Source organism: Sycon ciliatum, chromosome 5 (genome assembly GCF_964019385.1).
Source record: "Sycon ciliatum chromosome 5, ocSycCili1.1, whole genome shotgun sequence".
NCBI classification, from domain to species: domain Eukaryota; kingdom Metazoa; phylum Porifera; class Calcarea; order Leucosolenida; family Sycettidae; genus Sycon; species Sycon ciliatum.
The window spans coordinates 2,999,570-3,139,778 of NC_088647.1; the positions used below are offsets into that span (position 1 = coordinate 2,999,570).

At 48.4% G+C, this 140,209-nt stretch overlaps 8 protein-coding genes and 1 long non-coding RNA gene across 10 annotated transcripts in view; 6 read left to right on the forward strand and 3 right to left on the reverse strand.

Moving 5' to 3' along the window:
• Nucleotides 1–1,100, reverse strand: part of LOC135816574 (uncharacterized) — a 1,297-nt gene extending 197 nt beyond the window's left edge. Inside the window, exons 1-3 of the long non-coding RNA XR_010553386.1 lie at nt 771–1,100; nt 405–682; nt 1–209 (exon numbers count right to left, since the gene is read on the reverse strand). The exon at nt 1–209 is cut by the window's left edge and continues 197 nt beyond it. This is a non-coding gene — a long non-coding RNA (uncharacterized LOC135816574). The remainder of the gene's footprint in view (nt 210–404; nt 683–770) is intronic.
• An 18,261-nt stretch (nt 1,101–19,361) lies between these two features.
• Nucleotides 19,362–37,745, forward strand: LOC135817185 (alpha-actinin-4-like). 2 transcript variants are annotated; one of them, XM_065330314.1, is made up of 10 exons: nt 19,362–19,730; nt 19,882–19,955; nt 22,595–22,672; nt 23,338–23,423; nt 23,943–24,017; nt 24,635–24,734; nt 25,472–25,550; nt 32,755–32,952; nt 33,520–33,870; nt 36,037–37,745. In XM_065330314.1, exons 1-10 carry the CDS (start codon nt 19,662–19,664, stop codon nt 36,568–36,570), a joined length of 1,644 nt encoding a protein of 547 aa, XP_065186386.1. In that variant the 5' UTR covers nt 19,362–19,661; the 3' UTR covers nt 36,571–37,745. The 2 variants fall into 2 exon arrangements, with proteins under 2 accessions (XP_065186386.1, XP_065186385.1); XM_065330313.1 differs by lacking the exon at nt 19,362–19,730 and having other exon boundaries at nt 19,751–19,955.
• Nucleotides 37,746–46,963: 9,218 nt separating this feature from the next.
• On the forward strand, nt 46,964–54,928 carry LOC135817186 (uncharacterized). Its single transcript, XM_065330315.1, has 4 exons — nt 46,964–47,614; nt 48,807–49,187; nt 51,731–52,534; nt 54,194–54,928. The coding sequence occupies exons 1-4, from the start codon at nt 47,419–47,421 to the stop codon at nt 54,490–54,492; spliced, it is 1,680 nt and encodes a 559-aa protein (XP_065186387.1). The 5' UTR covers nt 46,964–47,418; the 3' UTR covers nt 54,493–54,928.
• Nucleotides 54,929–55,651: 723 nt separating this feature from the next.
• On the reverse strand, nt 55,652–65,301 carry LOC135817187 (alanine aminotransferase 2-like). The gene is made up of 13 exons (XM_065330317.1): nt 64,883–65,301; nt 63,890–63,982; nt 63,293–63,398; nt 62,765–62,895; nt 62,253–62,372; nt 61,143–61,272; nt 60,403–60,482; nt 59,801–59,934; nt 59,173–59,281; nt 58,844–58,909; nt 58,008–58,163; nt 57,098–57,210; nt 55,652–56,755 (listed from the first exon to the last, which is right to left on the reverse strand). The coding sequence occupies exons 1-13, from the start codon at nt 65,054–65,056 to the stop codon at nt 56,665–56,667; spliced, it is 1,503 nt and encodes a 500-aa protein (XP_065186389.1). The 5' UTR covers nt 65,057–65,301; the 3' UTR covers nt 55,652–56,664.
• A 301-nt stretch (nt 65,302–65,602) lies between these two features.
• Nucleotides 65,603–76,834, forward strand: LOC135817188 (probable ubiquitin-conjugating enzyme E2 C). The gene is made up of 7 exons (XM_065330318.1): nt 65,603–66,006; nt 66,091–66,118; nt 69,776–69,862; nt 70,931–71,071; nt 72,788–72,851; nt 74,450–74,509; nt 75,871–76,834. Exons 1-7 carry the CDS (start codon nt 65,912–65,914, stop codon nt 75,918–75,920), a joined length of 525 nt encoding a protein of 174 aa, XP_065186390.1. The 5' UTR covers nt 65,603–65,911; the 3' UTR covers nt 75,921–76,834.
• Nucleotides 76,835–78,132: 1,298 nt separating this feature from the next.
• On the forward strand, nt 78,133–81,706 carry LOC135817189 (uncharacterized). The gene is made up of 2 exons (XM_065330319.1): nt 78,133–79,405; nt 80,704–81,706. Exons 1-2 carry the CDS (start codon nt 78,403–78,405, stop codon nt 81,015–81,017), a joined length of 1,317 nt encoding a protein of 438 aa, XP_065186391.1. The 5' UTR covers nt 78,133–78,402; the 3' UTR covers nt 81,018–81,706.
• A 10,689-nt stretch (nt 81,707–92,395) lies between these two features.
• On the forward strand, nt 92,396–96,066 carry LOC135817190 (heat shock cognate 71 kDa protein-like). Its single transcript, XM_065330320.1, has 5 exons — nt 92,396–92,698; nt 92,897–93,045; nt 93,547–93,899; nt 94,387–94,591; nt 94,749–96,066. Exons 1-5 carry the CDS (start codon nt 92,503–92,505, stop codon nt 95,778–95,780), a joined length of 1,935 nt encoding a protein of 644 aa, XP_065186392.1. The 5' UTR covers nt 92,396–92,502; the 3' UTR covers nt 95,781–96,066.
• A 7,402-nt stretch (nt 96,067–103,468) lies between these two features.
• LOC135817191 (heat shock cognate 71 kDa protein-like) lies at nt 103,469–133,480 on the forward strand. The gene is made up of 5 exons (XM_065330321.1): nt 103,469–103,866; nt 119,280–119,428; nt 121,302–121,654; nt 131,777–131,981; nt 132,146–133,480. The coding sequence occupies exons 1-5, from the start codon at nt 103,671–103,673 to the stop codon at nt 133,172–133,174; spliced, it is 1,932 nt and encodes a 643-aa protein (XP_065186393.1). The 5' UTR covers nt 103,469–103,670; the 3' UTR covers nt 133,175–133,480.
• Nucleotides 133,481–134,540: 1,060 nt separating this feature from the next.
• Nucleotides 134,541–135,626, reverse strand: LOC135816530 (uncharacterized). The gene has a single exon (XM_065329726.1). It carries the CDS (start codon nt 135,624–135,626, stop codon nt 134,541–134,543), a length of 1,086 nt encoding a protein of 361 aa, XP_065185798.1.
• Nucleotides 135,627–140,209: the final 4,583 nt, after the last annotated feature.

Consider the following 140,209-nt stretch of genomic DNA (forward strand, 5'->3'; position numbering starts at 1 on the left):
TCTGCTAGCTTCCAGTTCTCTTCTCACCGCAACAACACACCAACCACCATGGTATCTTTTTGGTGTCTCTGCAGTGCAGTTGACTATGGTGGTGGGCTGGGGTGCTGCTGCTGTTGCTGCTGCGGATGATGCTGGCATGATGGACGGCTTTCTTGCCACTACTGTACCGCAAATTACGCTTGAAAACACAGCTGATGTAGTCTCCAGGTCTGGACAAAACGCACACGGAAAACAGCGCAGTATTTCTATATTAAAATTGTCACAAGTATTCATCCAGGTAGATAATGCCATGTGTATCCTGATTCCTGACCATCACATACTAGTAGTTTCCTACCATTGCATTTCTTTTTACGAGTTTCACATTTATGCACGATCATTAGGCAAGTAAAAGAGATGATACTCACCCAGGACATCCATTTTCTCATGACTTGGCAACTTGGACAGTGTCTCGAGGAGAGACGTCCAGGCCAGATTAATAGTGTCAACCTTACTCCTCTTCACCATCTTCAACAGGTCAGTTCGGCGATGACGATCAGCATGTGCAACATCACGATAACATATGTCAATCTTAGATAAAAGGTTACAACTTCGGGGCTGTTCAACTTCACGGCGTAGTGGATGGCCCTTGCAACAGAAGTTTCCCTGGGTCTGTACTTGACTGGAGGTTGATAAATCGAATGCTCTGTACATGCAGCATGCGTGTGTAACAAACCAAAACAAAGCTATTCAGTGATAGAAGTATTCACTCGATAAAGCTTGGTTTTACTCACCTCTCGCCAAAGTTCCAAACATCACTCGTAAAATGGCTACCGATATCTCCCTGTCCAGCATGACCATGCACTGCCGACGAATCCACGACGAAGAGTGATAATACTACAAAAGGGAAGCGGAAATCTGACGAGAAGGTTTATGTATGGAGACGTCAAAACTGCTCCGCTTGCAGGAAGAACCAAAATAGATTTTGACATTTTGAAAATCCCGCGGAATTGGTGAATGTGGCACAAAAAAGATTATTTGGAAAAAATCGGCGTGCTCCAGCGCGAGGCGAGCATGGATCACGCTCGCGCATCTCGTTTCCACTCCCGGTATTTGACGACTCCCTGATAAACACCGATGTCGTAGTGTTTATGGGAATATAAAATACTGCTATAAAAACCGAGGCGTAGCCGAGGTTTTTATAGACAGTGTTTATATTCCCATAAACACAAGACAGAGGTGTTTATTCTATTTATACCTAGCTTCGGTTTTGGCCTGAAATACTGGTCCGAAATAGCTATTTTAGTATCCCAGTATACAATAGTATACTATTATGTGTAGGTAGTATTGCGTGTTCCAGACCTAAGACCTTTCTTTCAACCAACATCTGCATTAACACCCTGGTGGCTGGGTGGTCAAGATAGGTGGTCACGGAATGGGTGAAGGAACTGCAAGTCCTCACCAGGTACGCCCAATCGCAACCACAAGCAGCGTACACGGCGTTCACGCAAGGGCTGAAGGGCAAGTGGACATTCCTCGCTCGCACCATGCCAGAAGCGACGGAGAATTTCCAGCCACTGGAGGAGATTATCCACGGCGAGTTTATCCCGGCGCTCACAGGACACCCCGCTCCTGATCAGACCACCCGCACTCTCCTCGCTCTGCCTTGTCGCCTAGGGGGCATGGGTCTAATCAACCCGTGCGATCTCGCCAGCCAGTTGGATGACTCCAGGACCATCACGCAGCCATTGGTGGAGCGGATCATCGTGCAAAACACGGACCTAGGTGATGTTCACCACACCATGAAGGCAGAGAAGGCGAAGGTGCGCAGGATCCACTCCGTAAGGGAGAAGGAGACCCTAGTCGCTGTGGAAGAGAGCATCGCTTCGGACTTAAAGCGGTCCAGGGAGCTGGCGGCGGAGAAGGGTGCCTCGTCGTGGCTGACATGCAAACCACTGAAGATGTTTGGCTTCACGCTATCGAAGGGCGCATTTCACGATGCGGTTTCATTGCGATATGGCTGGCCTCTGAAGCGTTTGCCCTCTGCTTGCAGCTGTGGTAAATCATTCACCGTGGCCCATGCTCTCTCCTGCTCAACCGGCGGCTACCCTAGCCTCCGCCACAACGAGGTACGCGACCTCACAGCATCCATCATGAAGGAAGTTGCGCACCAAGTTGTGGTGGAACCGCTGCTAGAGCCGCTGACAGGTGAGAGGATGACGCTACGGTCAGCTTCAACTGAAGACAACGCCCGCCTAGACATCGGTGCCAGTGGAGTCTGGGGAGGTCGGTACGAGCGTTCGTACTTTGATGTCCGGGTTTTCAACCCCCACGCCCCCACCAACGCCAAGTTTGCCTTGCCCGCTGTGTACAAGCGACATGAGCAGGAGAAGCGTCGCCGCTACGAAGAACGGATCACCAACGTCGAGCACGCCTCCTTCTCACCAGTTGCCTTGTCCTGCACTGGAGGGTATGGCAAAGCTGCGACAGCACTCTATGCTCGGCTGGCATCGATGCTCGCCGACAAGAAGCAGGAGCCGTACGCTGCCACAATCTCCTACATCCGATGTAAGCTCAGCTTTGCCCTCATCCGTGCGGCTGTTGCCAGTCTGCGAGGCCATCGGCACCGCGTGCCCTCAGATGCAAATGACTCGGCCCGATTTGCGGTTGCCATGAGCAGCATCGGTTAAAGCTCCCTCCCGAGGCTCCGTACTAGACTGTTTTCACAGCCATTTTTGCTCTCAGCCTTTTTTTGCTCTCTCGACTGTTTTCACAGCCATTAATTTTTTGCTCTCTCGACTGTCTTCACAGCCATTTTTTGCTCGTTTTTCTTCCGGTGCTGTTGAGGTTGCACTCGTAATTGTGTTTATTTTGCCCGTATAAGAGGCTTGGCAGTTGTAAAAAAAAAAAAAAGAAAAAAAAAGAAAAAAAAGATAGGTGCTTGGGAATCTTATGGTTGCAGGTTCGATTCCTGCTGACACTTCTTTCTTCTCTTCAATTTTTTTCTTTTTCAATTGGAGAGAAAATTTCTAAGTCCCTTGAAAGTTGAAAAGTTACAACCTCTAAGTGGGTAATATAGCAAAGTATACATGTATACCCCAAGTTAAAGTGGTGAATATGGAGATATATTCACCAGTTATAGATCACAGGAATTAGTGGGGGTTAATATGAGCTGGGTATAATTTTTAATATACGAAAGTCCACTATATTCCCGAATATGTGCGAGAAGTGGTACATGGTGGCGGGGCCAGGCCAGGCTGCTCTGCCGACCTCAAAGGTCTCGGCCGCGGTCCAGCTACGTAGACAAAGCGCGCCACAATGCAGTAAAACCATGAGGAGGCCCGGGCCGGCGGGAGGAAGAGGGAAAATGAATAAGGCCAAAACAAATAATGACCTTGTTGGCCGACCGGGCCACTTTTTCCCAAAGTCTGAAACTTTTTTTGGTCACAAATGTATGCAAAAGGTGGCAATGCCATGTGTGCAAGTGCACTCAACGAGTCATAACTCAGTCAAATCTCAACCGAATTCCATAATCGAAACACCTACAAGATAGCAGAGATTCTCAGCTGTCGGCTCGAAAACCTCCGGGGTCGATACGAGCTAGAATAACGGAGCTGGAAGGACTCGAACTGTTTGCTTGATTTCTCAGGATGTACGAAAACAGGAATACACCACATGCTGTACAAGAACAGTGAGTCAGTCAACTTTGACATTGATCCTTGCCATGATATATGTACAATGTACATGTGTAGGTGCTCTTGTCCATCAATGCCACAATGATTGAGGAACCAAAAAAAGTATCCAAAAAAATTGTCATTCCGGCCGACCGAGTCTCCTTTTTGAGGGGTTGCCGACCGGAAACAAGCCTATTTTTTGTTTTGGCCTAATAATAATTAATAGTGAGAAACGAGGACAATGGGTAGATGGTCGTGAGAGATTAGAAGCAGAGTGAAAGATAACGTCACATTGTGGTAAGGGGGGGGGGAGGATGCTAGTGAGGCACTGGTCTAAACCGTTTCATAGGGCGTCGGTGGCTGCTTGCCAGTTCAGGTGCAGCAGATACTTGTTGCATTTTTCCTTGAAGGATTGTTGTGTAATATGCGCATAATGCCTTCTCTGAGAAAACAAGAAAAATTCGGGCTCTGGCTGATGATTGCGAGTGTAACAGTATAGACTTGATTGATTGGAGAATTCCTCGAATGATGTTCAAACCAGAGGTTATAAAGCAAAAGAAAGGTGAGAACCGCAGGAGTGAGAATAGTAGGAACACAAGGTGTTACCATAAGACAAGCAAGAAGTGTCAAGGTAAAACTATTACACTCTCCCGGCCCCATAGGAAGCCCAAGGTTCTATTAGATAACACAATCCAGTTAGGAGATGCAATTGTGGAAAGGGGAATATTAAATAATCACTCATGCACATGCATAACCACATTGAAGTGTAATCCAACTCAACTTCATCACTCTCACAAGGAGATGACGCAAAACTATATCAGTCTACAGTCCATTCATAAAAAGATGGGCTCTGGCTCTGGCGAGCTCCCGTATTTGGCGGTTTTTCGTGATTTCATCGTACACAGTGCAGTGCTGCGAACTTTGAAATTTGAAAAAGGGTCCAAAAAGGGTGCCTGAACTGGGGTTCGAACCGCAGAATGCACTGTTGCCAGGCGGGGTCAAACGGCCTGGATTTTGATGGTTTTCCCAATTCTGTGCTTTTGGGGCAAAACCTGGCCGAAATCCTATTCTTGCTATGGCTTGCTTTTTGGACAAAAAAACTTCAGAAACATAATTGGAAGAGGATTCCATAGGGGATTGCCAAAAAAATTCTAAAAAAACTCAAAGTTTGACCCATTTATGGCCAAAAGCTAGAAGTTCATTTTTTTCTGAATGGACTGTATAACATAATTATTAACTATCTCAGTAAGAGATGCATATGGCTCAGCCCAGTTAGATCAAGGTTGCTGTCGTTGTGAGGCTAGATAGTTCTGCAGCGGTTTAATATTCCGACCAGACTCATCACATAGGTTGCCAGCGGGCTCCCACGTAGCTTCGCTGCTGGGGTAACCCTTCCAATGCACCAGGAAGTGTTGCTCACCACTGCGGTGTCGGTGATTCAAAACGGCTTCGACAACATAGCGTGTGTGTCCATCTAGATCTGTGAAGGGCGGAGGCGTGGTGTCTTCCAGGAATCGTGTTCTCTTCGTAGCGTTTAAGAGCAGTGACATTAAACACGGGATGGCAGCGAAGTTCACGGGGTAGTTCCACGAGAGGGCTGGCCACGAGCTTCCGGGGTCAGTAGAAAGTCTCTGTAGACAAGAACGCTATCACCAACCTTCAAATCACTGTGCGTTCTCGTCTGGTCTGCGTATAGAGCTTGCCTTGGCTGGGCGTCGAGCATAGCATCTCGAGCTATCCTTAGTGCGGCTTCCTGCTCATGAAGCCAATCGACCGAATCACTCCTTTCCCCTCCCGTAAGAATGAATTCGGGCGGGGACTTAGGGTCAAACCCATAGTTCAGATAGAACGGTGTATTAGCTACAGATGACTGTTGTGAACTATTTATTGCAAACTCGCAGAGTGGTAGAAGCGAATCCCAATTGTCCTGTCTCAAGTTCACAAATGCTCTTAGAACATCTCCCACTTGCCGGTTAACTCTCTCTGTCAAACCATCCGTTTGAGGGTGGTTAGCAGTGCTGAATGCCAATTTAGTTCCTAGCTGAGAGAATACTTCTTTGAAAAAAGCTGCAGTGAATCGTGGATCGCGATCGGAAACAATGGTTGAGCTCAGCCCGTGCAGACGAAACACGTTTTGAATGTACAGTTGAGGGCTGCCCTTAGCATCAATCTTCGAGTTTGTTGGAACAAGATGTACGCATTTCGTAAGTCGGTCCACAAAGGTGTAAATTGCGTCGAAGCCACGAGAAGTAAGGGGCAATCCAACAATAAAATCCATTGAGATATCCTGCCAAGGACTATTAGGTATTGGAAGTGACTGGAGAAGCCCTGTTCGTGGCTGACCTCCCTTCGTTCGCTGGCAGAGATCACAGGTTTTGACAAATCTCTTGATATCGAGACCCATTCGGGGCCAGTAGAAAAAACGTGCTAGGCGGAAGTACGTTCGATCACGACCCGGGTGGCCAGCCGTTGCACACTCATGATGTTCTTGAATGAGCTTTAACCGGACACCGCACTGTGGTATGCACAACCGGTTATTGGGTGATGCCTTGAGGTACAAGCGATCAGTGGATTCGTCCCAATAATAGCGATCATGCAAATTATCTCGGAGAGAATGCTTCAATCTTTCTATGATGGGAGTTAGCTCTTTGTCTCTCTGGTAGGCATCTGATATTGTATTGGACACGTCATCATTCATTGCTAAAGCATACTCAATAGCATTAAAACGTGGTACTGCATTCTCCACGAGGTTACTCTCATGGAGATCTGGGCGACGCGAAAGGGGATCTGCAGGGTTCTCTCTGCCGGGTCTGTGACGGACTGTGTAGTTATAGTCAGCTAGGAATTCAACCCATCGCGCCTCTCTCTTTGTAATGCTTGGTTTTGTTTTCAGATAAACTACCGCCATGTTGTCTGTAATGACCTCAAAGTGTTGAAAGAGGTAGATGCGCCAGGTCTTTAGCGCAAACACTACGGCCAATGTTTCTCTTTCTGTAGCTGTATAATTCTGTTCCGCAGCAGACAATTTTCGGCTAGCATAAGCCACTGGATGCCAGGCATCTTCCTCTAGTTCTTGGAGAAGAACACATCCCAAGGCGAAATCGCTTGCATCTGTTACCACTCTGAATGGTCGGTTCACATCAGCCAGCCGCAATAGGGGCGCATTCAACAAGGCATGCTTTAGCGATTCAAAGGCATGTTGCCGAGAGCTGTTTCACTCGAATCGTGCATGTTTTCCCGTTATCTCCTCTAAGTTCTTAGAGAGCGATGAGTATTGATCTATGAATCGCCTAAAATAATTCGTAAATCCAAGAAATTGCCTCACCTCTGTGACGGAAGTCGGAGCGGGCCAGACCTTTACTGCGGCAATCTTGTCTGGGTCAGGGGCGATGTGCAGTCCATCGATGCAATGTCCCAGGAACCGCACACTCTCCACGCCAAATTCACATTTTGACCGTTTGCAAAATAACTGGTTGTCCCGGAGCACGCTCAATACCGACCGGACATGCTGCATATGCTCCGACCACGTTTTGCTGAAGATGAGTATGTCATCTAGGAACACGACTACGAACTCCCTCAGATATGGTTGAAGAATCGTATTCATCATGGATTGAAATGGTGCCGGTACATTGGTGAGACCAAATCCCATGACCCTAAATTGGTAATGCCCAAAGGGAGTGTTAATCGCGGTTTTGGGCACGTCCTCAGCTTGAATGCGAATCTGATTATACCCTGATCGGAGGTCTAGTTTCGTGAAGTACCTAGCGCCCTGTACGGTATCGAATAAATCATCCACATTGGGCAAGCACGCCTTGTTCTTAACAGTTATCTTGTTTAGCTCCCTCCAATCGCAGACCATGCGTAACGAACCATCAGCTTTCTTGACAAAAAACACCGGTGCACCAAAGGGGGACTTACTTGGTTCTACGAAACCCTTTTTCAAGAGTTCTGTGAGCTGTTTCTTCAATTCCTCCATTTCTGGCCTGGGCAGGCGATAGGCAGGTCGCGATGGGGGTGATGAGCCTTCCTCCAGGCGGATTTCGTGGTCTACAGACCTCTCTGGTGAGAGTCTAGCTGGCAGATCATCCGGGAAAAGATCGTCATAGTCACGGAACATGGCCTTGAGATCTGGGTGCTCGTTCTGAGTGGATTTGTCGGGAGGTTCCTTGCCAATGCCGTCTTCTACGCTGACCCACGCCAGAACACCTTCGTCTCCACTCCTAAGGGCATGCCTAGCCTGACGACCAGATATGAACATCGCCTCCACAGGAGCGGTCGGTTCGCTTTGACTGGGCGACGCACAAGGCAAACCATTCGAGTTCAACCTGACTTCATTCGTCCGGAAGTTTATGTCTGGATTGTTACGCGTTAACCAAGGTTTCCCCAATATAGCGTCATAGCGATGAAGGGGGAACACCGTGAAGGTTTGGTTATCGCTGAAGTCGCCTACGATAACCTTCAATTCATGGGTCGTCTCCATGGGAAACGAGCTTGATGCTCCATCAGCCAGCGTGACATTCAGGTTTTCCGAGCCAATTTCGGTTGACAGGTTAACTCTCCTGGCAAACTGTTCGGCAATGAAATCATGGGTCGAGCCCGAATCTATTAACATAAGCGCGCGACGACCGTTGATTTTGCCTTCTACACGCAGGAGCTCATGTTCCGTTTCCACATTGACGCTGGTAACCTGGGCCTCAATAGTTGGTGTAACATCTCGCTTGAAATTGGCTTCGGAGCATTCAGCATCATCGTCAACATCCTCCACAGCGAGGCTACTGAATCGGTTACGGGTAGAGACGGAGCACACACTACACGCAGGTGATGCCTTTTCTTGCTGCGTCAGTAATCGCATCGGCCTTACTGACGTCCACCGTTTGGGTGATCTCGATGCTGCGGGCAATTCTGGGCCATATGGCCTGGTCGACGACATGCGAAGCAGCCCCCCTGGGCTCGTAATGTCTCACGTTCCTCGGGGCTTAGTTTTGTTAGCTTTTTGCTACCTGATGGTGGTGCGAATCCCGGCGCGGTCGCCAGTGGTGGTCTGCGCTGAAATCGGCTGTCTGAGGCGACTGCTAGCGCTGACTGAACGGCGGCTGACAGTGTAGTGGGGTGTTCCTTCACTACCAAGGTCCGCATGTTACCGTGCAGGCCGTTGACAAATAGCAAGGCTCTGGAGAGTTCGTCAAGTTCCGGCACCTGTAAACTTAGCCGAGAAAACTCCGTTACGTACGATTCAATTGACCCACGCTGTTGGATAGAGAACATATCCAACCGCACTCTTTCCCCATCATAGTGCGGGCCATACACTCGCGCTAGGGCGCTTTTCAAAGAATGCCAATCCGAAAATTGCTCACCTGCTTCCAGGGAAGAAATTAGCCAAAGACGCGCATTCCCAGCGAGGTAGCTAGCCGCAAAGTTAACTTGGCTCTCCGGGTCACCTTGAGGTGAGCACTTCAAGGCTAACTCGACCATAAATACCCATTCTTTGAACTCGGAAGGGTTGCCATGGAAAACATTCGGTTCTCTGGTAACGCGTTTGACGCTCGGGCTTGTCTGGGAGAGAGAACGCGATCGACACGGGGCTAGATCCGGAGGACTTGAGCTTGATGTAGCAGGTAATTGATGTCGTCCAACTGTAGCAGCCACGTTGTCCCGAGCGCGGCGGATCTCACGGAAAGCGGCGTATAGCAGAGCAGTAGCGGCCAGGAGCACAAGGCACGTCAAGGGGCAAACGATGATCTCAACCATCCTCAAGCTACCAGTGTAACAGTATAGACTTGATTGATTGGAGAATTCCTCGAATGATGTTCAAACCAGAGGTTATAAAGCAAAAGAAAGGTGAGAACCGCAGGAGTGAGAATAGTAGGAACACAAGGTGTTACCATAAGACAAGCAAGAAGTGTCAAGGTAAAACTATTACAGCGAGAGCATGAAACTTACTTCAAGTCGCGGCAAACAAGCCTTGATTGTCCTTGTTGTTCTGCTCTGTATTACCGCGGCTCTGCCTCCGCAGTGTTGAGCACTGTCAGCACACTGGGTACACCCTCCGGTAACAAAATGGATACTTGTACATATGTAAACCAACAACAGTTAGCGAATGGCAGCATCACCATGCATGATTACAGTATACTGACTGCCAGGAGCACAGACGAATCCACACTACAAGTACAAGTACAAGTAACGACGTTACGTTGTACAGTTGACAAGGTAGGCTGCGGCTGGCACATACAGCCGGGGACCCTGAACAGGCTGAAGGCAGGCGACGCTAGCGCGAAGCAGACCGAAGCTCAGCCGACACGCTGCCTTGCCTGCTTTGCCCGTGGCGGAGAAGACCAAGGCAAGGGAACAAAGCTGCCGTGCTCGATCTCCTTCACCCTCTGCTCGTAGCTTCTTCACTTTTCCCGTCCGTGACGTTGGTAGCAAGAGGCGAGAGAGGAGGAACGATTTGAGGGATCGAAAGGGTTGAAGACCCGGACATCAAAAAGGCCCGCTCAAATCGACCTCCCCAAACACCACTCCAGCAATGTCGAGCCTGGCATGGTCTTCTGTCGAGGAAGTCCTGTTAGTGTAGCGAAGTTGCTCGCCCGACGACGTCTGCAGATGGGGCTCGATAGCTACGTTGTTGGCCACCCGTTTCAGCAGAGATACTGCGATGTCCCGCACTTCATTGTGGCGAAGTGACGGGAAACCACCCGTACTGCAGATGAGGGCATGGGTTACGTTGAAGCTCTCTCTCTTTCTCTATCTTTTTCTATCTATCTATCTTCCTCTGTGTGTGCGTGTGTGTATATGTGTGTGTGTGTGTGTGTGCGTGTGTGTGTGTGTGTGTGTGTGTGTGTGTGTGTTTCTTGCTTAGACTTCTGCCGCGCCTTTGTTCTCGTACTCCCCTCTGTGTACTAGTGTTGTGCAAACCCTCCTTCTCAGTAGTCTGTCTCATTTTGCCCCGAGGTGTTTTGATGCACAGGATTATTAGTAATTTATTACGCTCATCATTCGCTCCCTTTTCACTGGACAGTTCTGTCCGCTTGGTTTTAGCGAATTCAAAATAATAAAGAAAACAAGAAAGAAAACACCGAGCTGTCTTCACGCACACAGTACAGGTTGATGGTAACCGTGCAGGTTGCCCGGCGTACCGCAAGGCCAACCCATCCCGGAATTCGCCCCTGGAGAGGGAAAACCGTGATGGACAAGGGGGGCGACAGGTCAGCCAACTGGAGGCACCATGTTCACTGGCTACTACAGCTGGATGATGTGCTGCAGTGTGGGGTGTGCCTCTGTGGTGAACTGATGGATGTCCGCATTGGCCTGTCGTCGCCGATCAGCATGACTGTAAAGCAAGCAGCCTTCGCCTCAGAAAGTGCAGTGAACGCATCGGAGATCTGGCTGTCTTGCTGGTCTTGGCAACTAGTTGGGGTACCAGTGGCAGACCCAGGTAACAGCTACCTGATGACTTGACCTGAATTCCGGTGTCCGCAAACTGTTGGACAGCATCGTCATAAGCCTCTGGTTTCACAACCAGAACAGACTTAGAAGCATGAAGATGGTAGCCAAATGACGCTCCCTTGAACTGCAGCTTGTTCCACCAAGACCTTCCTTAGCGCAACCAGTCGACCCCCAGCCGAAGAGTCGTCTGCATAGCAGAGCTGACTTGCGCCAGGGGTAGTGACTGATTTCACAAAACAGCAAGACTCCGAGGGCATAAAGATTAAAGTGTCATGGCTAGCGGATCTCCTTGGGTGGCTCCTTCGTTTAGCAAAATGCATCCCCCTGCGACGTACAAGCCACGCAACCTCGAATTCGCGATGCTGGACGGAAACCACACCGTCCACATACATACTTGCATTTACTTCTGTGACTATTTTGGCCCCTATTTTCCTATCTTAGGTAGGTAGGTAGGTAGGTAGGTTTTATTGTTTCCATTTGTTGTTGTTGTTGTTGTTGTTGTTGTTGTTGTTGTTGTTGTTGTTGTTGTTGTTGTTGTTGTTGTTGTTGTTGTTGTTGTTGTTGTTGTTGTTGTTGTTGTTGTTGTTGTTGTTGTTGTTGTTGTTGTTGTTGTTGTTGTTGTTGTTGTTGTTGTTGTTGTTGTATACTTTATTTATAGAGGAAATCAAAACAGGCAAAATGCCTAATAACATTGGACCCACTGTGAATAACATGAGGATATTGTGGAAAAGTAGATACAAGAGAAAAAGAGAAAGGAAAGAAAAAAACATTCCATTCGCTTCCATGTAATTGGGCGACACCGCCCGTTTGGTTATGCGAATTCAAATAAAAACGTACCTACATGTACACGTACCTACCTTTTGGACCCAAACCAAGAGCATTTTAGTCGTTGCTGGAGCATTTTAAGGGGGGACGGGAGGTTCGCTGGCCATATTGCAGTGCCCGTTATAAATTCGCTTGAATCTCAGCACTCAAACATCAGAATTCCTTCAAATTTTCAGTATATGTTCCTTGACATCCACTGACGACATTGCAACCAAGAACTGTGGAAAGTATACTGGTATCATGGAGAAATGCAGGAAAGCAATTTTGGAAAAAATGCGATAGCCGGGCATGATTTCTGCGCAGTTTTTCTCAAACACGGTCACTTGAAGATAAACACATAACACTGCAAAATGATCAGGTACCAAGGGGCTAGGGCTGTTGCCTAAGCACAATGCGATTACAGTTCCCATGGTGTGCCACTGCAGCCTTGAAATAACAATGCACGTGCGCAAGATAACTTGACTGAAGTTCAAGGTCCATTATTTTGTTTCTAACAGAAGATCTTGTGTCCTAAGAAGGCAACGGATGTAGAATGGACCGTACAGAACCAGAAAATATATACTTTTACATACAAGATATGTACAGCATTTCTAAAAAACTGCGCGGAGTGCCCATAATACCCCTAAAATCAGTGAAAAATGCACCTAAAAATTACATAAAAAGGACTGATAGTGGAGTGCTACTGAAATATTTTCACATATCTGACCTGAAGTTGCCATTCAGAAACCACCTTTGTCATATGTAGTGCCCTCTTTCTCAATAGTGGTCTCCTCCCAGCCTTTCCTCTGCCTCCTTCTCCTTTTCCTGCTCTCCTTTTCCAGTGCTGATGACTTGCGGAGGGACTTCTTCACACGCCATTGGTCTTCTAGCTCAAGCGCTGCCTTCGTGTGATTGCCATCAATGCATCCACACTCTTTCAGCACACTGAGCAAGGTGATAGCGCCGTTGTTGAAGTTGAGCACTGCCAAACTACTTGCCAGCTGAACGGTGTCGACGGAGCAGAAGCCTTCCTTCGGACGCATTCTCCAAATGACGTTGTTGAACGACTCGTTCGCATTCTGCGTTGCACCCATCTGGCAGCGCTCCAGCAGACTTCGTTCGGACAGCTGCATGTAGATGGGCTTCACGACTTCGAACACAGCCTTTGGGAGAGGGTTCTTATGAGGCCTCCGCGTGTGCCCACAGACCGCTGCCAAATATCGCACGCAGCTTCACTCTCCATACCGGGTGCAGATGCCGCTGTGTTTATGCTGCACTTGTGATTATCCAGCCAGGTTGAAAAGGCTTCCTCCGTGATTGCACCACTTCGCTTCTTCTCAGTCCAGATCTTACATTCGTGACAGTATCGACCCTTCACTGTGATGTCCAGTACACGGCCGCTCTGGAAGGAGATGCACGCGAACACACCATACAGCGACGAATATCCCCTGCGCATCCAAGTGCCGTCGAACGTCACTGCGACGTGGGTGGAATCTGTCATGGCACGCAACTCAGCTGCGGATTGAACCATGTCAGTTTCAGCTAGCTTTACGGCTGCAGCAAGGACAACTTCCTGGTGGCTGCGGTACGCTTTCTCCGTTACAGGAGCAGGAAAATTCATTACGCCGCAAAACTTTCGGAGTCCACCATGGCCACGTCCAATGCATCGCATCGCCAGTACAGATCGTCAATTCAGATCATAGCTCCTGCAAATTTTCTTGCTCAGAGACGTACTTCCACTGTGTCCACACAAAGCGCATTGAAGTCGCAGGGTCGATCCAAGTCCAGTGTCATGACAGTTACTGACGATCATGTCTCCCTTCGTGCACTTCCTACAGACAGTAAATTGATCCATCAGTTCCTGGAGACACTGTAAATCCACGATCTTGTAGCCAGAGACAGACTCCTCAACATCAGGATAGAATGCATCATCATCATACTCCTGGCAGCTATCACTGGACGACTCGTCTGAATCACTGTCACTCGAGCACACAAGCTCAGATTCAAATTCCATGACCATAATTATCACTAAGCCATTTTGGCCTCGACGAAATCTTCCGAGAGGAAGCGCTCTGCGCCGCTTCAACGGTGCCTTCTTCCACAACTGGTACAGAGCTTGACTGCTTTGGGGCGTAGTATCTCCCTTTCTTCCTCCTATGGCCACTTCCAGAGCTGCTGGTGCTTCTCTTTCGGTTCCCCATGTAAAATAATTTAATTGTTCACTTTCACGATCACAAACAAAAAAACAAAGATTTTTTCCTTCGCGTGGGCGTCGTGGCGCTGCAGAACGTCATACGCGATCAAGGAAGCACGTGGCAGCTCTCCATGACTACAAAAACAGAAGCCAGGGTCGCTTACCTGGCGAAGTTGAATCAAAAACGCTTGATTTTGGACTAAACCAAAGTCACAAAATTAGGCAATTGTAAACATTTGAGTATGTACATTTGAAATTTATCTCGACATACTTTAGCTCATAACTCCACTTCTACTAAACCGATTACGCTCAAATTTGAAATTCTGGCGCTTCAAATATCCTAAGACAAGATTCCATAGCAAAAAGTTCAAAACTCAGAAATTCATTTTTTGACCCTCTGAACCTCCCGTCCCCCCTTAATGCCCCAGCAACGACTAAAATCAGCATTATGACCAGGGAGTCGTATAGACCCGGGAGGCGACACGAGGCCTTCCGGGCCGACTATGATTGACTCGCGGCACTTTCTCCCACTTTTCCCTCAGATATCCCCGGTGCGTGCCCTGAGTTATAAACCAACTACTCCGCGTACTTATGCCATGGGAGTTTGGGAGTGCACTCCTTGGGGAACGGACTCGTGCAGGATCGATAGGATCGTGGGAAATCGTAGCTCGAAAAGAAGAAGAAGAATGAACTACTTTTCCAAGTAATTAGTTGCATTTGATGATCGTGATGGAGGCAGGGAGTGCTGCTGATCGTGATCCAGATCCGGGTCAAGAATCACCTCCTGATCCTAAGGAAACCTCAGCTGACGTGGATCTACGTTCTCTTCGCGTGAACGCTCAGTCTGTGTTGGCTTGGGCCACAGGTATGGTTTGAATTCTACAAGTAATTTTCTATGTTATTATATTTTTCAATTTGTCTTGAAACTTTCAACCTTGCTACTTAGCGGCTTCTGATCTGGTGCGCGTACTGCATAAAAAGTTGCGAATAATCATGAATTGGAAGAAATACTTGTGGGTTGATAGAGTGCAGTACTTTTTCAATGGTTTCTACAGCCTCGGAGCGTTCCGAATCCCAGGCGCTAAAGACCCACAGAAGGCAAGAAGCTTGCGTTGCAAAGCTGCTGTCCCGCCTGACTGCGGAGAAAGAAGACTCGTTTATGGTTGTTCTACAGCCGCTGCTGACGTCCATCACTGGCATCAGCTCTGTCCTGCTCCCAGCAGCAGATAGGCCTGGATTTCAATGAGTCGTGTCCCAATTCCGGTGTGAACGATTTCCCGACGTCAAGACGAAGTGGGGTCAAGTCATGGGTGTTGCAAGGAAGCTGTCACAAGATGATCCGGTATTGAACGGTAGGTTTTGTAAAGCTGCTCTAACATTTGGATACTATAAATTATAACATTAAATTATTATTTGTATTCACGAAGCCATGCCCAAGACGTGCGACATAGCGTGCGTTCGTGTGTATGTGTGTGCGTGCGTGTGTATATTGTGTGCGTGTGTGCGCGCTTGTGTATGTCGTAAAATCCCGCCAGAGCACCCCTACCTCCGCAACCATTCGAGTAGATCCATTTGGGGAGGGGCGGATGGGCGAGTCCTGCTTGCCGCATTCAGTACTACATGAAAAAGTACTCGCCCTACGGAAACTGTGCATGTGTCTCGTACACCCAACAAAAGTCAAGAGCTGGGAGTCGTACAAACCCATCAAAACCCTAGGGTGTGTGCGATCTCTGGTCAAGAGGGTGGGAACTGTTGCGTACATTTCCAACCAGGTCGTAGCCGCGTCTGCAGTACAGTACGCCCTCACACTTCACATAGTCATACGAGGATACAACTCTATTGATAGATAAGATAACGTGCTTGTAGATCTCTGCCATGCCAAAGTTGCATTCAGTAGAGGTAGTAGTCTCTGTCAAACGTGTTTGCCGTTGGCTCACGGCACTTGTAGCAGCTGATCAGACGATGCAAATGGACTCCCAGTCCTCATTAGCTGGTTCTTGAGATGCCTTCGAAAATATGCCATGGCACGCACTTTCCACTGTTGTTACATAGGGCCGGACGTGTGTTGTCCTGAGCTTGCCACGATGCTTTCCGATCTGTCCATCTCCTCTCTTTGTTAAGTTGGAATTATTTGAAGAGCTGATGGCTGGTAACTTGCTGGTCAGCTGGTAGGAATATGTTTGCAAGTGTTGCTGCTGATTTGTACATTGAATTGCTGGAGTGACGTGGCCTTGAGTAGTCTTCCCCAGCAATGAACTGTAGAGTAGCATGCGTATTGAATTCTCTTGTTGCCGGTTCATCGGTCCCTCTCCATGACACCGGACTAGACTGAACTACTGGCGTCCCTTCATCGGCCTGCTTTTCGCCTCGAACTTCACGAGTCTTGAAATCTGGACCCAACATAATAAAAGTGGGACTCAATTGCGCAGTTCAGATGATAAATTGATGCAATAAGGGGTCATCGCAAAAGTGATTAGTCATCCCTGAAAAAAACATCATTCATTTTGTACTCGGACCCCCTCTCCACCCTCCGAAATGAATGGACGACGAAAATCGCATGCATGTACATGTGTATGCATAGCGTCAGTCGACTGAGATTTTAGCTCCCCCCCCCCCCCCCCCCCCTGGAACGATCTTCGTTTCAGGGACGACCAAAAACTTGTGTGACCACGGACTTTCTTTCTCTGTTATCAAGCAGTATGCATTATTTGTAACAGTAATTACTTGTCTGTGTCATGTGGATGCATTGACTTATTTCCTTTTTCAGGCTACAGCACAACCGAGAGAACGAAATGTACGTCGCAATCAAGCTATGTCGTTGCCATCTTCTATGTGCCAGCCTGCTATGTCGGATACCGCTAGCCATGCATCGACTAGGCGCCAGGCGCGAACTGATGGTGGTGGTGGTGGTGGTGAGAAGGAGAGCTCTGTGCCAGAATAACTTTGGAGTTTGGAGAGCGTGTCTGGGCAGGCGTGTATTTACCCCCATATTGCCAGGTGTTTATTTACCACCATATGAACCAACCATAAGTGCAGTTGCAGTGGAGTCTTCAACTTCATTCTCCCGAGTCAAGCTCCTTGTGAAGGCATCTAAGAAGAAGATTGCCTGATGAGTCCAGCCGGGACGAAAGGTACGTCGCAATCAAGCTATGTTGTTGCTGTGTCATCTTCTATGCGCCATACGCTACCTGATGTACCAGCCTGCTATGTCGGACACCACTCACCCTGCATCGACTAGGCGCCAGGCGCGAACTGATGATGGTGGTGGTGGCAGGAAGGAGAGCTCTGTGCCAGAATAACTTTTCAGTTTAGAGAGCGTGTGTGGGCAGGTGTGTATTTACCGCCGTATGAATCAACCACAGTACGATCAGCTGACGTTATAACTTATAAGGATGATCTTGTGCAGCGATATTAATGTTATTTTTTCAGTCTTTTCTAAGGACTCTCCACTGCAGCGTTTTCTTTCCACTCGGTTCTCTTCTTTTCATCGCTCAGCTTGCACTTGCAATGCTTATACATACTGATCAATCCCGTTCAATTTTCCGTACATTTTTCTCAAAATTCATAGCGCGGACGAAGTAGTGATTTTCCGTACAAATAAATACGGAAGGTTGATAGCACTGTGTTGAGGCAGCTATTGTTGACTTTATTTGGAATTAATTCTGTTGTATTTGCACACATTCCTGAGTGCATTGTATTACTACTAGCATCCAATGTGTGCTATCTGTGCGAGCTTCTAACCTTGTGAACATTCACCGAAGGTTCGGTTGGTGGCGCACAAGATCTTCCGGGATGGCTCTTGCGGGCTCTCAGTCCTGCGTTCACTGCATAAAACTTGGCAGAACAGTTCAAGTTTCAATTTAGGCCATTTCCTCACTCTGTGACTCCCAATATTTCACATGTGCAATGATTATAAGTATTGTAGATCACTGGGACAGCGCCACTTTGTTAGCCGATGTTAGTCCTGAAGAAAATTGACTTCATTGCCCTAAAGGTGAGAACAAATATGGACTATTTGTGAAGGAAAACTTTGGAAAATGTAATTTCGAATAAAAGTCATTTCGTTTATCTGGATAGGTCCAATATTTCACAAACGTGCAATATAAGTATTGTAGATCACTGGGACAGGGCAACTTGGTCTGTCGAAGTTAGTCACAAGGAAAAAACTTACTTCATTGCCCTAAAGGTGAGAACAAATTGGGACTATTTGTGAAGGAAAACTTCGGAAAATGTAATTTCGAATATAAGTCATTTCGTTTATCTGGATAGGTCCAATATTTCACAAATGTGCAATATAAGTATTGTAGATCACTGGGACAGGGCAACTTGGTCTGTCGAAGTTAGTCACAAGGAAAAAAATTACTTCATTGCCCTAAAGGTGAGAAAATATTGAGGCAATTTGTAAAGAAAGGATTACCTCATCTTAGGTGGTCAAAGTGCCTCAGAGTTCGAGTGGCAGTGCAAAGCCAGTGAACAAGACCCTTTATTAGTGAACTCCTCAGCGATGGCCACAGATGGCTGTATTTCGGCAATGGAGATCGAAAGTCTGACCACACTATGATTGTTCGGCGAAAGGACGAAGACGACGATTTCTCGCTATGTACGGATTTCCCGCGCGCTCTGACCTATGTACGGACTTGTCCCACACCGAGCAGGTCGTAATATTTTGAATCGTTGAGTCAATCATGGTTGTGCACAAGTGATGCGCGTGTCGCCTCCCGGGTCTATACGACTCCCTGATTATGACGGTAGTTTCGGAGCATTGTGGTTAGCATTTATAAATGATTATACGAACATTTTCGGAGCATTATCCGCTGGACCCTACTACTACTAGGTCATTATAAAACCTCTGAAAACAGTGAAAAGACCTCTCGGCTTCACCTCAAGCTCAGTCTTTCACTCTGCTTTTATTTACTGTTGGCCTCGTAGTCTACTCAGTCAGTCATTTAGTAGATACATTGAGGGATGACGACTAGTTCAGTGACTACAACTAAGTACAAGTACACTGAGTAAGTTACATTGTACCGGTAGTTAGTTTATTGAGTACATAACAGTGCTGTCCGAAATCTAGCTATGAAAGTATGATCACTCAATATCGTCGCACGGACAGTCGCGGACACTTCGAAACAGTCGAATGACGAAAAAACGAAGCGCCGATCGGTCCGAAGGAGCTGCAAACGTGTACATAGTAGATCTTCAGACTACGTGACTAAAACCATCCGCTATAAAAAGGCTGCATACCATGATGACTAGTAAAAAGTACAAGTACAACAGTGAGACGTTCTTGTCATTTTCAAGATTCGCGACAGCTTGTTCGTCCCGTGATTGAAATCATTCTCATTCTTTTCCACATGTGAGTAGTAGTAGACGTGCTAACTCAGTTTTGTAGTTCTGTCAACTCCACATGTGTGTTACGTCTTGGGCGCTGTCAGGGGATGTGTTGAGGTCGAGTGAGAAAATCGAACGACGTTGCTAGCTAGCTACGCCGTCAGTTCATTTGTCTGACTTGAGCGGGAGCGAGGCGACCGAACCGTGGTAGCGTGCGAGCGCGAGTAAGCGCACCTGTCCTGATGGAAGAAAGAGGAAGCAGCGCGCTGCCGAGCAGCTGGTTCACATACCCCGACACCGTGCAATGCAAGGTTAGCGCAGCTACCGAACCAGCTTATGAAGATTTCCGCTAGCTGGAAAATTTCTTGCTGTCCGGGAATGTACTTCATCAGTTCATGCACTTCAGTTTCACTGAAATTTGTCTTTATCATGTGTGACTGCGGCAATGGTTGCGTGTCGCAGACATTCCTGCGCTGGGTGAACTACAAGCTCAAGCAGTGTAGCAAGCACGTCTCGTCGCTGCAGGAGGATTTTCGGTGAGTCGAGCCTTGAGAATCCACAATGACGATGTTGCCGTGCTGCAGCCAGTGCACTCTGCAGTGTGTGTAATGATCATGATGGTAGGACGGGATTCACGTGTACTTGTTCCGAGGCGTTTGCCTGATTTGGTTGCTTGCAAGCCTTGCGACACGACACAAACTAAAATTACTTACTTGCTGTTGAGCAACAATTATTATTATGTGTGTGTGTGGTGATAAAATAAACAGGCATGTGAGTGAGTGATGCACGGCGTCACCGTGCACATGGTACAGACTCAGTAGTACCTTGGGCTAAGTACCACGCACACACGTAACAATCATGTTGCGTAGGCACTAGTACTTGTAAGTTGTAGTGCAGTGGAGGTGAAAAATTCAAAGCGACTACACTATTACAATCGAAAGAAGTACAATGACTGTATAGAAGTAGATTCGGAAATGGTGATTTCCCAGTAGTACATGACTGACTGTGCACTGTATGATTGTCGTAATCTTCTTCCTATTCTCTGTGGCGCTTTGTACGAGTCGATAAAGTCATGGTGTTTTGGATATTACTGATGATAGTGCATTGACAGCAGTCAATACAAAAGAGAGCATACAGTATAATGATACACTGTGATACAGGCTAGGCAAGGTGACACTGACACCTCTCACTACCATGATTATGTAGACTGGTATCCGAATCAGGCAAGCACAGAGGTGCTATTCATGACTACAATGCAGTGTTGCCCGCAAGCCGTCTCCAGACATGCATGCATGGCAGGTCAGTCATCTGTGTGGCATTCTTGCCAGCCATGTGCCACTACTTGAGAACTCTGGAAGTGAAAAGCTCTCTTAATCGCTCCCATGACATGTTACATTATAGTTGAGACCTCACTGGTTCCGTCAGTAATAGCTTATCTACACTACAACACCATGCCATGACGTGGGTCATGGCATTATCTCTACAACACAAGCGGCAGCCAGGGATAACGCAAGCAAACAATTGATGTTTCTGCCCAGTGCATTAGTTTTCCTGCTACCTCCCCCCCCCCCCCTCCCCACACACACACGACACTGTGTGAGATCTGATGAGTGATGCCACGTTGCCAAGGCTACCATCACTTCCCGTTGCTTTATGAACGGCTGGTGTTCCTATACCTGACTGCTGACTGAAAAGCTACTGCACAGCAGTTTTGTGTACCGTATTTCCCCGATTGCTGTAAAAAAAAGTAATTTTAGGTGCATTAAAACAAGTGTTGGTGCCAGAGACGTGCCAGGTTTCCGGTGTAATGTAGAATTAGGTGACCAGCGTTCCCTTCACATACAGTGCATACTCTAGTGCCTTTTAGGTGTAATTTAAATTTAGGTGCCTGGTTTCTCTACCGAAATCACCGAAATAAAAGTTACACCGAAAGTTACATGTTTTACAGTATATGTCGCACTCGATTATAAGTCGCACGACAGCCGCCGTTTGAGCCGAATTGCTTCAATAGAATCACGTAGGTAGGATGTCACACTCGATTTTAAGTCTTTTGCCTTTTATCTACCTCCACTGAGGAGCTCTTAATGAGCGAAAGAACCAACTTCCTCGCCATGGAGTGTTGTTGTGAATGCGGGCCAAGAGCGCAGTGTGGAGAGGTGGACGGTTCAGATTATTTGGCGTTTAAGTTAAGCCCGGCGATAAAAAGGTGTGTGACTTAGATTCGGCGAAATGACTGTACTGCTGATCGGCTGGGACCTACTCACCTGACCCCCCAGCTAATTCACCTGACTAGATACAGGGTAATCACTTGCACTTAAGCCATGACAGGGACATCACCAAGCCGCTGCCGAGATCACGGGCGTGCATACTGGACAGATGCTAATAAACTGTCCAAGGGAGTCCAGCTGACGTTCACACTTCGTGTGAAGTTCTTCATTAAAGTGGAGATCATGGCATGGCACTTGTACGTCTCTAATCACATGTCTGCACTGTAAACGAGCCACGTATTGGCTATTTCAAGGTCTTTGGCCATCCCCCCAGCTGTCAATTGGAATACAATAAACTCTTTGGGCACGGGGGAGGTCTTCACTCTGGTTTGTGATCACCTGGAGTATTGTGCACTACTGTCTGCCCGCCATACTCAGGCAAGATGACGGTGCAGTTGCACTCACTTCGCGTGCACCAGTGTGCTTGTAATACCACAGCCAATCAACTCCATCTCAAATTTGATCAAGTCCTTTTCACTCACAAGATACAAATTGTATAGCCAGTTGTAGCAGAGACGTGCACATTTTACTTGATAAATGCAGCAACGCCTCATGGCAGAGGACTATCCAAGGAGCTGCATGGCGGCACGTCATGCCAATAATGTGTGTATGCTTATCCAAATGTGTGTGTATGTGTGTATATGTGTCTGTGCATGCTGGACATGTGTGTGTGTGTGTGTGTGTTTGTTTGTGTGCGTGTGTGTGCATGTGCATGTGCATGTGTGTCTGTGTGTGTGTGTGTGTGTGTGTGTGTGTGTGTGTGTGTGTGTGTGTGTGTGTGTGTGTGTGTGTCTGTGCATGCTGGACATGTGTGTGTGTGTGTGTGTGTGTGTGTGTGTGTGTCTGTATGTGTGTGATTGCGTATGTACGTGCACATCCATGCCGATATGCCTGCATCACCGTTGCAGAGATGGAGTCAACCTCTGCGCTCTGCTGGAAGTCCTGTCCGGGGTGGCATTGGAGTACAAGGAGACCTGCCAGTTGCGGTATGTTTCCTATGCTGTCTAATGGAGTTGGTGCCGCTGTGGTAGCTGCCAGTCAGTGATCTGACACTCCTCTTGGGGGGGGGGGGGGGGGTAATGATGGAATGGTCTTCGTCGGTCCTGGTTGCACATGGTACTACCGTAGAACCTGTGCTTGCCAGACCAAGTACCAAGCGGAATCCTGTATTTGACCAGACAAATTTTCCTGGCCCAAAGTGCTGGGTGGATGGAACGTGCATCCCTGGATCAAGCGGAATCCTGTCCGGGGCAGTTTCCGCTGCACCAAGTGCATTCAGTTAAAGTTGGTTTTGCTGCATCTTCTTGTCAGCCATATCATTTAAGCGGCATCTGCTCCTGTTATGCAGGTGTGTGTGTGTGTGTGTGTGTGTGTGTGTGTGTGTGTGTGTGTGTGTGTGTGTGTGTGTTAGCGCTCAAAGCATGGAATTGTGCGTCTCCATTCTCGCAGTTAGTCTCTGTATAATAGAATAGTTCTATTCCGAAGTTCTAGCCACTCAGCGTTCGTACAATCGTTTGTGTGTATGTATGTATGTGTGTGTGTGTGTGTGTGTGTGTGTGTGTGTGTGTGTGTGTGTGTGTGCACGCACGCATGCATGCGTACACGTACTCTTGCATGCTTGTGTGTACATGTATGCGCTTTTCGACTGCAGTGGTGAGCGTATGAACAACATTCTAACGGCACTGTCGTTCATGAGCGAGCGGGCTGGTATCAACACACTAGGCTGGGATGGAGATGGTAAGCTGCTGCTTGGGTGCGGCACGTTTGCTATGGGATAGAGGTAGGGAACGGGGAGGGGGAGAGGTGTGAGGGAGGAAAGGGGGGTAGGAAAGTGCAGGAGCGGTGATGGATTTAGGTCCAAGGGGTACTGCAGTATTCACCATGCTCTACACGTGCCGCTTAATTCTTGTCCTTAGCCCCTGTACTCTGCACCACCGCTGCCATCCTCAGCCCGCTGTGTTATTGACTTGTTGTGCCCTACAAGCAGTCCTAGTATTTACCATGCCACACTCATTCTTACCCTTGTCTCCTGTAGCTTGCCTGCACTCCTGCCATTATGTCTGTATTGGCGTGTTTCCCTTCCAACCGTGAGGTTGTGGGCTCGACGCTAACTGTTTACTTGCCCTTGTTCAAACGTGCCGGACATAGGATCTCGGTGAAGATAGTGACTAGCGGGATATCAAACACGAACACTGTTTGAAATATCACTGTTTTCAGTGCATGATATCTGTGTGCTTGTACTGTGTGATTGTGCAGAGGTGGAGCGTGGCTATTTGCCAACAATACAGGCGATCATCTATGCACTCATCACTCGCTTTGAGCTTTGTATTGGTAAGTGTGCATGTACAGTCGGTCTAGTGCTGCCAGGATCAGGTGACCCACGTTTGCAGGACAGGTGGTCGCCTTGACAGGTCTTGCTGTGCTGTGGTCGGTATTGTGGACGTTTTACTGCTGTGGCCGGGTATTGAGTACGCTCTACTGCTGTAGTCGGTATTGCATACGTTCTACTGCTATGGCCGTTGGTTGTGTAGGTCCTGTACCTGACCGTAGAGAGTGTAGTCAGACCAGATTAAAAGTGACCAGGTCGGTAAAAGACCATCAAATCCGAAATGCTTTCCCAGCTGCGCAGACTTCGTAGCCTGGCAATGGGGATGCTTTTGTGTCCTCCAATCACACAACAAGTACATACTGTTGCCCGGCTGTCCGCAGGGGTTCAATGCATGCGTGGACGAGCATTTTGCTGAGCGGGCGACTTGAAGTGGCACTCCCCATATTGCTCAGCTCGCACGCTATCATCGCACTAGCAATGGCCGTCCAGGATCCAAGATGTGTGTGTGTGTGTGTGTGTGCGTGTGTGTGTGTGTGTGTGTGTGTGTGTGTGTGTGTGTGTGTGTGGCACGCATCTGTGTGTGTATACGGGTGTGTATATGCGTGTGTGTGTTTCACAGGCGGCAGTTCCCCAGTGCACGCCAAGCAGTTCCTGCTGGAGTGGGTCAAGTCCTCCGTAGCACAGCACACATTTGTCAAAGTCACCAACATCAAGAACAGGTAAGTGCCACCGCCATTGCTGCTGCTGCGGCTGCTGTATGACGTGACACAGTGACACTACATGTACTAGACAGTTTGGTGTGCACTCCATGATCAAACCACAGGCCGGTTTCTGCAAGATCCGTGGTACCATGGTGGTGAACGAGCCGATCCGCGCATGGACTCTTAAGTAAAATATATTCTTTGAAGTAAGTATAGCGTGTGTTGACGAATACGCTATGGGTGCGAAGTATAGCGTTAGTCTGCAGATTCGCTTGTGGGTGCTAGATATACAGTGTGTGTAGATACACAGTGTGTGTAGATATACAGTGTGTGTAGATATACAGTGTGTGTAGATATACAGTGTGTGTAGATATACAGTGTGGCTTGGCTTGAGCTAACGCATGTCTGCGCCGCTGCTTTGCCAGCGCATCTCAACTAAAGGTTTCGTGCTGTGCCGTACGCAATGCAGGCCGCTGTTCGTGTTGTCGCTCCGCGGTGCATCACCTGTTAACGTGGCCAGCAGCTTAATTGTGTCAGGATGTGCGAGTGTTGTACTGTCATCCACAGTCCTGCTCACACGAAATCCAGTCACGGCACTCAAGTTTGCGCCTTGCTCCTTTTTTCAGACCAGTGTTCGCAGGTCTGGGGCCGCGCAACGCCCGGCGCGTACTTGAGGGACGCGGCTGGATTTCATTGAGCAGCTCTGTACCTTTTCTTCTGGTGTGCGTTTTGTTCGGATGATTCATTCTTTTCAGCTTCCAGGATGGCATGACGCTTTGTGCACTGGTTGCCCGCTATCTACCCGGGAAGCTAAACTTGGATTTACTGGATCGGGTATGTGCATGTTTCTACAGCCCATTACAGAGTGGTGATATTTGTCTAAGTGATCGGCGAGGAAACAACAATAACATGGCTGTTGTGTTCACTACTAACACCTCAAAAGTTTCAGGATCGCACAGACGCCACAAGACAAAAGGTCACGTAATTCTTTACGGACTATAATGAATGAACAGTAGAATACATTGAGAAGAAGAGACTGGAAAAATACGAACTACATCGGAAAGAGAACTCTAGAACACTAAAGAAAAACAAACCACAGCATCAAGGAAAAGAACAACGCATGAGGGGTAAAGCGCTGACCAGCCACAACGTGCGTCCAACTTTGGCATGAGCGTACAGAAGAGCGTACAGCGCTCGGAAAGCGGAAGCTAAATTTGGCGGCAAAGCGACAGCAATAGTACGGCGCGAGGCACATGAGCAGTACGAGGCGCGGCACCTATACGCGTGTACGTGTGCGGCAAACATTACACACCATGTACCATATATGCATGAACAGCGCGGGGCGCATACTAACTCATTCAACATCAGTGCGCGGCGCAGGCATCTAGCTAGCTGGCGCAAGCATGATCATAATTGCATGCCATCACGCAATCAGCGCACATAAATCGCGCATCAAATAAATAAGTAATCAAACACAAATCAACACATCAACTAAATAAATCAACGAGCTAGCAAGAACACAATTCAAAAATGCAACGAAGAAATAATTACTATTCTAGTCGGTTATTCGCATGGGACCAAGCGCAATGTCCAAGCTGATGAACTGTGATTGCACAAGGTAAGCCCAAGCTCCTGAGCTAACCGTTCTGGTGAGCAGTCTTCTTCGTGCTGCAAACACACACTACACAATGTGTCGTATCTCGTAACAAGTACTGTACCAAATCACAACGAACACTAACAATACGCAATAGTAAACAATAATCAAAAACACTACGCAAAAAGCAAAGCAAGCAGCACCTAGCCAGGGAGACAAGCAGGAGTCACGGTCGCAATGAGATCTCGACGACACCCCAGAAGACCTTTCTCCGACACGATACACAACATTCTCCCCACCAAAGGGCTTCAACCACACTGATCACAAATCAAGACGAGGTGGTGGTCGAACGGTACGACGAGATCGACGCGTAACTTGCGGTTCAACGGTCGTCGAAGGTATTTCAACATCATCGACGACGTTGACTGGATCAGCGCTCGCGGGTGTCTGCGGCTGCGGCTCAGCGTCCACAGCAGGCGGCTCAACATGCTCCTTCGCTACTTCCAACGGAACCAAGCGTTGAATGGGCCGTAGCATGGACGATTGGCCAACTTGGACTTTGGCCACCCTGCACTTGCCATCTCTTCCAGGATACAGCTCTGCGACCCTACCCAAGCGCCATGATTGCCGCTTCCGGTTGTCGTCGGCAATAAACACAGCGTCGTTCACGACAATCGGAGTTGACTTCGACCGATGATACTCACTGAGACGAATGAGATACTCAGACGACCAACGCTGGTTGAGGTGCTCGTAGACGGTGTGGACATACTTGACTCGAGCGGACAACTGCCGTGGATCGAGTGGTCTGTCAGACGAGGCAATACCGGTTGCAAAGATGTCTCCCAACATCATGGCTGGAGTCAGCGGCGACTCGTCAGCTACATCCGTAGAAACCGGAGTGAGGGGTCGAGAGTTGACGACTCTCTCGATCTCCGTCAAGACAGTGAACAGCTCGTCTCGACTCAATGACGCTCGACCGAGAACCTTCTTCAAGGGAGCTTTCACACATGCCACCAGACGCTCATAGAACCCTCCATGCCACGGGGCAGATGGCGGATTGAAGAACCACGGGATTGCCACCTTTCCTGCTGCGGACTTGAACGTCGTAGCATTATCTGAACGTATACGCAGCGGCTTCCCACGACGGGCGATGAAACGACGCAATGCTAGCAGGAACACCTCTGTCGACAGGCTATCCACGAGCTCTAGGTGCACTGCGCGAGTAGTACCGCACACGAAGAGTGCGACCCACACTTTCTGAACATTTGATGAACTGCGCACGTACAACGGACCTGCATAATCAATACCTGTGAGACCGAATGGCTGGTGGTGCTTCACCCTGTCTGAGGGCAACGGCGGCATCTCCTCAGCAGCAGTCTGTGCGCGAAATCTGCGGCAAACAATGCACTTCTCCGACACGCTACGAAGAAACCGACGAGCTCCGAGAATCCAGAACTGCTGTTGTAGAAACGCAAGCACGCTCTCTACACCCTGGTGCATTCGCTGAAGGTGAGCATCACGCAGAAACAACTCACTTAGATGACATCTGCCCAGGATGATCGGATGCTGAACCTCGTAGGACAGATCGCTCTCCTGCAGACGACCACGAACTCTGAGCAAACCAGCTTCATCCAGAAACGGAGACAACTTAAACAGCTTCGAACCCTTCTTCAGTGGCTCCTTGCTCCGCAACTGGGACAACTCCTTGGGGAAGCATTGCTCTTGGATGGCGCGAAACATCACAGACTCAGCAGATGGAATCAATTCTGCACGCGAAACACCCTTGTGTCGCCATGACAGCATACTTGCGACCAAACCGCGAGCTCGTTGCCACTTGGAGAACTTCTCCCACGGCCAAACAACTGGAGTGTCAACCTCCACAGCCGACACGCGTGCTTCGGTGACGGACTCATTGGTGCTCTGAAACGAGATGACTGGTGGCCACTGAGACTCATCGCTCAACCATGACGGACCATGCAGCCACATCTCCTTCTGCAAGTCACACACTGGGACACCACGTGAGACAAGATCTGCAGGGTTGCTAACTCCTGGACAGTGACGCCATTCTACTTGCAGCTTCTGCGAAACTTCTTGCACTGCAGCAACTCGATTAGCAACATACGTCTTCCAGTGATACGACGGCTTTGAGATCCAGTGCCATGTGGTTAGGCTGTCTGTCCACCCCACAATCCTTTCAATTGGCACTCTCAATTCATTGACGACAAAGGACAACATCTTCACGCCAAGACACACAGCCGACAATTCCAGACGCGCAAGAGTGGGACGTACAACAGGTGCAACCTTCGCCTTCGCACACAACAAAGAAGACGTCAAACCGGACACAACATAGAAACAACAGCCATAGCCCTTCTCGGATGCATCGGAGAATACATGCAAAGTGACTGGAGCATCTGGAGTACACCCGATCCATCTGGGGATTTTAACGGAAGAAAGCGCTGCGAGCTCTCCCCACCATGAAGCACATCGGACAGCCAAATCAATAGGGAATGGGTCATCCCAACCACCGCCGAGCTTCCAACTCTCTTGCAACATCATCTTGCCTGGCACAACTGCGGGTGACGCCCAACCTAGCGGATCGAACACAGCGGCAACACAACGCAACAACGCACGACGAGACCAACCAGACACTTCCTTGGGACACTCAACATCACCGAGCGCAGCCACCGAAATACAATCTGACTCGGTGTTCCACACAATACCCAGTGCCTTGGAACCAGCCTCGGGGTCTGAGGTCATCGTGTTCCCTCGCCACTTCCGCAACTCCATGCCTGCTCCCTGCAAAACATTAACGCTATACTCCTGCAGCTTTTCAGCATCCGCACAGCATGGCAAGCTAGAAACGCAATCATCAACATAAAAACTACGCAGCAGCAGCTCTATGATATCACGCTCAGCAGCAGAAGCAGACTCGAAGGCACTATCGAAATGAAAGCGCAGCACAGCACTAAGTATGAAAGGAGAACAATTCACTCCAAAAGGCAGCTTCTTTAAACGCCAGATACACATTTCTTCGCTACCTATCTCAGGCCAAACAAAACGCAGATATGGCCTATCTTCTTCACGCATTCCGATCATAAAAAAAGCCTTGCGAATATCGGCTTGTACAGCACATTCATACTCACGGAACCTGAGGAGGATACCAGTGAGATCCGGTAGGAGTGATGGCCCGGGATCGACCATGTCGTTTAGGGATGGTGCTCCGGTGCAGGCGGCGGATGCATTGAAGACGACCCGTGTCTTTGTCGTTGAGGCGTCGCTACGGAATACGGCATGATGCGGCATGTAGTAGCCGGCTTCCTCCGGATGCGGTTCCTTTTCAATGGCATCCAGCTTCAAGTACTCAGTGATGAGGACGTCATCATACGCTGGACGTTGACCTCGTCTCTGTAGCTGCTTCAGCAGTGATTGTGCCGCTGCCATCGCTTGGTTTAGGTTGGCTGGCGGACGCTTCTCAGATCGCCATAGCAATCCCACTTGGTAATGAGGGCCTTGCCGCTCTATCGGGAAGTCCGGTAACGTATCAGCTATTTCCGGCACCTCTTCCATCTTCCACAGTCGGTCAAGTTCAATACAACTCACACTGACGGTCGCTGACTTGGTTTCACTATTAGCCGGTCCTGACAGCACCCAGCCTATTTCAGTGTGCCAGGCCGTCTCTCCATTGATTTGCTCCTTGCGGAGAAGGAACTCATTGCAGTAGTCAGCTCCAATCAGCATGTGCACTTCGCTTGATCCGGCCTTTGTCGAGTCATCAGACAGCTGCAATCCCTGTGACTGCCAACGTGCAATTGTGCTGTCTGCTAGCGGATCGAATCGGAGACCTAGCGACTTCTTTTGCCAGGCATTGACGGAAATGGACTTCGTTGCACCCTTGATGGTGACACGGTACCTGTCCATCTTTTCAAACTTCGGCTCCACGTCAAACGCCTTCAGCCTGACAGTTTGCGATCCAAGGTGTGCCGGTTGCAGCGAGTTCACCAGTGGCGCGGTGATGAACGATGCCTGCGCACCTGGGTCGATGAATATGCGTACACTGGCCTTTCGGCTAGGTCCTTGTACCTCAGCCACGCCGGTCATCAAGTGCACGCTGTTTGCACTACATTCATACGTACCGACTTTCGATTCGGCTATCGGTTCGGATGTTACCTGTTTGTCCTCTCTGTGCAGTAGACTGTGGTGTCGCTTGTTGCAGTGCTTGCAACGACCCTTGTTCTTACAATTCATCACTCGATGTCCTGGTCTCAGGCAGTTGAAACACAGTCCCTCTGCCTTGACGTACGCGTTTCGGTGCTCAGACGCCATAGCTGACAATTTCTTGTTAGCCTCATCAACGCTGACCGTCAAACACTCTGCCGACGCAAACGGTATACGTTTGTCGCTGGTGCTAGACTTGGCAGGCTTCAGCTTGCTACGTCCGTGGGCTGTTTGGTAAGCCATACCATCCTCCGCAAACGCCTTCAAGTCCTTCGTGTAACATCTCTTCTCGATCAAGAAGGCCTTAGTTTCTGCCGACACAGCTTCTAGCAGGACTTGACGTACGACACATCCGAACAATTCAGTGTCGTCCAGCTCACCGATTTGTCCGCGGCTAGAGGTACGGCTAGGCCTGGCGAGTTTTGCCCACTTCTCCGTCTCGCGCGTCACTCGTACCACAAATTGGTAGAAACTCTCATCACTTTTCTGCTGTATGGCCATCAGGGCTTGCCACGCTTTGTCGGCGGTCTTCCCATGCGCCATCAGCAGCTCGCGCTTCGCTTCGGCAAAGGTGTTGCAGCCATAGCATGCACCTTCCAACTTGCTGCCAGCAACAGCCACGCGCAAGCGGATCAGGTACTCGTCGTCGCTGAACTCATTTTGCTTTGCCACATCCTCGAACAGTTCGAGATAGGTCTCAACAGTCTGCTTACCGTCGAACTTCGGCATCTTGATGGCAGCCCTCTTGCTCGCTAAACTGCCATTCGTCGTATTCAACAAAGTGCTCTCATCACTCTGAGTCTCTCGTGCGTGCTGGACTTGCAGCTCCAAATCTGCAATCCTCGCAAGCAGCTGCTCGTCATCTTTCCTTTCCAATCTACTTCCTGCTCGTTCTTCGCGCTCTCTGTCTGCACGCACTTTCTCCTCGTGCTTCTCGATACGCTCCTCTACGTAAGTACGCAATGCCTCTCCAGTGTAGCCATAAGCTTGACCATTTGCGATCAGCTTCGCTTCTACCTCATCCATGTTCACGCGTCTCGATCCTGGCGTGGTCGCCAAAATGTTGTGTTCACTACTAACACCTCAAAAGTTTCAGGATCGCACAGACGCCACAAGACAAAAGGTCACGTAATTCTTTACGGACTATAATGAATGAACAGTAGAATACATTGAGAAGAAGAGACTGGAAAAATACGAACTACATCGGAAAGAGAACTCTAGAACACTAAAGAAAAACAAACCACAGCATCAAGGAAAAGAACAACGCATGAGGGGTAAAGCGCTGACCAGCCACAACGTGCGTCCAACTTTGGCATGAGCGTACAGAAGAGCGTACAGCGCTCGGAAAGCGGAAGCTAAATTTGGCGGCAAAGCGACAGCAATAGTACGGCGCGAGGCACATGAGCAGTACGAGGCGCGGCACCTATACGCGTGTACGTGTGCGGCAAACATTACACACCATGTACCATATATGCATGAACAGCGCGGGGCGCATACTAACTCATTCAACATCAGTGCGCGGCGCAGGCATCTAGCTAGCTGGCGCAAGCATGATCATAATTGCATGCCATCACGCAATCAGCGCACATAAATCGCGCATCAAATAAATAAGTAATCAAACACAAATCAACACATCAACTAAATAAATCAACGAGCTAGCAAGAACACAATTCAAAAATGCAACGAAGAAATAATTACTATTCTAGTCGGTTATTCGCATGGGACCAAGCGCAATGTCCAAGCTGATGAACTGTGATTGCACAAGGTAAGCCCAAGCTCCTGAGCTAACCGTTCTGGTGAGCAGTCTTCTTCGTGCTGCAAACACACACTACACAATGTGTCGTATCTCGTAACAAGTACTGTACCAAATCACAACGAACACTAACAATACGCAATAGTAAACAATAATCAAAAACACTACGCAAAAAGCAAAGCAAGCAGCACCTAGCCAGGGAGACAAGCAGGAGTCACGGTCGCAATGAGATCTCGACGACACCCCAGAAGACCTTTCTCCGACACGATACACAACAATGGCAACAAGGAGGACTAGCTGAAGTCACAGGAAATTCTTTCTTCTTACATGTTTTTCTCTTTCCTTCTTTCTAGTTATATTGTTTTTGCATCGTTTCCATCACTTGACCTTGTTTTTAATAATGTCACTTCAGCTTCTAGTCCTCCTAGTCCTCCTTGTTACATACCTGTGTGTTGGTGTTTGTTGTGGTGCTGCAGAGGGACACGCTAACAAACACGCAGCTGGCTATCCACCTAGCCGAGGAGAACAGCGTGCCGGCACTCCTGGACGCCATGGATCTTGTCGCAACCAGTCAGAAGAAGTTTGACGAGGGCACACAGTCGGCTGTCTATGAGGTCAAGGCGCCGTCTGTCGACGAGTTTTCGCTGGTCGTGTACTTATCCATGCTATATCAGGCAAGTGCTTCTGCCTTTCTGCCTCTGGTACATGTACCGCAGTGTCTTGTAACTGTGATTACCGCCTATCTCATATAGAAGCCTGTTTTGATTACAAGCCTGATTTTCAAGATACATTGTCGGCACATAAGCTTGGTTTTAGTGTTGACACGCATAGAAACACCTGGTTTCAATAGAAGCCTGATGTGAATAGAAGCCTGAGCCCTGATGTCGGCTTCTACAGGAATAAGCCCGGCTTTGTAGCATGACATCATCTTTCAGGCACTTTTTTGCGGTGGAACAGACTCTGTATTGCATGTGTGTATGTATGTGTGTGTCTGCCCAAGTATTGTTACATATATATAGTACTGTCAGTCGCCGAAGAACTGGGGGTTCAGCCACCTAGCCTAGACCGTTCTTATTCTCATGTATTACATGTAGTCTATGCACAGTTGAGTCACTGTGTATACATTGTTGGTATGCAGTGCTTGGTGAACATCTAGCCTGGTCATTCTTCGGCGCTCCGTTCTTCGGCGCCCGACAGTATTGTAATGTGTAATGTGTGCATGACATGTCACTTGTGTTCAGGTGTTCACCGGCCAGACAAGTGCATCACTACTGGACGGCAAGCGGCGACGCAAGTCATCCTCCTCCTCCAGCCGACAGCAGTCGGCTGTGGACCGTGAGATCGTGGAGCTGCGCGTAGCGGTCGAGAAGATGTCACGACAGGTCAAGTCATTGGAAGCTGATAGAGACAAGGCGCTGTTCGTGGCCAAGGAGTTGAGGAAATTCATCGAGGAGCTGAAGCAGAAGGGCGATATTCCTTCGGCAAGGCACTCTACCTGGACCGAAACATCATCGTCCAAGTTGGAGTTGCAGGTCATGCGCCAGGAGAAGCTACTGGTCGCCTCCAATTCGGCGGTACTGCGTGGATTGCAGGTATGAACAGCAAACACAACTGTAATTTACAGTACGGTCTGGTGTGCGGAAGAACATTGTTCAGAGTTGTAGCCTAGGCCGTTCTTATTGTTCTAGAAATATCTATAGTCGAGCCGCCACCATGTACTTAGTACATACTGTAAGTCTGTAAGTCAACAAAATATTCGGCGCATATTTATTTTCAGCTATTTTCGGCCTGGTCATGTTTGGCCGAAAATTTGTTGCGGCCGAGATTTTGTTTTGCAAGGTACAGGGTGACAGTGTATACAGACGGCAGCAGTACAGGCCGAAAATTTGATGCAGCCGAAATGGGTTTTAGCCCTGGGAGGCCGAAATTTGAATGGGTCGAAAATTTGCAGACTTACGGTAGGGGGCATGATGCACCTGGTAAAAATCTATTTTTGTTCTCACATCGTTGTTCTTGGGTGCCCGATAGTACTGTACATGGGTATTACTGTGCATTGCCCATGCTCTCTAACCTAAGGCGTCAGTGCAGTCGGGCCACTGGCATAGCTAACAGATCATGTTTGCTTCTCCTCAGTGAAGGCATCCTGTTAGAAGAGGGAAATGGTTTTAATCAACATTCAGCACCAGTGTACCCTTAGTTAGTGGTGCATGCTGCAAACTTGCTAGAGTTTGCTTTTCACTGAGCGGCGGTAGCTGGGAACTTGATAACAAGAGGCCATGCAGACTATATAACAGGGGCGTAGGAACAGGTCCGGCGGCCGCCAGACCAATATTCGCCAAAAAAAAAAAAGGAGCAGCAAGCTCGTTTTCAACCATGCGGAGGGTCAAGTCCTACTTATGCAGTACAACCCGCCAGGAATAGTCGTGGCCCAAATTTGCTCTGCCCACATCGATATTTTGCAGCACAATTTTGCCACAAAATCATATAATAATTATAGTGTTCGATATTCTGCTTGGCATTTCCTTTCTCCGTCGGTATTTTGCTTTGGTTCTGCTCGAGAAAAAATGAGTTTCAAGGAAAACTCAACGATAATTGTCGCTGATGACGAGGGAATTTTTGATTGAGCTCCTGCTGCTGCTCAACTTTCTACAAAAATGTGGCCATGAGTCTGTTTTGTCCAACTTTTGTGCTTGTTTTCAACCTTGGCGACTGATTGCGTTGAGAAAGTCCCTGAGAAGCCTTGGATTTTCTGAAAAGCCCAACAAAACTCGATATTTTGCTCAAAACTTGCCGGCAACTTGCGCATCCGATATTTTGCTCAAAGAATTGCTAGCAAATTTGGGCTATGACTAGCCAGGAAAGGCCCAATCACCTGATGTTCCTGAATGTCCACAAGAAACTGCTGGACGGCTAGTGCCTGAAGAGTACCGCACGGGAATTTGTACGTGCACTTCAGGAGAGTATACTAGTATAACATCAAGTCTTCCATGATACCACAACATTTGTCATGTCAATCCTTATACAAGTAAAATCGCCCTCTTCACTCAGTAGAGACAGAGTCGAGCGAGCTGTATTCCCGGTGCCGAAAGGCGGGCTCACCACCCCTGTGTATGGCAACTTCTCCATGTCTACCCCCCCCCCCCCCCCCCCCCAAGACAAAGTGAGTACTGTAGTACAGGAAAACCTGGTTTTAGCGACCACCTGTTCTTAACGACTGTTTTTCCATGCACCGACAGCTCTACACAGACACTGTGGGACCTGATTCTAAAGACCACCTGGCTTTAACGACCGCTTTTGCTTGCACCGTGAGGAGGTGGTCGCTTACACCAGGTCTTACTGTAGTCATACTATAATACTGGGCGGAGTAAAAATTTAAACAATCGCGACCTGCACGAGCTAAAAATCCGCCGGACCATAGGAAATCTGCTTCCTACGCCCCTGTATAACCAATGACTACAACGGATGCATGCACTGAGCACGCTCCTCACATGAATATGCATTCACGCTAGCACTAAGTTAGTCGTTGGTTCGTTGTCCCTGGCTGCTGGTCATCCCCACAGTATCTCTCTCTCTCTCTCTCTCTCTCTCTCTCTCTCTCTCTCTCTCTCTCTCTCCCTCTCTCTCTCTCTCTCTCTCTCTCTCTCTCTCTCTCTCTCTCTCTCTCTCTCTCTCTCTCTCTCTCGCTCTCTCTCTCTCTCTCTCTCTCTCTCTCTCTCTCTCTCTCTCTCTCTCTCTCTCTCTCTGTCCTCCGCTTGCAGATGCTGCGGAGAGAGGAGGGTGTACGCCAGACGAACACACAGCTCCTGCTTGACAACGTACGCAAGGACGCCGAGAAGAAGAACGACGAGACGCTGGCGGCGTGTCATGCACGATACGAGCAGCTGCTCATGGCGTCGCGGCAGGAATGCCAGCGCCTTCACGAGCTCAACGACCGCCTTCTGGAGCAGCTGGAGGAACGTGATAAGATGATTCGCAGCATGCAGAAAGAGATGTCAGTTCTGATTGGGGTGCATCGGCCAGGCCGCGGTGGTTCCGCCACGCCGACCAACGGCATCGAATCTCCAACACCCCCACCCGGAGCAGCATCGGGCAAGAAACCCAGAGAGTCCCCGGCGAATGGCAGAAGTAATGGCATGCGCACTGGTGCAGCTGCAACGGCGGCGGCGGCTGAAGCGCGGTCGGCCGAGGAGAAGGCGGCGTTGACGTCGACATACTCCACGCCGCGCTCGGTGATGGGCTCATGGCACCAAGGTGGTGGGCGGGGTAGCGGCAGTGCATCTTCAGATACTTGAGCAGTACGTACAGGTGCATACAGCGGGCAGTACATCTTCAGATACTTGAGCAGTGTGTGCACGTACATACAGGTGCATACAGCGGGCACAGCATCTTCAGATACTTGAGCAGTGTGTACATGTACATGTATAGTCATGTATGTACAGCAGGTATATACATGATGTAGTGAGGGCTATCAGCCATCCATAGCATACAGACACTGATCACAGTGCTGATAGCCAAGCCTGCAGATAGGGCTTACACATGGCCAGTACACCGTCCAGTGTCCAATGCCACTTTGGCCTTGAGTTTTAGTGTAAAAAGGTGCTATTCAGGTGAATGCTGTAATAATTACAACATTAATACATAGTGTCCAGGCAGGAGAAACATCGCGCTATGGTCAGCAGTCCTGCACACATGGTGCTACAACATAGCAATATAGTGTGAGCCAGTAGTACTTCTTATTTTGGTCCTATCTCCCATCACAGATTCAACAGGTTTATTCCACAGGTCCCGTATATGTATTGTACTATCAGACCGCCTCAGTGCATGGGTTGCTACACCCCATGTGGACCATCGGTCTGTATAGTATTGCACCCAACTTTCACGATGCTGTCAGTGCGCTTTTCTTGAGTTTCGACTTTGACTGCTTTAGAACCGGAATTGTGCTGCTAGCGTTTGAATCGGTACTGTTTTCTATGCTGCACGTTATTATTTCAGCCTCTCAGGCCGTGGCATGGAACACTTGATAGCCATACCACTGATCCCATACATTTACACGCTATCCATGATCTAACTATTCCCGTCATCCAATACCGACATACCGTAAAAGCCCGTGTATACGCCCACTCGAAATAACGCCCACCCTCCGTGTACACGCCCAGTCAGGGGAAGAAAGCACTTTTGTTTCAAAATAGCGCCCATGCCCATGTATACGCCCAGGTATGCCGGAAACACCAGTACACATGTACAGGTACTGATACCCAATACTTACTGCTATCCCTATTCCAAGTATACGCCCGGTAACGCCCGTGCCCTTGTATACGCCCAGGAAATCGAGGCTGCTATTATACGCCCGGGGGCCTGTACACGGGCTTTTACGGTATCGAGTTCTGGACTGAAGGCATGTATAATTGTATAATTGCATAATTACACTCACAGTCAGTATGTGTCAGTGTTCCTTTTCCAACCCCAGCATTGCCTAGTCTGCGTACTGAGGACTGCAACCCCAGCATTGGCTAGTCTGCATACTGAGGACTGCAACCCCAGCATTGGCTAGTCTGCATACTGAGGACTGCAACCCCAGCATTGGCTAGTCTGCATACTGAGGACAGTGACCACTGGTCACCGTGCTTGCAGGCTACAACAATTTACCGGTACTTTTACAGCGTTCGTGTCACTTGTCAGTGCTGTCACTCGAGTTGAACCTTTGAACCTTTGAGTTGAACCTTGGTGTAGCGATCGTAGATCTACTGGTTAGTACTAGTTTCTTTTCTGCGGCAGTGCCTGACGAGAAGGCGTTGAAAGTGCTTGTGGGATATATTTGGACTTGGAGATGGTGCTTGCCTGTTCTGTTCTTTAGACTTCAGTCTGTCTGATGCAGTGATATCATGATGGGCATTATCCTTAGTAGTCCATCGGCCAAGTCTCAAAATCGAAAGTGGTGATGCACTGAGCTTCCAACTAAACGCGACCATACCCAGCACGTAGAGAATATATCAGAGAACACTATTCCGTTTGTTGGACGTGCCGAATTCAGTCCAGGGCGTCGATACGAAGCGTTCTTCGTCGCCGAGTTTTTTACTGTGCGCTCCATTTGAGAGTGCGCAGAGTTCTGATCGAGAGTTTTTTGAGCAGATTTTCAAATTTTTGAGGCTGTCAGCTGACAGCTGTCAACCCTAAATGGCACTTAGTATGTGACAGGCAATAGGTTTTGGTGCCTCCGTATGGCTTCTAATAAGTTCTATCTTCCTTCGTTTCACTTCGCTGCTTCGCCCACCACCTCAGGAGATGACAGCGTACCTGCACTAGTCCGCTCTCGCTAACCCTGTCTCTCTTTCTCCGTCTTAGCGCTCGTCATTCGTGTCCTTCTGCTGGGGCGAGCTTGATACTGTTGTGTCGTAGTTTTTAGGCAATAGTGGCTGTTGTTCGCGTGACGATCAGGATTTATGGAGAAAGACGACGACTCGCCAAGTTCCCATGCAGCCACAGACGGCGTAGCAATTCTTACCGCCAACCCTTCGAGCAACGGAACCGGCCTGAGTTGGAAATCGTGTCTGTGTAATTGTGCCACGATACGGATGAAACACACAGGCTCACATGTGACGAGATGAAGATAATCTCAACAGGCTGACGGAAATCCAACAGGCTCACGGGAACGCTGCAGTTATGGTCGGAGACGCGGAGGTATTAAGTCACTGGTAAATGTTGCATCGAGTGCTGTGTGCTCTAACACAATTGTAAAAATCATGAAAAAGCGAAAATAATGCAATGGTGGGGCTGAGTGGTGTTCTGTGGAGGAGACGTCGCTGTCTGAGTATTCAACGCCGGACCCTGTATTTCAAGTCTGTGATCATGCTCGATCATAAATTCCTGTATGGCTCCAGTGCCTTCTCAGCATTGTTGGCGGGTAAGCACCTGGATCGTGTCCAAGTACTGCGGCTCTGGTGGCTTGAGGGATGTACGGGTGCTCGCCGTGCACCCCTGCCGGCAATCTGCTAGTGAAGCTTGGTACCTACTGTGTCCGGGAGATTTTCATCCAGAAGCTGATCTTCCTAGGCTGGAGCTGCTGCTACTCCTGTGCTAGCCCTCAACCACTGGTGCTCCTACTCGGCTCCAGTGTGGGCCATTAACCACCCTGCCCGATTTCGCACTGTTGCTATTCCACACCGTCAGCATTTAACTCTGAGGTCAGACCTTGATCCCTCGCACCATATGCTATCTGTCTGTCTGCCTCTCTCTCACACACAGATGTGCACGCATACACACAAACACGCATGCACACACACACGCATGCACACACAGTGACACAAACATACACATAGCCAACTTCTCTGTGTTTGGTGATCATCATCTGTTTTCTGATGTGCAAGCTCACCTCTGATGCCGATTACTTCCTTACTTAGACCCGGTCTGCTATTAGACCAGTCTGCTCTCCCTTCACTCGCTTGTAAATCCTACTTGGAGCAGTAAGGTTGTGTCACTGCTCCTACTGATGTCATTGTTGTGAAAGCAATATCATCGCCATTGGTGGTAATTTTCCACTGTGCATGAATCATTAACAATCATCATCTATGTGTCATGGCCTAACCATCCTCGTAACTCCCCTCATCGTGACTAGTGCTGTACCGTTGAAACCTACTTTGCTTCAGTGTATATTCGCTCCAAAGCTCTTGTTTTGTTGCATAGTGATCTGACGCAGTGTGCTATAGCCTATCGGGTAATATGGATAAGATTAGTACAGTCGGCATCGCCTATCGAGTGACCAGGTACATGTATAAGGATACTAGTACATGTATACCGGCTTAACGATATCGGAGCACAAATAGCACTGTGTGTGCAATATTCCTTTCTAAGCTCACGCTGTGCGGTGCAGATAGGTCATGTGTTGTTGCCAACTTGCCGCATGTGCATGTGCAGCAGGAAGGCACCACATGTCGACTACTACTTATACTGTACAGCATTGTGTGCTTACATGCATCTACGGCCTTGTGGATGCAATTGAGTCTCACATACATGTGCATGAAATATTGCGTGTAGTGCGGCATCAGTTAACATACAGTGGCTAAATATTTTTCTCGCAATAATGACCGTATTCACCACAAGTGTGTTTATGTCCAGAGCCAACTCAAGTCCTGTATTATTTATGACCATGACAACAAGACTTCCGGGCTGAAATTCCTCTATGACAGGCATGAACACTTGCCTTACAATTGTTCGTGATTGTACGAAGTACATATTCGCTGTTGCATCAATTTTGCACCATTTACACTGTAGTGCCACTAGTGGTATCACCTGCATGCGTATTGAGTCAAACAAGGTTACCTCTGTATAATTATGCTTATCGTGGCTATCAAGAGCTTCGATGCAATTCCCAGCTGACGAATGGTGTCCAGCTTGTGTTCAGCTCAGCTGGCACTCACAACTCATAATAATTGCGTTCTAGACGCCAGATGAGATGTTTTAGCTACAATGTAGACACAACGTCCGTGTTCAAGAAAGCCGTCACTTCATCTTCTGTCCATCCTCAATAGCACGCTCAAGCAAATACGTCTGAAACACAGTAGCGACAATCCGACAGCGGCGACACGCCGTCTTCTCCGAATGAGATTCTACCGTTCTAATTCAGATTCCCCAAAAATGTCGAAATAAATAATAGATTTCCACCAAGCTCGCTAGAATCTTGCGAGCCGTGAACATGCAGGCATTTCAAGTGTTCGAGCGTGCGTAGATTCTGCTCAGCGGCTCAAGAACATTCGCCAAGCGAAAAAAAGTCGATGAGAAAGACGTAATGGTGGACGAAATTACGAAAATCGGAAGAAGGTATTCGACCCAGTTCGACTATCCTGGACTGGATTGGCAACGTCCGGATTCGTATTCTATGGGGTCTCATGAGCTCGTGTGCCAAAGGGCGTTTAGTTGGAGCTTCAGTGCATCACCTTCGCCGAAAGAGGCCCTTTCTGAGATTTGGCCGATGGACTATAGGTAGACTACTTCGTCTCGATGCTCTGGAGCGATGCGAACTCGCGAAATAGCACTCAGGCCAGGCCTGCAGGGTAAAGATGGTGGTGATGCCGTGTTGTAGATCTACATGGTTGGTTGCCTTTGATGATCTCTGTCTCAAGGCGCAATGCGGTCATTTTGTTGAACCCTGCCAATTCAGACTCAGTTAGCCTGGTCTTCTTGCGCCTTGCATCATCCACTTAAGGTGGCTCCTACCCCTCGGGTCCAAATTTTTTTGTTTGAAACGTGGCTACAAACGATTGTACTTTGTTCCGTAGGATATCTAGTGTACGGAGACAAACTTTTATCAAGTTCTACCGGCCGGTTTCACTCGGGGGAGGGGCCAAACATAGCATACTCACAATTGCCAATTTTGGCCAAAAAACACCGGAAAACCACTTTTTGGGCCGTAGCACTCGTAGTTACCCCATTTTTCTTGATGTCCACCATCAGGACAGTAGTATACTTGCTAAATACCAGCATAAGCTTTAGAAGTGGGTAGAATTCTGCTGACGTTAGAAGGTGACCTTTTTCTCTTTTCGGAATCATCTCATTTCAGCGCACACGTACCACATATTAGCCCCGCCCACAAGTATTTGACACTGGACTTGCCCTGTATTCGATAGTTATGCTATCATAACCTAATAATGGTACTGTGTAGCAAGTTTGAGCAGGTTCTACCGAAGGTAACTCTTGAAATAAAACTTTGAAGTGTCAAGTGATGCCATATTTTCAAGAATCAGCACATTGCACTGGGATATTGTCCAACGCCTTAGAACCCCCGACTCCACCATATGACATATACGTATCTTGCAATAATTGATTGCAACATCTTCCGAACATAGTAGTAGAGCTTTGGATCAAGTTTTAGCAGCTTCCACCGAAGCTAACTACCAAAATAAAACTTTGAAGTCGCCCACATACTAAAATGCAATAGTTGAGCATGTGCATTGAGTGTATGGTCTAAAGGTTTTCACAACTGGCTCCAATGCGGCAGATACGTGTCTTACATTACTTGATTGCAACATCTTCAGAACATAGTAGTAGAGCTTTGGATCAAGTTTTAGCAGCTTCCACCGAAGCTAACTACCAAAATAAAACTTTGAAGTCGCCCACATACTAAAATGCAATAGTTGAGCATGTGCATTGAGTCGGTATGGTCTAAAGGTTTTCACAACTAGCTCCAATGCGGCAGATACGTGTCTTACATTACTTGATTGCAACATCTTCAGAACATAGTAGTAGAGCTTTGGATCAAGTTTAGACAGTTTCTACCGAAGCTAACTACCAAAATAGAACTTTGAAGTCGCCCACATACTAAATGCCATACATGTAGCTGAGCATGTGTATTGAGTGTACATGTATGCTCTAGTGTTTTTCACAACTTTCTCCAACATGAAGCCAATACTGATGTGGAATTTTTTGACTGCTTTGTCCAAAACACAGTGCTGAAGCAATGCACATTGAGCATTTACTACTGGTAATGCAATTATTATTATACAGTGTTTGCTGCCAACATAGCAAGCAATACTGCTATACTAAATGCGTATTCCATTGGGTACGGTCCAATTGCTTTTCACTTCGCATCTAGCCACTGTTCTTCGTGCATTACTTGAATGCTTAGTCTCCGTGGAAATGAAGCTAAGAGCCACACTGGAGAAGTTTCTACTGAAGCTAACAATCAAAAATATAAAATTTCCAAGATGCTGCTATTACATAAAGTAGCTGTGTGCAATGCCACTCTGTTGAACACAGTAAGCAAAATTGAGTCACTAAAACCCTATTTGCCAGATATAAGCTGTTGAGACTGATAGCAGCTGAGCTGTATGATCTGATATGGATGGCGGTTCCACACTGACCAGCACATGTACACGTGCACAGGCAGAAGAACATACAAGTAATACACCTAACGTTACTTCGAAGTCCATCATGTAAATACAAGCGTATATACAAGCATCACTCCTATTCTCCACAACCTGCAGTCCTGGGCCACTCCAGCTGGTCAGAGTGTAATAATTTCTGCAGCAGGCTTGACTTGGAAAGCTAATCACAACTGCCATGGCTGCAACATGAGTATTACCAGCGCTTTTACAGCGCTACTTGTATTATATTATTGTCAATCCATTGTGGTGCATGGCACTCGTTTTCAACAACCGAGTTTATGTCATTAGTTGCATATCCAACGCCAATAGAAAAAAGAAGGGGTGGGGCAAATTACCACGGTTCAACACTAGTCATATTGAACGGCGTTATGCCATGCCAGACGCGCACACAAAACGCCCGCGCGAGTGCGCATGCATGTACACACCCGGGTAACACACATTCGTGCGACTTTACATAGCCTGCACTGTCGTTCTATGTCATAGGAGTGAGTGCACACACATACGAGAGAGCTTGGAAGCTCAGGGCCCTACGCTATGCTTTGTTGCTGAGCTCATTGTGCATGTTGTGGGAACTGACTCTGCGCTGACTCTGCCGATCACGGGCGTTCTGGAGTCGACGGGATCTCTCTGCCGACGTTTCCTGTGACCGGCGCTGACTCGCCGGTTCACGCCTATTTTGGAGAGGACGGGATCTCTCTTCCAAAGTATGTTTTTGCTTACGCATCCTATCACCTATTCGGCAACGAACAACCATTCTAATTTCATTTCCTCCTCGTCTCCCTATTTATTTCCAGAAAGTCTCTCTATACATCAGGGAGTCGTACTGTATTGACAGCTACCCTAACGGGTCACGCCGCCCTCCACCCAAGCATGGGTATGATGAGGGACAGTGGCAACAGAAACAAAAAACAGCAAGCAGAGAGAGATAGCAAGAGAAAGACGGCGATAGTACTAGTAGTACATCTGGTGTGCGACGTATAGAAAAGAGAGATGACAAGAGATGCGCACAAAATAGGAAACAATAATTATTTTTGCAGTTCCGAAACAATCAACCAGGTGATGGAGTGTGGGCACCCGAAGTCCCACCTGGACTCCACTGGAAGAACATCCCACGCAGGGATATCAGCGATAGGCCAAGCGCTGAAAAACAGCCATGAGGACACATCGTCTAGAAGTCCAGCGCGCTCGAACTGAAATTGCAGGTTCAAACAATTTCCCACGCGGCGTCAGGCAGCGTAACTCTTCTCCCTGCATCACCATCCATCTCCAGCAACCGTCTCCACTCACAGCTCATGCCTCTGCCACCACTGTACTCCTCCCTAGTAGTACATCTGGTGTGCGACGTATAGAAAAGAGAGATGACAAGAGATGCGCACAAAATAGGAAACAATAATTATTTTTGCAGTTCCGAAACAATCAACCAGGTGATGGAGTGTGGGCACCCGAAGTCCCACCTGGACTCCACTGGAAGAACATCCCACGCAGGGATATCAGCGATAGGCCAAGCGCTGAAAAACAGCCATGAGGACACATCGTCTAGAAGTCCAGCGCGCTCGAACTGAAATTGCAGGTTCAAACAATTTCCCACGCGGCGTCAGGCAGCGTAACTCTTCTCCCTGCATCACCATCCATCTCCAGCAACCGTCTCCACTCACAGCTCATGCCTCTGCCACCACTGTACTCCTCCGAGCTTCGCAGTTTGAAACCATTCGGGGGTCAGCTACACCACCAAGAATGGAGAGACGAGGACGACAACGGTCGTGACTGAAAAGACACTGCCTTGGCGACCGCGTCGCGTAACCCTCGCCCCAGCAAATTCAGAAACACGCCAGGGGCGACTCTGGTGGACCCAGAGCCACCCCCTTGGCAAGACTAGTAAGAGGAACGACTGAAAACTCAGATAAAACGGAGCTACAAAAAGTGCAACCGTCCCCTTCAAGCACAGTTGCAACACACAGGGAGTCGTATACATGTACATGTACATAATACGACCAATATTGTTGCCAGCTGTTTGTAGCCAGCTGTGTTTGATGGTACGGTACGGTACGGGACAGATACGGGAGCCAGCAAATGGCCAGCTGTGCGATACGGTACGGGACAGATACGGGATAGCGCCAGGCGTGACACAAACAAACAAACACACAAACAAACAAACACCAAATTAAAGCTGTGTGGACCCTGGCTAGCGCCAGACGTTACTGAAGTAACGTCTTCTGCATAGCTACGGGAATAATTATATATATGTACATGTAGATTGCCTAATTTTGCATACGTAATAAAATTGTGTAAGTATACACACATGTGCGTGCACATATAGATAGACTCAGCGGCATACGCATGAGTGTGTGCCGATAGGGCCACATGCCAATTATCGGATTAGTCAGTGAAAGTTGCACGGCACGACAAACTTTCGGACAGTCTAAAGATATGACACAATGAATGTGGAATACCCACCAGTGTGTAAGACCATTTCATACCTATTTCGCAGCGTTTGTGATTTTCGGAGCGTCCCATTTTGATGTCCTGACTTGGTTGATGACACAGTCACAAATTATCAAATTCACCTCCAATGCCATCCAATCTGCATTCCGTGATACATGTACAGTGAACGGTGTTGAGGAAAGCCATGCAGCAATAACACAGTCGAGACTCCCAAGCAGAGGATACAATTCAACAGCGTATTGAAGTACGAATTGTTGTAAACAATTTTCAAGACACAATTACAAAATTTGAAGTGCGTCTTGAAACGTGTTTGAAGTGCTTCGATGTATTTACCTTCGATCTCCCTGAATCGATCCATCCACAGCTACCCGACGAATTTACCAGTCAGTGCGGGAGATGATCGAGCAAGTTATAATTGAAGGTCGCGAGATGTCAGTGGCACTGGCAGGAAATCTACACAAGCGTATTCTGAAATAATTTTCTAAGACTCAGGCGTGATTCAAGAGCGGACTTTGATAGTACGAGCACCAGTCGACATTGCATTCTTGGAAAATCTTCTGCGAGTGCTGCCTTTCCCTTTCATAGAAAGAACGAGTGAAGAGGGACACTAGCAGCAGGTTCTAGCTAGGTCGCCAGAATTGCAGAAAAGCGAGAAGACGTTTCCTACAACGATTGATCGCACAAAAATCATCGCTACCGAAAAATTTACTGAAAATCTACACTTTTCAAACGATGCGCGCGCAGAGGGTGTGAGCCACCTTAAAAAAAGTCTTTCCTCTCCTGCCATCGAGACTCCACCTCGGAAAAGCTCCATGTCTCTAACGATAGCAACATCATGACATGAGCATAGTCTCGCTCTCCTGAGCGCGGCGACCAACGGCCACCACGGCCACGGCCGGACCATGCATGCATGGCGTAATGTAGAGTCTACACGCGCGTTTCCGATGGTCAAGCAAATCCTCCTCGTGTTGCAACTCGGCTGGGTCGCTCAGTCTTCTTCAGACGGCAGGAAGGACTTACAAAATGTACAATCATGTAGTTGCGAAGCTCGAGCTTGCACTGTACTTATGTAGATCTCGTTATATAGACGACGCGTCGATCGGGTCTGATGAAGGCTTCCACGAGTCGCTGGTACGGTCTTGACCATCAATAACACTGGTTTGGACATATTCGTGTATTCGGTGCATTTCTGCATTAGGTTGCTTTGGATGGATTTAGCCCGCGTATCCGACCATACCTAGAACCTCTGCAGAGTTGTGCTCAAGTCGAGCGCGCGCTCAACGAGATCTGAACAAGCCGTGCGCTCAGCATCGACTCTCTTCCTGACGGTGACCGGCGCGCAAATTATAATAATTCATGCGCTCAGGTCCAGCCACGTGTTGCTTGCTCCGTCAAGTCAAAGACGATGGAGTCTGCATACAGTCTTGTATCTCTGACCCTTCGTCCCGGCTTGTTGAGAAAGTGGCGAGCAAACTGCAATGGCCAGCATGGAGTACGTTGATCTAAGCACTAAGGTGCGGCCCAGGCGGACAGGACGAGGAGCTGTAGAGAAGTGGAGCAGCGGACGAACAGCGTACAGTTCAGTTCATGTGCCCGGGAACAACGCTAAGTTCTTCGCCTACTAGTATGTAGCACAAACAAACGCAAAACCTTCGAAGGCAGCTGCTCGGTCGTGAAAAAGACGAAGCTCTTCTTGTCGCAGAACTTCGGAAAGGAACCCCTGCTCCCGTTAGCATAGCAATCAGCTCAGCGCCTGGACAGTGTGTCAGCGCGAGTTAGCCGTCGAGTTCTGAGGTTTCACGCAACGTTGCGGACGAAGATATGCTAGGGTTGGTCGAAGCACGGTACGGACGTCACCGCCACAGCAACTGCAGACCAGCGAAATGGTGGAGACAATGCAACAGCAGACGGAGAGAGGCAGATAGCAGAGTAGTAGCGATAGCATACCTTCTAACCACCTTAGCAGTTACAAGTCTCGCTGCCCAGTTCCAGTGTGCCGCAGCGCAGGATACAGAAGGTAAGGAGTGGATGACAAGTCATGTCGATCAGTTCCGTATTTCTCTTTCATGTATGCGGAGTGCAGACCTGCCAACTACTTCGATGATTCTATGGTAGAGGTCGTCTGTGGTCCTCCTAGCGTAGGAAATCTCCATCCAGCCAGTTGAAAGTCCAGGTTTGGCATAGGAAAAGAGTAGCCGCCACACCAAGCCCAAGGTCCAGGAGTGCACCACTGGTCTGTCTGACTCTGTGCATGCATGATTAGCACACTTGCCACAACAGCTGTGCTAGCATGGAAACATGAACAAGTCGGATCTCTGAGATCTTCCTGCTTGACAAGTAGATGTGGCACCTCTGGGAAGTCCGGGTGTCTGTTCAAAAACTAGTCTGACTGCCACAAGTGCCTGAAAGTGACCAAACCAAACCTCTAGCAGTGCAAGGTTATTGCCAGCTTGGGAAATGAGCAGGGGGCGGCTGCTGGGGTAGGTTGTGTATGGGTGTGCAAATCTGCATTACTATACACCTGGAGCACAGCATGGTCAATTCGTGTAGGCCCATTCAGTCATTAATCTTTTCTGAACTGTAGCTGCAATGAAACAGCGAGTGCAGTAGTCTACAATTATTATTAGTCTTTTTATTATCGAGATATTAAGTGCCTACATTGACCCATTGCATGCTGCATGCGTAGGGGGTGTTGACAAGACAGACCATGCATTGTGCCTGTACAGTACGGTAGCATTGACGATTTCAATCTATTTTGAAAAAGAACAGTTGCCTTGGTAACCCCGGACAGTACCTTCCTAAACCGCCATATTCACTTTATTGGGAGTGTGCTGTATTCGTGTCCTGTGCCCCCTCCGAGGTGATCACAAAATATTGCTACGTGCGGCGGCCTTCTCTCTAAACTCTACATGCACAGTAAAAGCTGTAACTAAAGGCCATGCACTGTGACTAGCGACCAGCCTGGTGCTACAGACCACTTCGCCAGGCATGGACTGTCTCACATTCATGTATGGTCGTGCGGTGCAAACCTCCAACTAAGGACCACCTGCCACTAAAGGCCGCTTTCTCTGGCCCCAAGGGTTGGTCATTAGTCACAGGTTTATACTGTATTCTGTGTGTGTGTGTGCGTACACTGTGTGTGTGTGTGTGTGTGTGTGTGTGTGTGTGTGTGTGTGTTGTGCATGTTACCACTATCGTCATGACGGCAGCTGTGCAAGTGGTCCAGTACGCCCGAGGCAGCACGGCACGACTGCACTGCTCGCACACCACCCAGCAACGGCACGTGCTCAGATCGGGACACTGGCGTGGGCGGTGGCATCGAGCGTTCGCGCCATCCGCTCCAGTGCACGCGTCGGCGCATGGCACCGACGGCACGACTTCCTCCACTGCTGCTTCCAGTTCCACCGTGGTGTTCAGCCATCAGCCTGTTTCGGCTAGCAGTAGTGCCTGGGTAGCTGCACTGCACATGAACAGTACACTGCGTATTCCCAACCTATCACTGCACCACCAGGATCTGTACACGGCTATGATCCATGACAAGAGCGGTGGACTGCTGGCCAAGTGTATGTTCATTCTGCTCCTCGACGCAGGTAAGACGACCATCCAGCTACAGTACAGAATGTTTGAGTATACAGTCAACTTTGCGTATAACGACACTCAGCGGGGCATCAGAAAAGTGTCCTTATTCGCGAAGTGTCCTTATACCCGAAGTCTCATTATATGTATTACATTTAGATGGGACTTTGCTCTGGGCATGGAAATTTTGTCGTCATTTGCGAATTGTCGTTATATCTGAAGTCGTTATTAGCGAAGTCGAGTGTAGTTCTTATGCACATTACATCATCTTGTACAGATGTACGGATTCCCGTAGGTGTGTACATGCATGGTTGGGTGTTCATTGTGTACTGCTTACATGCGCATTTGACCAATTTAGCCCAACACTTTGTGGCAGACAGTCGCTTTTCCAGCTTCATCAGTTTGGATAGAACTAATGACTAGCTAGATCTTCGTCCGAAAAAAGTGGTTGCATGAAATGCCTGAAGGGAACGTTTCGTAATCGAAAATACAGACAACACAATACTATACAAAAGAGAAAGGACCAAGGAACTACACGTTACGCTATACTGTCCACTAACACCACCAGTTACTAAACAATCAGCTCATGCGATGTATAAATTAAACCTTGGCTCTCCATCCGAGTCCATTCCAACACAGTACCAAGTGACAATAGGGTAGGGTCCTGTACATTCTAAAACTCAGCTGGCTCTATGGGATTCTATGGGATTCTACGGGATTCTACGGGAATTTGTATGTGACGTCAATGTGCATGAGGGTTGTTCAGGGCGACACATTCAGCAATCTCTACAGGGGAGTTCCATGCAGTATAGTAAAAAAAAACTCAAAAACTGAATAGCCGATACATGTACATGGACATGCGGCATATGGTTACCAGTAATACATTTCAGGCCCGCCAGAACCGGTCCGGTCGGTCAGGTTGGTCAGGTCAACACCACCGGACCAACTTTGTAGCTACCAATGCATGTTTACTGGTGAGGAGGGCATACAAGTACGTCCCCGCCGGTCAGGTTGGTCAGGTCAACACCACCGGACCAACTTTGTAGCTACCAATGCATGTTTACTGGTGAGGAGGGCATACAAGTACGTCCCCGCCGGTCAGGTTGGTCAGGTCAACACCACCGGACCAACTTTGTAGCTACCAATGCATGTTTACTGGTGAGGAGGGCATACAAGTACGTCCCCGCCGGTCAGGTTGGTCAGGTCAACACCACCGGACCAACTTTGTAGCTACCAATGCATGTTTACTGGTGAGGAGGGCATACAAGTACGTCCCCGCCGGTCAGGTTGGTCAGGTCAACACCACCGGACCAACTTTGTAGCTACCAATGCATGTTTACTGGTGAGGAGGGCATACAAGTACGTCCCCGCCGGTCAGGTTGGTCAGGTCAACACCACCGGACCAACTTTGTAGCTACCAATGCATGTTTACTGGTGAGGAGGGCATACAAGTACGTCCCCGCCGGTCAGGTTGGTCAGGTCAACACCACCGGACCAACTTTGTAGCTACCAATGCATGTTTACTGGTGAGGAGGGCATACAAGTACGTCCCCGCCGGTCAGGTTGGTCAGGTCAACACCACCGGACCAACTTTGTAGCTACCAATGCATGTTTACTGGTGAGGAGGGCATACAAGTACGTCCCCGCCAGACTATATACAACGTATGAAAGACTTTGGTACGACCGGACCAATTGGAAACTCCTTTCGGCAGTCCTGCATTTACGAAATTTAGGGGGTTCCGCGGAACCCCTGGATCCGCCCCTGTTATTCAGACACGCTCTACAGAGTCTACACTCCAGCCGTCAATAATTCATGGCCGTAGGGAGGTTTCGCTCTGCGGAATTACGTCTGAAAATAACGTAGGAACTGCATGGAATTTTCATATGTAAAAATCAGAGCTGTTGGGTTTCGCTCTACGTGATTTCTCCACGACTGCTAAACATGCGTTGTTGCTTTGGAGACGTGTTGGCTGCATGCGCCCACGGCATGCACCATGAACCGAAACCGCGTTTTCCATTATATTTTGCACGTGGTGTACGGTGTGTGTACCTTGTGTTTTGCGCGGCTTGAACGTACGTTGCCATGGACAAATGCGGAAAATGCGAAAAAATATTTCAAAAAGTCCTACGGAGGACCCAACGTAGGAAAGGGCTTTCCTACGGAAATCCATAGAGAGATTTTTGTATGTAAGTTGCCCTCCCTCCCCGGCGCGTACGACATACGAATTTTCATACGTAATTACGTAGAGCGAAACCTCCCTATTGTAGGATCGTGAGTGGTTTGAACAAACCTAGGCTGATGTATCGTAATTTGAAATTCACCGACGGGTATGATGCCTGTTACATGTATCCGATTCAACCTCGGTGTCCAATAGTCGAAACTCAATCGAAATGATGTGTGTGCGCGTGTGCGTGTGTGCGCGCGCGCGTGTGTGTGTGTGTGCGTGCACGCATGTGGGCGCACATGTGAGCATAGTGGCATTGTGTCGGGACAGTATTGGGTTCACATCACACCACACATCTAAACTAGTATTACTTTCTGTGCTGCGGCATGCAGATCTACCCGGCAGCAATCGCAGCATCGCTGATCGAACAGCAGCTCTAGTTCACCGGCAGCAGATCAGCACACACACTGCACACAGCCAGGCTAACGGTGCTGCTGAGTTGTCATGCTGGTACACAAGCCCAGCCAGTCCTGATACAGCCGCAGCCAATAGTAGGAGTTCGGCCGCCATGCTGGACTACCAGTGGTGGAGTAATGGCGGACCACTTGATTCAGCTGCCAACGAGGGCTTGCCGTATCAAACCAAAGGAAATACATTCGATCTGATCCTGACGGGAACCGGAGAGAAAATCGAGCAGCACTTTCACAGGAGGTCACTGACTGTGTTCCCACGTGCCGGTCGACAGACGTTCTCCTGCGTCTCCATGCCAACCAGCAATGACACCACAGATAGCCCAGAGCCGGTCATCACCTATGATGTCATCACGGGGAATTCCCCAAGCAACATCGGCTCTGACGGCGCCATAGTGTCTTGGCAAGCGACGGTGATAACAGTGGATGACAGCGGGGATGCTGTGAATGCCACGTGCACTGGCTTGGAGCCACGGACAGCAGCACACAATTCCCCCGGATACACACCGACTCCTGTCTGGGTTATCGACGGTGTATCGTCATCAGGCATCGAGACTCTCCCGGACTGGATTACGCTATCACAGTGCCTGCTCACTGGCGAATGGATCGCGCTGGGCATTAACCGTGACGGCATCACGTCTGCTGTCGCTCTCTCCTGTCGCATGGAGCGGCACTCGTTGAAAGCAGGTCAGCCCCATTGCACCACCCTGCTTGGACGATATCTAGGTGAGTGTGCCCCCCCCCCTCCCTCCAAGAATGAGCAGAGTACATCCTGCCGAGTTATTTCGATTATCTCCGGCCTGATGTGTATGCGCATGTGTGTGTGTGTGTGCGTGCGTGTGTGTATGCGTGTGTGTATACCCAGTGTCTGCTCCAGCGCCGGGTGAGCCGGGTAATCCACCCGGTTGGGCGGCGCTTGGACCCGGTTGAAAATATAGTACCGGGTCACCTGTGACCCGGTTGGTACTTTACACTTCGAACTTTGAAAGGACTGACTACATGGCTTGTATCGTTGTATGTGTCAGATACTTCTTCTTCTTTCGTAATTTTTCTAACTCCTGTCCTCTCTTTTCTAAATGCGGCTTATCCATTCGCCTTTAGATCATTGGGCGTACATGTGTACCGGGCTCCCACCCGGTTGAAATGGTTGCGCCAGGTACACGTGTACCCGGCTGTCCTACAATCCTGGAGCAGACACTGATACCGTGGATCCACCCCCAAAGCACATGCAGTCAATGAGGCACCTGAAAATTGAGGATACCTCTTGGCAGTTCATTGGAATAGCCAGTCCTTTGAGCCAGGTTCTATTCACTCGATTTGACAATTGTCATACCGAGAGGAAATACGCTCCCAATAGGCTGCGTTCTTAATATAGCACGCTCTTACTTCAAGCAGAAACATTTCATATTGGATCATAATACGGAGGATTAGCAAGACGAAATTCGCGTTCGCGTTCGCTCTCCAAGGAAAGTCGAACTCAGTGACGGAATTCGCGTTATGAGAAGGATTAGCAAACAGACTTCGCACATGCATGACGTTGACACGTCGTCCATTGTGTGCAGAGTCTGCAGACAGTATAGCGTAGTAAATTTATGACTGTCCTTACACGAATCCGCGATTCGTGTTCCGACTACTTTTCCGAACGAAAAATGCGAAAGTTCGCAATCCAGTTCGCTAACTGAAAAATGTTTGCGAACGCGAACGCGAATTTTCTTCTTGCTAATCCTCCGTAATGTATCTCGAATTCTGCCAGAAAACCGACACCACCATTCTTAGATTTAGGCTGTGACGCTCTTAGCAGCTCAGGCTTCAAGTTCTTGGGCGAGCGACTCTAGTGTACACGACAAATTCCACTGTCCACAGCTGTCTGGAGCTCGTTACTTGCGACTCTGGTTTATGTGCTATTACCTGATATTCCCGCCAGAGCGCCCCGTCTCTCCCATGCGCCCCTCCCTGACGTCTTGTCGGGGAAATGAATCCTCGCATGACTCTGTGAAGTGTGATGCTGTACTGCACTGCAGGTGCGTGCTCGACTCGGTTGGAAATGTACGCAACAGTTCACACCCTCTTGGCCAGTGAACACGCAAAACCTGGGTTCTGATGGGTCTGTACGACTCCCTGCTCTTGCCCTTTGGCCGGTGTGCGAGACTCACGCACAGTTTTCGTATGGCGAGTACCTTTCATGCAGTACTGAATGCGGCAAGTAGGACTCGCCCATCCGCCCTTCCCCACTGGGAACTACTCGAAGGGTTGTGGAGGTAGGGGCGCTCTGGCGGGATTTTACGGTAATACCACTTGGTGGGTTCCCGGTGTGCACTGGTGGTACATGAGGCACCTGTAACCTTGGTAACATCCACTATTGCTCTACACGATGTCACTGTCTAGATAACAACCTAAACGAGTCGCCAGGCATTGCAGAGGCGGTGTCCAGTGAGGGTGCGGACAATGGCAACAAGACCAGCGACGAGGATGGCGGCGACGGTGGGCCGGGCGTGCACGTAGAGAGTCTGCAGAGTGACGGCATCATCGCCGTCGTGATTCTGGGCGTGGCGCTGCTCGTGTCGGTCACCACGGTGATAACGGTGTACAAGCGGCGCGAGCACAACATCATCGTGCGGCGCATCCGCCAGCGTCACCGCTACACGCCCAAGTCAATGAGCGAAGCCAATATCTCAACCATATGATGTCTTCCCAGTCGTGTCTACTTGTTACTTCAGCTTTGCAGTCCAGCTTTCCGTACGTCACTATGGGTGTAGCTGATGTGTTTGAACTACCCATGTGCTGTGCAAAAACTCTGCTGCATCGACTATAGTGCTCTGGGGTGTTGTGTGAGATTATAATACCAACACACTGTACTGGAACTCGGGAGTACATGTACAAACACACACACACACCCAGGGTGTTGTGAAACTCCCTAAACGGAATTACACTAACCTTCCAGCCGCAAATCTGCAGTAGTGCAGCTCTGCTATATACCTTCTGTTTTAAATTATCAACACACACACACCAGCAACCCTTGAACCAAGGGAAGGCAGATGGAAGGTGTGGACTTTGTGATATTTTATTCTCAAACTTTACTCAGATCGAAGTAGGATCAATACTATTATGCATGTGAGTCAATGCAGCGCTTGATTGTGTACGCGATCGGGAGCACATGTGTGTGTGTGTGTGTGTGTGTGTGTGTGTGTTTTGTGCTTTCTATTTGAAGTATACATACCTGTTAACCATGGCCTACTTCTGGCTAGATTAACTCTTGTGTAATCATGGTGCTAGTGAAGCTTGTATCAGATCCACTCTGATTTAGCCACCCACACTAGTAGCAAGTATTACCTTCACTGGGGGTAGGGGTAACTGCAGTTGGATCCCGGGACGGATACCCTGATGCCGTCAATCCTTTTTCTGCACCTTGTCCTCACCCACTTACCGAGGTGTGGTGAGCCCATACGTGGCATCATTTTCAAGTTCACCCAGAGTTTTGGGGATTTCAGGGGGTGTCGGTCGTTGGGCGGTTCAATAGCCAATTGAGTCATCTTTCCAAGATTCCTTTTGAGTCTCTCTCCCCTCTACCGGGGAGACCCACGTGACCAGTTTTGGCAGTGAGCAACAAGTACAAGTGTGTGTGTGTGTGTGTGTGTGTGTGTGTGTGTGTGTGTGTGTGTGTGTGTGTGTGTGTGTGTGTGTGCGTGCGTAGGCACCCCTGCCTGCCGGGAGACCAGTGAGGTGCTCTCTTTCACAATCGATCACTGCAGCGACACTCTTGGCCCATACACACACACACACACACACACACACACACACACACACACACACACACACACACACACACACACACACACACGGCCAGACAAGTTCTCATCTTCATTGTTGTATCATCATCTTATGGACGTCTCTCTCTCTCTCTCTCAGTAACATGACCATTATTATTGTGATAATCTCAACAGAGTTGAGTGGATAGACCAGGGTTGGGCAGTTGAAATATTACACACCGCAAAGAAATTGGTTTAATAGAGTACGGACTAAGAACAAAACTAAAACACTAGACTAGTTACTGCAACAAGTTTTTTTCCCGAAAAGAAGACAGAACACATAAAATAAGAGAGCTGAGGCAGAGATCAGAGATAGGAATAAGCCAGCCAGCCAGCTCAACAAAATACGAATCCATAGTAGCGTCCAGTCTCAACGCAACAGAGCTTTGTCGATCGTCTGCTGTTTGACTTTGTGAGTGCTTTGCACACGACAAGAAGAATAAATAAGTGTCACAACTATCCACGCTAATTTTGCACCACGGGCAAAGAGTAAAGCGCTAAAAATATAACTGATAATGGAATTAGAATTAGCCCCCACTCTGTTTGCGGTTTATCATGGGATCGGGGGGGGGGGGGGGGATGTTACCATGGTTACTAGGTGAGGATATGTACATTTAGAGATGTCCTTATATAGACTGCAGTGCACTGACAGCTAGGGCATTTAGCTCTAGGCACTTGGCCAAGGGGCACAGCGTCGAAACTAGTTCAGAAACTGCCGGCCAGAATCAGCGACAACACAGAATATAAACAGGAGAATGACCTGATGGATGGTGGTGGCGTCTATTGAGTGCGTAGGGCCACTGTAGGCGACGTGGGATCCATTCAAGATGGGACCTGTGTTGGTAAGTAAGCCTGCTACCAGAGCGCCTATTCACTGCCGATGCGTGACATGGACGAACGTGATTATGTGTGCGCGTGCGTGATTATGTGTGTGTGTGTGTGTGCGCGCGCGTATGTGTGTGTGTGTTAGAGGGCATCCTCTGGCGTGGTAATGGTGGTGTGTAGCGTGGACAAACGGTGTGATACTAGTACATTGTACGTCGTCAAGTATTAGCTATACCTCTGTGTGAAGCTGTTGTGGAACCTCTCAATCCTATCCATCATGTCCGTTAGAAGATCTTCCGGTGGTAGAATGGTAGTCCTGTGACACAGAAATACATGAAGACCAAACGTGAAGGGTGAGCTGCCAAAATCAGGACTTGCCGAAAAGAGTATTCTAGTACTGACGTGTAAGCCAGCAAAGGAAATCATCATCAACACAACGGCAAAGAAGTTCGAAGAAGAATTGTGTGCGCGTGCATGCGTGCTTGATTAATAATTTAAAATGACAAATCGGTGAAAAACATTTCAGAAGTAGGTACATGTACATGTGATGACGGTGCATGCAAACAACGAATCGTTACGATGCACAGTGATGACGCCTACACAACGCAACAGAGTGACACACGCCGCAGGTGCATGTTTTCCACAACTGTACACGTACCTGAAGTGATACGTGCCCGGCGCTTGATTGAAGCCACAGCCAGGCACCACACACACGCCGGTCTCGTTCAGTAGCTCCAGACAGTAGAATGTATCGGCAGATAAGTCACGAGACTGTGCAGGAGAACAAGAAGAACACCAGGTCAGACATCACCAATGTGTTGCCAGCTGTCTTGTTGTAACAGAACACTTCATAGACAGATAACGTAAAAAAAATCACGGTTTGCGTGAGACTCGGCCAAATGCCCATCTTTCCGCATCCGCAGGAACGCCACCACCCTCTTGGATCAAGGCGCAGATGGAGCTCCAGATTCCATAAAGTCGTGTATAAAAGCCGAGAATAATTATATGACTTTTGCGGGAAATTTTGCAGGCTTCTACATGAGACAGGCTTCTATACGAGGCAGGTATTTCTATGTATGTCAACACTAAAACCAGGCATATGTGCTGACAGTGTATCTTGAAATCAGGCTTCTATTCAAAACAGGCTTTGAAGTATGTGACAGGCTTTAATACAAGACACTACGGCACATGACTGTACTTCCTCCAGCAACAACATTTTGTGATTTCCATCGACCTCTCAGCTCTGGTGAAAGAAGAATTGAGGGAATAGAGCAATGGTAACGCAGAGTGAGAAGCAAATAGTGCCGATTGCTTTTGCACAAAAGCATACATACTTCAAAGAATTACATCCACTTGTTGTCTTGAAGTGTTTTTGTTCCACTGAGTCAACTCTCTTCAGCACAGTAATTGCTTGGGATGTGCATACAAGAGTCACGGAGTTTTGGTACCGGAGTAAGTATGTACGTCATCTTCAAATACCACACAAATTCGTTCAAGGAACTAATCTTGTAAGGCTGATGACCCCCTCCCCCACAAAGTCATGCGTGTGATAACAATACTCTACATACCTCAGCTTCTTTGATTGCCTTTGGTGGAATAGTAATGTTGGGGAAAGCGTACATGGCACCCTCAACTGGATTACAGGAAATTCCCTCAACGGCATTGAGGCGACTCCTAACAATTTCCGCTCTCAGGACGAGAGAATTCATAATTGTGTCCTTTTCCTGCAGACGAGAGAGAGAGAGAGAGAGAGAGAGAGAGAGAGAGAGAGAGAGAGAGAGAGAGAGAGAGAGAGGAGCATTTAGTTGTTATGTTCGACATTACCCACACAAACCCCACATTGAAATACCCTCATCATCGGCAACTATGAGTGAAGTGGAGAACCGAGCTGCCTCGTGGTAATACCAACTGCATATGGCACCAGGATAGTAAAGGCATACACAAGGTACATCTGTACCATAATTACAAAGGGAGAAATTTTGGCAATTGCCGGCAAAGAGCTCAATGCACAAAACCCCATAACGATTACTGTAGTTTTAGGTTTTTATTATCAGTCGTCTGATGATTGCAGTGGCATGAAACTTTGAGTCAGGAAAAATCCAAACTGGACCTATTTCTCTTTTTCGTGTTCGTCTGTACCATAATTATATAGCTCACAGTCGTCATGTGCTCTGTACTCTGTTCCGTGCGCCTGCAAAGCTACAGTTGCGCTCTGTGAAATCCAACCCAAAGTGCAAAGCTGACGCCCTGGACCAGTTCTGATTACATCACTGTATTTGTACATGTGTACGTCCAGCCGTATGTGTGGCACTTCCAGGGCGTCAAGGGCCGTGCAAGTTGCGGGCGCCACATGTGCACTCTGGGTCGGATTTCAACGAGCGCAACTGTACAAAGTGCTACTAACCTGCTTGAAGACGGCATAAGACGGATCTCCCTCCTTGGGCGGGTTCACTTCACAGCTGACAGCAATCTGAGGTGAGCAGAAAACAATGCCAGAGATTATGTAAGCGGACTCACCCGTACAGCTCAGCCTCGTACAGTACCAATGTTGGCTCACGCGCACGCGCTTGTGTTCCGACGTGGTTGTGAAAAACTCAACTAAATACTAAATAGTCGCTCAAGGTTTTGAAGAAGTCACGAACACACAAACATTCCAGGTGAAATTACACACACCATCACCAAACACATACCCCCCCCCCCCCCCACACACACACACATCGTAAATATACATACCTGGCCAGTCGTCCCGGGGCATAGCTTCGTGTTCATGATCTTACGCAGCTGAGCAAGCAAATCATCTTCAAAGCCGACAACTTCCATAAAGCCACCTCGGAAACCACACCTACACACACACACACACACACACACACACACACACACACACACACACACACACACACACACACAAACTTCATTAGCACTCTGATGAAATTGTCGAACACTAACATTCGCCAGCACATCTTGCTCCTGCTGTGTGGTTGCTCAGCAACACAACAGGCAGTGGTACTTTACGAAAAGGACAAACACACCACACACAACTACACTCACCACACACACACAGACACATGTACACACACACACACACACACAACTACACTCACCACACTCACCACACACACACACACACACACACACACACACACACACACACACACACACACACACACACACACACACACACACATGTACACACACTCACACACAGTAATACACACACACACACACACACAGTAATACACACACACACACACACACACACACACACACACAGCACAGCACAGCACAGCACACAGGAGGCAAACAGCTCAACAAGGAAACAAGAACTGCAAGCAAGAAACCGCCGTTCAAGACGTAAACTCACTCTCCGAGAAAGCCCTTTGACGTCGAGTCAAACGCCGCCATTTGAAAGTCCTTGAACTCATCACCCATGGAGTTGAGGATGGTCTTGAAGGAGTAGCAACGCCTGTCTGAGTTATACACGTTGTCCTGGTAGACCTGCATGATGGCAACACACAGTCAGTTGTAAGCCACGCATGTCACAAAAGAGGGACAGCCATTCTTTGGCCATGACCGTATGCTGCAGCATTGGAATCTTCAAATAAAATCATTCTACATTCCTCCACTCGGACCATTACAACTCCAGTCAAACCTCTTTAGGACGAACATCAAGGGACCGATGATATTTGTTCGCAATAACGGGAGGTCTTCTTTTCCATATGTTTTATCCAGTGAATACACATGGTTTTATCCAATACAGTTACGAACACTAGTTCTTCTTAAGCAAACAATTTTCTTATCAGTGTTCTTATCAGTGTTCTTATCAGTGTTTTTCCTAACCAGGTTTCACTGTACAGTAAAACCTGGTGTAAGCGACTTCTGTGTTTAGCGACCACCTGACGACCGTTTTTCGAACCAGTACTGCTCAGCAGTAAGCCTTTTCGACCGGTGATCTCACCAACTCACCTCGTCGGCTAGAAGGAAAACATTGTTCTTCTGGCAGAAGTGGAGTACATCCTTCATGTTGTCTTTAGTCAGCACTTGCCCTGTAGGGTGGGGACACAGCAACATGCTCATTTAATTGTCATGTCACCACCATGCCAGCAGTGGACACAGCAACAAGACACCGAAGCGGCAGAGATCATGCAGACTGTACTTGAACAAGGGACAACCTCTCCCCATTCAGCGGCAGAACATGTACAGATATCATGAGGATGAGGAATTAGAAGGGAGGTTTTGCAGGTACAGTAACACCTGATAAGGCAACCACCTGTCCTATAAGACCACCTGTCCCAAAAGACCACCTGTCCTATAAGACCACCTGTCCCAAAAGACCACCTGTCCCAAAAGACCACCTGTCCCAAAAGACCACCTGTCCCAAAAGACCACCTGTCCCAAAAGACCACCTGTCCCAAAAGACCACCTGTCCCAAAAGACCACCTGTCCCAAAAGACCACTGAAACCAGGATCAAGGGATACTATTCCCAGTCAAATGACCCTGGATAAGGAGACCACTCGGGGGACAACAGTTCGCAGGTTCCTTGAGCGGTCAGCATAGACAGGCCTCACAGTATTAATTACATGAATTTTCTCCACCTATTGGTGATGCATGCATATGCACCCATTGGCATATGCAGCACACATCAATAGCCTGTATGACCAATGCATGGGTGGACTGATGCTAGGCCAGCGTCGGTGCTACCTACCTGTAGGGTTCCCAGGATTGATCACAACCAAGCAGAGTGTCTCGTACTCGTCCTTGTTCTCCTCCAACAACCGGTACAGATTGTCTACGCTCAGCTTCCAGCCTAAACTCTCATCCAGGTAATAGTCAATCTGAATACACACACACACACACACACACACACACATGACGGAGAATGCATGCACACACACACACACCTTTGTCCTTGACCTTTGACGCCCATCGCCGGAGGCGATGATAGCGATGCTACAGCAGAAGCCATAGCAACTTGTGTTGGGATTGCTGCTCCATTCAACACCTTGCAAGGCTGAAGGATTGACCGCCACTATTCAGCCTGGTCTACACCACACAACTATTCAAAGTGGCATTTTCTAGAAAGTGAATCCCTACTTTTTGCTCTTTTTCATTTTTTTCCCCGCACACACATCACACCACATACTCCGGCATGCACTGGCTGTTGGTAGCCACCCAGGAGAATGAAAACACACACGCACACACACACACACACACACACACACGCGCGCACACTGTAATCCTATGGTTGGGGCAGGACAAGTTGTCACTCATCATGAAACACTATCCAATCTCCAGTCAGCCAATGTACACTATGGACATCGGCCGTCAGTAACTGTAAGGCCACAAAAATGTCGGCCTCCCAGGGCTAAAACACATTTTGGCCGCATTAAAATTTCTGCCTGTACTGCTGCTGCCTGAATACACTGTCACATTGAACCTTGCAAAACAAAATTTCGGGCGCAACACATTTTAGGCCGATATTGAAATGCCCAGGACGAAAATAGCCAAAAATAAATAATAGCCGCAGAATATTGGTTGACTTACAGTAGACACAGTAGACACAGTAGACACAAGAGACACAGTAGACACAAGAGACACAGTAGACACAGTAGATACAAGAGACACAAGAGACACAAGAGACACAGTAGACACAAGAGACACAGTAGACACAGTAGATACAAGAGACACAAGAGACACAAGAGACACAGTAGACACAAGAGACACAGTAGACACAGTAGATACAAGAGACACAAGAGACACAGTAGACACAGTAGACACAAGAGACACAAGAGACACAAGAGCGGTGTTAGCTTACCCGATGTGCGCCCAGTTCAGTCAGTGTAGCCGAGTAGAGTGGGTACTGAGGAACCGGCACCATGATTGCTGGCTTCTTGCGATGTTGACCGGATCCGTTCATGAAGAACTGAAGCAATACCTGAGCAACAGCAGCAACGACGACAGCAGCAGCAACGATGACAGCATTGGCGAGAAGCCAATAGAACATTCCAAAGAGGCGTCCTCGAAATACGACTCTCTTTTGCAGTTCACTGAAACACCCGCCATCGTCTTCAACGGAAAACGGCCCCAGAAGCCATTGATTGACATCAAAACTAAAAAGTGTTTACCTGCATGCTGTAGGTATGTATATGTGTTCCGAGTTATGGGCAATTCCTAGTTACAGTCAGTGCTAGGTCCAACCTGCCCGGATCTGGGGAGTTCTGTTTTACTGATAAGAAGAGAGTTCAAGAGACATGTTTTCCATTGCAAGATGGCGGCCGCGGCGGCAGTGAGCCAGTGAACACAGTTAACTAGTTAGAGTGTACTCACTCGGATTCCCTGACTAGCACCTGCGATCAGGAACAAGCGGTTCAGATCAACCGGCCGGCCATCGCGCTTCTCCAGGTAGTTGCAGACGTCCTGTCTGACGAGGGCCAGTCCGGCCGAGTCCGTGTAGGAACCTGCAAAGCAACACCATACAGAATGATCACGTATACACACCAAGGTGATTTGCGCAGAATCTCTGCATGCACAGAATGCATTTAGACTTCGGAGACACACGCGATTGCACACTGTTTGACCTTTTGACGCCCATTGCCGGAGACGATGATAGCTGTGCTACAGCAGAAGCCATGGCAACTTGTGCTGGGATTGCACCATTCAACAGCTTGCAAGGCTGAAGAATTGGCCGCCACTATTCAGCCTTTTTGTGGCTAGTGAATCGATCGATCGATCGAGAGAGAGAGAGAGAGAGAGACACACACACGCACACACACACACACATGCACACACACACACACACACACACACACACACACACACACACACACACACACATACAGACAGTGACATGCTTACCTATACTCCTCCCACTGCAAGCATCCAGAATGTTCTTTGCTCTTTCATGCACGTCCGGCGGAAACGTCCCGTCAGGTTGGTCAGGAAACATGCAAAGAGATAGAACCTTTGCCAGAGAGAACACGCCATGCACACAGATACACACACACACACACACACACACACACACACACACACACACACACACACACACAACACACATACTTGAAAGCAAGAACAGTTGGCCTCCCAATCAGTCCAAGAACTTTCGACACGCGATGGAGGTGAAATCTCAAAAGTAAGCCGGTGCGAAACGTAGAACTGTAGTAAAAAACGAGGAAATTGACTCGAATTGCAAACATCTCCAGGTGCAAGTTGTTTGCCTGCGCTTACAAGTCGCGAACTAAAAAATGGGCGCAAACGTTTCCCGGTTGACAGTAGATTGCAATCATGGTCGGCTAAGTTATATCCAGGGTGCTCTATACTCGTGCTGAGGTCTCATCGTACGTGATCAGTGGCTGTACAGTATGTTACGAGACAATCTTCCACAATGACTTATGGGGCTTGTCAGGTGTCACACTAGGAAAACCGTGTTGATAGGAAATGTGATTAGCGTACCTGGCGTGCAAATGTGATCGGTGTCTGTCCCATGGCGTGCATGTCCCCGATGTTGGCAAAGATGATGTCCTTGAACGGGTACTCTGTGCTGCCCTGAATCAGCACCATCATGGACACAATAATACATACATACACATGCACACATACACACACACACACACGTACACACACACACACGTACACACACACACACACACACACACACACACACACACACACACACACACACACACACACATCATGGACAATGCATGGCGAATAAGCAACGGGAGTGGATAACCTAAAACACGTTCAACTGAACTGCAAGTATTTGCCGTAAACCCGCTCCAGCAAATACCCCGACAGTTTGTGTAGGAACCGGATGAGCACGGCTGGACCGTGGCACATAATCATTGAACTCTGTTCAACAAACGCAACTTCAAGTGGTGAGCCATGTCATCGCTCAACTCATGCGTTCGCGTTGCATGTTCACTCGTACTGCGGGGTCCAGATGAGTGGCACATCATATCGGTGAACAGCATGACATTACATGCACTGCCCCCCTCCTCATGTGGCACATTACACGAGCTACATATTGATGGCCGTAGCATGCACCCGGTCTGGCCGGACATTACTTCGAAAAAGGCTGACCAACCCAGGTCGTGAAAATGGGGGATTTCGTCAATACTGAGTAATGTCCATTTCTGGTCAAGTACGCCATTTGGCCGGACCATCTGAAATTGCAGTGCTACGGCCCTCATGTGGTAATGTTTTGTTTCTGACAAGTAAAGTTGACAACACATGCAGAAAGTGTGACAACAGACAAAAATGTTATGAAAAATTCCAGAAACTGAGTATGGACGACTTTGTACAGTCATGCAGCTCTCCAATGACAATGTGAAATGATGCAATCCTGCCACCATTTCTACACATGCAGGCCATGAACACACGCATGAGATACATGTACCAAGCTACATGATCACGTGTTCTGCTGCTAGAATCGAAATGTCTTACATTCTGCAACTCCGCCTGAATACGCCTGGCCTGCTGCGGGACGACGCCACGAACTTCATATTGTACACCTAGCATGTTTCGGTTCATACTTGACACGGAGAGAGGAGGCGTGTAGGATCGTCTACCCAAGCCACTGAACAGCGGGCTCTTACGCAGAGCGCCGAGGAAAGACATTTTCGGAATATATTATCTGTTTCACAAACAGTGATTCTGTGCTGCAGATGAGCAATGGACAGATGGACAATGCTGATTCTAGAAGTGCTGCAGCAACGCAACGACAGTCATTTTAGCATCCACCAAGACAAGAATGAACTAGCCTACAAATTGAAATGGCACAGCACAATTGTGCACAGTGCACAATTGTGCCAAGGAATGCAGCTACAAAACACAGTACAGCTTTCCTTGTTCTGATTCTGATTTTCAGTTCACTTTGAAAGTGTTTGGGGACCCACCCACGTCACACCACCAAAGCCAAGGCAAGTGCGCTAGTGCCGGCAGTGCATAGTCTTTGCGATCCGACCATCTCTTACCTGCTGACGCTATGACAACGCATTCTCCATGGCAAAAGGTTCGAATTTCGAATTTTGGCATACGTGACTGCGATGTGTGCAGAATGTGGCAAGACGGTGTCTCAAAAAGACCGAAAATGATACAACGTCATTTCAAACTCCCATCCCACCGGCACAGGTAATCGGCAGTTACTAGTTGCAGTGAAGCAGTGAACAGTGGTGAACGGAGCTAACTGGTTGGACTTTTCAGTGTTGCTCCTCATCTAAAGTTACCTACTTGTGGCACTTCTTGATCCTTGGTTGAAGTTAGTTCTGTGAAAGAACATTGGTGTCGTTTGTGAGCTCCATTTCTGGCCTGTTCTTCCAAACCAAGGCAGATCGTGCTTTCAGGCCACCTACTCCAGACACCAGCTAGTTTCGCTGTGTGTATCTGAACTTCACTTCAGCTTATTTTTCTCCTCTATCCCTTTCCTGAACGAAGCAAACCCGAAATTATCCTTGCTATTGTGCAAAGTGGACAATGTCGTCGCAGAATAGGGCCCCGTCGTCCAGTGCTCCTGGCAAAGGTGTAGCAGGTGCCGGTGGACCGTCCAGCGGTCATTCAGTCACGAAAAGGTTAGTGCCACCAGGGCTGCGGTGTGCGTATCTCGGCTTAGCTCGTTGACCCTTCTGCCCGTGGTGTTGTTGTGTGTGTTGCAGGCTCCAGCAAGAGCTAAAAACTCTAATGGTGAGTGTGGCTGGCACTTCAAGAGCATGCAGCGAGTCACTACTATTGTTCTGTAGGACTGCCTGCTTGCATTTTTCAACTATTTATACTGGCATGCAATAATTGTCATCTAATGACGTATCCATAGCGTAGCTGCAGATACATGTACGACAGGCTGTACAATACAGACAGACAGGCAGCAGAGACGAACTCCGATAGTAAAATACGATTGCGTGATTGACTTAGGAAACATGTTATATTCTCATGATGATGGTGCGTACTTCCCTCTGGAAGCTCCACTGTCGACTCACAGCAGTCTGTGGGGAAAATTCAGCAGACAATGCCCTGTCCTGTCCACCTGCAAAAGAACAGCAAGGAAAGGGAGCACCTGTTGTTTGTCATAACCTCGTCATAGTCTCGTCAACTCTGTACCATTTCCAGTAGTTTCTATTCTGCTACTAACCCCGTCCATTGTCACGATGCAGTGCATGCTGGGCAATTGCAGTGCGTATCTGGTGATATTCATAGCAGTGGAGCTTGTCACCAGCGGTGTGTCTCTTGTCACGACTGCCGTGAAATCCCTGATGCTGCATGATGTTCAGCACCGTCAATTTATCATTTGACTGCTACGGGGGAGCACCGTATAAGGATATTTTTAAACGCCGAACGCAGTACCGCTGGTCCATGTGAGGAGGCGAAGGCCAATGTTAGCTGCTGTGCTGGAGTCTACGAGAGGTACCGCCGACCCTCTCTTATCCGGACCTCCCATATTTGGACGTCTCTCCCAACCAGGCACAGTACAGGCAGGTGTGCAGTCGAATATTTGAAAACGTCTGCCTTTTCATGGCGGTTAGCTGAGCTACGTCACTGCATAAAAGGTCTTCGCCCCCAGCTCCGCTGTGTATGCTTATGAATGGCATTGGTCCTGGCTTAGTGAACCCATTTGAAGAGAATGATGTGTCATATCTGAAGAAAGCCAACGTCACTGTTCCTGGAGCCTTTGTCTTAGCCAAAAACAGACATGAAGTATATAATAACACATGGTACGGAGGGCATTATGGCTGATTTATGCCTTAGTGCGTAGCCCGAGGTCGTGCACCGTACCCCAAGGGCCGCGGGCTACGGTGCACGACCCACCATGTGTTTATTATAGTTCATACATGCCACGTGCCTAGTTGTAGACAAATAAGGTAAACATGGTCATGGGAGGAGGAAAGTTCAAATCAGCTGTCATATGAATGAAGGGTCGAGCAAAATCGGAAGGAGCTTTCTCCGTGGTAGAATAGAACGTTTGTGTCAGATTTACTTGCAGTTCCAGGAATATGCCTTCGCATTTTGGTGTTAGTGTTGCCTATTGGGCGGTACGGAAGTTAGCTGATTCGCTGTTGCTTTGGAGTTGCCGTTGAACGCAAACATCCTTGACCAAGTGGCACTAGTAATTAGACTAGTTTTGAGAGTACATTGTGAATGTTGTTATTCGGAAGAACAATGATACTTTTTCACATACATCTGAGATTTTGTTCGCATTGCTGTCAGTTTACTTGAGGTCCATGTACACTGGTATGTAGCTACATGTAGCTACATGCCAGTGTACATGTAACTGTATACGTTGTAGGAGTTCGAGGTACAATCTGATCTATTCTAGATAGGTAACTTTGTGATGCATGTTCACCTGTTGACTTGTTCGCCTCAATTGACTTGAATTAAGTGATGCATTGTAATGACATGCTGTGTGTCATTCTATTGTCACGTTGTTATAAATTACTTCTCCTATGTCCGCATTGCTAGTAAAATATAATTGTTTTGGACGGTGCGCGTAAGTAGTTTCGTTTTGTGTGGTGTGTGCGAGTGCATGTGGTGTCCTTAGGAATGGTCCCATATGTTCTATGTGCGCTGGAGTACTGCCAATTATGTACCAGGTCATTGCCCAAAAGGCATGGCCTGGTACATATTTGGCAGTGCACCAGCGTACGTAGTACGCCTGGGGTCATTCCTAACGGACATGGGTACGCCGAACCCGGGCATTATCGTCTGATAATGCCCTGATACGGTGCTGCTCTGATTGGCCAAATGCTAGCAACGACCTGACAACATGCACGTGACATGATTGTATGAATGAAACTGTTCACTCGCAGATGCGTAGAGCTCAATTCTGAGTAATATACAAGCTGTTTTTATTATTGTGTCATATCAAGTGATGCCAAGCCATCTTTTTTTGCAGACATGCGATAAATGGCCACATTTTCCTCCTGTGGTGAGGTTAGACGAGTTCTGTCAGCCTTACCGCTACTAGTGTGCTGTTACTTGTACCAAGAGTACATAACCCCAAGAGTGTGCAACTCCAGCTATGGGGTCTGCGACGGCAGAACTTCACATCACGTGATGAACCCGTACACATTATTTGCACTCTTTAACCCCAAGAGTGTGCAACTCCAGCTATGAGGTCTGCGACGGCAGAACTTCACATCACGTGATGAACCTTAATCCCAAGAGTGTGCAACTCCAGCTATGGGGTCTGCGACGGCAGAACTTCACATCACGTGATGAAACCCGTACACATTATTTGCACTCTGTGCATGATTGATACAGGGTTGTACGCAACCCAGCTTTGGGTACAACTCTCTTGTGGTCACTTTGCACTGTTTGCCAGTGTAACCTTTTGAACCATGTCACGTGATGTGAAGTTCTGCCGTCGCAGCACAGCATAGAGGTTGTGCAGGCAGTTGCACACTCTTGGGGGTTATATACTCTCACTTGTACCCATAAGTATAGATGATATAGCACATTTTCTGGGTTCTGTCAAAATCGTGAAGGCTCGGTTTCTGGTGGAATGGTGACTTTTCTGGCCGTGTCTGTTGAATGTCTGTCCCCACAGGCTACCGCGATTCCGCGGACGCGCAATTTTCCGCGTTATTGGCTGTCATCCGCGTTTTCGATAGATTTTGCGTAAAACCCGCGTTATTCATGGGAATGTACAAGAAAATAGTACATTATGTTGAAAATGTACTACAATTTAGAAAGTCTTACCGTTGCATGAGTTTGTACGACAAAGTTGTATACTTGCATGAAACTGCATGCTAAAGTTGTACAAATGACAGAGAATTCGTGCATATTAGAGAGGTTCCGCACTACGTAAAGTTGAGCAACTTTACGTTAGTGGGCGGGGAAAACCCGTGAATTCGCGAGTTTGCACTCCACTTACGGAAAGTTGTCTACGGAGAGTACGTAGATAGGGCTCTGATAACGTAGCTGGTCCGTAAGTGGATTGGGGTACAAATTTATGACTTTCTTCCCAGGTCGATCTGGTCGTACACTGCCGCTTTCGTAGTTGCCAAGGGCAGCTACGTGATTTGAAAACTCCGTATGGCGGAACACAGATGCGCATGCAGTTTACGTAAGACTTTCCGTAGATCGACTACGTTTTTTACTAACGTAATTACGTTATGCGGAACCTCTCTAATAACCGCATTTTACCGCGTAATCCTGCATATTTGCCGCATAATGGCCTGTTTCGCCGTTTCGCCCGAATAATTATGCGCATAATTTTACGATTTTGTCCACATTATTCTGTGGGGACAGGAATGTGGAGGGTCGCGAGACCTGTTGCGTGATGGCTGTGAGCAGCAAGGTGCTGCACTGCTGTTGACCGCTTGCCGTTTCCATGCTGTTCTTGTGCAGACTTCCAAGAATCCAGGCATCTCGGCGTTTCCCAATGGCGACAATCTTTTCGAATGGATCGGCACGATATCAGGAGCATCAGGAACGGTGAGTGTGCTGGCGTGGAGTCGTACTGTACAACACGATATTTTCGGTGTAACTTTAATTTCGGTGATTTCGGTAGTGAAAACAAGCACCTAAATTTAGATTACACCTAAAAGGCACCACCAGAGTATACAATGTATGTGAAGGGAATGCTGGTCACCTAATTCTAAATTACACCTGAAACCTGGCAGGTCCCTGGCACCGAAATTTTGATGCACCTAAAATTACATGTTTTACCGTATCTCTCTCTTCTCTTCCCTGGCAAGGTTCTACTTGTTATATCCAACAGTACATTAGCTATGAGCCATTAGACACCCTTAGCAAACAACGGTAACGCTATTTTTTACGGTACTCGTACCTTGATCACCCAAATAGCGTTGAAGCTGCAGCGTATAAACGTTATGGGGGCTGATTTATCGTTGTGACCAACGGTACGTGTTTTAGCCAAATATTGCATAGTCCGTACGCATTTCACCTTGTATCGCGTATATGATGAAAAATGGTTGTACCGCGCGAAATCAAAGCCATTCTTGTGGCAACAGCGTACTAAAAATAGTGTGCGTCTTGCTAAAGGTCGAACCCAAATCACGGTATTTTCCCCCTTACGATAATACCGTTACAACATAACGTTGTTTGCTAAGGGTGTCTAATATCTGACACCGACCCAGAGAAATGATGTGGGTCTTGCTGCCGAGCTGCTGATTGCAATTGCCCTTGGGATAGGTCCGGGTTTTGCCCGTCTGCATTACATGTACTGTAAATCAACGAAATTAATATTTGCCGCATATTTAACCTGAAAATTTGGAGACTTGTGCCACCGATCATTTGGGATGTGTTTGCGACTTTGAGCACAGCGGGTCATGGCCTTGCACGCCAGTCTTGAGTGCCTGTTACAGACCAGGGCCCGGGTCGTGTGCTACTTTGGCATTCAGGCCTGCTTGCAGGTTACATTGCTTCATATAAGGACACTGTGACTGCTTATCAACAGGTGTCTGATGAGTGCCTAAGGGCATGATACCAGAAAGTAGCTTCAACTTCTTTTTTGGACGATATTCCCATGTTATGTTACAGCCATATGAAGGTCTCAAATACAAGCTATCTCTCCAGTTCCCGCCCAACTATCCCTTCTCGGCACCAACAGTAAAATTTGAAACGGCATGTTTCCATCCCAATGTTGACCAGTACGGCAACATCTGTCTGGACATTCTGAAGGTGAGATGCGTGCTGGTGTTGTTTGTGTATGTGTTGGTGCTCTGTTCGTTTAATACGCCAGCAGCCCATGAACCACTGGCGCGGAACCAGCCATGTCGTGCATGTACACTTTCAATTTTGCCCAGGGTCTTTTTGTTCATTTATAACGTCCCGGCTTTATATGAGCGGAAATACGGTAGGGCAAAAGACATGATTTGGTATAGTGTGGTACTCAGGCCTATCTCTAGTATCCTTATCGTACATATCCAGTTTTGTATGCACTTTCGTTTTGTGCAAATACTGTATATTTCGTAGTCGTTTTAATTTCGTAAGTTTCGTTAAACCCACTGTTCAGTACTACAGTCGACCTACCCTTATAACGATAACCTCTATAACGATATTACCCTAATATAACGATATTTTTCTGCCAAACCAAATCACTCCATTGACTTATACATGCCTTACCTCTATAACAATATTGCTATAACGATATTACCCCTATAACGATATAAAATCGGCTGACCAATCGACATTTTCCATTTTATAACTATCTAGCAGGGAATATGTAGAGCCCACTATCCAGGTAGGGCAAGCTTCACTTGATAAGTCGCTGGGACATGACGAAATGCAATGGGGCCACCAGTACGTGTAGTGTGCACCTTGCTGTGTGCATAATGTGCATGTATGTCAGCTTTTATGCTATGAAGAGTGTAAAAAATGAACAAAATCCATGCATTATGACGAATGTGTATGAAATGAACCAGTTACCCCTATCTCTTAGCCTATCAAACCCTATTTATAGGGTTTTCAGCCGCGCGTTCTATCTTGTGCTCTCTTTAGAGCCCACTTGGCTGCTATGGCAACTAGACGCCTGTGCCCACATACGTAGAATGTACGAAGGGTTCTCTTGCTGAAGACCGTGAAAATTGTGTTGCTATTTTCTTCGAGTACGGTTAGTTTTAGTGCAGCGCTGTCGTAAAAAATTCTAGGCCCTATATCTAGGGTTTGATTTTTCACGATGGAGGAAGAGCAACTTGAGTTAGTGGAGACGAACTCGGGCGATGAGAATGTTCCTGGCGACCTGGTGTCGACTCAGGATGATGATGTCGATGTTCCAGCAGCGTCGGATGCTCCTGAAGAAGAAGGCGAAGCATCAACAGCGGCTGTCGCAGCTGCCGCTCCCGCCATTGCCGTTTCTGCATCAGCTGATCCACACGTGGGTCGGAAGCAGCAAATACGGCGACACTCGCGCACGTCGTAGGAGCGCTCCTGCTAACATCAATGGCAATGCAGTGAAAATATCAAAAAAACCAAGTGAAACTGTGTGTATTGTGTGCCCAGTTGTGAGGACTGATCAAACCCTTTCTTTAGGGGTCCTAACCCTATATATAGGGTCTTTATGTGTAGCGTTATGTCATTATAAGGTTTCCTGGTGACAGGCTAAGAGCTATCATAGCAATATTTCTTGGTGTGACGAAAATATCGTTATACGGGTAGGTCGACTGTATATGCACATACGTGGTAGCTCCCGATCGATTGCATTTACGGAAGTTAGATGACTACGAAGTGTTCTTTTTCTCAGTGTACCAATATTATTCGCTTTAATACGCACTATAATAAATTTACGATAGCCAGAAATTGCAGGTTTTCTCACTGCTATTCCCCGGTGTGGGAAGTCATGTTCATATATGACTATGGCAACTTCTAATCGGCTTATCTTTTCCTTCCCTTGTTCAGGACAAGTGGTCAGCGCTGTACGACACAAGAACGATATTGCTATCATTACAGAGTCTGCTGGGAGGTATGTGTAGTGTGCAATGCCAGAGTTTGTTGGTTGTGATGTGAAACTTGCTTATTCTAGCATAGGGACAGCTTTTCTAATATGATTATACGATCTAAACTGCTTGGTTGTCCCTTGGTCCGACCACCGTTTTTTGAATTTACCGTCATTGAAACTCTTAGACTGTCTGCGAGCCTTTGGATGCCTGTTGCTGCCAATTGTTTGTGTGTGGGGGGGGGGGGGGGCAAGTAGTAGGGTACCTTTTTTGCAGAGGCCCGGACCAGAGGCGCTTTTTAGCACCAGTGCTAGTGCTCGATATGACGTATCGAACAGTACAGTGCTGCTGAACATGTTAACAGCACTGTGTACCGTTCTCATACCCATGCACTCGGAGCATGTTACATGTTCGGTTTGCCCTTGCCTTGGGTTTGACATACCTGGGTCAGTTTGACTTTCGCCCTAAAGTGGCTTAGTTATTTTTCAAAATATGACACGCGTATTTGCTGGATGTGAAGTACTCAAGTTTCCCACCAAAGAATGCCCATATACAGTGATGCAGTCGTTTGCGGCCATTTGGGGTGTCCTCTGTGATCACCATCATGCGGTTTGAGGCTGCTCAAGATGATCCAGCTCCCTCTTATTCTGGGTCTGCATGACTGAACGCACTCCCAATTGCACCCATGGCCCACCAGCACCAAATTTGGTGATGGTATTTAATATGGTTTTCTTTCTTCGTGCACTTTATGTTGTCCTGTTCTTGTTTTGCACACGAAGCACAGAAGCCATATAATTTCGACTAGGCCTTTCGTACCATTACTCTTCAAGTCGAATACAATGGTGATTAACAAGGTAGCAAGCAAGTCCTTAGACAGTACCCGGCACTTTGGTGGTCAGAGCATTGACAAAAATAGCACTTGAAAAATAGCGCTAGTGGCGCCAACAACATATTTGGCGGTCAGAGCATTGACAAAAATAGCACTTGAAAAGATAGCGCTAGTGGCGCCAACAACATATTTGGCAGTCAGAGCATTGACAAAAATAGCACTTGAAAAGAGCTAGTGGCGCTAGTGGCGCCAACTACACAGCTACCACAGGAATGGACCAACGGACAATGACGATAATGAGGACTCGGCGATACTCCGTCACCTGACATTGTCACCAGCCTGCCTAAGTGCAGTCTGCAAACATGGCACCCACTCTCACTTCACGATTCAAGCGCGTGCGCGCAACAATTCTCACCTTGCTGTGCTGGAGGCAGTGTACATTGCCAAGCTGAAGCCTGAACTGTGCGTGCAAAAGAAGTATGTGCGAAAGTTGTCACTGTTTTGACATTGTCGTACCGTGGTCCCGACTGTTGTCTGATACTGGTAATATGCATTGTCTCACCGTGTAGTTGGCGCCACTCACGCTATTTTTCAAGTGCTATTTTTGTCAATGCTCTGACCGCCAAAGTGCCGGGTACTGTCTAAGGACTTGCTTGCTACCTTGTTAATCACCATTGTATTCGACTTGAAGAGTAATGGTACGAAAGGCCTAGTCGAAATTATATTGCTTCTGTGCTTCGTGTGCTGATTTGCTTTCCTCCAACCAAAAATCTGTTCTTGTTTTGCAATCTGCAGAGCCCAATAACAACAGTCCGCTCAATCCACAAGCTGCAGCGCTCTGGTCGCAGAAAGAAGGTGTGTTTCAAGCTCTGTGTGTGTGTGGTGGTGGTGGTGTGTGTGTGGTGGGCTGTGTGCAAGCATGGCTGGTTTTTGGGCGAAGAAATGATGCCGGCCGCTGGTCGCGGAAGGTTGGCATGGCGATGATGATACTCAGCTGCTCTCTGCTAGCTTCCTCTGCCTTCAGCAAAGAAAGCCAAATTTTCAGAGCACATTATATCAGCTGCACGAAGTACAATAAAAGAAATCGATAACAGCAACACCCAACTGATCCGAACATCCTAGTGCGTATCGGATTCTAGGCTACTGTGCATGCACTGTGCATGCACAGTGATCATAAATGCGGAAGAGTTGGTGAAGTAGACCATATCTACCACAGTACTACTACGTCTTTCCGTCTAGAAGTGTAGCAGATGGGTGTCGTATGCTAGCTTTCCTAGAGAGATGACCCGTTCGATTAGTTTCTTGTGCCAGCCTGTGGATGTACATTGTACTGGAACTATCTGAAGTAGTCCCCCTCTCCCCCAAGGGGCTCCAGAGCGGTCTTTATAGGTTATATAGGTAGACTGGTACGCCGGTACATTGAAATATTGCTTAACACCGGAGATGACTGGTAGTCTGGGACGACGTGGGTCTCTTTACTGCTCCAAGAGTACATCCCAGCAGAATACAACTTCTTGTCAGGATTTTTTTCTCAGGATTGCCAGATTTTCTTGATCTAATGCACCCGACAAAAATCGCATACTGTAAGACATGTATATATAACGAGGAAGCAAATCTAACGTTTTAACGGATGACATTTCTTCGTTATAATAAGATCCGTTGAGGCCGTACTGCTTCATATATGCTGTGTGTGGATATGGCAGAATACTGAAAGATCGTTAGCATATCTTCTCGTTAACCTATGAATTTTGGACAATCGTTAAATTTGCGGCTCGTTATAATAACATGTCTTACAGTATTGCACGGGTCAATCTCGCGCCTGACCGGACCGCGTAATGCACGGGCAAACTCATATCTTGAATGCATGCCTAGAGCTGGTTGTGTCATGCAGAATGACGTGATCCTGAAACATGTTGGTGCAGCTGCCCATCAGCACTTGCTCACTCTGGGGAGTTCCATACCCTTGCCTTGCCTGGTTGTACGCTCTAGGGAGCTTTGCACCTTCGGTTGATTGGGTTGGTTGGTTACCCGGATCGCCGATTTCACTCCACATGGTAACTGCTTGCTGTTGTTGTTGAATTCTTTATTCTCACGATGGCACCATCGCCAATAAGAGATGATGTTGTTGTTGTTGTCGTCGCTTCTCGCACTGTGTGTACTCCTCACTGCCTGGTTCTTATCCGGTTTCTTGTTTGTCTGCTTGCTTTTATGCTCAGCATTCCGGCAAGCGGTTCAAGAAAAGTATGCAGCCGCCAAGGGGAAGTAGTCTCCCATTGAAATTCAACCTTGACCTTGAACTAGTGCTAGCTTAGTGTCGGCACCCGACTCATCACAGATCACTATAGTTCTAGCGCGCTGGCTGGAGAGAACATGCTGCCATGCACCGTCATGATCAGCTCTTGATGTGGCCAGCACTGTACCCATAGTTTCAGCACCCGCCATGGCAATAGCTTTCAGCGGCGCTCTGGCTCATCACTGCATGCTACCTTGATATCGCCACTGACTTTGTTCATGTGAGGGGGGGGGGTAGTAGTACTTGTGTGTGTGTGTGTGTGTGTGTGTGTGTGTGTGTGTGTGTGTGTGTGTGTGTGTGTGTGTGTGTGTGTGCGGTGTGCGCGGTGTGCGCGGATGCAGTCATTGCTGGCACCTTCGCCGGTGCCTGTGGTATGGAGAACGCCTGTCCGTGCAATGTCATTCTTTTCATTGACTGCTCACCTACTCCCAGGGGCCCTGCCCTCCCTTGGGACCTGTTTCTTACTGCCAAGTGCAACTGACCTGGTGGTTTGATCTTGCGGTGTGCTAAAGCCTCGTGCAGTGCGACGATTGTTTAGTTTCTATTTGAATATGGCCTGGCCATCATAGATTTTCTGTACTGGTACTCAACGATAGCAAAGAGAAGGATTTTGAATTATTTTTCTTCTTCTGTATGTGTCGCGGCCGTTTTGTTTTATTCATTGCAGATCTGTGAGCGTATGACGGTATGCGTTAGCCTGGGTTTTCGTTCTTCTTCTTTTGATTTCATAGTGATTGATTTGGAATGGCACGGGCCGTTTTGTTTTTTTGTTTTATTAAGTTTACATACTTCGGTATCACTACGTTATGTGGGCCTAGCACTTTCAGTCGTTGTCAGCTGAGTTGACATGATCTTCGTTTCGTTTGTGAAATTGTTGTTGACAGTTGTGCGTCGTTGTATATGTTGTGACGGTTATGTCCTCGTCCCCCTCTAGGCTCTACCGCTGTGGATAATTTATAAGCCTTGCAAGCTGTTGAATAGTGTAATCCCAGCACAAGAAGTTGCGATGTCTCACATAGCTCGTTCGCTATCGTTGCCTCAGCGATGAGCGTGTGTCTGTCTGTCTGCCAAATTCGTCCATGTTCATGCTGCTCGGGACCATTATGGGTAGCTCACTACAGCACTTCTGTGCATACTGATCCATACAGTGATCGGGGAGGGGGGTATAGACTAGGGCTCAAACGGTCACGGTTTTACCCCCAACGGTTAACTGCTAAGCTAATGGTCGGTTTAGCGGTTATAACCTATAAGCCACGGCAATCCTGCGGACTCTTCTTTAACCGTATATTTGACTATACTTATTCAAAAAATGTACCCTATTCAGTACAACGTACACATGTACATTCTCTTGCATGCTCATTCATACATACTCTCACACCAAGAGACCAGATATGACCGAGTTGACAACCCAGAAATTGCGTAGATCTACGCATGCGACAGCCTGCGAAAGTGCATACTTTGCAACGACCTGATACTTGAAAAATTGACTGAAAAGTTACTGCGTAACCGTTATCTTTATCGGTTAACCGCTAATTCTTCGTAACCGGTCTGCAACCGGTTAATCGGACTAACCGTTTGAGCCCTAGTATAGACCGCTTTTTAGCAGGGAGTCGTAAATTCCCCTGCTTTTTAGTCTTTTTCATGCTGCAGTACGCAGTAGGTACTCGATCGTACTGCACTGGTACATGGTATCAAGAGTCCATAACCCCCAATAGGCCAATGGCAATGCCAATGGTTATGGACTCTTGATGGTATGTCACTATGGAGTATGGGCCCATGCTGCAAGCATGGGTCATCATGAATCATAATACTATCATTATCAGGTCATATGGGAGTCGTCAAAAAATAAAATAATTATTTCATTTTGACGACTCCCTGGTCACATGCACAAGCGCAAGCACTCATGCACTTGTCAGCATCTTTTTGTACATGTAGCTAGCTAGCCGGCCGTAGAGCTGTACGTACACGCACTGGGCCATGGGAAAAAGATCGTACCGGTACTACATAATCTGTGATGTCAATAATGTGTGTGGCCGTGGTATCATGCCGGTTTTGGCTGCATGCGTGCCGTACTGTACATCTACAAACGCGCGTGCACGTGTTGTTTGTACGTCATGCATGTAGATCTACATCCAGAATCAAGCTCGTCTGAAAAGTGACATTTCAAAATCTTCGCAGTACAGCATAGCTAGGGCGTCGAAGACGCGACGAGCCACATCATGCCTACTGATCCAGGACCCTGGAGGAGAAGCTACTTGTCATCTCTGACTCTGGCGTAGGATCAGTCTGGATCTCAGGCTCGTGCTCAAACTCAGAGTTGGAGTTGCTGCTTTTGTTTCTTTTCTTTTTTTTTGCAATTTTCCAGCAACCAGCCAAAGTGCAGGCTATTTCTGATCATACATACATTGTACCTATCGGTTGGCTTGTGTGTGTTCTCCACCGGAAAAGAGCTAGTATGAAGTTGGCTGAAGATGCTCAAAGTCTTTTGCCGCCTGGCAACACTTCACCAGGACTCTCCGTAAATAAAAGTTACTATGCAGCTGCTGGAAAAGGATTGGGGGTCTTCTCCACTATCCTGTTCGTCATTGGTGAAATGGCCGGTGGTGGTGTGTTGTCTCTACCGTATGGTGTGTACCAAATGGGCTGGATAGGCTCCGTAATGGTGGTGGTGATTGCACTGGTGTCAGGCTACACTGGTGTACTGCTGGGCAGATGCTGGCAGTTTCTGCTGCGCCAGTGGCCGGAGGACTACGCGAGCGAGCACGTGAGGGACCCGTACCCGTCGATTGGCGAGCGTGCGGCGGGCCGCTGGGCGCGTATCACCGTATCCTGGCTGATCAACGTCACGCTGTTTGCCGTGAGCACCGTGTTCCTGCTGCTCCTTGCGCTGAACCTGCAGTGCCTGTTCGCGCACAGTCTGCAGTATCGCTACTGGGTCCTGATCATCGGCGCCGTTCTGATCCCGATGAATCTGCTCGAGTCGCCGAAGGACGCCTGGTGGGTCGCCGCGATCGCCACGGGCGCTACGTCTATTGCCGTAGTTACTGTGATCATACTGCTGCTGCTCAACGGCGAGAACCCCACAGCCACGGCCGCGTCACCCACGTTCGAGAGCTTTGTTCTGGGTGTCGCCACGGTGGCGTTTGCGTTCGGCGGTCACGCGTCCTTTCCAACGTATCAGCACGACATGGCCGACACGTCCAAGTTTGGCGTGGCCGTCATCATCGGATACGTGGTCATCCTGGCCATGTACATTCCCGTCAGCACCATTGGCTCGCAGTACCTAAAGGGCGACACGAGCGGCAACATCCTGGCCAACCTGCACGCCAAGTCGCCGGGTGTCAACCATGCCGTCACCGCGGTCACCTGGCTCTTCAACATTCACATCCTCTTTGGCTACGTGCTCGTCTCCAACCCGGTCTCGCAGGACATTGAGCGGCTGCTCAACTTGCCGCAGAGTAAGTAACGTGTACATGTGTGTGTGCGTGTGTGTGTGTGTAACTGTGTGTGTAACTGTGTGTGTGTGTGTGTGTGTGTGTGTGTGTGTGTGGTGTGTGTGGTGTGTGTGTGTGTGTGCGTGTGTGTGTGTGTAACTGTGTGTGCGCGTGTGTGTGTGTCCCATATGGTGCAGTGGTGCAGTCGATTTCCAATCGAGAGGTTGCGGGTTCAATTCCCGACGATTATGGTCGCACACGTCTTTCTTCTCTTTCTCATTCTCCTTGCTCTTCTTTCATTCTCCTGGGTGGTTACCAACAGCCAGTGCATGCCAGAGTATGTGGTGTGGTGTGTGTGTGTCGAAAAAGAAAAAGAATGAAAAAAATGAAAAATCGGGATTCACTGGCCAGAAAAAGCCACTTCAATCAGCTGTGCGGTGGATACCAGGCTAAAATTAGTGGCGGTCAATTCATCAGCCTTGCAACCTGTTGAATGGTGTAATCCCAGCTATCATTACTTCTGCGATGGGCAGGTCTGAGGTGTGTGTATGCGTGTGATGTGGTGGGGGGTGGGGGTGGGGGGTAGGTGTGTGTGTGTGTGTTTGTAACTGTGTGTGTGTGTGTGGGTGTGTGCGTGACTGTGTAAATACAATGCTGCTCAATAAATCCAGTCGCGTCACTCAAGTACGCGCCGGCCGTTGCGCAGCCCTAGACCTGCAAACACTGGGCTGCTGAATGACGCAAGACGTAAACTTGAGTGACACGACTGTATCTCATTGAGCAAGACCGTGTCTGTATCACCATTAGAGTACGATTTCCATTTTCCATGCAGGTTGGGAGCGGCCACTGCCTGTAACTACTTCAGAAGTACAGTGCTGGCAACTGAAATCCGATCCCTGAACGTTGCACTCACATCGCAAAGACCCAACACAGGATAGTTAAACTACGAAATAGACACCGCTAGAATGTGAACGCATCATCGCTCAGGGGATCGGATTTCAGTTGCCAGCACTGTAGGAATTGTCCGTAGCACAGAACATCCATGCACAGTTCCATACTTATTGCATGCAAGTAAACAATTGATGTCCATCCATAGTTTTTGGGGCCGCTTTTCATTGGAAAGCCGATTTCTGTGACTAGAAGGATCGGAAAGGTGCCCGGATCTGAGGAGTCAGGTACTACTCAAGTCTATTCAGGAATAATTTGTATCTGGCCTTTTCAAACCCGGTCCTGGCTGGCTTGGCCAGTAAATCATGAAAATGAGTCAGAATTGGATTTTGTTGTTGCTGCTGCTGCTGTTCTTATCATGCTTGCACGTGCAGAATTTGGCCTTCCTCGCGTCATCTTGCGCACCGTGCAGGTCATCCTGTCCATTGCGGTTGCTGTCGGTGTGCCCTGCTTCACCAAGATCCTGTCGCTCATTGGCGGTACGACTGTGATGCTGCTCAGCTACATCTTCCCGGCACTGTTCTTCCTGCAACTCGCCGCCCAGCTGAAGTACCATGTCCCACTGCACGAGCTGGTCATTAATTATCTTATTATTGGAGTTAGTTTTCTGATGATGGGTGCCACTATTTACTCAGCCTTGCAAGGATTCATCAAGGAGGGCTGTAAGTACCCTAAGGGCTGCCACTGAGACAACATAGCCGCGCCAGGCCATTGCTTTCCGTCCGTCCGTTGGTGTGTGTGTGTGTGCGCGCGCGTGTTGCTTCTTGTGTTCGGTGGTATTCGCTGCAACCACACAATTGTGCCTTCTCTCTATTTTGGATGGAAATTGATAAGCTCTGACGCTGTGTGTATATTACATACTGTAGTTCTTTCGGAAAATGCTCGTACGTTACACACCGATGATTTTTAAACCCTGCAATTGAATACCTTCTCAACAATGATTTTTGACTTTATTGAGTTGGTATTTTGTTTTACTGTCCGAACAGGGAGGCGGTGAATTTTATTACAGGACGTATCACACTTGCCAATATCAGATTTTGTACCATGAAAATCATCTTTTTGAAAATCTTGACCTTTTTAACAACTTATTTTTAACTTTTGCGCGAAAGAAACCTTTTTACGAACTGTATGCAGCACTATACTGGACGTCTTCTTTTCTTGTCTTTTTTGTGCTGATAGTACATGTAGTTAATAACCCCCCCCCCCCCCCCGCCGTGATGCTGCAGCAGCTCTACCTCTTGCTGTCACTACTGTACTCACGGTTAGCAAGACTACCGGAACTCGCTCCATAATAAAAGTCTAAAGAGTACATTACAATACTACTAGCAATCATGGCTATGTCCTCTTGATATTAAATAGCAAGAGTGCATACATGAACATGTGCATACTGGTTGTGTACTCTTGATAATATCAAGAGTATAACCACTGGGGCTGGGGTTATACATGATTGTATACTCTTGTGAGTCTTGGTAGTATTGATAGGGAAAGTCCCTTGATGGTTGGACTGAGCTCTTCTCCTCACCTGGCTTTCATACGTGTAGCACCAAGAGTGCATAGTTATCAGGGGCGTAGCACCCGCTACGACTGGTACGACCATGGCCGTACCACTTTTCGAAAAGTGTGGTCCGTCTGGAACGTTCAAAACCGTAATAAAAAAAATCAGGGTCCATCGATGCATACATATGTACATGTATGCGCATCAGACTTTGACCATTTTCTAGACTCGTACTCGTAGATCTGTTATGCATCTGCAGTCGTACTGAGGACTGTACTCGACTCGACTGCACACTTGCACTGCGCCTGAAGTGTGCCAGAAGTAACTAGTTCCCAGAACGCAGGATTTTGTGTCTTTTTTACAAAATTTTCCCGGGGCAGGTCCCCCGGACCCCCCTCCAACACGGCCTTCAGCCGCACCGACCTTCGGTCGTACCACTTCCAAAACCCCTCCTACGCCCCTGGTTATGTACTCTTGGTAGCACACAATGCACTGGCCCTGGTGGCCCTAGCCGGCCCTGGGGCACAGTGCTACTTATCATGAACAAGTAACAGTTATAATTGTTATGGACTACACTATGCATGGATGGGCTGGGTGTAGATCTACAAGAATGTTTTTCAAGGAGGAAAACTTCCTTCTGCCAGCGAAGAGGGCTCAACACAATAATGTGGAGCACTATACACACAAAAGGCATAATGGAGTTGTACAGATTTGTCGCAACTCAGAGTTTCTTGCTCAATGCAATCATCAGGCGACTACATGTATTACATGCTCAGTGGGACTTGGCCAATATAAAGCATAGCCTAGCGATAGCTGGTTGGTGTCTGATTCAGCACAGAAAATATTGCCATGATGGCCGTGTGGATGGTTGCTTAGGTGAGGGAGCTATTACACTACGGTATTAGCGCAGAAAGTATAGATTGCTAGTGAATATAGAAATGGAAGGTGTGAATTTGTAGACAGCAGCCAGAGTGTGACGGTAATCCTTCAGAACTGTTAAACTTAAGGGGGGACGGGAGGTTCGCTGGCCATATTGCGGTGCCCGTTATAAATTCGCTTGAATCTCAGCACTCAAACATCAGAATTCCTTCAAATTTTCAGTATATGTTCCTTGACATCCACTGACGACATTGCAACCAAGAACTGTGGAAAGTATACTGGTATCATGGAGAAATGCAGGAAAGCAATTTTGGAAAAAATGCGATAGCCGGGCATGATTTCTGCGCAGTTTTTCTCAAACATGGTCACTTGAAGATAAACACATAACACTGCAAAATGATCAGGTACCAAGGGGCTAGGGCTGTTGCCTAAGCACAATGCGATTACAGTTCCAATGGTGTGCCACTGCAGCCTTGAAATAACAATGCACGTGCGCAAGATAACTTGACTGAAGTTCAAGGTCCATTATTTTGTTTCTAACAGAAGATCTTGTGTCCTAAGAAGGCAACGGATCTAGAATGGACCGTACAGAACCAGAAAATATATACTTTTACATACAAGATATGTACAGCATTTCTAAAAAACTGCGCGGAGTGCCCATAATACCCCTAAAATCAGTGAAAAATGCACCTAAAAATTACATAAAAAGGACTGGTAGTGGAGTGCTACTGAAATATTTTCACATATCTGACCTGAAGTTGCCATTCAGAACCCACCTTTGTCATATGTAGTGCCCTCTTTCTCAATAGTGGTCTCCTCCCAGCCTTTCCTCTGCCTCCTTCTCCTTTTCCTGCTCTCCTTTTCCACTGCTCATGACTTGCGGAGGGACTTCTTCACACGCCATTGGTCTTCTAGCTCAAGCGCTGCCTTCGTGTGATTGCCATCAATGCATCCACACTCTTTCAGCACACTGAGCAAGGTGATAGCGCCGTTGTTGAAGTTGAGCACTGCCAAACTACTTGCCAGCTGAACGGTGTCGACGGAGCAGAAGCCTTCCTTCGGACACATTCTCCAAATGACGTTGTTGAACGACTCGTTCGCATTCTGCGTTGCACCCATCTGGCAGCGCTCCAGCAGACTTCGTTCGGACAGCTGCATGTAGATGGGCTTCACGACTTCGAACACAGCCTTTGGGAGAGGGTTCTTATGCTCATAAGCTTGGCGTGCACCACTCTGCGCCTGCTGCCACTTGCACCACGAGTCTGGACCTTCCGGACAGAATTGATGCTGCGGCGTAGCATCTGTTGAGCAGCAGTGCATGAGCCCAGCCCAGATCTCCTTGGCCATTGCTTGCAGGTCTCCGACATTCCTCCTGACGGCATTGCCATAATTGGTCTGGAGACGCTCCATCTGCCTGTCAGTGAGACGGCCCTTTCCACTGAGACCGATGCCATCGCTCAGCTTCATGCCCTTGTGTTGCCGCTTCAGTTCCCGGAGCCTATTGCCAACACGCTTCTGCACATGGCCTATGCATTCTTCCTTGCTGATGGCAACACCATCATAAGGGTCCAGGTCGCACACCTTCTTATAGCCTTTGGAGTCCCCATCTCCGATGTACGACGTGTACATGAGGCCTCCGCGTGTGCCCACAGACCGCTGCCAAATATCACACGCAGCTTCACTCTCCATACCGGGTGCAGATGCCGCTGTGTTTATGCTGCACTTGTGATTATCCAGCCAGGTTGAAAAGGCTTCCACCGTGATTGCACCACTTCGCTTCTTCTCAGTCCAGATCTTACATTCGTGACAGTATCGACCCTTCACTGTGATGTCCAGTACACGGCCGCTCTGGAAGGAGATGCACGCGAACACACCATACAGCGACGAATATCCCCTGCGCATCCAAGTGCCGTCGAACGTCACTGCGACGTGGGTGGAATCTGTCATGGCACGCAACTCAGCTGCGGATTGAACCATGTCAGTTTCAGCTAGCTTTACGGCTGCAGCAAGGACAACTTCCTGGTGGCTGCGGTACGCTTTCTCCGTTACAGGAGCAGGAAAATTCATTACGCCGCAAAACTTTCGGAGTCCACCATGGCCACGTCCAATGCATCGCCAGTACAGATCGTCGATTCAGATCATAGCTCCTGCCAATTTTCTTGCTCAGAGACGTACTTCCACTGTGTCCACACAAAGCGCATTGAAGTCGCAGGGTCGATCCAAGTCCAGTGTCATGACAGTTACTGACGATCATGTCTCCCTTCGTGCACTTCCTACAGACAGTAAATTGATCCATCAGTTCCTGGAGACACTGTAAATCCACGATCTTGTAGCCAGAGACAGACTCCTCAACATCAGGATAGAATGCATCATCATCATACTCCTGGCAGCTATCACTGGACGACTCGTCTGAATCACTGTCACTCGAGCACACAAGCTCAGATTCAAATTCCATGACCATAATTAATAAATTATTTATCACTAAGCCATTTTGGCCTCGACGAAATCTTCCGAGAGGAAGCGCTCTGCGCCGCTTCAACGGTGCCTTCTTCCACAACTGGTACAGAGCTTGACTGCTTTGGGGCGTAGTATCTCCTTTTCTTCCTCCTATGGCCACTTCCAGAGCTGCTGGTGCTTCTCTTTCGGTTCCCCATGTAAAATTGTTCACTTTCACGATCACAAACAAAAAAACAAAGATTTTTTCCTTCGCGTGGGCGTCGTGGCGCTGCAGAACGTCATACGCGATCAAGGAAGCACGTGACAGCTCTCCATGACTACAAAAACAGAAGCCAGGGTCGCTTACCTGGCGAAGTTGAATCAAAAACGCTTGATTTTGGACTAAACCAAAATCACAAAATTAGGCAATTGTAAACATTTGAGTATTTACATTTGAAATTTATCTCGACATGCTTTAGCTCATAACTCCACTTCTACTGAACCGATTACGCTCAAATTTGAAATTCTGGCACTTCAAATATCCTAAGACAAGATTCCATAGCAAAAAGTTCAAAACTCAGAAATTCATTTTTTGACCCTCTGAACCTCCCGTCCCCCCTTAAAGTGTTATTGGTGATGCGGATGGCTCAAGAATCTTTACTTATAAAAGAGAGGCACCTGTGACGTGTGTCTGTGTGTGTGTGTGTCACGCTCCTTATAAAGAAGAGGCACCTGTGACGTGTGTTTTTGTGTCACGCTGAAGCGCTGCGGAGCAGCGCTGCCCTGAGCACGCGAAGCGTGCGAACAGTGTAGCACATGTGCACAGTGTAGCTAGCTAGCGGCCGCAGAAGCACTGAGCACGCGAAGCGTGCGAACGAAGCGTGCGAATCGTGTAGCTAGCGGAAGCAGCCACATGCACAGAAGCACTGAGCTGAGCACGCGAAGCGTGCGAATCGTGTAGCCACCACCACGTGCTGAGCACGCGAAGCGTGCGAACAGTGTAGGTGGTAGCAGACACGATCAGTACGATCACGAGTAGCAGTAGCAGCCGCGCGCAGAAGCACTGAGCACGCGAAGCGTGCGAATCATGTAGCCACCTAGCCTAGGCCATACTATTCAGGTAGCACTAGCAGCCGCACAAGCGCTGCGGACCACGTGAACCGTTCTCTGCAAAATTAATAGAAACATCTGCAACAAAAGGATACAAAAGATCTGCACTGACTGCACTCTGCATCTGATCTGCAGTGAAGAGCGCATCGCACTTTTGTTCGTAAGTTTATGAATTTTTTGAGCCGCTTCATCCGCCACCAGGTGATGGACAACCCTGACCAGCCTCCCGAAGGCGTAACAGACGTCCCTCCTTCTCCTTCCAACGATGAAGAACCTCCCTCACCAGGACTTCAGCGGTCTGGCCACCACCACGTGCTGAGCACGTGTGCTATTCACGTACTTGCTTCACCCGCATGCCACATTCGGCCAGGCAACGCTGGCCGGTGGTGCTGTGGTGCTGCTAGTAATATTTCTTTGCAATGCAATACAATATTGTGGAAAGTAAAAGTACACACCACTATAAATAAGAGACAAGAGGAAAGCTTTAGATCCTCAGACCTGCCCATCGCAGAAGCAATGATAGCGAACAGGTACATGTATGTTAGACATAGCAACTAGTGCTGGGATTACACCATTCAACAGCTTGCAAGGCTGATGAATTGACTGCCACTAATTTTAGCCTGGTATCCACCACCAAGCTGATTGAAGTGGCTTTTTCTGGCCAGTGAATCCCTAACCTCTAGATCCACAAGGATAGCGTCAAGAGTATTATACTGAGCCCTGGGGTTATTATGCAGGACCGGCGGAAGCAGTTTTTGATGGGTCCGGCCATACCCTACATGTATATAATACATGACGTCCTCGGCAGTATAGTAGGGTCCAGCGGATTCTGCCGGCAGAAAAATTGGCAGAATTCGGTACTTTTTCTGGTAAGTTTCATGCATGTTTGGTATGTGGATAAAGAAATGGAGCAGAATTCGAGGAATTGCCCGCCATACGGTTTGTACAGTATGGTTCTGCCAATTTTACTGCTTTTCGATCAGAATCTGCCACCTTTTCGAGCAGAATCCGCCACCTTTTCGAGCAGAATCCGCCACCTTTTCGAGCAGAATCCGCCGGTCCCTACTCAGCAGTAACACCTGTTGGTGGCAAAAAGTTGGTCTGGCCATGGCCTGACCGACCAGACCGGTTCCTCCTGGCCTGTTATGCAATGACTGTACATGTAAATAATTGTAATGACCATTTAATATCACGGTGCACATGAGCATTGTTAGGTCCCGGTTTCGCTCAGTCAGCAGAGCACGAGGGTACAGTAATGGATAATGGTTATCATACTGAATTGCACACTTATTCAGAGAGAGAGAGAAAGAGTTCTCAGGTAATACACTGTAGTCTAGCATGAAACTAATCCGTAGGAAACTAGAAAGGCAGCAGCTTTTATAGGGTGAGTAAGTAAGTTAGCCTATGGTCAGGGGATACGTAGAGCAGAGAGAAGTAAGAAGAAAGGTCAAACTACAAGGTACATGATTGTGTGGGCAGAAGAATGGGAAAGGTCGGGACATGGCACCTTTGCAAGAGGAATACGTTGTAGAGGAAGAACTGAATAGAAGGGTGTACAATACATCGTATACATGTACATGTAGGCGTGCAATAATACCAGGAGGACAACTGTTGAAAGGGGCATTAGGATGTATGTACAGCTGTTAGTGTAGATAACTAAAAGTGCGGCTGAAAGTGAAATGCATCAAAAGGTCTCCAGTGTGCTATCTAAGGTCAACCTCGAAAGTGTGTGGGAACAATACATGAATACAGCGCATAGTATAGTATTAGTAGTGCATGTAAAAGAGGATAGAAGGTGAGGCTGGTGTAACAAGTCAAGTACATGTGCATGTCATAATGTATGTATTCCTACCTAACATAGCCCTCCCCTTTGCGGGCGCATGTCCTCATGCGAAGAAAAAGTAAGAGGGGACATGTACATGTACATGCATTGCAGCAAACAGAAAAGTACAAGGCAGTACTAGTTGTAAAGACAATGACATGAAGAAAGAAAAAGAATGAGCAGCGGGCTGGGTGGGGGACTTCAGAGGGAGTGGGTGTGATGAGGAATGATGAGTGGGTGTAGAAGAGCTGGATTGTAAGGAACTGGCCGTATGATTGCATTGTACTTTGTAGCTGTAGAGTGTGGCGCGGGTGGATGTGATCATGGATTCGTGTAATGTATCATGGATTGTCATGTGTGGCAGGACAGTATGGCTTGGTAGACTGAGAATAAAGTAGGGACCCTGTGTGTAAAATGTAAATGTGTGAAGGACCCGTCTCTCTGTGGAGCGTGGAGCGGTATTACCGTAAAATGTGTTATGTGTTCACGTCTCAATTATTTTGGACGGTGAAAAAGGAATGTGTAAAAACGCGTCACTCTTGGGGACGGTAAAACTGGGAAAGTATACTCGCTCATCATGTGGCGGTATATCATGTTACATGGATTTGTGAGTGGAGTGCGTGCGTGCAGGGTATACAGTATTTTGCGTCTGTTCAAGGGCAGGGACTAGTGACTGCTGATCCAGCAAACTGATTGCATGGTCTGTATGTGGTTGACATGGTCTGTATGGGTAATGAAGATGCTAGGCAGCTGTGTTGTCAGAAACTTGAGAAAGCTTGTGCTTGAGTGTGGCCATTGTAATAATGTTGGGTGATCCAGAACTACATGTAGTTAGTACTGTGTACTGTATGCATCTGTATGTAAGATTGACATTTGATAGAATGATGGGGCTGGGAGTGGGATGGGTTGAATGATGCGACTTGAGAGTGTGAAAAAAAAGACTGGAGCAACTATGCCTATGATAGCGGAAAGACAGCGAATAAACTAGCGAGGGATAGCGTAGTTTGTATGATAGGGTTGGCACAGTGAAACGACTTACTAGATATTTCCGTAGATGTGGGTGAAGAGTTTCTCGTAGTAGGTTCAGGAAGGAGAATCAACGTTGACAGACACGGCGTGCGATTGGTCAGACATAGCGCTATGAGGTAGGAGATTGTCCACGTACTCAGCATAAGCCTTCATATCACCTTGCGAATCTTCTTGCCGACGCGCTTGGCATGGCACAGCATTGTTGACAGCCAGACATACCACTAGAGTGACGAAGAAGACTGGGATGAACTTCATCTTGACGAATGGGATTAGGAGGAGAAAGACTTGTGCAATAAAATACTGGCTACGATTGAATACGGAAATCTCAGGTCGTCGTGGGTTCGGAACCGCTGTTGGGCGCCAAATGTTAGGTCCCGGTTTCGCTCAGTCAGCAGAGCACGAGGGTACAGTAATGGATAATGGTTATCATACTGAATTGCACACTTATTCAGAGAGAGAGAGAAAGAGTTCTCAGGTAATACACTGTAGTCTAGCATGAAACTAATCCGTAGGAAACTAGAAAGGCAGCAGCTTTTATAGGGTGAGTAAGTAAGTTAGCCTATGGTCAGGGGATACGTAGAGCAGAGAGAAGTAAGAAGAAAGGTCAAACTACAAGGTACATGATTGTGTGGGCAGAAGAATGGGAAAGGTCGGGACATGGCACCTTTGCAAGAGGAATACGTTGTAGAGGAAGAACTGAATAGAAGGGTGTACAATACATCGTATACATGTACATGTAGGCGTGCAATAATACCAGGAGGACAACTGTTGAAAGGGGCATTAGGATGTATGTACAGCTGTTAGTGTAGATAACTAAAAGTGCGGCTGAAAGTGAAATGCATCAAAAGGTCTCCAGTGTGCTATCTAAGGTCAACCTCGAAAGTGTGTGGGAACAATACATGAATACAGCGCATAGTATAGTATTAGTAGTGCATGTAAAAGAGGATAGAAGGTGAGGCTGGTGTAACAAGTCAAGTACATGTGCATGTCATATAATGTATGTATTCCTACCTAACAGCATGTGTATGACTATTGTACTCTTGATAGCTTGTACATGTACATGATTGGTATTATATAAGTATATAACCCAATACTAGTTCAGAACTAGTACTAGATAAACCTTGTTATAGTTCACGCATATTGTTAAATTGACAGCATGAAACAAGGTGGAGGACACTGTGTTCGGAAACAGTGACCTCACTACAACCTTCCGCGGTTGGCAGAGCCCCGGTCCCTGCGGACCATTTGAACCATGTGGGTGTTGAACCCGGTTCTGACCCTCATTATGCTAGGGGGGGGGGGGGGGGGTTGGAGACTACTCCTTACGTCCGTCGTGTATTCTTTGATCGCTCCTGGATGTCGTCCTGGTAGTCATGTACATGTAGCGTCATGTGTCTCCGTGGATCCCGCAGCCTCAAGGTCTCCGTCGACTCTACCACCCCTGCTTCTCTTGTTGCTGCGGAGGCAGTGATTCCAGGGCACTAGCTCTTGCAGTGTGACTTGGCATTCGTGTGGTCTAACAGCAATTTTCATTTACACTTTTGTTATTAGTTTGCTTCACACCTTTTATCAGTCATTACGTATGATTTTTAATGCAGTGGCAGTACCAGGCGTGGGCCATCCCCTGGATTATCAAAATGGGTGCTTTATCATTTTTCTGTTGTTTTTACACTTCTTCGTGCTTTGTAATAAAAGTCTCTAACAAACTAATCTATGATGTAGTGTGATGCCCTGACCTGAGCAAGATCGCGGCAAGAATAGCCAAGATGCAAGATGTACGAGCAAAAGCAAAATAAGCTGGGAGGCCGGACAGGTAGCACAGACTGAGCACACAAGGCACACGCTGAGTGTTTCCGCATAGTCCTGACCACACACCAGGAAATACTACGCCGAGTACGAACAAATAACCCGTCTTGGTTCTACATGTACATGTACAATAGTACATTGTACTTGTACAATCATGCAGATGGTCATGGCACGTGAACGCGACCTTTCAACACGGCACAAGACAAAATTTAATTACTGTACGAGTACATGTCATAGTTTTTTACCACCGTTATCATCATGATCATGGTAATCATTATTAATGGTAATCATTAATCATGATCATGGTAATCATTATTAATGGTAATCATTAATAACGGTGGTAAAAAACTATGACATGTACTCGTAGAGTAATTAAATTTTGTCTTGTGCCGTGTTGAAAGGTCGCGTTCACGACATTATCTGGTAATCCTCATCATCATTACATCGGCTCATGTGATTATCACACACATGTCAACTATGTCACAGTATGTGAACGGACGCGTCTCGGCGTCTGTTAGCGACCGTCTAGACGGTCGGTATGACCACGTCCCTGAGCAAGGCTACAGATACAGCAGCTACAGAGTACATTGTATTTGTACAGACTGTCGTCGACATGCCAGTGACTGCCACATGGACAGGATCCTAGCCCTAGGTCTAGGAACAGACCAACAGGCTGTCCTGGCAACTGCTTCGCGCTACACGTACAACAGTTACTGATACTAGACCGATATCGCGATAGTGATAGTGATCTGGTGATAGTGATAGTGATACTCGAAGCTTCGAAGCACTTGCGCTCTGCCTGTGCCGTGTGCGTCCGTCGACTTACCGAGACTGTGACAGCTTCTTCTTGTCAATCATTATCTCTAGTTCTTGCATCGCCGTTCACTGGAAAGTTCTGGAGCGCTCAAACGCGCGCACTACATCTACTACACTAGTACATGTGCATCTGACATCGTTGTTTTTTTACTTTACTTATCTGACCTCTGCCACAGCATCACATGCACATAACAGGCTCGCCCAGCTACCGTACTGACGTCTGCACACCAGGGAGTACTAGTGTCTGTGCTAGTGTAGTCTAGACTTACACAGACTCAGAGTCACTGACTGAGTCTGTCAACAGTGTCAAGTGTCGACATGTCATCATGGTCATTCACGTCATTCAGATCTGTTGTGTCAGCACAGCTATACAGTATTCAGTAACACAGACCTACCTCTAGTACTTGTACTAGTACTACTGTACTCAGTAGTAGCTCTCTACGCGGCATCTCACCAGATCCACGCGCACGCTTCAAGAAATCAGGCGAAGCATCGATCGAGAACATTCAGGTGGGATGTTCGCCAAAGTTCGCGAGTGTTCCAGCCCGATGCTGACTATGCGATAATGCCCCGCCGATATGCCAGCATGCACCACCCAAACCCACGTGCTCACACCCTGCTCGATGAAAGCTAGTGCCGTAGTGGAATAAAAGCCAGGCGCAAGCGGCTTTGGCACGATATTCGCGTACATTTCCTTGAGTTGAGAGTGAGGACGTTTAGTTTTGTTTCCCTATCCTCCTTTTCCCCTTTATTTCTTACCAATAACCTCACTACCTCGCCATGAGTGCCATCGGAATCGATTTGGGCACGACGTACTCCTGCGTCGGTGTCTTCCAGCACGGCAAAGTGGAGATCATCGCCAACGACCAGGGCAACCGTACCACGCCTAGCTATGTGGCCTTCAACGATACCGAGCGTCTCATCGGTGACGCAGCCAAGAACCAGGTGGCCATGAACCCGACCAACACCGTCTTCGGTAAGCTGAACTGATTTTTCTGTTGTTGCAGGTCGATACAGAAAGTATTGGAATTTGTATTTGCCCGTTGAGAGGTCGACAGTCTTCTATCGCGTAATGCATGGCAACTTCTGAACTTTCTACTACTATGTTCAGTTCTAGCAATAATAGTTGCGGGTGTTCAATGTACATGCACTTGTTCTTTTATTTACGCTGTAGATGCGAAGCGATTGATCGGTCGGCGATTCGACGACGCAACTGTGACGTCTGACCGAAAGCACTGGCCTTTCGAGGTGGTTAGCGATGGCTCGAAGCCCAAGATTGAGGTCGAGTACAAGTCGGAGAAGAAGACATTCTACCCAGAAGAGGTGAGTGATGCCAGCAGCGCCGTCGGGATCTTTGAAGGGCTCTCGTATGGTCATTATGTCTGTATTTCTATACTAGAAAAATGGTGTATTATTTTGGCATTCTGTCCCAGGACCCCCCCCCCGCCTTTTCTCACGTTTTCCGGCTGAGGCGGCCATTTTTAAATCCCTCGTACCCGGACCGGAGGCTTGTCCGCCTGCGAGTGGTTTCGTACGCTCGATCGAGTCGACGACTGCAGAGTGCAGTCGTTGTCACAGTTTGTGTCAGCAGGTGAGCAAAGGGATATGTTTCACAGCATACCCTACTTGTAGCCATCTGGGCCAGTGACAGTGACAACATAATAGCGAGCATATTTGAAGGAAGGCAGAAGAACTTAGCCGGTGACTTGCTGTATTTGTTCAATGCTCTATTATAGCATACCTTGCTCGTTGGTTAGCACCTTTCTCTGCAAGAGAATTGAGTATGATTGTACTGTTTTCACTCTTCTTCTTGGTTTTGTTTAGATCTCCTCCATGGTGCTGACCAAGATGAAGGAGACTGCCGAAGGTTACCTCGGAAAAGGCATCAACAATGCTGTGATCACCGTGCCGGCCTACTTTAATGACTCCCAGCGACAGGCTACGAAAGATGCCGGCACCATCTGCGGCCTCAACGTTTTGCGTATCATCAACGAGCCAACTGCGGCAGCCATTGCGTACGGTCTCGACAAGAAGCAGGGCGGTGAGCGCAACGTTCTGATTTTCGATCTTGGCGGCGGAACCTTCGATGTGTCTGTACTCACGATCGAGGATGGCATCTTCGAGGTCAAGTCCACGGCTGGTGACACTCACTTGGGCGGTGAAGATTTTGACAACAGGTACGTACATTCCATGCCGTAAACATCACAATACAGTGTAGCAACATCTCGGTATCACTATAGTATGCCTAGCAGCTATTTGGCTACGCAATTTCTACCTTTGACAACAACAGATCATACCCAGGCGGACTGTACCTGTCAGGTTTATACAGTATATCGTATCTTTCAACATGATGGCATTAGCTGTGTGGGTGACATTGTTGTACTTGCATCTTCAATGCTAAATCTTTTCGCATTTTGTGTTTATGATAACTGACTGGATGGTATAAAATTAATGATGGTATTGAAAGGTGTCTGACCACGGTAGCCTTGCCTGGATAATGTGTGTTTTTGTTGGACTGGTATGGATATGATTTCTTTGTTAGCTGTTGCTTTGGCTAGCATTCTTTGGCACGCTTTCGCTTGCTCTCTGGCACCCAGATGACCATGATGATTGAGTGATTTGATAATCCGTCATGTTATATTTCCTATTTTTCTGCTTGTGCAGACTTGTCAACCATTTCCTCGCCGAGTTCAAGCGAAAGCACAAGAAGGACATGGGCAACAACAAGCGCTCTGTCCGTCGCCTCCGCACTGCCTGCGAGCGGGCGAAGCGCACGCTCTCCTCGAGCACGCAAGCAAGCATTGAAATCGACTCCCTGTTCGAGGGCGTCGACTTCTACACGTCCATCACTCGTGCTCGATTTGAGGAGGTGAGATGTGCGGTTGGATCTGTTTTTTGCTTGTGTTAGATTGTACTCAGGTCTTGGTATCATGCCAATGTCGTGCCAGTAACCTTTATTGTAGACCAACTTGAATATCTGTTTAACTAATTACTTTTGTGTGCCTGTGTCCGTATGTTACTTGCAGCTGTGTGCTGATCTCTTCCGTGGCACCCTTGATCCTGTTGAGAAGGCCATGCGCGATGCAAAGCTTGGCAAGGGTGAAGTCCATGACTTGGTCTTGGTTGGTGGCTCAACACGTATTCCAAAGGTCCAGAAACTCCTCCAAGACTTCTTCAACGGCAAGGAGCTGAACAAGAGCATCAATCCTGATGAAGCTGTTGCCTATGGTGCGGCTGTGCAGGCAGCTATTCTGTCTGGTGACAAAAGTGAGGCCGTTCAGGACCTACTTCTGCTCGATGTTGCACCTCTCTCGCTGGGTATCGAGACTGCCGGCGGTGTGATGACCTCGCTTATCAAGCGCAACACCACCGTCCCAACGAAACAAACACAGACTTTCACCACGTACTCGGATAACCAGCCCGGTGTACTGATCCAGGTGTATGAAGGTGAGCGTGCCATGACCCGTGACAACAACTTGCTGGGCAAGTTTGAGCTGGTCGGTATTCCTCCAGCACCACGTGGTGTACCCCAGATCGAGGTCACATTCGACATCGATGCCAACGGTATTCTCAACGTCAGTGCTGTTGACAAGAGCACCGGCAAGGAGAACAAGATCACCATCACCAATGACAAGGGCCGTCTCTCCAAGGAAGACATCGAGCGTATGGTCAACGACGCTGAGAAGTACCGCCAAGAAGATGACGCCCAGAGGGATCGTATTGGCGCTAAGAACAGTCTTGAGAGCTATGCTTTCAACATGAAAACCTCCATTGAGGACGAAAAAGTCGCGGACAAGATCGATGAGGCTGACAAGAAGACCATTCTTGACAAGTGTAGTGAAGTGATCCAGTGGCTCGACGCGAACCAGTCGGCCGAGAAGGACGAGTACGAGTATCAGCAGAAGGAGGCCGAGAAGGTCTGCACGCCTATCATGACCAAGCTGTACGCTGGTGCTGGTGGTGCTCCTGGTGGTATGCCCGGTGGTATGCCCGGTGGTCAGCCAGCTGGAGGCAGCAGCAGCAGCGCCTCGGGCCCCACCATTGAGGAAGTTGATTAATTTATTATTGTGGTGTTGAACAAAACGTGTCCCGGGTTCTGACGAAATACTGTCCTAAAACTTTGACTCAGTTTATGCTCCCATTCCTTGTCATAATATTATTTTTTCAGACATGCACATCTTCTGGACTTTATAATCCGTGTGATTGATACAAGACCTATTGTTATCATCTCTGCTTTCATTCTCCCGCTGGTCACACGTGCACTCTCCTCCTCTTTACTCTTGTGTTTTGCTGTTGTCTTGCGATTGCTTCACACGCAGGGAAACTAACAGAGTTGTTCTTTGAGCATACGGTTGTCGGCTGTTGTGGTCCATGTCACTGAGGGCTTCATGATGCTTAGCGCCTCCGCCCCTTATGAAGTTATGGCGGGCCATGCATATGCTTCTTTAATAGGTCCGCCCCTTATGAAGTTATGGCGGGCCATGCATATGCTTCTTTAATAGCCATTTACAGGGCACCCCAGATGTGACTTGTTATGATGAAAATTCAGCAGGCGAGCATGATGCTTGGCGTCATTTGGGGGGAACTGTTACTTTCCAAGGAGCTGCACCAAGACATGATAATTATGGTCCTCTGGTGTCCAGAGAGGTTTTAATCTTGACAACCTGATGGTAATTTGTTGCCTCTGCCCCCCTGGCCTGGTGACTGATTTCCTTATTTCCCTGTCCCCGGGGAAAATTGCGGAAAAAAATCGCAAAAAAACGTGGCATAATATGGCATAATTTGCGGTGAATTTGCGGTAAATATGCGGTAAATATGCGGTCAATAATATTGATGTGCGGCAATTTTCAGTGAGTATGTAGTGAAATCAATCAGTTACAAGTCTCTGGTGTAAGCACTCGTCATATTTGAGTAAAAAGCCGCCACGATGAGACGTTGCTGATCGAACAGTGCACTGTGTGTACGTGTAGTGCAACAAAAAAGTTCAAAAAACGTGGGAAAATCGCGGAAAACGCGGTCTTTTAAAAATCGCAAAAAACGCGGAAAAAACGCGGCCGCGGAATCGCAATTTTCCCCGGGGACAGAAAATTTCCATGTTTTCCTTGGCTCACCAACTGAGTTCATACCTTCACATTCACTATAATTATTGTGTCTTTCTACACTGTTTTTGCCATGGTTGGATACATTTTACAGCCTTACCGGTACAGTATCATATCGCGATTTGTTTACGTTTACCACCCGCCTCAGCTCAGGCAATCAATCTTTCCAGAATCCGAATAAAAGTACACGTTTCCAATACTAGTCCAGTTTCATAGTAGTACAGGTCTGATCACATTTGAAAAATAAAAGTGCTGTACATTTATTGGCGGTACATGTACCGGTAATACCAAGAGTACATAACCCCCCTGGGGGACCGTGGGGTTACATTTATTTATTTATTTATTTATTGCAGCATCTCATAGCACAGTGAGAACACCGGTCAATACAAAGAGAGAGGGTGTTAGCCAACCACGGCAAGGAAGGGAGAAGGGGAGGAGAAGAAAAAATAGAACCGGCATGGATAAGTAGTGATGGCAACAAAATGAGAAACACAAAATCAAAGTCAAGGCGCGACAAGGCTCTTAAAAAGGCGGAGGGAAGAAAGGTCCTTAGCTTCTTGGGGAAGTGCCAGCCACGCAGAGTACGCAGTGAAAAGGGGAGAGTGAAGTAGAAAGGAGGACTTGGGTTTCGGAAGGGAAAGGGAGTTTCTCGTGCTACGGGAAGAAAACCAGTTGAAACAGTGGAGGTGAGGTGGACACAGATTGAGTTTGAGAGAATGGATAAGGGTGACAAGATGTGAATTACGTCTCTTAGACAAAGGGGTAGTGTGAGCAAGGGCATAAAGGGTGGAAGATGGGAGCATGCGGGGTTTCCGGAGGAGGATTTTTAGAACTTTTTTGTGCTGAATTTCGAGCTTTTCAGCACGGGTTGTGGAAATTCCAGCCCAAGCAGTATCTGCATAATCAAAAATGGGGCGTATGTAAGCTGAGTAAAAGAGGAGTTTACAAGAGATTGGGAGATGGTAACAGTGAGAAGAGAGGATTCCTTAAGATGAACTTGATCGTTTACATATGTGATCGATGTGGGGTTCCCATGAAAGATTAGAGTCAATGAAAATGCCAAGATGCTTATGGCTGGAGACTATGTCTTTAGGCTGGGGGAAAGTGGGATGGAGGAGGGGCGGAACATCAGGCTGAGAAGGAAAGAGCATGATTTTAGTTTTAGACAGATTGGGCGATAACCGCCAAGACGACATCCAGGAAATTACTCTTTGAATCCCGTTAGCTAGGTTACTCATCAGGCCAGTGATGTTAGGAGATGCCCGTAGGAGCGTTGTGTCGTCTGCGAATAGTGATGTGCCCGGGGCAGCTGCGGGCAGATCATTGACGTATAAAATAAAAAGAAGGGGGCCGAGGATGGAACCCTGGGGAACTCCGGATAGTACTGTTGTGTCGGCTGAGGACGTCCCATGTACCGTGACGTACTGCGTTCGCCCAGTTAGGTAAGATGTCAGCAATAGCAGGGGATTGCCGTCTACAGTAAACGATCCACGAAGCTTGGCCAAGAGCCCCCGGTGCCAGACGGTATCGAAGGCCTTGGCAAGATCGAAAAAACAGATCCCGACTAGGTCTCCAGCATCCCGATGTCGACACACTAATTGCACCAGGCGCGTCAGCTGGAGGGTGGTAGAATCGCCTCTGCGAAATCCGGACTGAGCTGAACTCAAACGTGACGAGACATGACAGTACAATTGGTCGTAGAAAACGCGCTCACAGAGTTTGGAAACACAGGACAGTAGAGATATCGGACGGTAGTTTGATGCTTCGTGGCGGGACCCTTTCTTGTAGATCGGTATAACATTAGCTGTTTTCCATGCAGAGGGAAAACGACCAGTGCGGAATGATAGGTTGAAAATCAGACATAAGGGGTATGCTATTGAGGGCGCAAGGGACTTTAATACCAGATTAGTGATGCCGTCTGGGCCTGGCGCCTTGTCAGACGGGAGCTTTCGAATGTAACTTCGGATGGCAGCAGTCGTAGTAAAGACAGATGTGAGGCGGTCAGCCTCACCCGACTCCTCGGCAATGGGGGGAATGGGGGGAATGGGTAGAGAAGGGTCATCAGGCACGGCCACTGAGGCGAACTGAGAGTTCAATGCAGTGGCTTTAGCTGAAGAGGTAGTAGCCTGCTGTGTAGAACTAATGGTGAGTGTCGGGATGTCACGAGATACTTTATGATTTTTTAATTTGCTCACGAACTGAAACAGTGATGGGCGGTTTTTGTCCTGCAGCGTAGCTTGTACGGACCGAATGTATCCCCGGTATTTCGATCGAGTCAGACTCTTCACCAAGTTCCGTTGAGATCGATATACATGCATGTTAAGCTGGGTTGGGTATTTCTTACACACACTGTAGAAATCGTGCTTTGCCTTAATGGCGGCACGGAGGGGGGCATCAACCCAAGGTGGCTGACCTAAACGTCGGCATGAGGGGGAGAGTGGACGCCGGGAGAAGTACCCGAGGTGCTTCTCCATGGCCCTGCTAAGAATAGAGTGGAAAGACGAAAGAGCGTCATCCACGTGCGAGCTGCGGAGGTGACATTTCCAGTGGACATCAGCAAGTTCAGCATTCAGGTCATCCCATACGCAACGTGGCACCAACTTGAAATTATAACCTGGGGGTGTAGGGGTAGATGTTGGGAGGAAGTGATGTTGTAGGGTTGGATTTTTGGACGTGACAGGGAGACGGACTCGACAGATGAGCTGCACGTGGTCAGAGCTACCCAGTGGAGCGGCTGAATCAACGGAGAGGAACTGCTGGGGTGAATTTGTGACGATGAGGTCCAAGCAAGATGACCGGCCACTTGGGCTCCAGTGCGTAGGGAAGTTGACCAGTTGCTCTAATCCGAAGCACCTGAAGGCGGTTTCAAGGCACTGACCCACCGGGGTTGTCCGATCACCAGCCAACCAGTTCGAGTTATGGGCATTGAAGTCACCGGTGAGGAGTAGTGTGGATACAGGTAGATCAAGCGACAGAAGGCAGTCTTCCAGACCATCAGAATATGCCTGGATATCCGCCATGGTACCACCAGGAGGTCGGTAGGTGGCGCAGACTACGAGTGGACGTTGGGGTGAGTTGGCTGTGCGAAGCTCAAGCCAGATGGCCTCCAAGCCCGGTTGCTGAAGATTCGCCAGAGGCTTCACCGATGTAAAGGAGCCATCTTTCACCAATATGGCTACCCCACCATAACCTCTGGTAGGATTGGCCGATCGAATATTAGAGGTGGGACGATCCCGTCGATGAACTGTGTAGCCTGCCAATGAGAAGAGGTTGGCAGGGGACAACCATGTTTCACACAAACATAATATAACCTCCGGAGAGTAGATGTTGCACATAACAGTGAGTTCCGCTACTTTGTTGACCACTGAGCGGCAGTTGAGGGAAAGGATGGTAAGGGCAGTATGGATGGGAGGATAAAAGGGACGGGCCAGTGGATTCAGTGTTCCAGTAGTGTTGGGGAAGACAAGGTTACTATTCATTGTGAGAGATATTGTCCGGTGGGCTGGTCAGAATAGAAACGCCATTCCCTCACGGTATGACCCATTGTGTTTGGCCAGAAGGTGTGCCGGAATACAGTATCGGCATCCGTACCCTCGACAGTCACTCTGGCGGAGGCAGTTCGAAAATACTCGGAGGAGTATATTAAGCACTGCACTATTTCAACACCGCGTTCCCTGCACCAGTCTGCTATACTCGCTGCCTCACAACCAAACGGAATATCTCCCAAGTAGAAGACCTTTCGCGGACTGCGGGATGCAGCATTCAGAGACGGAACTGAACCAGGGACATTCTGGTTTGGTTTGGCGTAACGTGATGATACCTGGCGACGGATGGGATTTCTTTGTGGTGCTTCTTCCTTTGCCTGTTTGTTTGCAGGGAGTCCAACCTCTTCTATTTCAGTGGGGTGAGGTTGGATCCGTGTCATCCTCCTGGCTTGACGGCGCTGATTCCTTGACATGACAGGCTGAAAGGATACGTCGTCCTTATCGGCAGTACTAGCACTACTAGAAGTTTCAGCCATGAGCCCATTTGCTAGAACTTGGGCATATGGTCTAGGAACGTCTGGTGTCTTGGCTAGCTGTCCATTCTCTTTTACTGTTGATGCTTTGTCGCTTTGGAGGGATGACGTATGTGAGCATTGAGCTGCTCCAGCCAGATCCATGGTCTTCTGAGTTCTGCAAGGCTGGACTAACACACCACAGCCAACAACGTTCTCCAACTGGTTCACCTTTTCCCGTGTGGATAGTAAATCATTTCGCAAGCTCGTTAGCTCTGCATCTCTGGTTGCTGAAACTGCAGCAAGTTCACGTGTTAGACTGGCGATGCAATCCTGAAGTTTCTCAAGGCAAGGTACCATTGATGGCAGGCACTTCTCACCACAGGCAGGGAATTGGCTGGGCGCCGAACCTGGGGGATAAGTGCCAATACCATTTTCGCGCAGAGTAGCAACCAAGTCTGGGCGTGCTAGGTCACACGAATTAGGTATGTCCTTCTGCTCAGCTAGTTTCTGAAGCTGCGAAAACTCCAGGATCACCAGGTCAATATTGAGATCTAGCGCCATCACGTGACTGACTCTGAACACCACTCCAGCAGGAAGTGTTCGGGCGTTGGCTAGCTCCAGCAACGCCTTCACGCCTGGGACCGACCTCTGTTAGATTTGTATGCGCATCAGTGCACTCGCTATACATGATTGTCTGATGTATTGTTGTAGTTCTTTGTGCATGTTCTTTGTCTACTATGATTGATTGCATGGTCAGCTACCCCGGCGTGGGAACGCAGTCATCCGTGATGTTTCATGATTGTACTATGCATGAAGTACTAGTACGCATGCGTGTTACGCTTCTCGTTGTTCTTCCTTCATTGTGTTTTGCCCCTTTTAGTTGTGTGTTGGAGTCTCCTGTGAGAGATTAGTTTTGATCAGTGCACTTGTTATTGGTTCAGCTTGGCATGTTTTGGTCCTTTTCCATGATAATACATAATAAACGAATTAGCAGTTGCCTTAGTATTTTGAAGGTAACAACCTCGGTAGCGCAGGAGGAAGAAGACACAGCAAGACGAAGCAAACAATGGCCACCGAAAAGCCAAGCCAGCCTCTTTCACGCTGCAATATCGAGGGAAGGAAATAATCCACAGCAATGGCGTGTCCACAACTGGCCGGGTAGTGGTCCACGAAGCCAATATCCAAAACTTCAAATCAAAATCGGCTCTCAATCTGCAGAGAGACACCTCCAATCCAGAGCGATAAAATCTCTAACCGGTCACTTCGGAAGCAAAGTAATTTTAAACTGTTGGGACACATTTCTTCAACGTGAAGGCTGGACGTGATACGTGCTGAACATGTATTGTAATAGACTAATACTCTTGGTAATACGGTACATAAGTCATTGTCATGTAGCTGTTTCGGCTATTTTCGAAACAGCAAAGGGACTACAGTATTACTACTACTAGTACTATACTAGTATTACTGCACTGAAAGTCTGTAGTCTACACTGTACTACAAAAACACAGCAAAGTGACTATTTAATACTAGTATTAGCACTGTAGTCTACACTGTGCTAGTGCTGTTGTCGCTTTGGTGTTCAATCTGACATTTCGAGTCCCAGTTCTATTTATTTCCGAATTTGGGTTTTCTTCGTTTGCTTTGTAATGGTTCTTACTTCACGGTTTCACGCGATTGGTCAATGGTGTTGTGAATAAACCCCGTTTTCAAGTGAAGTACATGACTTGTACATGTAGTACAACCAGGTACATGTAGGTCTCGCCAGCGATATTGGAGCTCGGAATGACTGGCCGTCGCCGAGCCTATTGATGCGAAAGTGTACTACAGACTCAGTACATCAGTAACAGTTACAAAAATTACTACAATGACTATGTTACATGTATGTAACAGTATGTTGAAAGAGTGTGTTGCTCGATACATGGGAGCTTGCGGTTTTCCTGCCGACTTGAATTCTCACTTGACTGACGTACGACTGCCATCCAGAGCACACGAGAAGTCCATCGAACCGTCCACTCAGCAAACCTGCAAGAAAGCACCACTCCCTGCTCAATACACAGTGTTTCGTCGACTTTCGGGGAATTCACCCCTCATCAGTTGAGTAGGCTGATGAAGATTGTGCATGAAGAGCACCACTTATACTGCTCTCCAGGCACAAACATCACCAGGGATACAAACGTACAGAGACGCTCCGTTTCCAGCGCGATAAACACACATCGTGAGCACCAGATAGCAGCGTGAGTCAGTGTAGCTCATGGAGGTGCAGAACAAACGCTGAGGACCGTTGGCCATTCACAACGTTGTTGCCTCCAAACCATCTAATTCGCAAGCCCGCGCTGGTTACAACAACAATGACTATGTTGTTGACCTTTCGACATAGCAGAAGACAAACCCCCGTGTGCTTGACAGGACCTGTCTTGGTGATGCACGTAGTCGTCGGATCGTGAAGTCAAGCTCCGCGGCTCAGCAAACCACACTCCATACTGGCCTGCTGCGCAGTCGACTAGTCCCGGCCCGCAGACACCCAACGTGGGACAATGGATCATAATCCGGACTGAAAACATGGACTACATCAGTACATGAAGGATGCTTTGAAGTCTACCATAAATAGGCATAATGTAACATTACTGTCTTGTTGCTAGATCCATAGTCTCCATACCCGTAGGGTTCGCGACTCGAGTGCACGGATCGGTCGCCTGATCGTTGTTCTCTTTCTCCGCGCTACGAGCAGATACTACTGGAGTGACTAACTTTCCTCAGGCATTTCAGGAGATTTCCTTGATTTTCTGCAGTCAGTTAGTCTTTGCGGTGCCTGACTCCACATTGTGTAAACGCTCTCTCTGTCCTTCGCGATGAGTGCCATCGGAATCGATTTGGGCACGACGTACTCCTGCGTCGGTGTCTTCCAGCGCGGCAAAGTGGAGATCATCGCCAACGACCAGGGCAACCGTACCACGCCTAGCTATGTGGCCTTCAACGATACCGAGCGTCTCATCGGTGACGCAGCCAAGAACCAGGTGGCCATGAACCCGACCAACACCGTCTTCGGTAAGCTGAACTGATTTTTCTGTTGTTGCAGGTCGATACAGAAAGTATTGGAATTTGTATTTGCCCGTTACGAAGTCGACGGTCTTCTAAGTTCTATCACATAATCATGATAATACATGGCAGCTTCTACAACACTTACTAACAATAGTAACATTACTTTCTAGTACTAGGCCAATTAGTTTCGGGTCACTTCACTCATCCGTACTTCACTCATCCGTACTCGGGTCACTTCACTCATCCGTACTCGGGTCACTTCACTCATCCGTACTCGGGTCACTTCACTCATCCGTACTCGTACGAGACCAGCAGGGTCGGTCACGTCAGGTTTACGTCCCAGATAAGACCAAAAAGGAAGGGGGCATGTCACTGAGAGTAGACTACACTGTACAGCAAGTCTGTAGTATAAACAGTTACATGTAGAGGCGACGGTTTCAAATAGGACACAGGTTGCAAACCGGAACGGACTCAATATTCACTTTCTCTCTTGGTATTTTGATTAGAAAACATGTCACAGTGAGACTACGATGTGTTATACATGTACTCTGAGCCAAAATTTCACGGCTCTGCGATGACCAGAAGCGCCATACCAAGCAGGTGAGTTTTTGACGTGTTGCTTTGTACTGCGACTTGAGTTTTACGACTTTAGAAAAATCAACTTCTTGTCGCAGGTAAACAGCGGCTCGCCTCTAGCCAATAAAGCACCGCATACCAATCACAACCAATGGAAGCACACACAAGGCTTATTGCTACTCTGTACTGGCCGTCGTGGAGCGATAGCAATTACCTAATTTCAGACCCAGAGTGAATTTGACGGGCACTCTAAAACATGTCCGGTTTGGAGCCACCTCTGATTTGAAGGGAAAAATTGGGCATGCTGGAGGCAATGGGTAACACAAAGGAGTGGCTCAGTTCGATTGACTCTAGCCTCAGAGCAAACTTCAACATGCCAGTTGCCTTCCGCAAACATATTTCGAGTGAACAATCAACGCTGATGATCGGTTTGGGTCTGTACAAATTTGGCTGTCAAACCGTTCCGGTATCGAACCGTCGCCTCTACATGGCACTTAAGGGGGCAGCCTGGTCGTAAAATCCCTGAAAAATTGAATTTGTAAATTCATATCGAGTGCTACATCAGTTGAAAGAGCATGAACAGCTGCAAAATCTCTGAAAATTTGGTCTCGATCTGACCAGCCGTTCAAGAGTTATGGCCGAAAATGTGCCCTTGCAAGGAAAGATTTTTTTGAAGTTGCATGCTGTCATTTTTTGGCAGCACTGTATTTGAATCTGAGCAGACCGTGCAAAACTTGTCGTATCATGAAAGCACGCGAAAGTGTGCAGAATTTTGCTCCAAGTCCAAAAATCACGTTTTTTTAGCCATGTATTGGGGCTGCACGGCTTTTGCCAGCACCCTCGTGACGTTGCAGATATGTGGCTTGATTATTGTAGTTGACGTTGATTTAGTGACTTTGGCAAGTAACAGTAGTTTGAGTCGTGTCAAGAAGTCAAGTAGGACTCAGTACTAGGCAGTAGTAGAACGTGAGTGGTAGTCTTTGCCGATTTTTGAGGGTATCCAGTGGCGGATCCAGGATTTCGCCGAGAAGGGGCCCAAGGTATACGCCCCCCCCCCCCCCCCAAACAAAACAAAACAACAACGACTAAGTCCCGAAGTTGTGAAGAGCTGCTGTATTCCATTCTCACGACATTTTCAAACTGGACTGGAAGTGTTGTCAAGCTGTGGTGTAACTCAGGCATTAGGGCGACACTACTCTACTAGTACTAGCAGGTATTTGTATGTTACAAAGTTACCACAAATATACATGTAATATTCCGTCGCTAGAACAGTGCTAATACTCTCAGTGGGCTTGGCGTGCAAACCGGAGACCCAGGCAGAGAACTGTCACTGGAGGAATGACTTGAAATGACTTCACATTCAGGAGCAGGTTCGGGTAATGTCGCAAGTGCAGGAACATTTCCACTCGGCAGCGGCTGCGACGGACCTTTGGACGGCTCTTCAACGCGAGCTCTCTTATCTACCGGTCCACTGAAGAACGACCTGATGTCATACCCTTTCCTCTTCATCGCATATCTGAAGGTAACCCCTTGGCTACAAGCGAAGTAGAGAGAGCGTTTAGTTTCTGACAAGTGAAAAAGAAAAAGGAAGGACGAAGCCGACAGCACGGTGCGCCGTACAGGACTTCAGCCCAACGCGATCGCTGCACTAGCTGCACTTTGTACCAGGCCCTGCATTTTTGGCACGTTTTTCACATGTTTGAAGTGCGGCCGTGTACTCAGGTCGCAGTGCGTACTGTAGTTGTACACAGCGTGCTGGCTAGTGCGTGACACCGGACGGATAAGTACCCAGCACGCGTGACCCACTTGACACGCCAAGTCATTTCGAGCGCTCATTCTACAGTCTACCTGGTCTACTGTAATCCTACATGTAGACCAAGGTCGAAATTTTCAAAGGGGGGGGGGGCCCAGGCCCCCTGGGCCCCCCCCCCTGGATCCGCCACTGGTATCCTGGATTTGGTTTGCAGCGCTGTGGAAATGGCTTGCTGTGGAGGTCCCAGCACTGGATGTTGTATCAAAGGTACGACCTCGTAGCACGCCCTAAACCAAAAAAATTGACTTGGGTCTGTGGGAGTCTGTGAGAGAACGCTAGGCATGGGCGGGTAATGCTAGCATTATGGCTGGCATTATAGTCCCTTTTTTCCAGGTGGCATAATGCTGGCATTATAACCATTTCGCATGCAAAATTGGCATTTCAAGCATAATTGCTGGTCGACAACGGTGTCATGCATGAAGCTGGCTAGGTCCAGTTCCGAAAATCAGGCATCTGAACCCGTCCGGCTTCGTCCGGAGACTTGACGTTGCAAATCAACCTTCTCAGTGGATTGTTTCAGACAGCATGCTCACTGCTGTTTAAATTTTTTCTTCCACGCTTTGGCCTTGATCCAAGATGGCCTTCTTAAATCGACTTTTCCAACTTTCAAACTGGCATTATGGAGTAGTGTGAGCATTATAAGTGGCATTATATCTTCATATTATTAGCATTGCCTTTAGCATTATCGCAGCAAATAACTAGCATTACCCGCCCATGCCTAGAGAACGCCCACTCGTGCCGTTGTCACAGATTCCAGGGCCACGTTGAGGGGCCCTATCCCACCACCCATGGCTGCTTCTGGACTTTTTTAGGTTTGGATCCCGCGCACGGACAGAATGGGCAAGAATATGTGAAAAAAATTGTAAACGCCATTTTTGGCTCCTGGGTGGCTCGCACACCGTGGCATTATGCCGGAATTTTGAGTTTTTCCGGCCTGGAAAGCCTGTCAGTGAGGTGCACGAACTTTTAAATCATGTCCAGAGGGCTAGCATAGTGGCAGGAGTGTGTGGTGAAAAATTCACTCAAATCCATTGAGAGACACCAAAGTTACGGTCAATTGAATGCCATATGAAATTTATGACCATGCTGCTACAAAGTTTAGAGTCAGGGGTCGAATGAGGTATCAGTGGAAAGAGTGTGTTCAGAACTTTATTGTGTAGAAAATTGTGTAACTTTGGTGTCTCTCAATGGATTTGAGTGAAAGTTTCACCACACACTCCTGCCACTATGCTAGCCCTCTGGACATGATTTAAAAGTTCTTGCGCCTCACTGACAGGCTTTCCAGGCCGGAAAAACTCAAAATTCCGGCATAGTGCCACGGTGTGCGAGTCACCCAGGAGCCAAAAAAATACATTTACAATTTTTTCACATTTTCTCGACCATTCTGTCCGTGCGCGGGATCCAAACCTAAAAAAAGTCCAGAAGCAGCCATGGGTGGTGGGATAGGGCCCCTCAACGTGGCCCTGGAATCTGTCACAACGGCACGAGTGGGCGTTCTCTCACAGACTCCCACAGACACCAGTCAATTTTTGAATTTTTTTAGGTTTAGGGCGTGCTACGAGGTCGTACCTTTGATACAACATCCACAGCAAGCCATTTCCGCAGCGCTGCAAACCAAATCCAGGATACCCTCAAAAACCGGCAAAGACTACCACTCACGTTCCACTACTGCCTAGTAGTGAATCCTACCTGACTTCTTGACACGACTCAAACTACTGTTACTTGCCAAAGTCACTAAATCAATGTCAACTACAATAATCAAGCCACATATCTGCAACGTGACGACGGTGCTGGCAAAAGTCCTACTGCACGGCGGCGGGCAAAACCTGCTGCCGTGCAGCCCAATACATCGCTAAAAAACGTGATTTTTGGACTTATTAAAAGCAAAATTCTGCACACTTTCGCGTGTTTCCATGATACGACAAGTTGCGCACAGTCTGCTCAGATTCAAATACAGTGCTGCCAAAAAATGACAGCGTGCAACAAAAAAATCTTTCCTTGCAAGGGCACATTTTCGGCCATAACTCTTGAACGGCTGGTCAGAGGTCGAGACCAAATTTTCAGAGATTTTGCAGCTGTCACGGCCGCGCTTGGCGGGTTTGTGACTTGGCTTAGATCAGTCTAGTGGCTACCCAGGTAGACGACCAATATAGTCGCCATCCAAGTTGCTAGCTCACATAGAACGACAGGTTTCTAATTCCACTTGAACAGTGTTTATTTGAACCATTGCAGTACTAGATCGAAAGATCAAGTGTGTAGAGTCAAAAGACCAAAGCAGGAGAGAGTCGGAGTGACTCTCTCAGAATCGAGAGGAGTAGTGAGCTCCCCGAGAATCGAGGATGAATGTTAGCAAAACAGCTCCTTATATATGCTACATTATGTGATCAAAAGTATACAGTGGCAAGAATGCGTAAGGATTATTTCTATATTACAACAGTGGTGCAATATGTGCAATCAGCCAAACTAGAATATAGTACAAAGAATGATCAATCAATACGGGGAGCTCGCTCACCCACTTTACATGAAAGGACTCCGAGGCTCTGGAGTATGCTGTCGGAAGTTGCTGCAGCTAGAGCACGCCGCCTCCGTATGCTGCCTTGGTCGTTGGTCACCCTTCATCTCCTGCCCGTAGGCTCTTCCCTCTCATTACCCCGTAGGGTGCTTCACGGTCAAGCCGTGACCTCTCCCAAAAAAGGGATAACGGAGTCCGCAGTGCGCGAAGCACTTGCAGGACCCTTTACGTCGTACGACGCGAGAAGAGGGGCCTTGCTTGCTCGACTAACAAAGGTATCAGCTCCCTTGCAGGACTAAGCAGGGTCCCCTCAAGCTCAACAGTGTAGTGAGTACAATGCTGATGACTTGTACTGAAGGTGTAGCCGCCGTACGACAACACTTGTGACTCGAGGCCACGAGTTGTAAGCCATGATTGCTCAACTAACGAAAGTGCCAAATCCTTCGTAGGACTAATCATGGTTCTTACAGAACTCTAGGATATTTCGGAGCCCAGCTTTTGGCTGCTGAACTCAATGCATGGTCGCTTTCACGACGAGTCTGATCCGGGTCATGACAATTCCCCGGCCTCTCAAGAATCACGTCCCCGTGATCTCAACTAACATTAAAGTCAGCGAGTCGTGACGGTAACCGCCTAGCTCTCGTTGGCCAAGCCAACGGGTTCTGCACCGCAACAGGTACGGGCATAGGGTACGAAATGTGGCTCCACAGGAGGGACATTTCCATCAAAAAAAATTCCAACTTCAAATGAAACTGGTACTGCTCCACTATCGTAGAGATGAGCCTGGTGCTGATGATCAACACGCAGCTTGTCATGTACAACTAAATGCACGTTGCAAATCTTCACGCAAAGCATATACGTATGACAGTTCGCCATTTCGTGTCATCTCAGATGAATGTAGACCATAGGCCATAACGTGTGGTCGACACACCCTTCTACCACGTAGGTATCCGGTTCAGTACAAAAACTGCTGCAGAGCTCCAGGAGCCATTTCATAGATTTGGTGGTATCCAACGAATCGGTTCCACCCACACTCCACCCATTACAAAAGACCTTGGCGACCTCGCCAAGACTTCCACGGTAGGTTCATTGCTGCCAGCAAGGACAGACACAATGGCATACGCCTAGTAGCCTGTGCAACAGGACCACGATCACGTGTCTCAATGGTGTGGTGTAGCACCGAAGTGCGACCAAGCTCAGATGGGTTCAAAGCGAACGCATCTCGATACCGAAGCACTAAGGCTTGCAAGCAGTGGATCTCCTCGCAGGAGATACCAGATTGTCCCAGAGATGTCTCATTACCATCTCTTCTGACCCCCACTTCCGTGTGTTCCAGGTCCGAGCCCAGCTCGTCCACACACCTAGGCTCCAGGATCGAGTCCAGCTCGTCCAACCTACAGGCTCCAGGGTCGAGTTCGTCCTCGCCCAACCTCAAAGGTTCCATGGATGAGTTCGTCCTCATCCAACCTTTCCGGGGGTCCACAACCGGACATCTTGCGCCAATGCGCAACTGCTTCCAGACCCCGAGAGAGTCCTCCGTCTCAGCTATTTGAACTGATTCCTCTCCCTGGCCATCAGCCAGAGTGTCTTCGGTCACGATGCTCATGACCTCAGATATTGGTTCTAACCGACCAATCTGCATTGCCCTCTCTAGAGCCACAGCCTCGTCAGAGTAATTCAACACCCGTACGGGAACACCATCCACCGTAGGGCTCACTAGCGCATGCGCCATCATGACATCATTCATTCCTTGAAAACACCCATCAGGTATCGTCAAGGCACAGGTCGGCAACCCTTCCGACTTGTCTAGCACGGCGTTAACCGTCACCTCCGAAAAGGGAGTATCACTTCACGCCTCCGCAAGCGAAGAATGTGCTCTCGTTTGCCGTCACCATCATGGCTTGGCTGAACGACGTCAGCTTTAGAAGCTTTAAAAATGCAGTGCTCCACCACCCGAAGTGATCTCGCAAGGAATTGGGGCAGCACATCGCGTCCAATGTCAGAACCAGTAACCAACATCATACTCAGTACGTGACGAAACACCACAGGGTGCGGACGTCGCGACAAATCCGACACCAAACAGGCATCGTCCAACACAGAAGTGCTGGTTTCAGGTGGGCATCAGCTCACTAGTGATTTCTATCACACTCCAATCAGAACATTCGAGATCCGCATCAACGAACTCAAATCAGCAGTTGTTCAAGCTCTCTGCAGAACTTGTTGCTGTATCATCGTTTCAGCCAGCATCTCAACTGGTGCGGCGCCCAGTTTCAAAATCTGGCTTCGTGACTCCGTCACACGACAAGGACATAGTCCTCTTGACTGTTTTTGAACCGTCAAAGTTCAAAAGAACAGCAACACTCCTCAACTGCAGCTGAGGGCAACGTAGAAGCTAAGCTTCATGCAGTCATCGATCCTGCCACTGCAAAGTCTAAAAGCATTTCGCTTCTCGAGCAGTTTCTGTGCAAGCGCTGACAAAACAGTAGAGTTTCCTCACTGCACGTCCTTGCAAGAACCTCCGTGGGTTCGAACAATGCGCCGTCTACACCGCAAATTGAGTGCAGCTGACACATATCTCAGACCAACAAGTGGTGCGGGAGTCGAAACTCTCGTCGGCGGCATGACCGACTTTCGCCAGGTCTTCCGGAACAAGTATTAGTTGGCACGCCAACTGGTAGCAACAGCTACAAAACAGAACGAGTTCACGTTCCATGTGCACGCACTCAGACAGAGTGTTCAACTGAACGGACCAAGGCCAGAACAGAACAAAACAGTTCGCTTCCGACTCCACTTGAGAACTGCATGCAGCCTCGTGAAATCGACATCAAATTCACACCTCTGCGTGCTCGAGTAAACAAGAGCTCAGAGCTCAGCATGGACCAGTGCACACCGAGTTACAACTACTCTGCCAGAGCATGCAAGACGCAACTTGGATCCTGGTCACAGCACCAAATGTCACGGCCGCGCTTGGCGGGTTTGTGACTTGGCTTAGATCAGTCTAGTGGCTACCCAGGTAGACGACCAATATAGTCGCCATCCAAGTTGCTAGCTCACATAGAACGACAGGTTTCTAATTCCACTTGAACAGTGTTTATTTGAACTATTGCAGTACTAGATCGAAAGATCAAGTGTGTAGAGTCAAAAGACCAAAGCAGGAGAGAGTCGGAGTGACTCTCTCAGAATCGAGAGGAGTAGTGAGCTCCCCGAGAATCGAGGATGAATGTTAGCAAAACAGCTCCTTATATATGCTACATTATGTGATCAAAAGTATACAGTGGCAAGAATGCGTAAGGATTATTTCTATATTACAACAGTGGTGCAATATGTGCAATCAGCCAAACTAGAATATAGTACAAAGAATGATCAATCAATACGGGGAGCTCGCTCACCCACTTTACATGAAAGGACTCCGAGGCTCTGGAGTATGCTGTCGGAAGTTGCTGCAGCTAGAGCACGCCGCCTCCGTATGCTGCCTTGGTCGTTGGTCACCCTTCATCTCCTGCCCGTAGGCTCTTCCCTCTCATTACCCCGTAGGGTGCTTCACGGTCAAGCCGTGACCTCTCCCAAAAAAGGGATAACGGAGTCCGCAGTGCGCGAAGCACTTGCAGGACCCTTTACGTCGTACGACGCGAGAAGAGGGGCCTTGCTTGCTCGACTAACAAAGGTATCAGCTCCCTTGCAGGACTAAGCAGGGTCCCCTCAAGCTCAACAGTGTAGTGAGTACAATGCTGATGACTTGTACTGAAGGTGTAGCCGCCGTACGACAACACTTGTGACTCGAGGCCACGAGTTGTAAGCCATGATTGCTCAACTAACGAAAGTGCCAAATCCTTCGTAGGACTAATCATGGTTCTTACAGAACTCTAGGATATTTCGGAGCCCAGCTTTTGGCTGCTGAACTCAATGCATGGTCGCTTTCACGACGAGTCTGATCCGGGTCATGACAATGCTATCCATTATTATTATTATTGTTATTATAGACAACACCTCATGGCATGAAAAGAAAATCAGCCAGTACGGGAGATGTGGGTGTTAAGCAACCATTCATGCTCTTTCAACTGATGTAGCACTCGATATGAATTTACAAATTCGATTTTTCAGGGATTTTACGACCAGGCTGCCCCCTTAAAAGTACAATGGTTTTCTCCTTAGTTGCATGCAAGAGAGACGATGCAACAGAAAGCAAAGCCCTTTGTGGGCTTTCTCTCTCACACTGGTAATGTTCTGCTGTTGGAGTCGAAATGCTGAGCCATAATCCTTGTTTCTCTCTTCTGTGCAGTGTGAAGAGGTCAACAAACATGTAGAGCTCACTTTGATGAAGTAGGCAAGGTTGGGAGTGTTGTCCCTCAAAGCGATAGGCCCTAAATCTTATGAGACATTTCCAGTGCTATTGTTTGTTGAGAGCGCTTCGTCTTCGATGAGTCCTGCCTCTTTCTTGCCAATTTTCCTCCTATGGACCAGCCACGAAGTGACTGTACTCATCTGCAGCCGATCAATGTTCTACTGCACTAGAAGATAGCGTTTTCGCCAAGCCAGTGCCCCGCCAAAGACCATCGCCAATCATGTCACACCGTCGGAACGAGTTCATGATGAGAGTCATCATCCGCGCGAGCGCGATGAAGAACTATTTTGAAAGACAACACAGTCTCTACCCCCGGGATGACAACTATGCGCAGGTTCTGGAAGGGGAGAATGTCTCCCGCGATAAGAACGGAGACGACGGCGGGTTTTCGGCAACCTGGAGTCAGCGGAGGTCGTCAAGGTCCTCCGCCTCCGCGATCCGGTACATGTACATGTACATAGGTGACATGTCGACACGAGCGCGTGGAAGCACAGCGCACGCTGTAGACTGTAGTACTGTTGCTAGAGTTTGCGGAAGAAGTCCAAGTAAAGTCGGAAAATCCATCAGCTCCAAAAGTTACCTGTAGGTGGACGATGCGACTCCAGCTTCAGACTACAAAATCGGTTGTGGCGACAAACGCGATTAGGCCGGCTGCAGGGACGCCGTAATGTCGCACTCGCCCCAGCACCATTCAAACAATTCCCTTTGGCAGTTCACGGCACGAACTTCAACAAAGCCCCGTGAATGCGTACTAGGGGAAGGCTAGACAGCATGTCTCTAGACATCAATAGGCATCGTATGAAAAGCCAGTCAATAGCACTAAAGAGCGAAAGCCTTTGCCACGGTTCGGTTTCACTCGCGCACCGGGCCCGAGCTGCCAGCGCAAACAAATGCCGGGCGCGAGCTGGCAGCACAAACAAACACCGTACTCACACGAGACCGTTGGGCCAACGGATGGCCACAGCCATCAAAAACAGGAACAAACCCATCCACGGCTCTTTCTCTTGCTAGCTGTGCTGCTGCGTGCATCCAACTGTTTTGCAATTTCTCCCTCCCACCCACGCCTCTTGATCTGTCCTAGCTCACTATTCTGGACAAATATTAATTCAATTGCAATGAAGCGCCGGGGGCCGGCGGGGGCATTCGGCGGCTTGGTCTGATTCCTAGCTTGTTGGTAACCGGCTTGAGGTTTCCAAGGTTGCTATGACAACGTGCAGTCATGCGCAGGGCCACCCAACATGCATTGGGGGGCCAGGAAAGACAGAAACGCGTTGCTAGGCAACAGCAAAAGCGCTCAGCGAGTATCACGCTACTCATGCAGCACGCACGTTGGCTTAGGGTATCACGCTACCCTCGCGCTGCGGGGTACCACATTGCCCCTCGCTGGAATCAGACCCGCGCCCGGATACCTTGCGCTGGCCTCCTGACGGCCAAACTCAACCAACTGTGCGCTGTGACTGGGGTTGTGCATGCATTAGCAACATAATGTGGCCCAGGTCGGCAGACTTTCAATTAGCCAAGCGAGCTACTCAGGCCAGGGTGCATGATCACTATTCGCAGCACTTATCGTCCATGCAGCAGTCGGGTTAACAGTCAGGACTTGTAAATAGTTGAGCTTTGTGAAGCAGCCGATCGAGAAGTAAGTCGAAATCGTAGCTGTTATGGTATGTCGGCGCTATGTAGCTTGTATTTTTTTACGGAGAGTCGATCGCCACCCAAATGTTCCTCTCCTCGCCAAGAGCTAGCTGGCCTCCAAACTCCGTCAGGGTCTGCCTGGCTGAGGTACTGGCGGTCCTTTGACTAGCTGCTGGTGGGACTCCGAGGCCATCAAATCCTTTAGCTTCAGCTCTGCGGGCAAAAGTCTCTTTCTCCTCCGCCATGAGCTGACACGTACACGTACAAACTAAAATACAAAACGATGTACATGTACTTCGCACGAGCTGGCTTGCACGCGTGCCCCCTTTCACGAACCCAGATAATCTTTCCGGGATTGGTCTAGTATTGTGCATATCGAATACAGTGCTGCCAAATAATTTTCGCCCGAAGTCGGACACCCGGCCTTCACCGCCAAGTCCTTAACCTCTTCAGCACGGCAGGGGTTTGTACCTGGCCCGCGGGCCGTTTTTCATCAAATTTCACTTTTTTCTAAAATTCGATTCTAGCTTGTGAATTTCACCTAACAATGTGCATTTATCATTGTGATGACTTATTTCAGCAGTAAAGTCGGTGTGAACATACCCTATTGCACAGATTTCAATGCAAATCAGCGCAGCAAATTTACGTATTTCCAGCACATCTATAAAAGTAGGACAGCTATTACAGGGTTTACTGCATGCAGTATCGCTTCTAGCTACAGGTATCAACAACTGCTAGTCAGAATGATAAAATATATAATGTATACTCATGGTTCACCCTCTATATGTACATATTTACATCGGTTTAGGACACGCTACATGTCCGCAAACTCGAACAAATTTGCGTTTAGGAACCACTCGGCAATTGTGGAACAGCTACTTTCCTCGGTGCGATGTCTCGAAGCACTCAAGGCAATACCCTGGGTTCTTCGGGCAATCAGCACACATCTGCCGCACATCTCGGCGTTTCCCGTTGGCATAGCAGAACACACACATCTTCTGCGGCTTCTCCTTCTTGGCAGTCGCTGGGATGAGCCGTAGAAAGTGAGTGTTGAGTGGCTTTGCGGTACCGGCTGCAGCAGCCACAGCTGTGGTGTGCTCTGTGATCTCCAACTTGCCCTCTGCTATCAAACTCTTGATGGCTGCCTTCACGAAGTCATAATGCGACATCTTCACCTTCATCTTGTGCAGATAGTATGCGTTTAGCAGGGCCTGCTCCATCAGGTGCGTGGCCAGTTTTTTATACCATTTTCTGGTTTTCCGAGCAGCAGTGTACACCGAAATCATCCCGTCGTTTTTGTCCACACCACCCATCTTCTTATTGTAATCCTGCACCAAATCAAGCTTCCGTACCGGCCGGCGCTGGAGATCACGCTTGCCAGTTGCACTGACCGTGGCTGTGTGGAGCGTGGAGAGGAAATGTACCTCTTTCGTGTCATGTAGCTTGATGAAAATCATGCCACCGCCACAGCGATACAGGTACTGGCCTTTCTGGAGGCCCTTGTGCTTTGCCACCTGCTTTGGAAGGCCAGTCCTGTTCTTGCGAACAGTGCCGCAGACGCCGGTGTTGTGCTCAGCCAAGTGAGTAGCGAGTGGCACGCTGGAGTACCAGTTGTCGACGAAGAGCTTGTAGCCCTTGCCGAGTAGCGGGTCCATCAGCTTGTCGACAACGGCACCAGGCACTCCAAGCTTCTTCACCGTGTCCGGGCTGAAAGTGTCGTTGTCTTTGCCCGTGTAAATGATAAAATTGTGGAGATAACCGCTGTCCTCACACAGGGCGTATATCTTCATTCCGAACCGTGCTCGTTTCGATGGAATGTACTGGCGGAATGAAATACGGCCCTTCCATGCCACCAGCTCCTCGTCAATGCACACCCACTCCTTCGGCACATACACTTGCTGAAAACGGTTTTGGAGGAAAGTCACCAAGGGCCGGATCTTGGTCAATTTGTCAGATTCGTCAACTTCATCGTTGTTGGCAAAGTGAAGGAAATTGAGAATTGATGTAAAACGCTCGCGGCTCATTGTGCGGTTGTAGAATGGTGTGGCTATCACAGGGTCAGTTGCCCAGTACTGGTCAATCTCCGGCTTGTTGACAATGCCCATGTTGAGGTAGAGTCCCAGGAAGACTTTCATCTCTCCAACAACAACTGGCTTCCACGAGCGGGCAAAACTGCGAGCCGGCAGAGTGTGTAGGTTGGCATCGATAAATGCGCGTGCATAGCGATTGGTTTCCGTCACAAGATACTCAAAGAAATCTTCGTTGAAGAACAATTTCAGGTAGTCAAGTGGAGTTGGATCGTCTGGAAGCGGCATTTGGAGACCGGAGTTGCCAGTGAATGGCAGTGCGGTAGGTGCAATACTCTGCTTCACCCATATGCCTGGATGCATGTAGTCACAATGTGCAGAAAATGTGTATTTCAGTATCAATTCACATATCTGTTGCATATTTATTTGTACTTCAGTACTTGGTGTCCATAACATCAACAGTGACATGCTAGAACGGGCACAAAATATCTGCAATTCAAAATACCACTAAGTTAGCCCACCTTTGCAAAAATATAGTCAACAGCATGCAACAATGCATGAATATTTGAAATTTCAAAATTCAAAATTAGTGAAATTTTCAAATTGTAAATGCACCCAACTCACCTTCGCTTCCATCGTCACCTGCAGCTAGAACCTCGACAGCTTCCACATGCGACTTCAAGGACATGGCCTCGTCGCCAGCACTGGTGTCCTCCGTACCACCTGTTGCTGCTGCTTCCGTGCTCTCCATCCCCTCAACATCGTCAGCAGCATCGCCAATTTCTGGCGACGCACTTCGTTCAGGAGATGAAGACACAGACTCATCTGCCGACGAAAAATCGCTATCAGAGACAGTTGGCTCATTATCGCTATCCAAACTCAGCGTGACCTGCTCTAAAACTTGGTCGATCTCCTCTGCGCTGTATCTACGTCGTGCCATGGTTGAAAATGTCAACAAATTGTCAACAAATTTATTTCTGATTTATTTCCGCACTGCGCGACCTACTCTTGCCGTGATACGTGGCGAACTCCACGTGTACTTGTCGTGATACGTCTCCTGAACAGGCCTAGCTCCGCGTGACCACGGTACAGGCCTGGTACTACTACACGGAAGCCAAAACAACTGTACGACGTGATGTAGATCGTATCACGTATATGTACGTGATCCGTGGACCGGTAGCATCCAGGATCACGTACATTTACGTGATGCGTGCTAAAGAGGTTAATGCTGGCTACATGGTGCGAATATTTCTCGTCAGCATTATTTTTCCAGAGAATTCACAATATTGCCCAAAATACCATGAAAAATCGCTTCGTAGCCATGGTAACCGATATGGCACCCCGAAGTTGTCATGAATTTTGTAATGCATGAGTGTGGTCACACACTGTACAGTGTACATGCCATCCAGGCGTGTTGTAACTTTCAGGAAATCTTTGCACTTCCACAACCAAGCGCTAGCCTTTTTAGAAGCACATGATTGTACAGATAGTTGTGCCTTCAGTTGCGCTGAAAAGTGAAAACACAGGGCTTCTGCACAGAAAAGTACTGATCCCTGACATTTTTGGCTGCTTTTCGGACATTCCCTTTTTCAGACCGGTTTTCGGAAGAACACGGTCCGAAAAATCGGACGGTTTGGCAGCACTGCGAATATCCAAGCTTTTGTCCATAGTCGATCAAATCTTACTGTAGAGGATCCAGCGCAGTCATTGTCCTCCCCCCCCCCCCCCCTCCAGGACCAGATCTTGGCCTTGCTGGCAAACGAGTGTGACGAGTAGCTCTCAACAAAACTTCTGTCAAGGAGCGACGCAATGGCGGAGCTGATGGTGTTTCAGGACCGATTGCGGATCGGAGATAATAGAAGATGACATTGTCACCAAGCGCTGCATCATGTCATTTGGCTGCTTCCGAGGTCGATGTCTGGACTGCTGAAAATCTATCGCGATCTGCGGATCAGGAATGATCTGCTCTAAAATCACTTCAGTTACGGTCTGGAAGTTTTCAACGCGAAAGGCCCTCCCGTCATGTTCCGTCCAACACGAACGCACACACCGCTGGCATTATTAGAGCATGTTCTTTTTTAGTGAGGTACTTTTGCATGCACAATAAAAAACATGTTGCGGTTAGGTGAAAAAAGATGGCCGGTCGGGTGACCCGAAACAACGAATTTATTCTGGGTGGCCTTAGCGGCCGACCGGGGTTACCGATAGGTTTTGCAAAACAAAAAGTTTTAGTATTTTTCAGTACCCACCCACCCACCCACCCACCTACCTTTTCTGCAGGCAAAACGAATTCTAATAAAATATTGATGTCAATTTTCGACAACCAGAAGTAACAGGGCATCAATATCTCCATCTGTATTCAATAATTATTTTCAAACCGAAACTCCTTCAAACCCACCCACCCCCAAACGAAAACTTTTCGTTTTGAAAATACTATTGGTAACCTTGGACGGCCCCTTACTAAGTTTCTAGTTGCGGGTGTTCAATGTACTTGTTCTGCTATCTACGCTGTAGATGCGAAGCGATTGATTGGTCGGCGATTCGACGACGAAACTGTGACGTCTGACCGAAAGCACTGGCCTTTCAAGGTGGTTAGGGATGGCTCGAAGCCCAAGATTGAGGTCGAGTACAAGTCGAAGAAGAAGACATTCTGCCCAGAAGAGGTGAGTGATGCCAGCAGTGCCATCGGGATCTTTGAAGGGCTCTCGAATGGTCATTATGACTGTATTACTATACATAATATGTAAATCAGAAGTGGCGACAAACTCGGCCATTTGAAAATAATCTTAACCGTCCACCTGTCCACACTTCGCTCTTGGCCCACATTCACAACACCGCTCCATAGTGAGGAAGTTCGTTCTTGGGTAGATGTTCCATATCCTCCAGACAGCTGTTTCACTCGTTAAGAGCTCCTCAGGGGAGGTAGATAACGAATGAATAGCAGATAAAGGAATGAGTATATTTATAGGGTAAAGTGGCGCAATTGTGCACTTTCTACATAGAAAAGTGGCTTACCCAAAGTGTGGCAAAGTTAGTACGAACTTCTAATAGATTGCCTGCTTCACGTCTAAATTCTAGCGCCAACTGTATGCATGTTCCAGCAGCACTGTGCGTTTCGTTAATTATCACTTTTAGAACTTTTGTCACCTTCAACATCTTTGGATATGCCACTTTTCTATGTAGAAAGTGCGCAATTTCGCCACTTTACCCTTTAAATATACTCATTCCTTTATATGTTATTCATTCGTTATCTACCTCCACTGAGGAGCTCTTAATGAGCGAAACAGCTGTCTGGAGGATATGGAACATCTACCCAAGAACGAACTTACTCACTATAGAACGGTGCTCTGAGTGTGGGCCAAGAGGGAAGGGGGGAGAGGTGGACGGCTATTAAAGATTATTTTCATATTATATGTATTAGTAAATTTTGTACGAGAGAGCTTGGAAGCTCAGGGCCCTACGCTATGCTTTTTTGCCTTGATGACCTAGAGAAAAAAAGCATAGGGCTGTTATAAATTCTTATATTTCTACTTTTTGTTTTTAGACATTTAACCTGGGATTCGAACCCGCACTATCGCCCTGCATGCATTCCCCGATACACTTCGTATACATACTAATTCTTCCAAGTTGCTTCGCGTTATTATCTTGTATTTGAAAGCCCTATTTGAAAATGCATTGTGGCCAGCCGTCTTTGATTGTATGGTACGGTACGGGACAGGTACGGGGCAGGTACGGTCGAGGGTAATACGACACCATCTACTGCCTTGATGACGGCAAAAAAAAGAATAGGGATGTTATAAAATTTTCAATTCTCCTATTTTTCAGGCATTACCTGGGATTCGAACCCACACTATCGCCCTACATGCATTCCCCCATACACCTCGCATTAATACTCATTCTTCCAAGTTGCTTCACGTTATGATCTTGCGTTTGAAAGCCCTATTTGAATAGTGCGGCCAGCTGTATGTGGCCAGCTGTGTTTGATGGTACAGTACGGTACGGGACAGATACGGGACAGCGCCAGGCGTGACACAAACACACAAACAAACAAACACCAAATTAAAGCTGTGTCGACCCTGGCTAGCGCCAGACGTTACTGAAGTAACGTCTTCTGCATAGCTACGGGAATTAAAATGGCATTCTGGCCCAGGACCCCACGCCTTTTTTCTCACGTTTTCCGGCTGAGGCGGCCATTTTTAAATCCCTTGTACCCGGACCGGACGCTTGTCCGCCGTTTAGTGGCTTCGTCCGCTCGATCGAGTCGACAACAGTTACTGCAGTCGTTGTCACAGTTTGTGTCAGCGGGTGAGCTAAGGGATATGTTTCACAGCATACCCTGCCTGTAGCCATCTGGGCCAGTGACAGTGACAACATAAAATAGCGAGCGTATTTGAAGGAAGGCAGAAGAACTTAGCCGGTGACTTGCTGTATTTGTTCAATGGTCTATTATAGCATAGCTTGCCCATTGATTAGCACCTTTTTCTGCAAGAGAATTGAGTATGTACTGTTTTCACTCTTCTTCTTGGTTTTGTTTAGATCTCCTCCATGGTGCTGACCAAGATGAAGGAGACTGCCGAAGCCTACCTCGGAAAAGGTATCAGCAATGCTGTGATCACCGTACCCACCATTTTCAATGACTCCCAGCGACAGGCTACGAAAGATGCCGGCACCATCTGCGGCCTCAATGTTCTGCGTATCATCAACGAGCCAACTGCGGCAGCCATTGCGTACGGTCTCGACAAGAAGCAGGGCGGTAAGCGCAACGTTCTGGTTTTCGATCTTGGCGGCGGAACCTTCGGTGTGTCTGTACTCACGATTGAGGATGGCATCTTCGAGGTCGAATCCACGGCTGGTGACACTCACTTGGGCGGTGAAGATTTTGACAACAGGTACGTACATTCCATGCCGTAAACATCACAATACAGTGTAGCAACATCTCGGTACCACTATAGTATACCTAGCAGCTATTTGGCTACGTAATTTCTACCTTTGACAACAACAGATCATACCCAGGCGTACTGTACCTGTCCGGTTTGCATAATATATTATCGTATACAGTACTGATTTCAACATAATGGCATTAGCTGTGTGGGTGACATTGTTGTACTTGAATATCTTCAACTTGCTAAACCTTTTCGCATGTTTTGTGTTTACTTCCTGTGTGTCATTAAAGTTGTCGCTTCACACATCGCAATGTTTGTGACTTGGCTCGTCTTAGTCAGACTGTCGGAATCGCTGTTTTCTGTGTTGGAACATTGGTGCGACCCTTCCTGCGCAATGTCTACTTGTTACCGAAGCCATTGTGGTCTCGGACTTCGTCGGAGCTCTCTTCCGCACCAAGCAAATTCATCGCGCTCCGCACTATTCCGCCCCAGAGTACATATCGTATTTCTGGAGTAGGTGCCGTCCCACATCGTTCGGGGGGGGGGGGGGCATTTATCAAGACTGCAAGCTCGGGTATAAGAATCCTGGTATCTCTCCTGAATACGAAATGCTGAAGTTGACAATGGCAAGAACAAAGTGTTCTCAAATTCCTAAAAAGCGCTACTTGTGGCGCATGTTGCTGCGAAGGTAGCAGGTCTGAAAACACCAACAAAATCAGTGAAGCGCTTGCCAAGGAAAGAAGGTGCGGAACTGCTCACCCTATCCCGCTGGAAGGTCGTTACAGTGTACTTGAAAAATGCTAGCTTGCCTTCATCGCCTGCCACCTGGAGGCATGGATCGCTTGAAAACGAAGTTTCTTGACCTGAATTTGAACGCGCGTCTTGTTCAGCGTATTGTTGAATGCTGAAGGGTCTGCCTTAAACTCTGATCAAAACGTCAACCTTAGCTGCAAGTGCAACGAAGCGGAAGGCCACAAACTAAAGCTTGGTGTTAGATATTGCATGCGTCTTCACTCTGTACATTGACTCTTGATTTGACGGCTGCATGCATCTCTTGTATTTATGGCTACTGTGTGTTACCGTCGGACAACATTACGATTTATTGTTACATGTACGTTCTATGTCAAGTCAACCCTGTTCCCATTCGTTTTCTAGTTCTATACTTACTGCCATGACTTGTCCCGTTTATGGTTATACAGTCTTCTTCTTTTCCTGTCGTATTGCTTTCGTTTACCGGAGACTTCTACGGTATGTCTCTATTCGCCTCCACGATGTCCTTATCCTGACACTAGCATTTTCTGCGTCGCGTACGGCTGGTGGGAATATCTACCCCAGCCGTCGTGATGTAGACGCTTCCTCATCATAACTACTTGGAGGACAGTCACGAGTTTGAGTATCTCTGATACTAATGATAATGATTCTTACTGAAGTATGAGGAGAATTATTTCCGAGTGGAAAGACACTGAGTGTCTGTGTGTAATAACTAAATGAGCTCAACGAAGAGCCAAAACGTCCTTTAGGATTCTACTACTACTAGTACGGGCAGAACCAGAGTAGGATCTCTAAAATTGGTCCTTCGAGCCGGATTCAATGGATGCGAGGTCGAGAAAGGCTGACCAGAGTGTCGCCTTCGCCAAAGCCAGAATCGCGGTTCTGAACGAAATCGAAAATGGATCACCTGTAAGTGCTGTCAAACTGTCACTCGTGGAGCTGGACCTAAAAGTACATTGCTTGCTTAGTACATTGCGGGAGGATCCAGAGTTGTTCGAGGAGTATGTAGCAACACAAGAAATGTATGCAAACACAGTGGCTATGGTTAGCGAGTACATGTACGGAATTTGTTCAAACTACAACAGTTCACGTGCGAGCTCTATAAGTGGTGTACAGTACACCCGGAATGCCGATAAGGTGAAAGCATACTTAGCGAGTCTAGATAAGGACACGGATCACGCACCAGGAGCTGCAGGCCTTGTCCTGAGCGGCCATATGCAGCAAACAGACAGCACGAGTCGTGCACAGGCAGACGCACAGGTTCCCGAAACGGGCGAGAGTGCGCCGTTATGCGAACCCGCTGGTGATCAGACGGCTTTACAAGGCTATGGTCATCATCAAAAGGCAGATACGAAGGATCGGCAAGAGTATCCAAACGACGTAGAAAGTGCAACTGCAAATAGTGATACAACGTGGGCGAACGCTTTCGTGCCAGACATTGCTACGCCAGTGATTGTTCCAGAAAGCACTGAGTATATGATTGAGAATGCACAGCAGTTCAACACTGGGACAGCACCATTGGCCCACACCAACAACTCCATGGACACATTGTGGCAACCTGGCAAACAGACCCCAGAGACTGCATCGCAACCTGTGTCTAGGATGCAATCACAGCGCACACGCATGCAGTACACACACACACAGCCTTTGTATGTGTCGCAGTCTTTGTCGCAGCCCTTGCCTTCATGTATGTCACAACCGTTGTCTGCGTATCAGTACTTGTCGCTGCCTGTGTCGCAGCAGTCGCTGCCCGTGTCGCTGCAGTCGTTGCCGCCGTTGTCTGCGTCTCAGTCTTTGCCGTTGCCTGTGTCGCAGCAGTCGTTGCCGCCGTTGTATGCAGATCAGTCTTTGCCGTTGCCCGTGTCGCAGCAGACGCTGCCCGTGTTGCAGCAGTCGCTGCCTGTATCGCAGCAGTCGCTGCCCGTGTCGCAGCAGTCGTTGCCGCCGTTGTATGCAGATCAGTCTTTGCCGTTGCCCGTGTCGCAGCAGTCGCTGCCCGTGTTGCAGCAGTCGCTGCCTGTATCGCAGCAGGCGCTGCGCGTGTTGCAGCAGTCGCTGCCTGTATCGCAGCAGTGGCTGCCCGTGTCGCAGCAGTCGTTGCCGCCATTGTCGTCAGATCAGTCTTTGCCGTTGCCGGTGTCGCAGCAGTCGCTGCCCGTATTGCAGCAGTCGCTGCCTGTAGCGCAGCAGTCGCTGCCCGTGTTGCAGCAGTCGCTGCCCGTGTTGCAGCAGTCAATGCCTGTATCGCAGCAGTCGCTGCCCATGTCGCAGCAGTCGTTGCCGCCATTGTCGGCAGATCAGTCTTTGCCGTTGCCTGTGTCGCAGCACTCGTTGCCGCCGTTGTACGCGTCCCAGTCGGTCTATGTGCCGAAGTCATCGCAGCCTTTGTCTACGTTGCAGCCGTCGTCTATGCCGCAGCCGTTATCACGCATGCTACCGCCGCAGCGGTTTTCCACGCCGCTACCGAGGCCCAGGCCACAGCCGTTGTCTGGGCTACAACAACAGCAGCAGCAGCGGCAACAACTACAGCAACAACAACAGCAGCAGCAGCGGCAACAACTACAGCAACAGCAACAGCAGCAGCAGCGTCAACAGCAACAATACCAGCAGCAGCAACCCGTGCAGACCAGTTGGTCTGGAATGACAGCCAGCTCAACATCGTCAACAGCAGCACCAACAGACGTGTACCGACACCTGAAGAAAGTGAAGATACCTACGTTTAGTGGCGATAAAACAGCATACAGAACATGGAAAGCAGCATTCTCGGTTTGCGTAGAGCAGCAAGATTTATCGCCAGAGCTGAAATTATTGCAACTACGTCAGTGTTTGATGGGCTCAGCATTGAAAGCGATAGAATCTTATGGATACTCAGCAGCAGCGTACACCGCAGCAATCAGGCGTCTAGAACAGAAGTTTGGTGGCGATAGAAGACAGACAGCAGTGCATACAGAGGCGCTGGCGCGGCTACCAGTGATACGAATGGAACGAGCTGCCCAGGATCTGGAGAAGTTCGCTGATCTTCTCCAAGTAGCTGTCATTCACCTAGAAGACGCCGGACGCAGCCAGGAACTTCAGGCTGATGCATTCTATCAGCAGCTCCTGAAGAAACTGCCACAGTCTCTCTTGACGCAGTACTACCGCCAGATGACAGAGAGAGGTGAAGCGGAGACGGTATGCACTCTGCTGGCCTGGGCATTAAGAGAAGCGGACTACAGAACAACAGCACAGGAGACACTCATAGGCATCACCACACAGCCTGAGGGGACCAGTACACGCAACAAACAGACCTACAGAGAACAGCCAACAGCAGCTGCATTAGCAGCCTTTACGTCCCCGGCAAGTGCCAGTTGCGTGTTCTGTGGACAGAGTCATGAGACGGCCAGGTGCTCTGTCGTTACAAACACAGAGAAGCGGAAGGACATAGTTAAGAGCAACGGAAGGTGCTTTCTGTGTCTGAAACCGAACCACATAATCCGTCACTGTCAGTCGAAGTTGAAATGCGCCAAGTGCCAACGTCGACACCACACTACCCTGTGTGACTCAACATCTGACAGGCCATCACCTGTAACACCACCCACGTCGCGCTATGAAAAGAAGCCGGCCGCTAGCAACCAGTCTAGGGCAGCATCAGCTCCAAGCAAGAAGGAACCTACCAATCCATCCGCCAGCAGCGTTACCCTGTCGTCTGTCAGTGCTCTGACGTCATCTAGCAAAGACAACAATATGGTTTTGCTGCAGACCGCTAAAGCTATAGTTGCACCAGGCTTACCAGTCCGAGACAACGGGATCCCTGTGAGGTTGTTGTTCGACGGAGGGAGCCAGCGCTCATTCGTGACACGTGATGTGCAAAGGCGGCTGGACCTAAAGACAGACAGGCAGGAAGGCTTGAATGTCAATGCCTTCGGTGATTGCTCTGTTGGGGACAGCGGTTTAAGAGACGTGGTGAATCTGACCGTACAGAGTACGGAGGGAGACCCCCTGCAGCTGGAGTGTATTGTGATTGAATCAATTTGTGCACCAGTCCAGAACCAGCACCCTGCACAAGCAGTCCAGTGCTGCGGTGCGCTACAAGGCCTCACACTGGCAGACGACTGCGACGGCACAGCCACAATCGATCTATTGATTGGAGCCGACCAGTACTGGCAATTTATGATGGGCAAGGTGATCACGACGGCCTCTGGTCCGACAGCCATCCGTACGCGTCTTGGCTGGGTCTTGTCCGGTCCTGCATCAGGCCCAACAACTAGTACGACAGGTACATGCCTCGCTACTGAGGTGCACAGCTTAACGACGACAGCGCAGGTCCTTGATCAGCAGCCTCAACAATCCTGGGAGCTGGAGTCTCTTGGGATACATCCAATAACGGAGAATCAAGTCCGCCATGCAACGCTACCCGACAACTTCCGAATCAGCAATATCGAGGAAGTCAAGAACCCGGAATTTGGTGATGTGAGAGATATACACTATGCGCCACATCAAGCCGTTGGTGGAGAAGATAGGACCACGACAAGAGTGCGTGTTGTGTACGATGCGTCATTCTGCTCAGGCAAGGGCCCGTCGATCAACGTCTGCCTCAACGCGGGACCCCATCTGCTGGAGAAGCCCCATCTACTTGAGAAGCCCCCCTGGTGGGGCGGGTTCTTTGAGAGAATGGTGAGATGCGTCAAGCGTTGTCTCAAGAAGATCCTACACCTTTGATTGCAATATCATAAGTATTCGTTGTTGAGCTACAATACATGCATTCGTTCAGCCTTATGTACCTCAACGGAGGGAGTGTTAGATATTGCATGCGTCTTCACTCTGTACATTGACTCTTGATTTGACGGCTGCATGCATCTCTTGTATTTATGGCTACTGTGTGTTACCGTCGGACAACATTACGATTTATTGTTACATGTACGTTCTATGTCAAGTCAACCCTGTTCCCATTCGTTTTCTAGTTCTATACTTACTGCCATGACTTGTCCCGTTTATGGTTATACAGTCTTCTTCTTTTCCTGTCGTATTGCTTTCGTTTACCGGAGACTTCTACGGTATGTCTCTATTCGCCTCCACGATGTCCTTATCCTGACACTAGCATTTTCTGCGTCGCGTACGGCTGGTGGGAATATCTACCCCAGCCGTCGTGATGTAGACGCTTCCTCATCATAACTACTTGGAGGACAGTCACGAGTTTGAGTATCTCTGATACTAATGATAATGATTCTTACTGAAGTATGAGGAGAATTATTTCCGAGTGGAAAGACACTGAGTGTCTGTGTGTAATAACTAAATGAGCTCAACGAAGAGCCAAAACGTCCTTTAGGATTCTACTACTACTAGTACGGGCAGAACCAGAGTAGGATCTCTAAAACTTGGTCTGTCAACAGTGCTCTGCCTCAATTTATAGCTGATTTCTTTGCCCTTCGAGTGGACAAAATAAATTCGAAAAATCGCTCTGGGATGCAACAATTTTAATGACGCGGAGGAAGTATGAAAACTGACTGGATGGTATAAATGATGCTATTGAAAGGTATCAACCACACGGCTGTCAAGAAGCGGCAACTGAGAAAGATGGCATCGGTTCGAGATGGCATGGTAACCGCGCACGTGCCGTGGTCCGTGACTTGCTCATGTATGCACGCAAGTGCAAGTCACAAACTCACAAAGATCATCTTTGCAGTTGGAGAAAATATGATCTTCGACTCTTGCTGGAGGTTGGCGAGGTTTGCCTAATCTTTACTTGATTGCGATGCCGGTATGCCCTCTCAATAATTAGAACATAGAGAGCTGATGATCGCTTCATTGCTGAGCAGAAGTAACAATCAACTCTCCTCAAGTCCTCAGTGCCAAAGGCCGACGACTGCAGTTCCACAACGCTCATTTCACGATGATGGAAACAATAGTCGTGTACACACTTGGACCATTCGGTCATCCCTATTCTAGCCGCTAGTCCGCCCAGCAAGCAGATATTGACTATTACGATAAGGACAACTGCGTGAACGAGGGCTCGCCGAGCAAATACAATTCAAGACGTGACTCCAGTCAAGAATTAGGATCTTTATACTCGAGAACTTCACACCAATACAGGCCTAGGCACCCCACAAAACTGATAGATGGCACGAACGAAAGACAAATAGGCTAGACAAAGTGTCCCAAGTGACTGAAAACAGCAGATCTACCAAAATAATAAGACAGCTACAGCTACACAGTTGCCTAAACAATGATTCAAATACAGTAGAGAGTAGTATCAGGCAGAATGAAAGCCTTGGAAGTGCACAAATACAGCCCGCCAGAGACAGTGACCAATGGCTCCTACTGCACTTCCCTGCCGTGCGCCACGACAAGGCGACCACGAAAGTGAGGGTTGTCTTCGATGCAGCGGCTCGTCAGCAGGGCGTGTCTCTCAACGATGAGATGTACACTGGTCCGAATATTCAACATGACCTGATTCACGCCCTACTCCGGTTCTGCCGTGAACCGGTCGCGATTGTAGGAGACATTGAAGAGATGTTCCTGCAGGTCCAGCTACAACAACAAGATCGGTGGTACGTATGCTTCTTGTGGCGCAATTCGTCGGACGAGCAACTATCCGTTTACGAGTTTACTCGGCTCGTGTTCGGACTGAAGGCATCACCGTTCATCGCCTGCCGAGCTCTGAGGGAGGTAGCCGCACAGCGTAGGGAACAGTACGACTCAGCAGCCCGAGCAGCAGTCGAGGAATCGTTCTACGTTGACGATTTCCTGAACTCACAACCATCAGTACCAGCAAGCATCTCAGTATGGCAGGGGGTGCAGTACCTGTTCCACATGGGCTCGTTTCACCTGCGGAAATGGCGCAGCAACAGCCGTGACGTGCTCCGTTCTATCCCGGAGGCCGACCGAGCAGCCGACGCACTGGTGAGCATCGATGATTGCAGCGACGCCGCATCAGCTGCAGTCGTCAAGATGCTTGGTGTCGTGTGGGACGCAGCATCTGACACGTTCAGCTATCGCTACAACACACCGGACGACCAGCGGCTGACGAAACGAAGCATCCTATCCAAGATGGCCAGCATCTATGACCCACGAGGTCATACTTCGCCATTTACGATAAGGGCTCGACTGCTGTTCCAGGCGGCATGCATTCTCGGCTGTTCCTGGGATGACCGTCTCCCATCAGAGCTAGAGACCAAGTGGCAGAGGTGGTTTGCAGAACTACCAGATCTAGCTGGGATCAAAGTGCCACAATGCTTCTGTCGCATCCCTGGCTCTCAGTGACCGGACCCCCGAAATCACTACGAGCGACGACTGAATATAGACGTGTGGCCTCACGACAAGCCCAACACAACCCAGGGGCCAACCAATATAGCTGGCTTGGTCCAAGTTCAACCCCACACGATCAACAGACAAAGACTGTTAGTTTTACGTTGTGAGTAGTATCAAATCCGAGCTCAAAGTAAACGAAGACAGAGAGCTGAGACCGAGTCTCGACTGCTAGACTAGACTAGACCAGACTAGACTAGACTAGACTAAAACTGAAGTAAAGGAGAGAATTAGAGCTTCTTTTATAGGGTGCTTCAGAGATATATGGCATGATCATTGCGAGGTAATTCCAGGAAATAGCAGAACAGATAATGCTGCCGGGCCGGCTCCACCACCTGTGTCCTGCAGTGTTCCCATCGGATGGCACTGGGGTTCTGAGGGGACCCGGACCACATCCCTGCAACAGAAGTGCAGGTTGGAGCAGCTGGCCCATCAACCAGTGCCGATACTCCGGCTTCTCAGGACATGGATGTTATCCAGGCTGTTGGCGAGGTCCGTGCCGCATCGAGACGTGCTCGTATCCAGCAAAGAAACGCCAAGCAAGCTGCGACCCTTAGTCTTCAGCCGGTTCTACCAGTGGAGCAGCGACGTCTGGTTACATTAGCGGGCGAGAAGGGTTTGTCATCCTGGGTAACAGCCACACCATCAAAAGCTAACAAAGTAATGTATTAGTTACAATACTGAAGAAATCGGACTTCAGAGGTGCACTATGCATTCGTTACAACCTGGGTCTGGAGAGCCTTCCACCGTCATGCGTGTGTTGAAGCCAGCTTTCCTTAGATCATGCCCTTACATGTCCGTGTGGGGGCTTTAATCCCGCGTGGACATCAGGGCTCGGGGGTTCTGGACGCGGCAGCAGGATGCCTTTTTGATATGCGGGTTACTCACACCAAGGCAACTGTGCTGTCACGTTCAAAAGTCCTCAGCCAATTTAAGTCCAACGAGCAGGCCAAAAAGCGGAGCTACTGTGAGAGGATCAATGTTATCGATTGAGGCAGTTTTACGCCCCTGGTATTCGCAACCAACGGTATGTGTGGAGTGGAGGCGACATGTTTTCTAAAATCGCTTGCTGCGGATCTCGCGGATCGCCACAGAATATCGTATTCCATTGTGGTAGGGCACCTCAGATGCAGCATCTCCTTCTCCCTCCTTAGGTGGGCGGTAACCTGCCTAAGGGGGTGTAGAGGGAGCTATGCTAGGCATGGTTTTGGCCGCCATCTAGTTCAGCTGTGTAAAATGCATTCTGTGTGAGTGCCAGGGAACCGTCCCAGACAGACAGTTTTGACATCATATTGCTATTGCGTTTTTCCATTGAGTTTCCTTTTCCTGCTTGTCGCATTTTTCCTTCTTCTATTAATTTTATTTTTAGAGTTTTGGTTTTTTTATCAGTTTTGGGTTGCTTTATTCAATTGGTTCCATTCTTTGCCCGTAAAAGTGGCTTTCCATGATGATGATGATGATGATGACGTTTCCGTTTCCTGCTTTTCGCACTTTTCCTCCTTGTATTTTTTTAGTTTTTTAGTTTGTATTTTGGTTCTTTTTCTTCTTTGCGTTGCATTCAACTCTTTTGAGTTCGTATTTATTTGTGTTCTCACTTCTTGAGTTGTTTCATTCAATTGGTTCCATTCTTTGACCGTAAAAGTGGCTTTCCATGATGATGATGATGATGATGATTGATAATCCGTCATGTAATATGAAGTTGAAGACACCACTGCAGCTGTACTTATAGTTGATAAATATGGTGGTAAAGACACACCTGGCACTTGAATATGGCGGTAAACACACGCCTGCCCACACACGCTCTCTAGGCTGCAACGTTCTGGCACAGAGCTCTCCTTCTCACCACCACCACCATCAGTTCGCGCCTGGCGCCTGGTCGATGCATGGTTGGCGGTATCTGGCATAGCAGGCTGGTACATCAAGTAGCGCATGGCACATAGAAGATGACACAGCAACGACATAGCTCGATTGCGACGTACGTTTCGTCCCTGCTGGACTCACCAGGCAATCTTCTTGGATGTCTTCATACGGAGCTTGACTCATGTAATATTTTCAATTTTTTTGCTTGTGCAGACTTGTCAACCATTTCCTCGCAGAGTTCAAGCGAAAGCACAAGAAGGACCTGGGCAACAACAAGCGCGCTGTCCGTCGCCTACGCACTGCCTGCGAGCGAGCGAAGCGCACGCTCTCCTCGAGCACGCAAGCAAGCATTGAAATATACTCCCTGTTCGAGGGTGTCGACTTCTACACGTCCATCACTCGTGCTCGATTTGAGGAGGTGAGATGTCTGGTTGGATCTGTTTTTTGCTTGTGTTAGATTGTACCCAGGTCTTGGTGTCTGTTTTAGTGTTACGCCAGTAACCGTTATTGTACATGCACAAAAACTTGAATATCTATTAAACTAATTACTTTCGTGTGCTTGTGTCCGTATGTTACTTGCAGCTGTGTGCTGATCTCTTCCGTGGCACCCTTGATCCTGTTGAGAAGGCCATGCGCGATGCAAAGCTTGGCAAAGGTGAAGTCCATGACTTGGTCTTGGTTGGTGGCTCAACGCGTATTCCAAAGGTCCAGAAACTCCTCCAAGACTTCTTCAACGGCAAGGAGCTGAACAAGAGCATGAATCCTGATGAAGCTGTTGCCTATGGTGCGGCTGTGCTGGCAGCTATTCTGTCTGGTGACAAAAGTGAGGCCGTTCAGGACCTACTTCTGCTCGATGTTGCACCTCTCTCGCTGGGTATCGAGACTGCCGGCGGTGTGATGGCCTCGCTTATCAAGCGGAACACCGACGTCCCAACGAAACAAACACAGACTTTCACCACGTACTCTGATAACCAGCCCGGTGTACTGATCCAGGTGTATGAAGGTGAGCGTGCCATGACCCGTGACAACAACTTGCTGGGCAAGTTTGAGCTGGTTGATATTCCTCCAACACTGCGCGGTATACCCCAGATTGAGGTCACATTCGACATCGATGCCAACGGTATTCTCAACGTCAGTGCTGTTGACAAGAGCACCGGCAAGGAGAACAAGATCACCATCACCAATGACAAGGGCCGTCTCTCCAAGGAAGACATCGAGCGTATGGTCAACGACGCTGAGAAGTACCGCCAAGAAGATGAAGCCCAGAGGGATCGTATTGGCGCTAAGAACAGTCTTGAGAGCTATGCTTTCAACATGAAAAGCTCCATTGAGGACGAAAAAGTCGCGGACAAGATCGATGAGGCTGACAAGAAGACCATTCTTGACAAGTGTAGTGAAGTGATCCAGTGGCTCGACGCGAACCAGTCGGCCGAGAAGGATGAGTACGAGTATCAGCAGAAGGAGGCCGAGAAGGTCTGCACGCCTATCATGACCAAGCTGTACGCTGGTGCTGGTGGTGCTCCTGGTGGTATGCCCGGTGGTATGCCCGGTGGTCAGCCAGCTGGAGGCAGCAGCAGCGCCTCGGGCCCCACCATTGAGGAAGTTGATTAATTTATTATTGTGGTGTTGAACAAAACGTGTCCTGGGTTCTGATGAAATACTGTCCTAAAGCTTAACTCAGTTTATGCTCCCATTCCTTGCCAATTATTCCCGTAGCTATGCAGAAGACGTTACTTCAGGCGCGTCTGGCGCTAGCCAGGGTCCACACAGCTTTCATTTGGTGTTTGTGTGTTTGTGTCACGCCTGGCGCTATCCCGTATCTGTCCCGTACCGTACCGTACCATCAAACACAGCTGGCCACATACAGCTGGCCGCACTATTCAAATAGGGCTTTCAAACGCAAGATCATAACTTGAAGCAACTTGGAAGAATGAGTATGAATGCGAAGTGTATGGGGGAATGCATGTAGGGCGATAGTGCGGGTTCGAATCCCGGGTACTGTAAATATACAAAATTTCGGCAGCTATTTAATTTCGGCTATATTCGGCACCGACCCAAAACGCCTAAATTAAAACGCCGACGAATTTTTCACAGCATCTGTCGCACTATACCATACCCTCTACCCCACGCCGAAAATAAATCGCCGCCGAAATGTCAAAAATCGTGAAGTGCCGAAATTTTGCAGCGCCGAAATTTTGTATATTTACAGTATTAAATGCCTGAAAAAAATAGGAAAATTGAAAAATTTATAACATCCCTATTCTTTTTTTGCCGTCATCAAGGCGGTAACGTAGATGGTGTCGTATTACCCTGTCCCGTACCTGTCCCGTACCGTACAATCAAAGACGGCTGGCCACAATGCATATTCAAATAGGGCATTCAAATACAAGATCATAACGTAAAGCAACTTGGAAGAATTAGTGTGTATGCGAAGTGTATTGGGGGATGCATGCAGGGCGATAGTGCGGGTTCGAATCCCAGGTTATGTCTAAAAACAAAAAGTAGAAATTTATAAGAATTAACATTCTACTCCCCATGCTAGAGTATAGAGTAGACACACACGCGTGCAGGACGCGACACACCAAAAGACAAGAGAGTGAGTTTGGAAGAATGGGAATGTCGGGCAGAGTAGCTGGCCTCAATTGAGTGCGCGTTAACGAATCGTGTGGTCGGCCTACCGAGGGTAGGAGCTGTATATGACCAAGTGGGTCGGCCTGCGCTGAGCAGGAGCGGTTTGTGACCCATGCGAGTTGGTGGGTCGGCCTGCGTTGAGCAGGAGCGGTTTATGACCCATGCGAGTTTAATAGTAGTGCGCGAGAGGCCAGTTCCGGAGGAGTGCCCATGCCGACATTCCCATTAGGGCCAGAGGAGATAGCGGGTGATAACCAATATAGATGGTAAGTATGTATTGCACAAGAGCGTTGTTCTAGAGGCATAAAGACAGACTGATATTGTGGAGTAGGATCGACAGAGAACGCTATCTGCATCCTAAGTGAATGTCTTTGCACTTACTCGGTGATCGGCTGGACCATAGTGTCAGGCCGCTCCGCAGCTGTAGGAGCAAAGGTCCTGAAGGCATCCATCTTGTTCCGGGACAGGGCATCACTGCGGCGATGGTACTGGAATTTCCTGGCAGGTGCGATGCTCGGATCAGGAAATTGTGCTTCACACAGATTGAGTACAGGGTGCGGATGAGTGCTATGACTGCAGGAGACCGGCTCGTGCCCGTCTTCAGGCACTCCACGACAGCTTGGTTGTCGCACTGAAACTCCACACGCAGCCGCAGCCACTCGATCCCCCATGTGGCGCAGGCCGCGACAATGGCGAAGAGCTCCTTGTAGGTAATGCTTAGTTCCAGTTGCTGCGGAGACCAGTCACCTCTGAACCAGCGACCATTGAAGAAGGCTCCAAATCCAATGGTGCCACTTGCGTCGGTTTGCAACTGGAGGTCAGCGCTGGGCATCCACTTCTCCAGCAGGAAAAATGACTTTCCGTTCCATGTTGACAGAGTCTGGTGCCACCAGCTCAGGTCGCCCTTGGCGGAGGCTGAGAGGTGCAGCATTCGGTGAGATGACATCTCAGATGTGGCCTTGTCGAGGTCATACAGGCGGCGTAAGAATGTACGGGCGGCAGGAATTGCTCTGGAAGCGAACGAGAGGTGGCCCAGGAGTGAGGCGAGTTCGCGTTTGAGAACGCAACCCTTGTCGAGGGTGGTAGAGACTAAACGACGTAGGGCCAGAAGCTTGGACTGAGGCAGACGCACTTCCAAGCGATCGGTGTCCAGTTCCAAACCGAGGAAGGTGAGGACAGTGGAAGGGCCCTCAACTTTCTCTGTGGCGACAGGTATGTTCAAGAACTGGAACAAGTCCAAGATGATGGCCTTGTGCTTGGCCGCCAGGGAGGAGCTTGGTGGGCAGATGTCGAGGAAGTCATCGAGGTAGTGCATTACGTCGGGCAAGGAGCCGACATGGACAAGGACCCAGTTGATAGCCGTTGCCAGCTGGTTGAAGATGAATGGTGAGGAGCGGAGACCAAATGGAAGGACCTTCTCGTAATTGTACATGCCGTTCCAACGGATCCCGAGAAGATGCCAGTCCGAGGGGGCGACGGGACACAGGCGAAATGCATTACGGATATCTACCTTTGTCAAGAGGGAGCCCTTGCCGAGGCGCATACTGTAAAAGCAGAAAATTTCGGTGGTGTAATATTTTCGGTATTCGCCAAAATCGGCGGTTCGGTAGCGGGAAATTTTCGGTAAAACCCGTTCTCCGGGTAGGTGTACTAGTACTACATGTATACAGTATCGGTTGTACCGAAAATTTCGGTGCCTTTTATTTTCGGTAAAAATTGTCGGCACCGAAGTTACCGAAAATAAAACACCACCGAAAATTTCTGCTTTTACAGTAATGGCGGCAATTGCGGTGTCCACGGAGTCGTAATGCAGGCTGAACTGCCAGCGTGGTATAGCATCGTTGACACTGCTGCCATCGGGAGACGACAGGTCATGTATCACACGAAGTTTTCCATTGGACTTCGGCACAACACCCAGACCAGATGTCTGCATGCACAGAAAGGGTGGCTCCGGAAATGGACCTGCTGTTTGCCCAGCTTCACAACATTCGGTCAAATAGGAAGAAACATACTGCATATTACGGATAGCCGACAGGTGATTGGGAGAACTATGAACACCGGATATAGCAGCAGAATGTCCTATCGTGAAACCATGACACAACCCATGCAACACAAAGTGAGAGAAGGAGTGATCCGAATGACGGTTAAGGAGCCCGGCTAATCGGCGTACATTGATGGGGGTCTCCACAGAATGTTTACGGAGCAGACGCTGAGGTGGCGGACTGTCCCCTGCCACATTTGACTTCTGGGTGCTTCCCGCGGCATTGAAGGCACACATGGGCACGATAGCAGAATGAGTTGTTGCACTGGTCCTTGTTGAAGTTGCGGCAGATAGGCTTCCCCACAGAGTTTGAAAGCTGACTGCAGGCAAGGAAACTGGAAAGACAGCAAGCTCTGTTGTGCGCACAGGAAATCTGCGCATGCGCAGAGCGTGGGCATGTGATGTCTATGATACACTGCAGTATGTAGAGAGAGCGAGATCGTGCACACACGTAAGGAGGGTTATGCAACCCGTTATAAAGGCCAACAGCGAAGCAATGGTACGTGACTGTTAACAACGGTTAACTCCTACATTAACCGAACATTTTATAACATCCCCATGCTTTTTTTGTCTAGGTCATCAAGGCAAAAAGCATAGCGGCATAGGGCCCTGAGCTTCCAAACTCTCTCGTTTTTCAGACATGCACGTCTTCTGGACTGTCTAAATGTATTTATAATCCGTGTGATTGATACAAGACCTGTGTTCTCTGACCCAGCATCATCTCCGCTTTCTTTCTCCCGCTGGTCACACGTCCCTTGCACTATCCTCCTCTTTACTCTTGTGTTTTGCTGTTGTCTTGCGATTGCTTCACACACAGGGAAACTAACAGAGTTGTTCTTTGAGCATACGGTTGTCGGCTGTTGTGGTCCATGTCACTGAGGGCTTCATGATGCTTAGCGCCTCCGCCCCTTATGAAGTTATGGCGGGCCATGCATGTTCTTCTTAGCCATTTACAGGGCACCCCAGATGTGACTTGTTATGATGAAAATTCAGCAGGCGAGCATGCTTGGCATCAGTTGGGGGGGGGGGGACTGTTACTTTCCAAGGAGCTGCACCAAGACATTATGGTCCTCTGGTGTCCAGAGAGGTTCTAATCTTGATACAACCTAATGGTAATTTGTTGCCTCTGCCCCCCCCCCCCCTGGCCTGGTGACTGATTTCCTTATTTCCATGTTTTCCTTGGCTCACCAACTGCGTTCATACCTTCACCTTCACTACATTGCCATTGTACATGTAGTGCAATTTATGTACTAGTAGTTTTACTGTACATGACTATGCTGTAGACTCAATCTCCCCACATCAAAAATAGAATAATTATTAGGACAAAACGAAGTAGTGGTTGGGACTTCGGCGATGATTTGTAAGAAAGGGGTTGCTCTCAACAACTTCTCGTGTGCTCTGGTTGGCAGTCGTGAGTCAGTCAACTTACGGTGTCAAGTAAAGTCGGCGGAATAGCGCGAGCTCCGGTGTTGGGAGCAACCCCTTTCTTAATTATTAGGACACGTAATAGTAATAGCACTAGTAGTACATGCCGGAATGATATGATGGGCATTACTGGGGTACAGGTACCAGGGTTCACCATACCTTTTTTCTTACCCTTTTATTTCTCTCTCTCTCTCTCTCCCTCCCTCCCTCCCTCCCTCTCTCTCTCTCTCTCTCTCTCTCTCTCTCTCTCACACACACTGTAAGTGGTGCTTTTCAGGCAAAATCTTCCTCAGCCTACTCAAGCTCAATCCATCCTCGAGGTTTTCTCACTTCCTGATTACCCCCCTTCTTTACCAGTACCCTTTTCGCTTGCTTCTACTCAGACTTCTTATTTAACCTCTTCACATTAAAGGGGAAGTATACCCTAAAATCAAATTTTCACCAGTTGTAGTCTTCGGGGTGCTGAGTCGAATGGTCGTGGTCCGAGGAAGCTGAGACGCTCCCTTCCTACTTGAATCCCAATCGAACTCGCGCACTTCCACCGAAACTGGGTGACTGCGCCCTACGCGATTGGCCCATATGTTGTAGTCTTTTGGACGCTGAGTCGACTGGTTTTGGTCCGAAAAGGCTGCGATGCAGCGTTCCTCCTTTATTCCCAATCGAACATGGTTGAAGAAGCGGTCACGTGCTCCTGCGTACACCAGTCACCTGGTCACCGTGCCTGCAGGGTACAACTTACTAGCCTGTTTGACCTTTTTTGGGTGCAGTCCTGTCACTCGAGTTGAACTCGAGTTGAACCTTGGTGTGAAAGTTGTCGCCTGCTGGCGCGGTGACCAGGTGATTTGGGCACCCAGGAGCATGTGACCGCTTCTTCAACCATGTTCGATTGGGAATAAAGGAGGAACGCTGCATCGCAGCCTTTTCGGACCAAAACCAGTCGACTCAGCGTCCAAAGGACTACAACATATGGGCCAATCGCAGTCATCCGTGCTTTTATAAGAACGAAATGGCGCTTTTAGTGACATTTTGCATACAAATCCCCATCTAGTAGGGCGCAGTCACCCAGTTTCGGTGGAAGTGCGCGAGTTCGATTGGGATTCAAGTAGGAAGGGAGCGTCGCAGCTTCCTCGGACCAAGACCATTCGACTCAGCACCCCGAAGACTACAACTGGTGAAAATTTGATTTTAGGGTATACTTCCCCTTTACTTGAATCAAGAGAGCACTGCATTTCACACAAATCCATTGGTATCGTTACAACGTTTCGGTCTTTATGACCATCATCAGGAATGAAGTGGACATGGAAAGAACAGCAGTATAAAAGAAGGAGGCAAGCAAGCAAAGCGCGGTACATAGTGACAGCGCGCGTAGAGAAGTGCAAAGCACGTCATGGCGGGTGTGCATTACTACATATACATGACAACACAAGCACAAACGGCGAGGAAAGTAGATACTGCGCTACAGCAGTGATAACAGCCCAGTTACAGTCTCACACCACCAGTGAGGTGTCTAGAGCCCCGCGCCACTCGCAGTAAGGTGGTGTTATAGCAGATCCCAGCCACTGTTGTTATTAATTTCCGGGGATCGATCCCTGATATTGATGGCCTCCCGGATCCTCCTCCTGGGGCGGTCACGCTCAGAACCGAGAACCCGGATACCTGAGAAAGCCGTTGCTCCCAATGGCAATGGGTCAGATGCATGCTTGGCCGCGAAATGCTCACCCAGCGCGGTGCCGCTCACTGTGTTGCGTGCGTCGTCGTTGTGTTCTTTTGTCCTGGTAGCGAGGCTGCGGTACGTCTCTCCGACATATTTATCACCACATTTGCATACCACCTCGAGTGCAAATGTGGTGATAAATATGTCGGAGAGACGTACCGCAGCCTCGCTACCAGGACAAAAGAACACAACGACGACGCACGCAACACTGCTTCACACCCCTTCCAACTGGAAAATGTTCTCCCTCCAGGCGCTCCTAACTACCTAAGACGCGCCTTTCCATACAACATCATCAACACCTGGAATGCGCTGCCATCCTCCCTCTTCACCAAACCACCATCTCCTAAGGGCCTACAATCCTTCAAAGCGAACGTCCACTACCATCTTCGCCGAAGCCAGTGGCTTTGGGCCACAGACTCCCTCTAACAGTTCAGAACTATTTCCATCCTGAAGCTCCCCCCCCCCCCAAGCACTGCATGATGTTCACTGCATCTGAACTGCCTTTGAATCTATTTTTCTCTCTTCCTGTTCTCTCTCCACCCCCCCCCCCTCTCTCTCTCTCACTCACTCTCTCTCTCTCTCTCTCTCTCTCTCTCTCTCTCTCTTTCTCCACCCCCCCCTCTCTCTCTCTCTCTCTTTCTTTCTCCTCATCCATTCTACCTCACCTTCTCTTGTCTTTATCGCACTAAATCACCCCCCTCTTTTAGGCTATGGTGCGCAAGCTCACGTTAACGCCGAGACCATAGGTCGGTGTTGTGGGCTTGCCTCACCAGCACAGGCTTGCTTTGCAGCCCCTACTCTCCCTGCTGTTTTGTCTTTGTATACTCTGTTGTCT

Coding starts and splice junctions, on each gene's coding strand:
- LOC135817185 (XM_065330313.1), top strand. CDS start 19,756: ATGAAGATTTCCGCTAGCTGGAAAATTTCTTGCTGTCCGGGAATGTAC. Junction 25,551..32,754: donor ACTTGGATTTACTGGATCGG/GTATGTGCATGT, acceptor GTGGTGCTGCAG/AGGGACACGCTAACAAACAC. Junction 33,871..36,036: donor CGGTACTGCGTGGATTGCAG/GTATGAACAGCA, acceptor CTCCGCTTGCAG/ATGCTGCGGAGAGAGGAGGG.
- LOC135817186 (XM_065330315.1), top strand. CDS start 47,419: ATGCTAGGGTTGGTCGAAGCACGGTACGGACGTCACCGCCACAGCAAC. Junction 49,188..51,730: donor CATTCTGCTCCTCGACGCAG/GTAAGACGACCA, acceptor TGCGGCATGCAG/ATCTACCCGGCAGCAATCGC. Junction 52,535..54,193: donor CCTGCTTGGACGATATCTAG/GTGAGTGTGCCC, acceptor GTCACTGTCTAG/ATAACAACCTAAACGAGTCG.
- LOC135817187 (XM_065330317.1), bottom strand. CDS start 65,056: ATGTCTTTCCTCGGCGCTCTGCGTAAGAGCCCGCTGTTCAGTGGCTTG. Junction 60,483..61,142: donor CAATCCTGGGAACCCTACAG/GTAGGTAGCACC, acceptor CCCACCCTACAG/GGCAAGTGCTGACTAAAGAC. Junction 57,211..58,007: donor AGGCAATCAAAGAAGCTGAG/GTATGTAGAGTA, acceptor TCTCCTGCACAG/TCTCGTGACTTATCTGCCGA.
- LOC135817188 (XM_065330318.1), top strand. CDS start 65,912: ATGTCGTCGCAGAATAGGGCCCCGTCGTCCAGTGCTCCTGGCAAAGGT. Junction 66,119..69,775: donor AAGAGCTAAAAACTCTAATG/GTGAGTGTGGCT, acceptor GTTCTTGTGCAG/ACTTCCAAGAATCCAGGCAT. Junction 72,852..74,449: donor ATTACAGAGTCTGCTGGGAG/GTATGTGTAGTG, acceptor TGCAATCTGCAG/AGCCCAATAACAACAGTCCG.
- LOC135817189 (XM_065330319.1), top strand. CDS start 78,403: ATGAAGTTGGCTGAAGATGCTCAAAGTCTTTTGCCGCCTGGCAACACT. Junction 79,406..80,703: donor GCTGCTCAACTTGCCGCAGA/GTAAGTAACGTG, acceptor TTGCACGTGCAG/AATTTGGCCTTCCTCGCGTC.
- LOC135817190 (XM_065330320.1), top strand. CDS start 92,503: ATGAGTGCCATCGGAATCGATTTGGGCACGACGTACTCCTGCGTCGGT. Junction 93,046..93,546: donor AGACATTCTACCCAGAAGAG/GTGAGTGATGCC, acceptor GGTTTTGTTTAG/ATCTCCTCCATGGTGCTGAC. Junction 94,592..94,748: donor CTCGTGCTCGATTTGAGGAG/GTGAGATGTGCG, acceptor TGTTACTTGCAG/CTGTGTGCTGATCTCTTCCG.
- LOC135817191 (XM_065330321.1), top strand. CDS start 103,671: ATGAGTGCCATCGGAATCGATTTGGGCACGACGTACTCCTGCGTCGGT. Junction 119,429..121,301: donor AGACATTCTGCCCAGAAGAG/GTGAGTGATGCC, acceptor GGTTTTGTTTAG/ATCTCCTCCATGGTGCTGAC. Junction 131,982..132,145: donor CTCGTGCTCGATTTGAGGAG/GTGAGATGTCTG, acceptor TGTTACTTGCAG/CTGTGTGCTGATCTCTTCCG.
- LOC135816530 (XM_065329726.1), bottom strand. CDS start 135,626: ATGTACAATTACGAGAAGGTCCTTCCATTTGGTCTCCGCTCCTCACCA.